The 127,880-nt window shown below is 44.5% G+C and overlaps 1 protein-coding gene across 8 annotated transcripts; it reads right to left on the bottom strand.

Moving 5' to 3' along the window:
• Window positions 1-40,795: 40,795 nt before the first annotated feature.
• On the bottom strand, window positions 40,796-127,461 carry si:ch211-161c3.5 (uncharacterized protein C3orf18). Of its 8 annotated transcripts, XM_059649743.1 has the most exons (8): window positions 123,044-123,414; window positions 102,573-102,670; window positions 97,909-97,986; window positions 95,901-95,971; window positions 65,617-65,980; window positions 61,550-61,575; window positions 47,972-48,098; window positions 40,796-45,314 (listed from the first exon to the last, which is right to left on the bottom strand). In XM_059649743.1, the coding sequence occupies exons 5-8, from the start codon at window positions 65,863-65,865 to the stop codon at window positions 45,234-45,236; spliced, it is 483 nt and encodes a 160-aa protein (XP_059505726.1). In that variant the 5' UTR covers window positions 65,866-65,980; window positions 95,901-95,971; window positions 97,909-97,986; window positions 102,573-102,670; window positions 123,044-123,414; the 3' UTR covers window positions 40,796-45,233. The 8 variants fall into 8 exon arrangements, with proteins under 8 accessions (XP_059505726.1, XP_048403455.1, XP_048403452.1 ...); XM_048547498.2 differs by lacking the exons at window positions 95,901-95,971; window positions 102,573-102,670 and adding an exon at window positions 127,285-127,461 and having other exon boundaries at window positions 123,044-123,176; XM_048547495.2 differs by lacking the exon at window positions 95,901-95,971.
• Between the last annotated feature and the right edge of the window lie 419 nt (window positions 127,462-127,880).

Genomic DNA, 127,880 nt, shown 5'->3' with positions numbered 1-127,880 from the left:
TTCAGAGAGTGACCCCACTCCCCCATTACTGAGAGTAACCCCCATCCCCATTACTGACAGTAATCCCCCTCCCCCATTACTGAGTATAACCCCCCTCCGCCATTACTGAGAATAAGCCCCCTACCCCATTACTGAGAATAATCCCCCTCCCCCATTACTAGAATAATCCCCCTCCTCCATTACAGAGAGTAGCCCCACCCCCCAATTGCTAGGAATAACCCCCTCCCTCATTACAGAGAGTAACCCTCCTCCCCATTACAGAGAGTAACCCCCTCCCCATTACTGAGTATAACCCCCCTCCCCCATTACAGAGAATAAACCCCCTCCACATTACAGAGTACCCCCCCTCCCCCATTACTGAGTATAACCCCCCCTCCGCCATTACTGAGAATAAGCTCCCTACCCCATTACTGAGAATAATCCCCCTCCCCCATTACTAGAATAATCCCCCTCCTCCATTACAGAGAGTAGCCCCACCCCCCAGTTGCTAGGAATAACCCCCTCCCTCACTACAGAGAGTAAACCTCCTCCCCATTACAGAGAGTAACCCCCTCCCCCATTACTGAGTATAACCCCCCTCCCCCATTACAGAGAATAAACCCCCTCCGCATTACAGAGTACCCCCCTCCCCCATTACTGAGTATAACCCCTCTCCCCCATTACTGAGAGTAATCCCCCTCCCCCATTACAGAGAGTAACCCCATCCCTATTACAGAGTGTAACCCCCCCCATTACAGAGAGTAACCCGCTCCGCCTTTACAGACAGTTAGTCTCCTCCCCCATTTCAGAGAGTAAACCCCTCTCCCCCTTAAAACATAGCCCAGTCCCAAACTTCCACCAATACTTTTCGCTGCCTCGAGAAGGCAGCCAATATAATCAAAGACCCCTCCCATTCTGGTTATGAAACAGTGTGGAGCTGGAAGAGCACCCCGCCTCCTTGACCTGACACAACCTGTCCATCTTCTTTCCCACCTGTCCGCTCCTCCCATCCCACTGACCAATCTCCATCACTGCCTACCTGCACTCACTATCACCATCCCTCCCACCTTCCCCAGCCCCGCACCCGACTCTATTTATTTCTGAGCTCCTTTCCCTCTCCCCCATTTCTGAAGAAGGGTCCCGACCCAAAACGTCAGCTTTCCTGCTCCTCTGAGGCTGCCTGGTCTGCTGTGTTCATCCAGCTCCACTCTGTATTATCTCTGACTCCAGCATCTGCAGTTCCTACTGTCTCTGAAATACCGTCTTACAACTTCTTCTGTCGCGCAGAGGATACAAAAGCTTAAAAACACGCACCCAACAGATTCAAGAACAGCTTCTTCCCTGCTGTTATTAGACTTCTGAATGATCCTCTCAAATTTCAAATTTAATATTGACCTTGCTGTCAGTGCACCTTCTCTGCAGCCAATAATATTGTATTCTTCACTTTGTTCTGTTACCCTCATTAACTTTTTATGGTATAACTCCCCCCGTACTTCATGCAAAAATAGAACTTTTCACTGTACCATGGTACACATGATAATAATAAATCAAACTAAAAAACCCTACTCCCTCATTAGAGTAAATCATCCTCTCCCCTCTACTGTCTGTCCCTCCCTCATTGTAGTCTGCCCCGCGCCCCCATTGCAACCCACTCTTCCCCCATTATGGTGAATCAACCCATCTCCATTACAGCCTGCTCCTCCCCCATCACAGAGACTCAACCCCGTTCCGTCATGGCAGGAAGTCCTGGGACAGCACTTGAGAAAGTGCCTGATTGGTTGTAAAGTGTGTTGGGATGCCCTGCAGTCACAAAAGGTGCTACATAAATGCACGCCTTTCTGTTTTGCTCTAGTGACATGATACTGCTGTGCTGTCTTCCCATTTGCTCCACACAGTGGGACCCTGCAATGGGTGGGGGTGGCGGAGGGGAGGTGTGTGATCTGAACAGTGCCATGGTCTGCCCTGGGCGCTGAATGTCACCTCAATCTGAGTGTGGCCACACAAAGACAGAGTGACTGTTGGCTGGGAAGGCCTGAGATGGTAGGCCACAACTGGAGTGACAGTCGATGGAGATCCATGAGGGCTGGGTGTGACCAAGAGCGGAAAAGGAAGCTTGCTGCCTCTGGGTGAAACATTTCTGCTACTCATAGCCAACAAGCAGCAACAAGTAGAATGGGCTCCTTTCAAGTTAGACTGAGCCGGCACAGCTGCTGGGTGGGGACATGTGGATAGCTGCTACTGTTTTTTTTATTATTTTAACCATCCTCTTCATCTCAAAGAGCTGATGGGCTCAATTGCTGGTGTATTGTCCAGAATAACATCAATGAGACAAGTTCAAACCCTGGTCTGCCTGAAGTAAATATTTTTAATCAACCGGTTCAGAGATGTTATGATATATCTCTGGAGCAGATGGGACGTGAACCCAGACCTTCTGTCCCAGAGGTAGGGGAGAACTAACTTTATAATTCCAGATTTTATTAAATGCATTTAAAACTGGGGCTATTTTCCCTGGCATGCCAGAGGCTGAGGGGTGACCTGATAGAAGTTTAGAAAATCATGAGGGACATGGGATAGGGTCAATAGCCAAGTTATTTTCCCCAGTGTAGTGGAGTCCAAAACTAGGGCGCATAAGTTTAAGGTGAGAGGAGAAAGATTTAGAAGAGACTTGAGGGGCAATTTTATTCAAGCTGAGGGTGGTGCCTGTATGAATGAGCTGCCAGAGGAAGTGGTGGAGGCTGGTACAATACAACATTTAAAAGGCATCTGGATGGTTATATGAATAGGAAGGGTTTAGAAGGTTATGGTCCAAATGTTGGAAAATGGGACTGAATTAACTTAGGATATCTGGTCAGCATGGATGAGTTAGACCGAAGGGCCAGTTTCCATGCTGTACAGCTCTATGACTCTGTGATTCATGAGCTAAGGGGTTAGGATTTGAACCCATGTCCTTGTTACACTACCCTAAGTCCCTGATTTATATGCCCAGTAGCATATTAGCACAGCGCCAGCCTTTTCCCCCCAAGATTGGGGTTTTTCACCGCTTAAGTGAGATTCTGTTTTAAAATGATGTGCACTGAATGAGATGGATCCTCTGTCTTTAATCTTCTGAGTATGCAGCTGGCCCTCACCATTGCCTGGGAGCTGTCCCATGTTGACCTGGCAGCCAGTGTGGGAATTCCGACTGAAGCATTACAGAAATGTTCGGTCTCCGCACTTGCGCTGCCTTGTCACAAGTGTTGATGCAGAGGGAGCTCAGAGCTGCTGCCAGTGCTACGGCATTAGTGGGAAGGCTCTGACACCATCCCACTCCTATTCATTGATTCCTAAGGCAACTCAGCTACCTGAAGGGATGAGAGTTACAAGGCAAGTGTTAATCAGTTCTTCACCAGCTGATAAGTGGCAACGTTAGCTCAGCTACCTCAAGAGTGCATCCTGCCAAGCCCTTGACTTCTCTCAGTCTCTCTCTGAAGGTGGAAATGACCTGATACTGCTATTAGTTTGCAGTCGCTTAAAATGTTTGTTTATCAAGTTCGCCTCTATCTGGAAGTTTTAATTGGAACTCCTACCACTCCAGGGAAAACAGCCCAAATTTGTCCACCCTCTCCTTACAGCTCATACCCGTCAATCCAGGCAACATCCTGGTGAATTACAGAGTGAATTATTCAGATTTGAACTTGGCTGCCGGAAAGGATGATGGAAGGGAGTTAGGTGGAATCGTGAAGGAACAAAATTCCAGGGCTACGCAATACTAGCCATAGGAGCAGGGCACTCAATAAAGTTTACCAGAGCAGCAGTCCATATAATATGGACCAAAACATCTTCCCACTGTACAATAGCTTTCTATAATTCTGTAAAGATTCATCTTTGGGACGTGACAAGCTACAATTAAATTTCCTTTCAGTAGAGTTGATTCGGGACCAGGCCTGAGATTTGACACATCGGGGAGATCAGATGTTTTTGTGTATAATTGAGTCTAAAACTACTTCATGTTGACTGATGTTCCTTGGTGTGGCCCGTTGACAGGCTGGATTCTGCGGTGGAGGTTGTTTGACACGTGGTTTCCTGAGGGGCAGTTCTGTTTTGTAATCTGATGCTGCATTTTCAGAACCACTGTTCTTCAGCCCCAACATCCTTATTTGCTTTTGGAAAGTCTCTATAGATTGCAGGGCCCTTGTGGGGAGAGGCGGATTATCGAAAGGTCTGATAAGCTGACAGGACATAACTGGCTTTTTTCATCTTCCCTCATGATAGTAAACCAAAGCCCAGTTGGGATTTTCTGGTGTCGAAATTGTGGCCTTTTGAAGTGTGCCAAATGCACTCAGTACAAGACCTCTCTGTGTGAGAACAGAAGCTACAGGAAAACGGTCAGCCGTACAGCCCCTGAGTCTGTTCCACCTACCAGTGCAGTCATGGCTGACCTTCCACTTCAGCACCATCTTCTTGCACTATTCCTGTATCCGTTGATGTATTTAATGTGTAGAAATCTATTGCAGAATCTCTGAATTATTACAACAAAGAATAAGGCTATCCAGTTGATTATCGCAGCACCATCCCATTGCCTGTTGCCAATCTCCTACATTTTTCCCCATATCCCTGCATGCCAAATAACTGTGCAATGCCTTCTTAAATACTTCAATTGAACCTGCCTCCATGACATTTGCAGGCACTGCATTCCAGACCCTAACTACTTGAAATAACTGCACAGAGGCTGGAATCCCATCACCAAGTCACCCTTTGTTTACTTGTGCACAGTAAGTCAGCGTGGAGTCAGTCCCCTGAACTGCGGAGATTCTAAATCTCCTGATTATGTTGGTCAGCCAGGGCTTCCTGATTGGCCCAGGTTAACAACCCCAATCAACAATCTCATAATCAATGAGATCAGCCCAGTTCCAATCACTAATACTACTCATCATGTGAAAAAGGCCTTTCTCTCTCATCACCAATGCTTCTTTTTTTAAGATCACTTCTCTCTGTTGCAAGTGGGAACAGTTTCACTGTGTCCAACCCCCTTCAGAGTTTTGGAAACTCTCAATCAAATCTCTGTTCTCTCCACGGAGAACAGTCCCAACTTCTTTAATCTATGCTCAGCCGCACTCACATGGGATCAGTCTCAGTCTTGGACAAAATGACTCAGCCTTCTGATGTAGAGAATTCAAGAGATTCAACTCCCTTGGAGTGAAGGAATCCCTCCTTATCTCCTGCCCCTTGGTTCTGTTCCCCCTTCCTTCCACTCCCCTCACCTGCCACCCTCCCCTACACCAACCCCTAGCCAGAGGAAACAGACTTCCTGCATGTACTCTGTTGATCCCTATAAGAATTGTATATGGTTGACTGAGATTACCTTTCATTCTTTTAAACACCAGAGATAATGGGCTGAGTCTATTTAAACTTTCCTCATGCAACAATCTCTCTATCCCAAAAATTCATGTGGTAGAAAACAATAACAAAAACAAAGTTGCTGGAAAAGCTCAGCAGGTCTGGCAGCATCTGTGGAGGAGAAAAAAAGAGTTAACATTTCGGGTCTGGTGACCCTTCCTCAGAACTGGGGAAGAACTGAGTTCTGAGGAAGGGTCACCAGACCTGAAACGTTAACTCTTTTTTTCTCCTCCACAGATGCTGCCGGACCTGCTGAGCTTTTCCGGCAACTTTGTTTTTGTTCCTGATTTACAGCATCTGCAGTTCTTTTAGTTCATGTGGTAGAGTTTTATTGGATTCTGTCAATGGGAAATCTGGCTTCTCTTGGGTAAAGAGACCAAAACTGCACACGATACTCAAGTGTGGACTCACCAAAGCTTTTCAAAGACATGCAAATTATGAACAGGAGTGGGCACTCGACCCTCATGTCTGTTCCACCACTCAGTAAGCTGATCAGATTCTCCACTTTTCCACCTACCCACAATTACTTTTCACCCTCTTGCTTATCAGCATTTAATCTCACTCTGTCTTAAAGAGTTTCAAAGACATTGCTTCCACTGCCTTTGAGGAAGGAAGGTCAAAAGATTCGTGATCCTCTGTGAGGAAACAGTTTTCCCCATCTCTGTTTGAAATGATTGGCCCTTATTTTTAAACAGTGACCCCGGTTCTAAATTCTTCTGCCAACAAAATTTGTTTCAATCATTTCACTTCTTAATCTCCGAAATGTCAGCAGATACAAGCCTGGCCTGACTATTTCAGACAACACACTCATTCCAGCTCTTAGTCTCGTAAACCTTCTCTGCACTCCTTCTGTGCGTTTAAATCATTCCTTAAATAACCTGACCAATTCTGTCCGGATGTAATCTCACCAGTGCCCTGTGTAACTGAAATAGAACCTCACTATTATGGTATCCAATTCTCCTTGTGGAAATTTAGCTTTCCTAATTGTTTCCTGTACTGGCAGTCTACCATTTATAATTCATACATTAGGACACCCAGATCCCTCTGCATTTCAGAGCTTTGCAATCTCACCATTTATATTGTATACTTGCTTTATTCTTCCTGTTGAAGAATATGTTGTACTCCATTTGTCTTATCTTTGTCCATTTACCTGACCTATCTACAATGCTTTGTAGCCCTGTATGTCCTCTTCATGATTTTCTTTTCCTACTGCAGTTTGAGTTATCAGCAAATCTAGTAATAAGATAATCCATCCCTTCTGTAGTGATTGTAATGAGGCTAAGTGGACCCATGAAAAATAAGTTCCCTGATTGAGGCGGTTAATCTGGTCCAACCAAGGAGCCCTGGCTGACAGATATAAACAGGGATGTCAGAGGTTCTGTTCACTCTGAGAGCTGCTTCTGAGAAAGCCACGTCTAGTACTGTGCACATATAAATAAAGGGAAAGTTGGTGACAGGATATCCGTCTCTGTGTAGTAATTCCACCTTCACCAAGGTTCTTTATGTAAATTATGAAGACACCTGTCAACAACTCAGTATTGATCCTGTGACACACCGTTTGCTACAGCTTGCCAACCAGAAAAATACCCACTTATCTCTCAAGGGAGAGCAGTGATGGTTCACCAGGCTGATTCCAGGGATGGTGGGTCTGACATATGAGGAGAGATTGACCAGGTTAGGATTGTTTTCACTGGAGTTTAGACAAATAAGAGGGATATCTCATAGAAACTTACAGAATTCTAACAGAATTAGACAAGGTAGATGCAGGGAGGATGTTCCCGATGATAGGTGTGTCCAGAACCAGAGGTCACAGTGTGAGGATTCGGGCTAGACGATTTGGGACGGAGCTGAGGAGACATTTCTTCACCCAAAGAGCAGTGAGCCAGTGGAATTCATTACCACAGGAGGTAGTTGACACCAAATCTTTGAATATATTCAAGAGGTGATGAGATATAGCACTTGGGGGTGAATGGGATCAAAGGTTACGGGGAGAAAGCAGGATGAGGCTATTGAGTTGGACGATCAGCCATGATCGTGAAGAATGGGGGTGCAGGCTTGAAGGGATGAATAGTCTCCTCCTGCTTCTGTCTTCTGTGTTTTATCCTTACTGTCTATTTCATGTTCACTGGCCAGTCTTCTATCCATATCAATGACTATGTTATTTTCTGTAATAACCTTTGACAGAGTACCTTATCAAATCTTTCAGGAAGCCTGGAGGAATACATATAGCAGTTCCTTTTATTCACAGGTCTTTAAAGAACTCCAATAAATTGGTTGAACGTGATATCCCTTTTTCTGCCTGCTGACTCTGATTATTTCAAACTGTTCTGCTTGATGACTTTTATAATACCTTCTAAAATCTTCCCTGTAATAGATGATGAGCTGACTGGCCTATAATTTCTTGCTCTCTATGTCCCGTCCTTTACAAACAAAGGAGTCACATTCACGATTTTAAAGTCTAATGGAACCTTTCTCCAACTATAGAAAGTTCCAAACTAACTCTTGGTGTACTGTAAACCACTCTCACAAATTCCTACTGTCCTCTTAACATTTCTCATTTCTATCCAGAGATAGTAAGAACAGCTGATGCTGGAGTCAGAGATAACACAGTGTGGAGCTGGAGGAACACAGCAGGCCAGGCAGCATCAGAGGAGCAGGAAAGCTGATGTTTCAGGTCTGGACCCTTCTTCAGAAATCTGATTTCTGAAGAAGGGTCCCGTCCCAAAATGTCAACTTTCCTGCTCCTCTGATGCTGCCTGACCTGCTGTGTTCCTTCAGCTCCACACTGTGTCATCTCATTTCCACCAAATTGTTTCCAAGGCCAGCTTCCCTGAACTCAGGTCATTATTCTCAACAGTGCCAAAACCAACAGAACCATCTCTCCACCTATTCCCTCATTTCCTATCCTTCCTCAATGTCATATGTTCTTCAGTATTCAGGTCGTAGTCTATGTCATCCAGCCTCTGTCCCCTCTGAAATGGCAACCCGATTGTATTTATTTATTTCTATTTGTACTCTCAGTTAATCTGTTTTGCTTCAAAATCTACGTGCATTCCGACACAGAGCCTATAGTTTTGTCCTCTTATGATTTGTTATCTGTTACCTTGCCTGTTGGCCTATTCTTGGATTTGCATGCTCTACCCCTTCCTGTCACCATCTGTTTATCACTTCCTATGTTGGTTTCTTTTTCTCTTCTTCTGTGTCCATTCTTTAGAGCCACAGAGGTCTATAGCACGGAACAAGGTCCTTCAGCCCATCAGGTCCATGCTGGTCAAAAACAAGTAACTAACAATTCCAGCACGTGGCCCAAAGCCTTATAAGATTCAGTATCACAAGTGCGCATCTAAACATTTTGAGTGATTCAGAGATAGGATGGAACTGCTGATGCTGGAGAATCTGAGATAACAAGGTGTAGAGCTGGATGAACACAGCAGGCCAAGCAGCATCAGAAGAGCAGGAAGGTTGACGTTTTGGGTCTGGACCCTTTTTCAGAAAAATGTCAGCTTTCCTGCTCCTCTGATGCTGCTAGGCCTGCGAGGTTTGTCCAGCTCTACACCTTGTTATCTCTAAACATTATGAGGTTGCCTGCCTTTCCCAGCCTTACAGCCAGTGAGTTCTGGATTCCCAGAATCCTCTGGGTGAGAAAGTGTTTGCTCCAAACTCCTCTAAACCTCCCGTAAATCTCTGCCCTTGGTCATTGATCAATTGGAAGAGTTCTTTCCCGTCTACCCTATCAATGCCCTCATAATTTTATACATCTGAATCACCTCCCCTCTCAGTCACCTCAGCTCCAAGGAAAACAACTCCAGTCTGTCCAATCTCTCTTCATAACTGAAACTCTCCAGCCCCAGAAACATCTTGGTAAATCTCCTCTGCACCCTCCCCAGTGCTATCACATCCCTTCTATAATGTGGGTTCCAGAAATGCACACAATATTCCAGCTGTAACCTAACAATGTTTTGTACAGTTCTGGAATCACCTCCCCTTAAACTTAGATAATAAAGTGTGGAGCTGGATGAACACAGCAGGCCAAGCAGCGTCTCAGGAGCACTAAAGCTGACGTTTCGGGCCTAGACCCTTCATCCTAACCTTAAACTTAAGTGCCTCAGCTAATAAAGGCAAGTAATAAAGGCAAGGTTTGCAGTTTTTCCAAATTTTATGCCTTGCCCCCGCTACTTAATTGAAAATCCTCTCTGCTTCCCTGGTTATAAGACTGTTCCAAGGGTATGGATCCTACTTAGCCCAGTACTGATGCCAGTTCCTGACAAACTCCCACACCAACCTTTGAGTCACAGATTCATTTCCCTAATCTTATTAGCCTTATGCCAGTTTGCACATAGTACACTTTATAACCCAGTCATTAATACGTTTGCAATTCTGCTTCTTAATTTGTTGCCTAGCTCTTTGCACAGCTTGGTATTCACCTGTGACATTAATGTTTACATAGACCATGACAACTGATCCTCTTCCTTCCAATGTAAGTAGAACTCCTGCCCTTAGCAGATGCCACAAACCCTGGCACCAGGCTGGCAACACAACACCTGGACTCTCGCGCTTTGCTGCAAAGTACATTGTCATATGCGCCTCGGTGTACTTCCCATAGCCACCACTACATTCTCGCAAGCTCACCCCACTTACTGTGCCAAGCTCAGTATCTGGTTGCCATGGACAAGTGGACTGAAGGGTCTGTTTCCATGCTGTACAACTCTATGACTCTATAACTCAACCACGCTGCAGCACCTCATAAATGGGCTGTTAAATAGCAAAGCTGGCAGCTGAGCTGGTGGGCGCACCCTTGCTAGTAAATGCCACAGCACAGCTTTCCCCCGTCAGATTGTCAGCGTGCCCATTCCCAGTCTGTCTTCAATGGGGCGGGAAACGTCAGAGCCTTTGAGCTCTAATTGACCCCAAGGTGAGCTTCCAGGTCCTCCACAAGATCATCTATGTCCTTCCTTATTTCAATTTATTATTCTCACATGCACCGATATACAGTGAAAGGTATTGTTTTGCGATCTAGCCAGACAAATCATACCTTACATAAGCGCATCAGGTTAATAGAACAGAAAGCAGAATATAATGGTGCAGCTACAAAGAAGGTACAGAGAATGGTCAACTCGAGAGGTCCATCCATAAGTCTTATAACAGCGAGGAAGAAGCTGTTCTTAAACCTATTGGTACGTTTTCAAACTTTTGTATCTTTGGCCGAATGAGAGAGGGTGGAAGAGAGTATAACCAGGGTCAGAGGGGTCTCTGATTATGTTGGCTGCTTTCCCGAGGCAGATGGAAGTATAGATGGAGTCAGTGGATGGGAGGCTGGTTTGTGTGATGGACCGGGCTGTGTTCACACTCTCTGCAATTTCTTGCAGCCTTGGGCAGATTGGTTGCCGTACCCAGGCTGTTTTGCATCTGGATAGGATGCTTTCTGTGGTGCATCTATAGAAATTGGTAAGAGTCATTGTGGACGTGCCGAATTTCCTTAGCCTCCTGAGGAAGTAGATACATTGGTGGCGTGCACTAAGACAGATTGTTAGTGATAATCACTCCCAGGAACATGACACTCTCCACCATCTCCACCCCAGCACCATTGATGCAGACAGGGACGTGTCCCCCACTCTGCTTCCTGAAGTCAGTGACCAGCTCCTGGTTGTCCCTCAAAGGACATAAAGACTTTGGTGTGCTTTCCTGACCATGGTGTTGACATGGATGTACCAGGGCAGATGGTCGGTGATATACACTGGCTGGTTTTCTCACGTTCTAACCTCAGTATACTCTATGCCACCCAAAGCCCATTGCACGTGTCATAATTCCCACCAAGCCCTGTCCCCACATCACCCCCACTATCTGCTTACTGACCTACATTAGCTCCTGGTCAAACAACATCTAGAATTCTCGCCTTGTTTCCAAATCCTTCTGTGGCAGCTATAGAATATTGTGGCTAATTTTACCAGCATCTAGGGACCATGTGCCGAAGGTATAGATGTCTTTAAGTAGCCCAGAGCTAACGAGGATGAATCTTGCTCCTGTTTGCCAAAACAAAGTCCCCAAATAAAACCCAGGGGACAGGCTGTACATCGTCACATAGGCCCTGTCCCTTCAATTGTACAGGCTGGGAACATAATTGCACAAATAACACAGTCCTCACTGCTCCAGCTGCGAGTGGGAATATATTGTTTACATCGAAGGTGAGGTCATGTAGCAAGAGGCCCACTGTAGAGGAAGCACTGCTCCTCCCTTTCCTTCAGAATCGACATTGACTCAAAGGAAGAGTTGCATAGATATAGCGCCTTTTGTAACCATCTTCATGTCCGAGTGCATTTTACAGCCAATAAATTACTTTCTGAAGTGCAACCCCTGCTGCAATGTTGTAACTGGGGCATTCTGTTTGTACAAAGCAAGCTCTCACAAGCAGCTCTGTGGCAACACTGAGATAAGCTGACATCGAGTTGAGGCAATGAAACCAGAAGTAGCCGTAGAAACTTGGCGGGTCCAGTGGCAGCTATGGGAAGATGGCAGAGTCACTGTTTCAGAGGGGGTGACGAAGGGTCACTGGACCCTGCTTTCTTCCCACAGATGCTGACAGACCTGCTGAGTTTCCCCAAGCGTATTTCTGCATTTGTTTCAGACCTCCAGCGCCCACAGTTCTTTGCTTTAGTTTTTTGTTGGATTGAGGGATACGTTTTCTCCAGAGCATTGGGGATTATGCCCCATCTTTTCTTTGAAATAACGCCTTGGAATCTCTTCAAATAGACAGGTGGAGTATCACCGGAAGAAAGCACAGTACCATGCTCCAATATTCGCATGCTATACCAGCTATGACCAAACATGCCAACAAAACTCACTAAAACCACATAAGGTGCTAGTTAGCCCTCACCATTTTCGCCCCCTTGCCTTAGGAAAGATGTCACTGGAGGCGAGTGAGGAAAGGTTCACTCAGCCGAACCTGGGTACGGAGGAACTTTCAAGGAGCGGTTGAGTCAGTCTGACTAATTTTTGGAGTTTAAAAAAATGAGAGGAAACCTCGTAAAATATAAGTTTCCTAGGGGACTTGACAGGTAGATGTGGAGAGGTTGTTTGCCCTTGTTGGGAGAGATTTGGAGCAGAGGGCATTATCTCAGAAACAAGGACTCATCCATTGAACACAGAGATCTCTCAGACCTTGGTGAATTTGTGGAATCGCAGAGGGCCGTAAGCACTGGGGCAGATTTTTAATCAGTAAGGGAATCAAGGGTGCGCGTATGGAATGAGCTGCCAGCGGAAGTGGTGGAGGCCTGTACAATTATGACATTTAAAAGACATCTAGATCAGTTGAACCAAAAGGTCTATTTTCATGCTGTACAGCTCTCTGGCTCTAGTGGAGTTAAGGATTATTGAGTCAGCTATGACCTCATTGAATGGTGGAGCACACTTAATGGGCTGAATGGCCGTCTTATGCTCCTATGTCTGATGGCCTTTTGGTCTTATTAACATGTGGGTGGATAGATAGCTGCCACCATCCTCATTTTCTGACTGCATCTGCAGTGTTATACTTAGTTTAAAGCGGGTGAGGAAAACCACTAGGTATGGTTGAATTCACAGAATTGTCACCATACGGGCAAAGGCCATTCAGCCTTGCACAGGCTTTCCAAATGAGTCTCCTGACTTATTGCCAATCGCTTGCACTTTCCTCATCACCCTGTACATTCATATTCATTATCTAATGCTTCTCAAATGCTTTTATTGAGCCTGCCTCTACCATTCTTTCAGGAAGAGCATTCCTGACCTGAACCACATGGAGTGCGATAAAGTTTTTGTTCAAGCCTCATATTTACTTCTATTGTAAATCATATTTGCATTAAAATCTGGGCCTTCTCATTCTTGAATCATTCTGTGGGGAAACAGTTTCTCCATGTCTAGTCAGTCCAGACCTCGCGTTGAAACCTTTAACCAGATCCTTCCTTAGCCTTCTCGCTCACCAGGAAAATAGTCGCGACTTCTCCAATCCATCTTCATAGCTGGAGCTTCCCTTGCCTGGAGTCAGTCTCTTCAACCTTTTCTGCACTCACTCTGATTCATGCACCTCCTTCCTAAAGTTTGGCGCCCAGAACTGTACATGGTGTTCCAGCTAAATAACATCTTCTGCAGAAGTGGCAAGAATGGACAGTACAACTCCATTATTATTATGAGAGACTGCCACCCAATAGAATACACTGGACAAAATTAATTTACTGAAGTTTCCCAGTCTGCTTGTTAAAACTTCCATGAATGTGTTGGTCGCAGTTACTTTGCACTTTTATACATAATACAATACAGGCGTATCTTGAACTCACCTGTTAGTTATGTACCCCGTGCTCAAATCACTGACCTTGAGTATGTTTTACCGTATTATTTGACTGCAATGTTTATCACTATCTAAACCTCCCTTTCTTCACCTGATACCAACACCTGCAGTTTTTACAAAGCACCTAGTTACAAGATCCGTTTCTGGGTTTTTTAATCCTCTGTGTCATGTAGTGGCACTGAGGCCGATTGTAACCCACTCTTAGCATCGGCCCAGCACAAGCTGGTGATCACAACAGACGCAGGGTAGCATGATAGCTGAGTGGTTAGCACTGCTGCCTCAGAGCACCCAGTTTTGATTCCACCCTCGGGTGACTGTCCATGTGGAGTTTGCACATTCTCCCTTTGGCTTTCCTCTGGGTGCTCCAGTTCCCTCCCACGGCCCAAAGATGTGCAGGTTAGGTGGATTGGCCATGCTAAATTGTCCATAGAGCCCAGGGATGAGTAGGCTAGGTGGATTAACCATGGAAAATGCAGGGATTGGGTGGATGGTGTGAGCTGCTGTTTGTGGACTTAATGGGCTGAGTGACTTGCTTGCACACAGTAGGGACTCTGATTCCATTTCTGAATTGTGTCCTATGCTTAATTAATCACCAAAGGAGTGACTTGCTTTTTCAATATCACATCTTCTGTGTCAATTTGGACTGTTGTAATTCTGACCATAGTCTATTACCCCTTGTGTGTTGAGACTAGCAGCTCTTTGACTATGGCATTGTGTGTCACACTTCTATTGCCTCTATTGCCTGCTGTCTTCATCACTGCTTGATTTAAATTTTCCTCTTCCACCTGTTCAGAGACAATATTATACTCCTCTGGAGTCATTGTATGATCTAAGACAGAGATTGTTCTTGATCAGTAAGGGGAATTCAAAGGTTACAGGGAGAAGGCAGGAGAATAGAGTTGAGAAGTAGATCGAATGATGGAGCAGACTCGATGGGCAGAGTGGCCTCACTCTGTTCCTCTATGTTGTGGAGCAGGTGGGACTTGAACCTGGGCCCCCCTGGCTCTGGAGCAAGATCACTACCATTGCATCATAAGCACCCCACTGACAAGGTTTTAGTCTTTGCAGCGATAACAGTGACTCAGTGGCTAGAGCACGGGGAAGTCTGGCTGGTGTGCTGACCTCACCCCGTTAACCCCCTCTTTTAACCACTCCCATCCCCCCATCCAATTTTCACTCAGTGTCACCTCTGAATGCCATTTTGATTTATCCTTTAACCTCAGCGTGGTGCCTCAGTGGTTTAGCTCATCCCTGAGTTGAGAAGGTTGAGGGGAGATCTAATAGAAACTTACAAGATAATGTATGGTTTAGAAGGGGTGGACGCTAGGAAGTTGTTTCTGTTAGGCGGGGAGACTAGGACCCGTAGGCACAGCCTTAAAATTAGAGGGGGTCAGTTGAAAACTGAAATGAGACGACATTTCTTCAGCCAGAGAGTGGTGGGCTTGTGGAATTCATTGCCGCAGAGTGCAGTGGAGGCCGGGACGTTGGATGCCTTCAAGCAGAAATCGACAAATTCTTGATCTCAAAGGGAATCAAGGGCTACAGGGAGAGTGCAGGGACGTGGAATTGAAATGCCCATCAGCCATGATTTAAATGGCGGAGTGGACTTGATGGGCCGAATGGCCTTACTTCCACTCCTATGTCTTATGGTCTTATGGACACCTCGGTCTTTCCCCGTTATTAACAGCACATCAGGGGACCTGTGAAGCAAAAATGAGATAATAAGGTGTAGGGCTGGATAAACACAGCAGGCCAAGCAGCATCAGAGGAACAGGAAGGCTGATGTTTCGGGCCTAGACCCTTCTTCAGAAATGGGGGAGAGGAAGGGAGTTCTGAAATAAATAGGGAGAGAGGGGGAGGCGGACAGAAGATGGAAAGAGGAGAAGATAGGTGGAGAGGAGACAGACAGGTCAAAGAGGCGGTGATGGAGCCAGTAAAGGTGAGTGTAGGTGGGGAGGAGATAGGTCAGTCCAGGGAGGACGGACAGGTCAAGGGGGCGACATGAGGCTAGTAGGTAGGAGTTAGGGGTGGGACTTGAGGTGGGAGGAGGGGCTAGGTGGGAGGAAGGACAGGTTAGGGAGGTGGGGACAAACTGGGCTGGTTTTGGGATGCAGTAGGGGGTGGGGAGATTTTGAAGCTTGTGAACTCCACATTGATACTATTGGGCTGCAGGGTTCCCAAGCAGAATATGATAAGACTTTGTGAAGACACAGACTACAACTGGAGCAGCACTGGAAGCCAGTACTTTTTCATAAAGGGAATGTAGGCAGGTGCTGCATGGTGTAGCTCCCACGTTGAAGAATCCGTTACTCTCTGTACGAGAGCATTTTATCACAAAATGTGAAACTGCCAGCCCCTTTGATAAGACGTATCTATTCTGAAGAAGGAATTGGCAGTGGAAAGATATCCATGCTTGAAAAAGTATTCTCAGCCTCCCCCAAAGAGATAAGAGAGGAGTTAACTTTCAAAACCTGAAAGAAAGACTTGCAGATTTGCACTCGCGTTAGCATCACTCAAAAACCGTAGGAAAATGCTCCACGGACAATGAATTACTTTGAAATGGGGCGATAGGAAAGATTTGACAAATTTCAGTGCAACGCGTCAGGGGTTCCCCAAGTCAGAAAGTCAGAAGTCACTCGACACCAGGTCATAGCCCAATGGGTTTATATGGAATCACACAAGCTTTTAGAGCACAGCCCCTTTGTTAGCTGCACTCTGTCAGCAGCGGTTTGAAAGCTTATGACTTCAGATAAACCCGTTGGACCACAACCTGTGCTATAGCCGTGCCACTTCCGACTTTGTCCACCCCAGTTCAACACTGGCACCTCCACGTCAGAGGTTCCCAGGGAGAGATGTCACTCCCAACACTGCCCTCCTCCAGTTAGAGCCAAGGGACACTTCGATACCTGAGGAAGTTCTATCTAACCTCCACCCCTACCTTATACTATCATCCATCTGCCTATCTAATAGCGACTTAAATACCCCTAATGAGGCCGACTCCACTACCCTCTCCAGCAATGCATTCCACGCCCTTATCACTCTCTGAGTAAAGAACCTCCCTCTGACGTCGCTCCTGTATCTACCTCCACGCACTTTAAAACCGCCTCATAATAGCTACCTCCATTCTAGGAAAATGTCCCTGGCTGTCTCCTCTATCTGTACCTCTGATCATTTTGTACATCTGTATCAAGTCACGTCTCATCCTTCGTCGTTTTAAAGAGAAAAGCCCTAACTGTCTCAACCTTTCCTCGTCTTCAGCTGCTGCCATTCATTCGATGTTGGCAGATCCATGATGCTGTGGGGTTGGGGGATCCAGGGTGTTGACCTAGCACACTGAGGAATGCCGATATATTTCCATTCAGGATGGAGGGGGACGTAGAGGTGCTGGTAATCCTATGTATCTGCTGCCCTCGACCTACTAGATAGTAGTGGTCATAAGTTTGGAAGGTTCTGTCTAAGGACCAGACAATTGAACAAAGATTAATGGGCATGGGTATGAGGAGCTGAAGTGGGTACCTCAGGGGCAAGAGTTGGCATGGATTGGGCATAGGAACATTGACTGGGGCTATGAGGCATGAGGATTGGCAGGTCTAATATTAAATCAAACAACTGGGACAAATTCCTGGAATATCAATATGGGCCTGTAAAACAGCTCACCTCAGCACTCATTGGCTTCTGTTTCTATCTCTAATCTGCTTCCTGGAACAAGCTTCTTGAGTGTTGTTGGAGCTGCACACACCCAGGCATGTTGGGAGTATTCCAAGACACTCCTGACTGGTGTTGTATGGGTGATGGACAGGCTTTGGGGAGTCTGGAAGTGAGTTAATTACTGCAGGATTCCTAGTTTCTGGCCTGCTCTTATAGCCACTGCATTTATGTGGCACATCCAGTTCAGTTTCTCATCAGTTTTAACCCCTGTGATGTTAAGTCCTGGAAACACCTTACTTAAACCCATGTATACCACATCCACTGCTCTACCTTCATCCACATGTTTTGTCACCTCTTCAAAGAATTCAGTAAGGTTTGTGAGGCATGATCTACCGCCGCCTCCCCCCCCACAAATCCGTGCTGACTATCACAAATCAAACTGTGCCTTTCCAAGTGATCAAAAATCCTATCTCTTAGAGCCCTTTCCAATAATTTGCCCACCGTTCATTTGCCAGACTCCAATATTTTCCACTGCCTTTGTGTCTCCTGTGACAATTTTTGTGACATTGGTCATCCAATTATGCCCCATTGAATCTGGAATATAAATGTAAATGATGGTGACCATGACATTGACCTTTAATTGGTGTAAAAACACATTTGGTTGACTAATCCCTTCAGGGAAGGACCGTTGCTGTGCTCCCTGTGACTTCAGACCCATAGCAATGTGACTGTTCCAAACTGTGCCCTGAAATGGCCTGGAGAGCCAAACAGTCCATGGACAGTCATAGATGGACAACATGTGTAGCTCTTACCAGTGATGCTCCATCCCATGAAAGGATCAAGAGAAAACAAATTGTGGTGCTCATCATTTCGATCTGGGTGGCATTGCGCCCAACCTTTTAGAGCAGCCTTAAGGATTGCAGAATCTGGATTTATAGTCAATGTCGTTAAAAATCCCATGACCTTTTTACATTGGCCTCTGAGTTTAGGAAATGCCACTGATCTTGCATTGATTGTCTACTGCATGGTAAATAGCTTCTCTCACTACTGTGATAATTCTAGGATTCTGTTTTGGTTTCCTTGCATGGCTAGAGGCGTGGAAGCCTTGGAAAAGTCCAGAGGAGGGTTATGTGAATTGGAACAGCTCCTAACTATTAGAGGAGCAGTGGGTCAGTTAGCTGGAAGGCTGGTTTGTGATGCAGGGTGATGCCAACCGTGTGGGTTCCGTATCCACACCAACGGAAGTTGCCATGAAGGAGTCCCCTTTTCAGCCTCTCCTCTCGCCTGGGATGTGGTGACCCTCAGATTAAAACACCACCAGTCATCTGTCTCTCTCCTGTGAGAGACCAGCCTTATGGTCCAGAAGGAGAGGTTCAGGGCATAGAAAATATCTTTCACTGGAGAAGTAAATGCCTGAAGAGACTATGTTTCTTTAATAACAAGGTGTGGAGCTGGAGGAACACAGCAGGCCAGGCAGCATCAGAGGAGCAGGAAAGCTGACGTTTCGGGTCTGGACCCTTCTTCAGAAAGGTCTCCATTTCTCCATTTCTGAAGAACGGTCCAGACCCGAAATGTCAGCTTTCCTACTCCTCTGATGCTGCCCAGCCTACTGCGTTCCTCCAGCTCTACACCTTGTTATCTCAGACTCCAGCATCAACAGTTCCTACTATCTCTGATGTTTCTTTAATAGGCTTCTATTTGGTGAGGCTACATTATTTGCAGTATATATGCTCATGGTGACCAAAGCACATTAATAAAAAATGCAAAAATGTAGAGTCAGGTCAGATATGAGGCAGAATTTCTTTTTACAAAGATCATCGCGCTTGAGAAACTATTTCCAGAACATGAGGTGAATGTACCTCCAAAATAGGAGTGGGAGAACATCTCAAGCTGAAGAAGGGAAATGGGTCCATATGGCTATCAGTCTCTTCATTCCCTTGTAATGTGGCTGACTCCAACAAAAACTGAAGTTGCTGGAGATTCTCAGCAAGATTGGCAGCATTTGTGGAGAAAGAGACAGAGCGAATGTTACGGGCCCAGTGACCCTTCTTCAGAATGTGGCTGGCTCGCTTTGGAGACTGGAGAGGAATTCAGCTGTTCATTAGCTTGCTGAGCCGGTTGTTCTGTTGTTTTAACTGAGACCAACACAAGACCATCACACCAGAGGATCATATAAATCCACAAGGAAGCAGAACACCAGCACTTCGATGAGAGCTTGCACTGATGAGGTTGCTTAGAAGGGTATTGAACCGTCTACACAACACAGGACAACCAGCTCAGTGAGCTAACAAACAGCTGCATTCACGACCCCAGCTACAAATGTTTGCTAAGACGTTGGAGAGGAAATCTCTTGAGACTTGTCCATAAATTGTGCAAGGGCTTTATTTATCTGGTTGATATTTATTGCAAGCAGTAAACTTCATAAAACCTGCCTTAGACAGATTATCAGCCACATCAGGGAGTTTTTGGTTGGGGCAGCTTATCTAAAGTCGACAGACATAATGGGTTGGGTCTTTCCCCCGTTCTTTGTGTAATGTTCTGTTATATCTCACCAGTCATGCTACACGCCGAGCAACCCCTAGGGCTTTGGGGGCCGCGTACCTAAAGTCTATTATAAACTGAGGAAACACGCAGGGGGAATCCCATCCCCTCTAACCCCACAGTGCAACTCCTCCCACCCTCTTTCTCACCCAGGCCAGGTGAGCCAGTTCTGCACCAATGGCCATGATCGCTACCTGCCACAGAAATGGAGTGGAGGGGAAGTTTTGCAAAGATTGAATCAAATTAATTCGCCACTCGAAATGCCAGAAAAAGAACTGAGTGCTTGCCCCTTCTCTAAAAGGTTTCGGTTGCAGTCATTTTGGTAATCAAGAGATTTGATGGACTGTTACAACAGACCTGGCTGTGGGCTGACTCTCTCCAGAAACTCCCTGGTGGCCTGACTTACCCAGAACCAATATCATACAGGAAGCCCATCACCAAACCCACTCTGTTAGTCATTTCTTTTAATAATCTATTCAGGTCTGAAATGTCTCTATCTTTTGAGACCTTGACGTCAACCAAGGACTCGCAGTTGACCTCATTTGTAATACCACTGTATCCAAGGTCATGTCATTGAAGTCCCACTGCAGAACTTGAATGGTGCAATTCATGGTCATCATCAGACTCTTAATTCCAAATTTTTATTGAATTCATTCCACCATCTGCTGTAGCTGAATTCGAACCTGGCTCCCTGGTTAATAGTGCAGCGATAATACCATTTAGCTATTGCCTCCCTGATAGCAAGATATCATTCAGAAAATAATCCAAAAAAGACAAAATGTTCATCTTTTCACTGATTGTGAGCTTACCTCCAACAAGATGTTTTACTTGATGCCACAATGTTTGTATTATCTGCTGTAACTCAAGAAACTCGGGTTAGATACATTGGCTTTGAAAAATTCAACAGATGCGTATTACAACTAACTATGTACGCAAACATGACATCCATCAGGCATGTAGGTGTCTCGGCTAATATTAAGTAATAGGGTTACAACAAAGTAGCATGCTTGCTGTAGAGTATCATGCTTCAAGTGATCTGAGGTAGGATGGAATATGAGACATTTATATTCTCAGGTCACATATCACGGTACAGTGGTGATATCACAAACATTTCTCTTAAAGGTATACTGACCATGAGACATAAGTCAACCTTCATCACTCCTTATGCAGTCTTACTAAATGCTAAACATCTGGTGTATTAACTCTCTTAACAGTAACCATAGGACCATTGAAGTGTTTCTGTACTTTGTGGTAAAGTAATCATACTGTTGCAGACCATATTTATTTCTGCTGGTTATCTTCATATGTCTGTCTACAGCCTGAGCCGGAGTCAAAAAGCCTAATTGGTGTGTTTTAAACATGGTGCAAATCAAATGACAAAACATGTGTTTCTGCAGTGCCTTTAACACACAGTACCATGACCCAAGACACTGCACAGGGGTGTAATCAAGCGAAATCTATCACCAAGACAAAATTGGGCAATTTGTGGACAGGTCGATTTTAAAGAGAAGAGTTTAGAATGGTGGAGAGGTTAATGGAGGAAGTTTAGGGCCTGACAGCTGAAGACAAGGCTGAAGTTAGTAGAGCAATAGGCACCAGGAAGCTCAGAAATAGAGGAAGACAGAGATTTCGCAGAATTCCCACGATGCAGAAGGAGGCCAGTCAGCCCATAATTTCAGCACCAACCCTTTAAAGAGCCCCCAACCTATCCCCATAACACTGCATTTACCAAGGCTAATTCCCCTAGCCTGCATGTTCCTGGACGTTATGGGACAATTTAACATGGCCAGTCCACCTAACCCCCACGTCTTTGGACTGTGGGAGGAAACCCACAAAAAACACAGGGAGAACATGTAAACTCCACACAGACAATCACCCAAAGGTGGAATCGAACCCAGGTCCCTGATGCTGTTAGGCAGCTGTGCTAACCACTAAGCCACCATGCTGCCCCTAATCTCAGAGGGCTGTAGGACTCAATGAGGTCACAGAGATAAGGAGTGGTGAGGCCATAGAGGAATTAGAGCACAGAGGTGAGAATTTTAAGCCAAGCTGTGAGCCAGTGTAATTCAGTGAACACAGGGGTGATAGACGAATGGGATGGTGTGAAGCAGAGTATAAATGGCAGAATTTTGAATTACCAAGTTTACAGAGGGTGCAAGATGAGATGCCCAGCAGGAGGCTATTGGAACAGCCACTGCTACAGGTCACAAAGGTATCAGTGAGGGTTTCTGCAGCAGATGAGCTGCGGTAGATATGGAGATGGGGGATGGTAACCTGTTTCTTTTTGTCTCCCAACCAGCAGGAGGCAACTGCAGAAGGACCAGAGGAGCCATCAACTTCAGGAGGCAAATGAGCACCTCACAGTAAATTTCTACCTCATTGGCTGGGCAGGCGCTGCCTAGCAAGCCATGAAGATTGCAACAACAGAAAAAGAAAAGTTTAAAAATTTTTTTTTTGTTTTTTTTTAATTATAAATTTCCTTCTGCCTCAACTGTGCCACTGCCATGTTGGACAGCAACCTCAAAAACCAACATAAAACCTTTACCTAGTGCCAACACTGGCGCTGTGGAAAAGGAACTAAGTGGGTTTCATATACTTAAGAAAATTAATAAGCACCAGTTTACATCTTCTTTAATGTGGGCACAGGGTCTTCCCTTCCTTTCAGAAAAGATATATTTAACACAGTTACTGGACAACATTAGTTTGCTGTGTTGACAGGTGTCATCGGGATATCATTGCCTCCTTCGTGGTTTTTGGAATTGAGCATGCGTTAACATAAAGACTTGTCAGTATCTCACTGCAAAGAAAAGTATCTTGCCAAAGAGTTTCATCTTGCACTCATCAGGACATCCTCAGGAATGCCACATTCCAAGTGATCACAAACTCTGCAAACTTAAGGAATATGTTCAAGCCTGGAAATGTTTTTCTGAATGAGCTGGGAGTCTAGACTTCCCCTCATCCTCCATTGCAACACCTCAGCCAATTGGAGATGACTTGCCAACCAAACAGCATCCTTTTCTTCTGTAGCATAAATTTTAGTGATCATTTGAAATTTGGCATTCTTGCATTTGTCCTAGTGAGTGTACAATGGAAAGTTTCAGGAACACGTCTCACTGGTCAATAACTTTCAAGTCCTGTAGAACCAAATGACAATTCTAGTTATATTATTTTCAGATTCAAATCAGATGTGCTTAGCTGAATCACACTCTTCCACTTATTTCTAAAAGTGATGAAACATGTCTTGTGTTGGGAGACATGGAAGGAGGACAAAGAAGACTACTTTTAGCTCCAGAACCCCGTTGAATAATCTGGGATGCATTTGATTAACGTATTGGTTTAAGGACAGATGAAAACCAGCAAAAAGCATGAATTTGAATCTTCACAAAAGGGCTTGCTGGACCCTTATCTCTGATTCTTCTATAGGTCTCTTCCCTGCAGTTCCTCAAGACGCTACAAACTGCCTAAAAATGATTTAGCCCTCACATCTCCACTGGTTCTCAATACTTAGAGTTGGTTTGAACCTCTCCCGTGACATCCTCATTGAACCATAAACTGTCTTTGAGCACTTTGTGGCATCAGTGGCTATGTGATAAAGGCCTTGATGTCACCCCTCCAACTATCCCGCAAAACCAAGCTATCAATGCCACCTGAACCCATTCTGTATTTGTGCAGGCAGAGTGAAAGCCTGTCTTTTTTTTAAAAAAATCCGCTTTGATGCATATTTGTGCTAAGTAGAGAAAAAAAAACAGATATGGGAATATCTATCAGGGCAGACAAAGACATAATGGTTAAAGTGTAATATTAGAGAGAACTTTGAAATTTATATGTGATATGTACTTAAAGACAAATGATATCTTATGGAAATGACACCTGTCTAACTAGCTAGGAGTTGTTGGACGGTAACTCATTAAGTGCATTGTTTATGCATTTTGATACTCTTGAAAAAGGACTAATTTGTTCCTTACCCTCACAGGGAAGGAAGGGGTATATATTTTTACTCTGATTTAATCAGTTATGCATGGTGATGTGTTTCGTAGCCATGCAGTTTCTGAGGCATTTGATCAAAAACTCTGGAGAGTGTGGTCTCTTGCCCGCTCGCGTTGCACCTCGGTTTAGGATTAGAACACCCCCGTCAGCTTTCTCACTCAGTTACGGGTGATGGACTTGAGGCTTAAATGTCAGGCACCCACTTCATCAAAGAAGCAAAAGTATCAGCCCCTTACCCCTGCAACTTTGAGGCGCAGAGAAATGTTTGGGAGGTGTCCATTTTTGTGATCTCATGACGACAAGTACCAGCTGCTGCCGTAACGTGGGTAAATCTCATGAAACCATCACCCGTCACTCATGCTGAGATGGCACTGTCGTGTTTGCCGTATTTTGGTTCTCGACCACCAGGTTGCCATCAACCACTCAATTCGGGCAAAAGGCAGAACCAGGGGATCCAAAATCTGGGTGTGATTAGTGTATTACTCATCGGAGACCCTTGTGCCCACTGTTAAATCCTGTCATACAGCAGACTGCTTAAGCTTTATGTGTTTTGAAATAAGGTTCGTCATTTTATGTGCGAGTGTGTCTGTGCTTGAGTGTAGGGTACCTTGCTAAAAAGTAAATAGTTACTAGGCCTCATTCTCTTTCTATATTATAGCCACAAAAAATAGCTACTGTATACTATCACAGGTTCAGCAATCCTAGATAAGTACTAGAAACTTATGGGAAACCAAAGATGGGAGTTGAAATGAGGAGTAGTCAGTAGAAGTTTCATTATGTTTTTTATATAAATGGCCAACGCTGTGTGGCCTTTCAGAGATTTTGATACCACAGCTTACTGCAGTTTACCACTGAGGACTTCGAACATAAAGGACTAACATTTAGTAGCGGGTAGGGTGTATTAAACAATTGAAGATGCATTGCGCAATTTGCAAGTGGTTGAAGAGGTTCAGAAGAACCTCATCTATAAATGGCAAGCAGACCACTGACTTGCTTTTAAAATAACATGGGATGGGGGTATGGGATAATCCAAATTCACTGCTTGGAGAGGCAATAATTCCCATCACGAGAACCATTTGTAGATAAACAATTTCAAAGAATTGGCAACAACTTTGGCATGCACGTGATGACATCATCGAAGGACATTTCTGAAGCTTAGAAACAGGATTAAACAGACAGAGCTGAGGTCACCTACCGTTAATATTTCTATTGCTCATCAAGGGATGATAATGAAAGGTTAACGGCCAACCATGCAAGAATTGGAGAGGCCATGATCCTTGTGAATAGATCAGAACAGCATTATGCTTGCCCCTCTTGATGATGTCATCAGGATGCGCCGTTGAAACTGTAAACATGCAACAACAGTAACAAAACGAATGGAGAAAGATTCAGAAAGCTTATTTGAACATTTGATGGGGTTTTCGAACACAGGATCTCTGATGGGGATTAGGATAAAGTAGGGAGGCTGCCTTACCTCACCTCTGCCAACCCTGTTGCCTTTCTAGCCGTCACTCAGTTGACAGACTGCAGCAAGCTGGAAGTAAGACCATGGTAGAGGGATCCGATGCATTGATAAGTTAAGGTGCATCAGGCACAGAGAAGTGGGAAGAATTGAGGCTGATTCCTCAACCAGCTGCTGCTGGCAAGTTGCCCACCAGTCAGAAAGGGGCAGTGCCAAGGCTAAGCGACACCCCCTTACCCCATTTGATTTCCACCTGCCTGTTGCCAGCAGCAGCTAGGTGGGGCCATCAGCCCTCAGTAGGCCTTGAAACGGACTGCAAGCAGTATTTAGAGACGGTGAGAAGATATTTTCATCTTCATTGTTTTATCAGACAGCACACTTTTTTTCAGGTAACTCAAACAATTCAGGAACATCAAACTCTTGAAAAACTGTGTTTTATTTTTTCATGGTCAGGTTTTACATATTTCACGTGAGCACTTTTTTTGGTTTTTTTTATAGTTGAACTGATTTTGGCCACAATCCACAACTACCTCAGTATGTATTTCAAAAGTGCAGCATCTGAGATAAAAGAGATAAGAAATCGAGACACACAAACAGTACTGTATATCAACATATGTATGTATATATCAATTGTCATGGACTTCAGGGTCCCTCTCAGTCCATAGAGTCGCTTTAACTTCATTTGTTTCACTCGTGAAACAACAGTTCAGGACTTGTCAGACTGCAGTCCCTTATTAATGCTTGATCCTTCGCTGTTAAACTTTCTTTCCTTCAAAGAGAAGCAACTACAAGGCACATCTTGATAAACTGTGGCAGCCTCTGGTGTACTTCTGAGAAAAGAGACATGCTCTTGAAGCTTTTCATCCTGTATTCATCAGGACTGAATCGCAAGAATGCCAAATAGCAAAGGGGAAAATAATCTACAATAAAATGAAGAACTGCAGATGCTGGAGATCTAAAACAAATTGCTGGAGAAACTCAGCAGATGTGGGAGCGTCTGTTGGGAGTGAAAGCAGAGTTAACATTTCAGGACCTGTTCCTGCTGAGCAATTTCTGCTGATGTTCAGAACAATAATCTTTACAGCTTAAGAAGAAGGTGCCAGTATTGGTTGGTTGCCAAGTAGATTAGATCTCCATACAATTGTGCCTTTTTACAGCTAAACAAAAGTTGCAAGGTTGAGGGGGGTGGCATGCACAGGGGGAGCAATTATTCCATGGCTCATTCTCTAAGGCAGTGCCTTGATTAATCAGAGTTGACTTTGCTTTATTAATTTAAACAGAAGTTTGGCAATTAAATGTTTCCTGATGCATTCTCCAATCATTTATTCAACTGCCAACCAATCAGCGCCCTCTTCTTGTGCATTTTAAATTGATGTTCTCTTTGAAATTTGGCATTCTTGCATCTGTCCTGATGAGTGCAAGATGAAAGGTTTCAACAGCGTATCCCATTTTCCAAAACTACTCAAGTCTGTACCGCAAATTTCTGATTCAGTGATGTGATGCGTATTGACCGTTTGGCACCTTTGACGGTGGTTGATACAAATGCAAGGAGTTGCCTTGTTTTAACAACAGCTATTGCCTAGGACGCATGGCAACAGGCTCCCTCGGGCCTATTCAGTTCACTCATGGCTGATCCATATCCCAAACCCCTATCTCCACCTTGGGTTTGTATCCCTTAAAACCATTGCCTAACAAAAATAGCTGTCTCTGCAACAGGTTTGCACTGCAATACAGTTCCCGTTACCTCAGGTCTCCACACTATACACAAGTTTAAGACAATATTAGGCATGGTTTCTCAAGACAGTGATCAAATCTCAGGGTTCGAATGATAATGTAATGTAAATGGGTGTCGCCAGAGTCTGGATAACTCACCTACCTCCCCCCGCACCACCCTAATGTGCACCAGATGGAAAGCCATCACTTGCCCCCTTGCGACCCAGCCGAGGATCTCCCTTTATTTGCCCATAAATATGGCGCAAGTTGGGCATTCTGGGTTTCTTCTTTTGGCCTACTTTTAAATGCCAGTTAAGTGTGAAAGCTCTTTGTCTGTAGCCCTTGGGTTGCCTCATGTCAGGAAATAAGCAGAAAACCCAATGGGGGTGAACTAGAACAAAACAAGATAAACCACTATTCACTGTGCAAGAGAACAATAATAGGTTAAAGGGTACATTGCATGGATCCTCAATCACTCATACTGTACCTACCTCAAGAATACCAAGGCTGAGGGCATGGCTTCACGAACTTGTACCACCTCCAAACCCACACATTGTAAGAGATTCCTCAGTTACATTGTGGAAAGTCCCATCATATGATACATGCTCTGGAAATGTAGTACCCACACAGCACAGTGTGTCCACAGTTGCAGGCTTCACCTTGTTAGGGTTCAGTCCCGTCCTTGTTAATTGGTGCCACAGAGATGTGTTAGCTTCATCCCTTTCCCCCTTCCTCCCATCCAAAAGAATTACCCTACTTGAACCACATCGTACACAATATTCAGTACCCAGTCACTTGTTCAAAAGCCAACCGAACGAGAGAAGTGGAATTTGAGAAGATAGTTGAGGCATCTTCCTGTGAACAGTCTCAGATCTTCCGTGACATTTGTTCTGGGTTTCAGTGCCTCTTCTTTGTACAAAGTTCGAAACGGTTGGTCTATAACCTCCCTGTCAGACTCTTTGTTTGAAAAGGTGCCCTCTACACCGGGTGTGTTCCCGGTATTATTTCCTTCTGGATTGTCTCACTGCCCTTAGCAGTAAGCGGGAATTGTGAAACCTGCGCAGCAGACCTTGCCAAATAGCTGTGTGGGGTCGCTGCCTGGCCATTCCCAGCATTTCTGACCATGACACCCTGGATGTAACGAAGAGCTAAATGGACTTGCTCCCTTCCCTTCCCCTTTCTACCCCCTTCCCAATTTTACACTGAAGGGTCTAGGCCCAAAACATCAGCTTTCCTGCTCCTAAGATGCTGCTTGGCCTGCTGTGTTCATCCAGCTTCACACCTTGTTATCTCTTTATACTGAGCAGTCTGCCTCTGGACTGAGCTCCAGCAGGAACCCAAGCTGAGAGGAGAACGTTCACTGTTGGGGAACACGCTGTTTCCTCATCACAGTGAATCCAAACGCACTCTCTGTTTCCATCTGCTTTACCTGAAAAGGCTGACAGGCGTCCTCCTCCCATTGGGGATTTAATGGACAGCTGTTTAACCACTATTCCATTGCTCCTTGATCATCAGAGACTGTTGTAATGCCCTATCAGATAATCACAAACAGAAGCAACAGCCTTATTAATGTCCAAACCAAACATGCCACTTTCTGAGGGATACAACTCAGGATCGTTTGAACGTAACTGGATACAGGAGAATTAGTTACATTGATGCAGCTGAGTGTTGCACCTTAAATCAACCCAGCTCATCCCTTGACCTGGATTTTGTGTTTTACCATGACTAGCTAACTGGTTGTAAAGTTTGCCCTGATTAAATATGAAGTTTCCAGCCTAGGTATCGTCTCCTGTGAGGAGACCATCCAGACCATCATATCTGGATGACAGACATCAAAATCTCAGGCACATCCAAAATGATGAGCTCCTCCTGGAAATAATCGTTCACAACAATTATGATTTTTGACATCAGGCTCATTCCCTGTGCTCATAAAATCTAACCCCTGATAAGGGTGGTCCCCCAAACAAGGTCTTTAGGAAGAGCCAAGGTGCCTGTGCTGTTGCAGCTGAAGGAAGACAATGTTAAGTGACACATATTCCACGCATAATCTGGCAGCGCCTGTACGACAAGATTGTGCACTCTGTGTTCTCCCCGCATCAGCAGAACAGGGTGAGACTTCAGGGGCTGACGCTTGTTGAGGTACCCCAGGGTCAGTCCAATGGACAACCAACAAGAGACCTGTACCTCAGTCTTCCAAGGAAGACTGCCTGAGCCAAACTCCATCCTGGCAGTGGTTAGGCCTTCCAGTGGGTTCAATGACCACTGCAGGGGTGGAAATCCTACCTAGTGACATCTGTCGGCCAATCAGAGAGTGACCATTCTCAGCCCTTGGCAGCATCATGGCTCAGGCTGTAGTAACTACGGTATCAACATCTGCAGAGCGTCATGGTGACAGAGGACCCAGGGTCAGTTGCAGTGATGTGGCTTCAATTGGGGGTCACTGGGAGAAGGGAGCAGAATGAAAGGATTGGGGGAGGGGCAGGCATGTTCCCAGCAAACACCCCTCTAACCATGGTGAGTGCCTCTAATTAATGGACCCGCCCAACTTCTCCTCACTGCCTCGGGATGACCTGCTTTCCCACAGCGTAGTAGCTATGGGTGCCACAGCTTGGGAACAGGCCTGTCAATTAGCTTGGTCAATCCCTGCAGAGTCTGGCTGAGGCTCTTAAGTGCTTCTTAATTGGCCACTTAAAGGCTTCAGTTGATGGCAGGATGAGTAGGCCGACCATTGGGCAGGACGCTTATATTGCAGTGGTAGTGTACCCACGTCTGGGCCAGGAGGCCCAGGTTCTATTCCCACTAGCACTGAGGAGTGTCAAAACACCTCTGATCCGGCTGACTGAAGATATCTAACCTGACCATTCTGGTGGAGTCACGAAAGGGGTATGGTTTGAGTGTCCCATCCTGCCTAATTAAATGCCCCACCCTGCCTCCAAACCCACCACCTTCCCTAGTAGACGCCTCCGTCCTCCCAACCCCATATCCCCAATCAAAAGCCTTCCTCATATCAAACTGGCTGAAAGCGTGGACTAGACAAAGTTACAATTATCTTTGTGTGGGGATGACCTATGGACAAGTTTTTCTCTATTTTAAATGAAAAGTTCATCATAAAGTTAGGAGTCTTCAGTTATAGATAGGCGACAGAGACGGAGTGGTGGGGGGAGATGTATGTGTGTGTTTTTATGCGTTTGTTTATGGCTTGGTGATTCTGTTTCTTGTTTCTCTTTGAATTTTTTTTCACTGATACTGGACAATTGTGACTGTGCTTCGAAGTTTTTAATTGATTATTCTGTGTGATTCAGAGCACAGCAAACACATCAGAAAATTTTTTGCGAGTGTTTTGTTATTATTTCCATTTTATGCTTGAACGAGGAGATAACTGTGAAACCACACCGTGACTTTAAACTGCTGTGGTGCAAAAAGAGGCCATTCTGCCCATCATGTCTGCTGAATCCTCCCAATGCACTTCTCACCAAGTGCCTTCTTCCCGTGACCCTGCGTATTGTCACTTTGCAAGCAGCTTTCACGACAAAATAAAAATGTGGAAGTTGAGAAACATTATTGCAACCCACACCCCCCATAAACTATCTTCTTGGGCTTGAAGGATTTTGTTGAGTGCTGTCCTTGTCCACAGGATGATTTACTGGTCTCAGAAGGCCTTCACTGTTATCAGTGTGTCTCCTGCACTGGGAAAACTCAGCTTGAGAGTTCCTTACTGAGAAGGAGAGCTCAACACTCCCTATGAACAAATATAACTTGTCAAGGACTGGGAGGCAAAGCATGCAGTTTAAATATTCCAGCTGTGGTCCATAACTCCTCCCGTCTCTCAGTTAAATGGTGTTCTCTTTTGTGTTAATCACCTGATACTGTTAATACAACAAAAACTTGAGTTAAACCAAAGCTTGATGGGAGGGATATATTTGCTTGACTTTGACATAACACTGCATTCCTGTTTTTTTGCAGCAACTGTTGTTGTGTTTTTCTCTTGATCAGAGAACCAAATTGGTAACGTCTAAGGAAGCACACAGCTCCTGCCTGGAAAATGCATCTGTACTACTGTCTCCAGCTCATCCGATTTCTGTACTCGTGTTAGTGAAATGAAAAAAAAACCAGAGCAACACCGCCACGCTGGGTTCCATGGTGTGTTACATTTACTGTCTTTGCATATCTCTTTGCTAGGCCATGCATGGTGATAGTGAATGGATTGGGTTGTTTTCTGGTCCAGATGGGCCGTCCTCTGCAATTCTTACTGACCCAGGGTGAGCTTGATGCTGTCTTAAAGCAGCTCCTAATTGATGAGGTTGAAACCGTCTCCAGTTTACCACTTAGTTCAGCGAAGTTGTTGGGATCCTAAGTGCAAGAACTGGGAATCGGTGTGGTACAGAGTACATGTCTAATATTGTGGTTGAAGTACATTATGGGTAAAGCCTTGTGCTTGTGCTTAACCTGACCTCAGAGCACTTTGGGCTGAGACTGGATTCCAAAATTCTCCTGATCCTGGGGTTCCGAACCTCAATATGTTCCATCTGCAAAATAAGTGCCCATCTATTTGGCATGGCTGAATCTCCCTCTTGTAGATTGGCTACCCCCTCTGTATCCCTGTTCGAGTTGCACCAGGCAAACTCGAGTGGGTTAAACTGCTTTGTTAACATTCTTCAAGAAAATAAGTACACAGACTGCTGAAAAAACTCAGCAGGTCTGGCAGTATCTGCGGAGAGAGAAACAGAGTTAACATCTCCCAACTAATAATATTGTATTTATAATGTCATAGAGCTGTACAGCATAGAAAAAGACCCTTCGGTCCAACTCATCCATGCCAACCAGACACCCTAAATCAATCTCGTCCCATTTGTTTACAATTTACATAGATGATTTGGAGTTGGGGACTAAGTGTGATGCGTCAACATTTGCAGATGACACGAAGCTGAGTGGTAGAGTGAAGTGTGCAGAAGACACTGAAATGCTGCAGAGGGATATAGATAGTCTAACTGAGAGAGCAAAGGTCTGGCAGATGGAGTACAATGTTGATCAGTTTGAGGTCATCCATTTTTGTAGAAATAACAACAAAATGGATGATGTTTTAAATGATAAAAAATTACAGCACACAGCTGTGCAGAGGGACTTGGGAAACAGGGAGGCTATGATGCAGCTGTGTAGGGTCCTGGTGAGGCCACACCTGGAGTACCGTGTGCAGTATTAGTTTCCTTACTTGAGAAGAGATATACTAGCACTGGAGGGGGTGCAGAGAAGATTCACTCGGTTGATTCCAGATTTGAGAGGGTTGGATAATGAGGAGAGACTGAGTAGGCTGGGATTATATTCATTGGAATTCAGAAGAATGATGGGAGATCTTATAGAAACATCGAAGATTATGAAGGGAATAGATAAGGTGGAGGTATGGAGGTTGTTTCCGCCAGCAGGTGAAACTCGGAGTAGAGGGCATCTCCTCAAAATAAAGGGAAGCAGATGTAGGATCGACATCAGGAGGAACTTCTTCACTCAAAGGGTTGAGAATCTGTGGAATTCCCTGCCCAGTGAAGCGGTTAAAGCTACCTCACCGAATGTTTTTAAGGCAAGGCTAGATAAATGTTTGAACAGTAAAGGAATTAAGGGTTATGGTGTGCGGGCGGGTAAGTGGAGCTGAGTCTCAAAGATCAGCCATGATCTTATTAAATGGCAGGACAGGCTCGAGGGGCTCCTAGTTCTTATGTTCATTTGCCAGCATATAGCCCATATCTCTCTAAACTCTTCCGATTCATGTACAAATCCAAGTGCCTTTTAAATGTTGACATTGTACCAGCCTCCACCACCTCCTCTGGCAGCTCATTCCATACACACACCATCCTCTGTGTGAAAATGTTGCCTCTTAGGCCCCTTTTAAATCTTCCTCCTTTTACCCCTCTCACCTTAAACTTGTGCCCTCTAATTTTGTACTCCCCTGCCCTGGGGAAAATAACTTGTCTATTCACCCTATCCATGCCCATCATGATTCTATGAACCTCTATAAGGTCACTGCTCAGTCTCTGACGCTCCAGGGGAAAATAGCCCCCAGCCTATTCAGCCTCTCCCTGTAGCTCAAGCCCTCCAGTCCTGGCAACATCCTTGTGAATCTTTTCTGAACCCTTTCTAGTTTCACAACATCCTTCCTGTAGCAGTACTTTAGAAGTTTGGTGCCTTCAGACGCTGGCTGCCAGACTTGCTGAGTTTCCTCCAACATTTTCAGTTTTTACTCCAATTCTCCAGCTATCCGCAGAATTTTGCTGTTATTTGGGAGCATTGTGAGCAACAAATTGACTGATGCACATGCCTTCGCCCCCGGGTGCAGTGCAACCTTTAATTCAGCCAGCTGTACGCCCAGCCAGATGTTTTCTCAACTGGGTTTGTCGAGCTGACCCAGTTTGGTGCTAGAATACAATGAAAGGTAATGGGTATGTATCCCTCAGAGCCCAAGTGATTGGAAATGAATCCAAACGCCAGTTGTATTATTCTTGCTTTGAAAAGCAAAACTTTGACAAACAAGCACGCGGCATCTGCCATGACCTGCCACAATATTAACGACAAAAAGAAGTGATTGCAAATCACTTTGCTCTGCTCCCTAATTCACTGAAGGGCTCATGGCCTAGCTGAGACACAGCACAAAAGTGATAATTCTCATTATTGGATCAAACTGGCAGGCTAGCACACAATGACCAAGCCTCACGGGGATGAGAAACAGGTTGACATGATCCAGTGGAATCATGGGAGTTTTGCCCATGAGAGAAGGAGCTGGGGACTTGGTGACCATTCTCTAGACTAACCGGTGTATAGAGTGGCTGAACTGTTGTGAACCAGTTACAATGAGTCAGAAACAGGGAGAGTAAAGCCTCCTGTGCTGAGGGAATTGCTCAACAATTTCCTCTGGCGGGCAGGGGTATCCCACTCTGCAGCTGAGGTGCATCTCCCTCTGTCTGTCTCTCTCTCATCCCCACTGTCTCTTTCTCGTCCAACTGCATGAGAAGGTTGAAACAGCGACAGCCCCGTTCCTCAGGCTGCTCTTCCTGGAGCTATGTTTGAGCTTAAGGCTCCACAATGATGACAGACAGTTAGTGGGCTGACATGAGACACTGACTGATTCTAGCCCAGAGAAGGGGCAGGGGATGGAATTCCCACCACCACTGGGTTACCTAACATCTCTTGTCATCGCAGCCAATTGTGTGCTAGCTCTCTGATTTTATTTAAGAGGCAATGCTCAGCCAACATGCAAGAGACACCATGCACATAGAAACAGCAGGAGGTTATTCAGCCCATTGACCCTGTTCTGCCACTCAATGCCATCATGGCTGATCATCCAACTCAGCACCCTGTTCTCCCTATACCCTATAAATGCTCTCTGACCGAAGAGCCAGGGTGTATTTGATGTTTTAAGAAATGTGCTCTCTGCCATGCTTTCCTCTCTCAGTCTGATTTCCAGCCAGGATTTGGTTATAAAGTCATTGCAGACCAGAACAACCGGGAATACTTGGAAATGAGTGTCCTGGTTGGACCACCATTTCGAAGTCTTTAATTCAGATCAGTATGTGCCATTCACAAATGTTATTGTTCTTTCCATCTGAGGACTAAATGATCAATGATTTTGCCCCCTCACTCCACCTTCTCTTCTGACCGACCTACCAGTACCTTTTGCTTCCAAGGAGTTGTGTTCCACAGTTCTTTATCATCGTGGGATTCTGCTCAGTTTCTGTTAGTCTCCCACTCTGATTCTCACTGTTCAGTGGCAAGCAGTCTTTTCCTCTGCAATGATTTTGTTTTATATTCCAATGATCTCGTTCTGGGTAGTGTATGACCAAATTGTAGCACGGAGGCTGAGTGAGGAGGAACTGGTAGGGAAGGGGGTACCTAGGGAAATCCCCTAGTAGACCTTTGGCCCTTCAGATTCATATCAGACCCGCCACCACTAGTTAAATCATATCCCCACATTCTGTATGTTTGCTGAATTACTGGCATTTGCAAGAAAAGAAACCCCACATCAGTAAAAGTGAGATTGTGTGGAAAACTGCAGAATGGAGGATTAAGAAGGGAGCATCTTCCAACATTTTAGATTATTGCTTGAGTAATTTGCTTCCTAATGTACGTGAGTCAGGGACAGAGAGGCGCAATTTTAACTGAATTCACTTTTTGGAACTGTGTGAAGCCCCGATTTACAGCTGGATCTTCATATTTAAGATCAGAGAGGGTGTTAAAAAAAAGAACAGTGAGAGTTGCATCTGATTCCATCAGTTTTATAAAAGGGGAATTAACTTAAATCTGCCTGAAGAGTGGACCATGATAGAAAAGAGAAGCTCAATTTGTACATGTTTCTCTGTAGCTTAATCTCCTTCCCCCACCATACTGCATTCCCCACTTCTTCCTTCCTTGAACTGGGGTAACATTTCAGAACCCACAAATGGTTGCCTCTGAAACATGTAGCAGGTTTTATTACACTTGGGCAGCCAGAGTGCACATCCAATTGACAACAAGAGCTCCCTTCTTAATCCTTTATTCTGCATCTATTAGCTATCTCTTTTGCTGATCCATGATACAATTAGTGGCAATGGGTTTGACAGGTGTTTTAAGGGTCTGCAAGCCTACAGCCTACCAAAGGCCTAGCCCACCCCCCTTTAATCTTTGTGCGATTAGGCCTCAAGCATGTTGTGGGTTAGCCCATAGTCTGCATAATGAGGAAATCTAAACAGGACGATGGGTTGCCAAATGTATCTATCTCGTGAAATACAGAATTGCCATTTTTATACAACTTGAATAGCTAATCAAAGTTGCTTGAACCGCTTTACAATATTTTACATAGTAAGTTGTTGTGACTGGAATATGCTGTCTGAAATGGTGGTGGAAGAAGTTTCAACATGGGGAAGGATATTTGTTTGAAAAGGAAGAAAAAAAACCAGAGATTTGGAGAAAGAATTGAAGGGCTTAGGAAGATGGTCCTTTCAAAGAGCTGGCACAATATGATAGACCAAATGGCTATATGATTATGTAAAATTCAGTTAACAGGAGACACCTTTGACTTACTGTAATGTAATGGCAGACTGAGACATGACACCCACCCATTGTCTTTCTTAGTCCATGTGTTTCTTTTGCCTAAACCCAACATTAGAAATGCTTGGTGCTGTCAGACAGATGGAGGAGAACATTGGCAGTACGATTCTCAAACTCATTTAGCTATCCTTATCAGAACTGTGGGGAGGTAAGGTGACCACCCCAACCCATTGGGCAACTCCACTCTTCACACTGCAGGAGGGAACATACGCATTTGCTGGTGAAAAACATCAAGTGGTGCTAGCAATGCCCATATCCCATGTGTGAATTTGCGAAAACTGATAGTCATGTCATTACTTGCACAGTTTCCCGCTTACCCCTCTGTTCGCTGTTCTGTATAGGTTCCGAGTTAATTAGTGCTTTGTTTTTAGCATTCACGTCTGTGTTTCCCTGGTCAGTTCATCCACGGCCTTGCCCTCTCCCTACCTCTATAATCTCCACAAATCTCAAGCTCTGCACTATTTCTATGCAGATCTAGTTCCGCTGTCACGTACATCTCTGATTTCAATCACACTGACACTGGCAGTCATGGGACTTAAGAAATTGATAGACCATTTGGCCCTTTGAGCTCACTTTCACCTACTTTACCTTTAATCTCTGGAATTAACTTCCTTATTCTCTCCACCTCCCTTCTCTCTATTTAGAGATGCTCATTCGAACTTACCTCTGTGAAATATTTCCTTATGTGGCTCAGTGTCCAATTTTATCTGATAACACTCCTGTGAAGTGCCTTGGGAAGCTCTGCAATGTTAAGGGTACTATATAAATGCAAGTTGTTGTTTGTGACAATAAGGTAAAATGTAGGTTTGAAAGTTCCAGTGCCAAACATAAAGCACTACCAAGCAGTAAGACAGCATCAACCAGCTTAGGTTGTAGGTAGATCCTAAATTGACGAACATGAAACAGAATGATGAGACAGATAAGTTGATGGAAGGTGTACAAGTGTGCACTGGGGAAATAAAGACTGCATTAGCCAAGCAACATATCTAAAGGCATGTAATAGCTTCCCAATCCCAAACTGTGATATTCTGATAATGGCTTCCTGGTAAAGAAATTTGACGAGAGAGGAGCAGAGCTTCAATAAATGGAAAATAAGTTAAAATATAACTAAGGAGTGGCTCAGTAACACCACTGCTGGCCCACAACACCAGGGAACTGGGTTTGATTCCACCCTTGAGTGACTGTGTAGAGTTTGCACATTCTCCCGTGTCTGCCTGGGTTACCCCCACAGTCCAAAGATGTGCAGGTTAAGGTGGATTGGCCACGCTAAATTGTCCCGTAGTGTCTAGGCATGTGTTGGTGGATTAGCCATGGGAATGCAGGTTAATGGGGATAGGTGAGATGCTCTTCAGAGTGTCAGTGCAGACTCAATGGGCCAAATGGCCTCTTATTGGGGATTCTAATTCCATTTTTCTTGAAATAAAGATGAGCCAAACCATTCAGACTTCAACTTGAAATTCCTGCAACCTGGCTGAGCATTGCCTTCCTCTCTGTATGAATATGGGCCTCCTTCAATAACCCACTCCTGCGTCATGTGCAGTATCTGTTTACTACCTCTGAGGTGACGCTTTTGTTTTTTTTATGTTACCAGTCCTCAAATTACCTCAGCAACCACAATGTGTCAGAAGAAAACAATGAAATAATTACGAAATGCACTGAATTAGATGGAACAACATTAGAATTGAGATATATATATTGGGAGATAATTTTGTATGTCTGTTCCTCTGCAGTGTATGATTAAGAAGTGAAGGTTTTTTTTTTAAGTCTTTTTCTCTCTGATTTTATCTTTATATAGTCTAATAAAACTATATTTCTTTGTATTGTAGAGCATCCTCTATTGTTTTTTTCTTCAACTTATAGGGTCCTCACCTTTTAAAAATGTTGGAGATTTTTACCTCTTAACAATGGAAGAAGTAGTTGTGTCAATGTGAGATTAATGTTTGATTTTTTTCCATTAAACATGCAACTTAAGCTATGGACTGAAGCTGTTTCATTTCATACTTTTGTCTGTGTTAGCTAACATGTGGTTAAGCAACTGGGCCATTGAAGTTTGGAATACCCTTTGTGAAACTTTGGATCAGATTCTATGGTGGTCTCTTCTTGGGGTCACACTTTAAGAAAGATGTCAAAATCTCACAGAAGTTGTACATAAGAGGGACAACAGACTTCTGTCATGGGGCAAGACTCAAGCAACGCTGGGCGCTCTCCCACGAGTAGGGAAGGTCATGGGGAAACTTGATAGGCAGGTTCGAAACCATGGAAGAATGCATAAGCTCAAACCATTTCCGTCAGCCATGAAGTCAGTAACTGGAGGAATCAAAATTCAAGGTAATTGGAAAAAGAACCAGTGGTGCTAATGAGTGGTTCAATGGTTAGTACTGCTGTCTTGCAGCACCAAAGGCCCAGGTTCAGTTCAAACCTCGGGTGACTGAGTGGAGTTTGCACATTCGCTCCCAGTCTGCCGGTTTGGTCCCACAGTCCAAAGACGTGCAGGTTAGGCGGATTGGCCATGGTAAATTGCCCCATATCGTCCAGAGACTAGCTGTATTTCCCATGGTGAATGTGGGGTTATGAGGATCGGATTAGGGCTGGGTCTGTATGGGATGCTGTTTGAAGAGGCAGTGCAGACTCGATGGGCTCTACAGCCTCTTTCTGCAATGTAGGCATTCTAAGAAGAGGTGTGAGGAACAATATTCTTAAAAAATAAGTTACTACCACTGGGATGCACTGTCTAAGATGTTGCTGGAAATAGGTTCATATGTTAACTTTCAAAAGGGCACTAGATCTTTACTTGAAGGAAGGTTTACAGAGCTAATCGGACAGATGTTCCAAGGGCATGGCACTGGTATGATGGGCTGAATGGCTTTCTGTGCTGTACCCACGCTGCATCACCTTAGGTTGACATTGTGTCACTGCACCTGAAGACCAGAAAGAACAGCAGTTGTCAAAATGGCCATCTCCTAATGGCCTTTCAGTTTCTATTAGTAACAACAAACCAGAAGATCACCAGGCCCGAAGAGTTGTTAGAGAGGCTACTAAAGGATTTACTTTCTTGAGCCATCCCTGACCTTCCTGCTTTGCTCACTCAGAAACACTGGTGTAGAAATGGCCCACTGTACAGCAGCTGTGGGCGCTCTGGTACCCGTGTGTGCATGCTTGCAGCATGAAGGACAGTGAGGTATGAGACTTGGCAGTGCCCTTGCTCCTCTGAGCCTCTGTGCCACAGTTACCTTTGGCCTGTACCTGATGGTGGAGGGCCTATAATTCCTGAGACAACCCAAACAAATCCCATTCCCCCTGCAAAGCTTCAAACCAAGCAATGGACCAGAGGGAGTATTAGAACAAAGAACAAAGAAAATTACAGCACAGGAACAGGCCCTTTGGCTCTCCAAGCTTGCACTGACATGCTGCCCGTCACAACCAAAACCCCCTACCCTTCCAGGGCCCATATTCCTCTATTCGGCAAGATGCCCTTTAAAAGTCACTACAGTATCTGTTTCCACTACCTCCCCCAGCAGTGAGTTCCAGGCACCCACCACCCTCTGTGTAAAAAAACATGCTTTGTACATCACCTTTAAACCTTGCCCCTTGAACCTATGCCCCCCAGTAACTGACTCTTCCACCCTGGGTAAACGTTTCTGACTGTTGACTCTATCCATGCCTTTCATAATCTTGTAGACCTCTATCAGATCACCTCCCAAACTCTGTCATTCCAGTGAGAACAATCCAAATTTCTCCAACCTCTCTTCATAGCTAATGCCCTCCATACCAGGCAACATCCTGGTAAATCTTTTCCGTCCCCTCTCCAAAGCCACCATATCTTTCTGGTAGTGTGATGCAGATCTATATTGAGCCCAGATCTATATTTCCAAATGCCATAAAGCCCCAGAAAAAGCTGTATGGTTGTAACATCTTACATTACAAAATCTTGAGTGGGTTCACTGATAGAAGAGGAGGTGATGGCCCAGTGATCTTATCACTAAACTATTAATTCAGAAACCCCGCTAAAGATTCAGGGACCTGGGTTTGAATGCTGCTATGGCAGAAAGTGAAAGCTGAACTCAGTAAAATCTGGAATTAAGAGTCTAATGATGACCATTGTCAATTGTCAGAATAACCCATCTGGTTCCCTAATGTCCTTCAGGGAAGGAAATTATGGCCCTTACCTGGTCTGGCCTACAAGTGACTCCAGACCCACTGTGATGTGGTTAACTCTTAAACTGCCTTCTGGGTAATTAAGGATGGGCAATTAACGCTGGACTGGCCTCACCCCATAAATAAATAATTAATTATAATTTAAAATGACTCCCTGCTACTTGCACGATGTTTAATATGAGTAATTACTGGTAGTCAATACTGTTTTTGCAGTGAAAAGCAACAAGTACAGCTCCCTCACTGTTCCAGGAGTGACAGTAGGAGCAATCTTGGAAACCCCTTACTCTTTATTCTCGATCTTCTGGTCTTATCCTCAGCATCACATCAATGGTAATGGTTTGGCACATGAGCATTATAGACCTACTGTGGAATACATAGGTAAACAGGTAACTGCAGTTACACATTCCAGTCTCAGTAAAGATCTTGCACTTCATTCACATTCAGTGCAAACATTTGTTTTAATAAATTAGTTTCATCAACTCAATATCCCTCTCGAAGCACACCCCAAACAATAGTATCACTTTCTCCTAGTGAAATGAGAGGGCAACTCAGAAAGGAATGTGGGGAAGATAATAAATACGAAGCACAAGAATCAACATTAGTTTCAGAAAGTCTTTTCTTGGTAGTTTAATACAGCTGCAAATTCATTCCATCAACAGCCATTGCATTTGGTCTGACTAAGACTAAGATTCTGATCATCATATCCAACTGACTGATTTGCCAAACATCTTAATATTTATACTGACTTACTCCTGATAAAGGAGATTGTGTGTGGAGAAGTGGTAGAACTATGGTGTGTCCTTTCTTTAAATAGGAATCAACCCTAATGCCTGAATGATGAATCTCAACACTTCCCTGGTATTGGGCCTCTGGTTTTATAATAGGCAGCTGAGGAGTCAATTACGATCGGATGATTGCAGTGATCACCAGCCATAAGATAAGAGAATAAGAACACAGGAGATAGAAGTGTAAGGAGACCATCTAGCCCTTCAAAGATGCCACTATTCAATACAATCATTGTTGATCTCCGACCTCATCTTTACTTTCCCACTTTTCCCATCAGACTCCTCAATTCCCTGATAGACCAAATAGCTGTCTAGCTCAACCTTGAATATATTCATCCAAAAGCTTCTTGACCCTTTGAGTAATCTCTCCCCATCTCCGTTCTAAATAATCATGACTTATCCTTTTACTGTGTCCCGTTTTCTAGACTCCCTAGGCAGAGGAAAAAACTTCTCAGTATCTATCCTTTCAAAACCCTTCCAGATCCTGTGTTTCAATGAGATCATTTCCTGTTTTGTAAAATCCCAGCGAATACAGGCCCAATTCACTCAGTCTCTCAACATAGATTCAATCCTCTCTTCCCATAGATCGGTCTAGTTAACCTTCATTGTACTACCTTTTACTTAAGTATATCCTTACTTAAATGTGGGGACCAAAACTGTACACAGTAATCCAGGCATCAGCTCAGCAATTCCTTGTGAAATTTCCAGTAACAAAACTTCCTTACTCCTGGATCCTAGTTCCCTTGCACTAAAGGATAATGTGTCCATGGCCTTCCTAGTTATTTGTGGTAGCCTGCATGCTAATCTTCTGAATTCCTTGTACAAAAACACTAAAATCTCTCTGAACATCAACGTTTACAAGCTTTACAAGATTTAAAAGATGTCTTGTTTCTCTTTCCTGAACACCAGAGTGAATAACTTGACACTTCCTCCATATTCAATTCCATCTTATTGACCACTCATCTAACCTGTCTATATTTCTTCACAGCCTTTCTGTAACCTCTTTACAATTACAATTTCAACTAAGCTTTGCATTACCAGCAAAAGTAGATAATTTACTGTCTGACTCTTTGTCGAAGTCATCAAATAGAATATCAATAGCTGAAGCCCCAACACTGACCATAGAGCCTCTCCACGAGTAACGGCCTGGCATCTTGAAAATGGTCCATTTATGCCTTCTCCATTTCCTGTTCACTCACCAATCCTTCTTCCATTGCAATATATTACTTTCAACTCCACAAGCCCCTGTTCTGTTCTATTAGCATTTTCTGCGGCAGCTTATTGAATCAAAAAAACTTAAAGGTTATAATGGATTTAATAGCATCCACAGTTCTTTCAGTTTTTATGATATGTTTTGCTGTTTTTATGTTCCTGGCACCTTACTCACCTATTCTAACTTTTTCCTTTTTAATCAACCTTTCAATGGCCCTTTGCTGGTTGCTAAGACACTCCCAATCCCCAGGCTTGCTATTATTCTTTGTAATCTTATAAACGTCTCTGTTAATCTAACCCTATCCTTTCCTTCCTGAGTAAGCCACACATAGATCCTTCTTGCTGAGTCTTTGGTTTTCAGTGGAATGTATTTTTCTTGAATGCTTTGTGTTCTTTCTTCAAATGTTTCCCACGGTTTATATATGGTCGTACCTTTCGCTCAATTTCCCAGGGTCTGGTTAGCTCAATTAGCTGGATGGCTGCTGAGTGACACTAACAGTGTGATTCAATTCTTGAATCAGCTGATGATGTGGAGGTGCTGGTGTTGGACTAGGGTGAACAAAGTCAAAAGTCACACGACACCAGGTTAAAGTACAACAGGCTAGTGATATCAAATAAACCTGTTAGACTATAACCTGGTGTCATGTGACATCTGACTGAATCATTTGAGGTTTCCATGAAGGACTCTCCTTCTCAACCTCTTCCCCTCATCTGAGACATGGTAAGCCCCAGTTATCTCTCACTAATGAGACAACAACCCAATGGTCTGGTAAGACTATAGTGCCTTCACCTTCCAGCCAGTTTCTTTCAGTGGGAGGAGATGGAGCTCATGTACTTGGGAGACAGCATTGGATGGGCCAGGAAGGTTGGTAGATCAGTGGCAAAGACAGCAAGTACAACAAATCTGTAGGCCATAATCATAATTCAGTGGAAAGAATTAAACCCGCAAATAGTTTGGACTGGAATAACTTCATTTGCATTGCAACACTAGTAACGAGAGCTATGAAGTGACCCGGATGGGCAGAGAATTGCGGAATTATTTGGCATGTACCTTGGTTAGTGTTTGAACATCTCAAGACACTTCTGCATTGCTTTGCATTTATTTCAATAAAGTTTCCATCATGTTGGGAAGATATCCAGATATTTAGCCCAGTAACTGAACACAGAGCACAGGATAGGTATTATATAGCAGAATAAACCTCCACATTCACCTATCGCGACCTTAGAACATTCCAAGGTGCTTTTGAGTCAACCGAGTTCTTTTGAAATGCAGCAACATCGGAAACATAGCCGCCAATTTGCAGAGAGCAAATCCCACAATATATTATTAACCAGAAGGTCTGCCAAAGTGATGCTAAATGGCAGGGAGAACCCCCCTGCTCTTCTTTGAATCTTTCATGTCCTAAGAGGGCAGACAGGTCCTGGATTTAATGTCTCATCCAAAAAATGGCACCTTTGACAGTGCAGCATTCCCTTGGTTGACCTAGATCTTGTGCTGAAGTCCTGGAGAGCAAATTGAAACCTCTTGACTCCAAGGTGACAGAGCCACCATTTTGTGCTCTCAATTTCCCAACAGGGGGTTGCCCTTCATGTATAACAGTGAAATTGAACAATAAATCCAAAATGGCAGCAAAGAGTCAAGTGAACATGACAACAAGAAGGTCAGTTTTGGTTTTGACGTCGACCTGGAAGCAGTAGGACACCCACATCACCCTTCCCTGCCCGCAAACCCATCTCCCTATCCCTCCAGGCAACCCATGATTTTGAGTCCAGAGCCTTGGTGGGAACGTCAAGCTATGAGTGGAGTGCTGACAGCAGCCGGTGGGGTGTTGATGGAGATGAGATATGCAGGAATGAGCAAATTAAGGGGTAGAGAAGAGGGTGGAGGAGATACTGGCATTGTGGTAATGTCATTAGAACCAGTGATCCAGAGAGCCACTCCAACCTTCCACGGTCAAGGGTTCAAATCTCCCAATGGCGCTAAGTGGGACTTGAACTCATTTACTAAATGTCAAATTGACCACGACATTTGTTGATTGTTTGTAAAATCCCAGCTTGTTCATTAATGTGTGTGTGTCTGCGTATGTTGGGTTTGGGGGGGTGGTGGGGAGGAATAAATCTGCTGTCTGAAATCTTCTGGCCTATATGTGCCTCCAGACGCACAGCAACGTGGTTGACTCTTAACTGGCCTCTGAAATGGCTCAGCAAGCCAATCAGTTCATGGGAAACCAGGAAGGGCAAAAAATGCCCGCTTTGCCTGTGACACTCACATCTTGCGAAAGAATAAGCAGGGGAATAAAATGGAAGGGAGAGGAGGTAGCCGTCAGTATTTCAGTAGAGGTTACAGAACCTGCATCTCTCCATCACCCAGTGAAATATTAATAATTAAATGTTATTAGTGGCTTAGGCCCAGCCTAGTCCTCTACCATGTGACCAATGTGGTCCAAGTATATGTCACGGAACATGCTGTTTGCTTTCTAAATGGGCCTGGACTGAGGAATTCTTTCCAAGTAGTGGTGTCCTCATGGCGGTGGTCAGGGGAATTTCCCCGCCCAGACAGAATGGGAGTAGAAACCTTTCTTGCAATTTTCAGGGTTGGTGGGCGGGGGAGGGGAAGGTTGCAGGTGGGTTCAGGGCTCCATTTCACCGAGTGCACGCCCCTAAACTTTAGCCCAGTACTGCAGGAGGTAACAAACAGGATTCACATCAGTAAATGAAATCAATAATCCATTGCTCCACTCCCTGTCATTGTAAACCCTAAATCAACTCGACATTTTCCATTTGTCCTCTTACTGCCTGCTTTGACTGAAATTTCTCTTGAAATGCATATATGGAAGTTACCCAAAGTGACCAACATCTTCGAGATTTGGGGGAATGGGGGAGCAAGCCATCCAGAGGACGATATATCTATAAATGACTGGAAGTAGATCACATGACCATGCATGGATTGACCCTCTCTGTTGGCGCTTGAAGCAGAATTCGATGATGTTCAGGCTTTAATAGCATTCGCCACGTCGGTGAACACAAGTCTGCTGGGCCTCTGCAAGGATCCTTGACTTGGCATCAGAATCTAGGGGAATAAAACATGGAACTGAGTTAGACAGCAACTCATCAGAGTTTTCACACCTTCCCTCCCTTCACTGGAGTTTCTGATGTGATTATCACCCCAGCAGACTCCATGCACCTTTGGTTAACTCCTAAGATGTGCGTGAATTTTTACACTCATCTTCAGATTCCACTCTGCCGATTATTGAGGAAGGGATGAAGAGCCTGTTTTAAATGTAATCCATTGTATTCGCATTTCAAGTTCTGTCTCCTGACAATGACTCTGGAAACCAGAAGTTTCATGGCACTACATCAAATATGAGCAAGGAAACCTCCTGCTGATTACCACATGCTGCTCCCTCTCAGCTGATAAATCAGTGCTTCTTCCATGTTGACAGCCACTTTGAAAAGACCACAACTTGAGGCAAGGGTGCAGAATGTACATCTCCAGCAGTGACTCAGCAATGCCATTACTACTGGACAAGGCCTAATGGACAGCGCTGCTAGACTGAGTCAGCATAAGGTGAAAAAAGCACAAGAGGCAAAACCTACTTAGCTCCATCCACTCCAAATTTCCTGTTGCAGATGCTTCTGTCTATGATAGTACTGATGGGAATGGCCACCACACAGTCCTTGAGGAGTAGAGGTTCCACCTTCACATTGAGGATATCACACTGTGCGCCACTATCACCGTGCTAAATGGCATAGATCTTGAACAGACTTAGCTAATCAAAATGGAAAATCTGTGAAGTGGTATGGGCTAACATCAACAGCAGAATCATACTCTAACACAATCTACAAGCCCATTATTTCATTATAGACCTGATCCAGTATATCACTCCCATCACTTTCAGACTTAGGATCAATCCTGGTTCAATGAAGGGTGCAGGAAGGCATGCTAGGGATAGCATCAGGCATAAGAGTTCCCCTATGCTGTGTGTCCATCCTGCTGCTACAGGATGGACACACAGCATAGGGGAATGTGCCGCTGACTTCCCTTTCCAGCAGTTGCTGCTGCTCAGGAGGACCACACAGCCAGAACAAACATTAAAGAGAACGCTGCTGGGCGCACCTAAAAATGAGGATCAACCCAGTGAAGCTACAACATGGCACTAACTGATGCCAAACAGCATAAGCTTCAAGTGATAGACAGCGCTAAGCCAATCCCAGAACCAACGGATCAGATCTGAGGTCTGCAGTCCTGCCACATCCAGTCATGTGTGGTGGCAGATGATTGAACAACTCACTAGCGGAAGAGGTTCCACTAATATCCCTTCCCCAATGATGGACGAGCCCAGCACATTGGTGCAAAGGTTAGGCTGAAGCATTTGCAACAATCTTCAGCCAGAAGGGTGAAGTGCATGATCGATATTGGCCTCTTCCAATAATCCCCAGTATCACAGATACCAGTCTCCAGCCAATTCGCTTCACTCCACATGATAGCAAGAAATGGTTGGAGATGCTATATTTTGCAAAGACTACGGGGCCTGACAAAACCATGGCAATATTACTGAAGACTGGTGCCCCAGAACCTGCCAATCACCCAGCCAAGCTGTTCTGGTGCAATTACAACATTGTTTAGCACCATTTTGAAGTCCTCAGATACTGAAGCCAACTGTGTCGAAATGCAGTAAGTTCTGGACAACATTCCAACTTGGGCTGATAGGTAGCAAATAACATTCACACCTCACAAATGCCAGGCAATGACCATCTCAAACAGGATGTAATCTAACCACGTCACCTCAACATTCAACGGCATTACAATCATTGAATCCCCAACTATGAACATCTACTAAAACCTGGTTACCAGTGAACTGAGCGGGACCAGCTGTATAAACCCTGTGACTGGAAGAACAGGTCAGGGGCTAGGAATCCTGCTGTGAGTAACTCACCTCCTGACTGCCCCACCAACCTGACCACCGTCTTCAAGACACAAACCAAGAGCGTGGGGTGGAATATTTGCTCACTCTGGTTAAGTTCAGCTCCAACAACATTCGAGAAGCTGACACCATTCCAGACAAAAAACGTCCACTTGCTTGGCACCACATCTGTCACCCTCTACCAGTGGCAGCAATCTGTACCATGAACAAGATGCACTGCAGCAACTTACCATGGCTCCATCAACAGCACCTTCCAAACCTCTAAACTCAACCATTTAGAAGCATAAGGAGAGCAGCTATTTGGGGACATCACCGACTGCACATTCCCCTTCAAGGCACACAACATCCTGACTTGGAAGTATATTGCCATCCCTTTAGTGTCACTGGGTCAATATCCTGGTATTACCTCACTTACAGCACTGTGGGCGTAGCCTCTCCCCAGTGGACTGCAGTGATTTAAGAATGTAGTTCGCCATCACCTTCTCCAGGGTTGGTCAATAAATGCCAGCCTAGCTAGTGATGCCTACATCCCATGAGTTAATAAAAAGCAAGCCACACTGCTAATCCTCACAGCCCAATACATTCCTAATCTGCATGGCTAACTAACGCTCCCATCCAAGAGTGCCAAAGCCCCACAGACATGGGGAATGAGCCACTGAGACAGGTGTCCTGAGTCCAGAAACTGATCAACCCAACAGAAGAGGTCACCATCAAACGATGAAGACAAAGAACAGACAGGAGGTAGAATCTGAGCTCACTGATTGACATACGGCAGGAGCGCCCGCTTAGTTGCCCACCATACCTTGCTCTGTGATCCCTGGGAAGCTGTGTCACGGCCGTGATCAAGTAGCTCCTGCTCTAGGTCATCCTGTTCCTCGCCAGGATCAAAGCTGTACATTGGCATTAGCTGGTGACGTAGCTTTTCCAATCTGCCGGGCGGGAAAATACAACGGAAAGGCACAATTTCAAGATATTTTTCCAATAGCTGACATTCCCGTCCTGTGCCACAAAGTATTCGGAAGAATCACAAATGCCACATGAATATTGTACTGGTTACCCATTCAGAGGGCACCTGGATTTCTGTGTAAGTGTGAACCTCGTGCACATATTCTTCGTTAACACAGTATTCTATACAACAGTGAACTCAACAGTCCCGTTCGAGAAGTTACTATTCAATCAAAACCATACTGATTATGGAGACACTACAATTTGCAGCAGTCCCTCTAGTCAAAGGTGAGGAGAAATCATACTCAGCTCCAGATTCTGACCATTGTTTGAAGCCCTCTGCTATGAACCTACACAGTTACAACAGCCTTCACAGTTAACCATTCTGATAACACTCCCTGTCTCAGTTACAGGTGAAGAGTGAGCTTGAGGAATGGGGTGGCATGGTGACACAGTTGCTAGCATAGCTACCTTATACTGCTAGGGGCCCAGGTTGAATTCCCCCCTCGGGCAACCGTCTGTGTGGAGTTTGCACATTCCTCTTGAAGTGCTAGGTTTTTCCCACACTCCAAACATGTGTAGGTTAGGTGGATTGGCCATGGGAAGTGTAGGGTTCCAGAGGTGGAATGGGTCTGTGTGGGATGCTCTGTGGTATGTCAGTGTGGTCTTGATGGGCTGAATAGCCTGCTTCCATACTGTAGGGATTCCATGAGTTGTTAAAAGACAGTGGAATTCAGGCAATCAGCCTGACAGTCAGACGTACAAGGAACAGGGAGAGAAGGTGGAAGGAGGACAATATTTAGCTCCTAAATATCAGGTTTCTCTTTACAAGCTGTTCAACCATCATTAAACGTCCCTCCACTGACAATAATGGGATCATCCGTCCAGATGCCATTAATACACATTTGCTGAATTACACACACACACGTGAATGTAACAGCTCCCAAGGTAAGACTGTTCCAATGAGAAAAGATGGATACATGAAAGAAGTGGCTATATTTCAAACCATATGACACATCAGGTCATCCAGAGAAGCTATAATCAGTGCAATTTTTGATTTTTCTTGCTTTCTCAATTTCCTTTCACTTTTTTGTATGGTCTTCATGGTTCTTTTTCCCTCAAAACCTATAGATTCACTTATGCAAAACAGCAGTGATTGCACCTCAGAACTCAAGCGTGGCTCAGTGGATAACGCTCTCATAATGAAGGCAAAGTGCTGTGGATGCTGAGATATAAAATAAAGACACAAGGTACTGCAGAAAATGGGCAGCTCTGGCAGCACTTATAGAGAGAGAAACAGAGTTAACGTTCTGACTCCAACAGGAACTGCCTTCGGTTCCAGATGAGTCCAATTGAAACATTAACCCTGCTTTTCTCTCCACAGAAGCAGGCAGACTTGTTGAGTCTGAGTTAAGGGTATTAAAGGATTACATGCACACCTTTGAGTCCCCAGTTTCCTGGGCTCAGGTGACATTGCAGGACTTGGGGACCAAATCCAAAGCTAGGAGTGCGGCACTGAGAGTGTGCTGCATAGTCAGGAGCGCAGTCTCCTGGAAGCAACATTAAATTCAGGCTCCGTTTGCTCACCTGAGTGGATATAAAGAATTAAATGGGACACTTTGGAAGAAGAGCAGGACAAATTCTCCCTGCTTATCCTGGGCATAATTTATCTCTCAAACAGCATCACAAAAACCAATTATTTGATCATTATTAGGTTGCTATTTGTGGGATCTTGCTGTGCTCACACTAGCTGATGTTTTTTCTCCATTATAAAAGCACCTTGAGCTATCTGGGTGACATTATGGCTCAGTGATTAGCACTGCTACCTCACAGCATCAAGGAGCTGGGTTCAATTCCACGCTGGGGTGACTGTTTATGTGGAGTTTGCACATTCTCCCTGTGTCGGTGTGGGTTTCCACTGGATCCTCACACAGTCCAAACATGTGCAGGCTAGGTGGATTGGTCATGCTCAATTACCCATAGTGATCAGGGATGTGCAGGCTAGGTGGATTAGCCTCGGGAAATTCAAGGCTACAGGGACAAGACAAGTGGGTGGGATGCTCTTTGGAGGGTCAGTGTGGACTTGATGGGCTGAATGGCCTGCTTACACATTGTTGGGATTCTATAATCTGATGATCACGAAAATCATTATGTAGTTGTTAGTCTGTCTTTTCCTTGTATTTGACATGAAGCGCCCTGTGACATTGTAAAGACCTACCAAGGTGCTACATAAATGCAAGACCTTTTGTCCCACTTATGCGGTACTCCATCTAGTGGTCTGATTGAGTATTGCTCAAGTGTGCTGGCAGACAAGAATCCAGAGGAAGCTCTGAGACTTAACCTTTGAACTTGGAACTGATACAGGTCAGGAGGTAGCCACAGAAATAACCAGGGCCCTTGAAGTTGCTCCAAAGTATCTTTAAAATTAGAGTCAGGGATCTTCGCACGAAACAGCAAGACCTTTCCACATTTCTGACCTCCTAATCTCTATAAATTCCTTCTGCATGTTCCAAGGGAAATAGTCAATCTCAGTTATGGCCAGCACTTCCTCCTGGCCCATTATTCAATTAAAATCAACTCGACACATTGTAAGTTCCATTCCAGCCCATTCCCTTTCATCCATGGGCGACACGCAGGTGACGCAAGGAAAAAAATGACCAAAGAACTGCAGCTGCTGGAAATCAGAAACAAAATCAGAAAATGCTGGAAAAATTCAGTAGGTCTGGCAGCACCCGTGCCGAGAAGACAAGAGATAAACTGCTAGATTTTCCAGCATTTTCTGATTTTCTCAATGCAAGGAAGAGCTGTGCAATTTCTGTACTGAAAGGTACGTGTTGTAACTCTCAGATATTTGCCACTTTAACAAGAGTGCAAATAGATTTAAGCACAGATTGTCCCTTAGAGATTGTGAGCTTACATCCTGGATTGGAATTTGAATGCAGAACCTTCAGGATAAGCACCAATTGACACTCTATACACACAGGCAGAGAACTAAGAAAGTGCCAGGACCAATCTGCGGTCAGCAATGAATCCCTGGAGGTGTTTTTTCATCGTGTTGCAGTGATTCATAAAGGGATGAGTGGGTTGGATAATGGCCCCATATACAGTGTCATCTCTCAAGTGGTTACTCCACAGTTCTGCCTGACCCGCCTTGTTATTTCAATATTGTTGCTTCCTTCTTCTTTTTTTCCCTCACGTGCTTCTCTTTCTTCCTCTTCACTTTTGCTTTGCTCCCTCTGTTATTCTTCTGTCCATTCGATAGGAAATGGGGTTGGGGGGGCAGGGTTGGTGGCGATAGCGGGCGGGAGGCAGGAGAACTGGGACAGGCATTGACTGCAAATGTTACATTTGCTAGTGAAACAGCGAACCTGGCAGGCTGAGTAGGGGAAGAGGCACACATGCATTATGAGGGGTAGCCTATTACCTGCTGGGCAGCACATTGGCTCAGTGATTAGCACTGCTGCCTCAGTGCCAGGGTCCTGGGTTCGGTTCCAGCCTTGGGCAATCATCTGTCTCTGTGGAGTCTGCACATTGTCCATGTGTCTGTGCAGTTTCTTCCCACAGTCCTAAGATGCGCAAGTCACTGGCCATGCTAAATTGCCTGTAGTGTCCAGGGATGTGCAGGCTAGGTGGGCTAGCCTTAGGAAATGCAGGGTTACAGGGATAGGGTAGGGGGGTGAATGGGATGCTCTTTGGAGGGGCAAGTGTGGACTCAATGGGTCGAATAGCCTCTGTCCCACACTGTGGGGATTCTATGATACAGCCCTTGCCTATTGTCCCTTCCTGTTCAGACTTCGTGTGCAATTTTAACCCGGAGCTTGAACAGCAGGGAAGCTAAAACCTCCTTTGCTTCATGAACGGGTAGGGTCATTCAGTTGCATCTTCATCTGAAATAAGACACCACCTCCTTTCTCTCCACTTGCACCCCCTTCTTCAAACCCCACCAAATGTGCAACTCTCCCCATGCGGCTGAACAGACATTTAAAGAATACAAGAAATAGGAGCAGTAAACCATGCCAGTTCAATCGGATCCACCATTCCATACAATTCTGGCCAATGTTGGGAATTGATGTATCCGCCCTCAACTCCCCCAAGACGCAAACTAGTGGGTCCACAATCGAGTATTCAGAATCTCCTTGGCACAGCAAGAGAGTTCAAACTGTTCACAACCCTTCGATTGAAATCATTTCTATTTATCACAATCCTAAATGATAATTTGTCCTGAATTTCTGGCCATGGGTTTTAGATTCCCCGACAATCTCTGTGTCCACGCTTCAAATGAGGGGCTAGGTTATGGGGTGAAACTGTTCAGGAACAAGAAGATCTTTAAACTATCCCAAACAAAAACAAAAAGCACCAGAGAAACTCCATTTCCTTCTGAAAGGAGGGTCATGCACCCGAAATGTTAATCCCTGCTTTCTCTCTTTACAAATGCTGCCAGACCTGCTAAGTTCCTGCAGCAATTTCCTTTTTTTTGCCATGATTCTGATTTCCAGCATCTAAAGCTCTTTCTTGTGTCTTGTGTTTAAAATATCCCACTTTAATTATTTTGAAGGCTTTCCTTCCAGGGCTGGTTGCAGCAGCAAGAAACTTTAAGCTTCTCCTTTCATCTCGAATGATCTATGTTCATGAATGGAAGACAGGCGGGGGGGTGGTGAATCAGTGTGGGTGGAACTGAGTCTAGCATAGGAAGTGTAGGAGGTCCTGCCCATCTCCTCTCTCTTATCTTGGCCAGCACGTGTCTGCAACTTTTAATGAATGGGTTCACAGGGAGGAAGGGGATATATACATGTCTATAAAAACAAACCAGGGAGGGGGGCCCAGCCACAAGTCACAGCGGTTTCTGTGGTTGATGGCCCTGTGGAAGTAAATGTCACCTCAGCAAAGCAAACTGTACAAACCACAGGACACCAGGGACACGGATGTGTCACTCACTCCCGGCCTCTGCTTGTCACAGGCTGCAGGGAAACTAAGAGGCAGCTGCAGAATTTCAGTTGGAGGTGAGCTGGCATCATGATATTTAGGATATCCTGCCCAGGCCATTTGTGAATGAGACTTTAAAAAGTCAGTGGTTGTGGAAAGTGCTGAATCCCATCCTCAACCAGAGCAACAGGGAAATAAATATTTCGATGAAAGATCTGTTTTTATTTTAATTAAAAGCTGACCGTTTATAACAAATTACCATACAAGAGACTTTTTTTATTTTTTGTCGCAATAGATGCAGGGAATAGTGCGTGGAAGTGCAATAGAGGGAAGAGTGTGGGCTTTGCTCTTACATCACTGGACATCCAAGGGTTGAGAAGCAACCTCATAGAAGTTTATAAAATCATGAGGGGTTTAGATCGAGTTAATGGTAGTTATCTTTTCCACAGGATGGGGTATTTCAAGACCTAGGGGCCACATTTTTAAGGTGAGAAGACAGAGATTTAAAAAAAGGCGTGCACAGCAACTCTTTTACACAAGAGGGTCCTGAGGAAGTAGTGGACGCAGGCACAATTACAATGTTTAAAAGAAATTTGGATAGTACATCAACAGGAAAGATTTGGAGGGATATGAGCCAGGAGCAGGCAGGTGGAACTAGTTTGGTTTGGGATTACGGTCAGTATGGACTGGTCAGACCAAAGGGTCTGTTTCCACGCTGTATGACTCTATGACCGGCCTTTTCATCCCAGCCTCGGCTAGCCATGTCTCAGCACAGCTACAAGTGGTCGATTTCCCTTTTCCCCTACAGAAAAATTTCCCAAGTGCTAGGACAAAGCGGTACAGATTTCTTCTCCTTATCTCTGTGCCCACGTGCTTGGATAGCACTTAGGCTTGGACTGGTAAGTGGTAAGTAGCATAGATAACCCACAAGTACCAGGCAATGACCATCTCCAATAAGAGAGAATCTAACCCTCACATCTTGATAATGGCATTGCCATCACTGAATCCCCCGCTTCGACACCCTACGGGCTACCATTGACCAGAAAATCAACCAGAACAGCTGTATAAATGTACTATCAATAGTAGAATCAATATAAATATTTATGTGTATAAATACATTGGCCATTTTATCTGGCAGCACAACAGCACTGCGGCTCAGTGGATAGCACTGCTTCCTCACAGTGCCAGGGACTTGGGTTCAGTTCCAGCCTTGAACAACTGTCTGTGCGGAGTTTGCACATTCTCCCCATGTCTGCATGGGTTTCCTCCGGATGGTCCGGTTTCCTCTCACAGTCCAAAGATGTGCAGGTTAGGTGGATTGGCCATGCTAAATTGCCCATAGTGTCTAGCTGGATTAGCTACGGGAAATGCAGGGTTACCAGGATGGTGATGTGGATGAGTGGGTCTGGGTGGGATGCTCTTTAGAGGGGTGATATGCATCAAATGGCTTGCTACCACGCTGTTTGGATTCTGTGACTGATTATGTAATGAGAGTGTTCATTTACATAAAGGATTAAGCACTTAAGTGAAACGTATGTTTTCATAAATGCATGTTTTCATAAGGGATTAGTTGAATGTTTTTGTATCAGTGAGAGGTTGTTTTTCAATAGTAACATTATCCATAAAGAGATAATGTTATTTTCAGTCAACAAGCCTCCAGAAGTTTGATCCATGGTCGATACCAGGTGATTTGGAATGGGGAGGCCAGGTCTCAGGGAGAAGGGTTAAGGTGAGGGGATGGGTTGGGAGGAATGAATTGGTACTGAGTCAGTTTGAAATTAATTGAGTGTAATGGGCTAGAGAGAACATGGGAAATGGATACATTGGCAGAGGGTTGACATAGGTGGAGTATGAAGGGCCATACCTTCAGGTGCTGAAGTTCCCAGACAGGCTTTCCTCCTAGCTCACCGTGGGAACAGGCAGCTTCCTCTGCAGTTGCAGGTCATCCAGCCAAAATCCCCAAACCACCTCATTCCTTTCCCCCCAACCCTCCACAAAACAAGAATGGAAAGTATGGACAGCCATTTTCAAAGGGTAGGCTCACGGAACAAGAATCTATTCTGCCTCTGCACAACTGACACCACAATGTGAATCTAGCTATAGAACGTTATTCAATCACATCTCAGTACGGCTCCTCAGGCCTGCCAATGGAGGATAGCGAGTTGGCATGGGTGGAAGGGTATGTGTGGGGGTCGGGGTAGGCATGAGTTGGTATTGATGCTCTGGAGGAATGCTTGGAATCATGCAACAACTAATTCACCACCTCCCCCCCACTATTCAAGCCCCTGAACAACACCATTCACACTCTCCCTAAAACCCACCTCCACATCTGACAGCCTCTGCACTCATGCTGGGTTGTCTGGTCTGAATCTCAGAGAATTCCACTACTCTGGAATAAAATCTCAACCTTTGAGGCACTTTCTCCCAGGTTGGGTTTGAGGAGTGGGGATAATGTGCTAATTTCCCGAAATGCCTGGGGCTCCATATTCTGGATTCTCCAGCTTCAAGAAGCATGTTCTCTGCTTCAGTCCCATAAGATTTTTATTTGAAAAGGAGAGAGGAGGCAAGAGAGCATAGAGGGAGAAAAACAAAGAGTTTGCCTGGAGGCAGGAGCTGGGTACAGTTGTAGCGCTGAAGCAGGTTAAAGAGATACTGAGTAGTGAGGCTCGAGATAAATTTAATGACAATAGAATGATAGAATCTCACCACACAAAAGCAGGTATGTACTGTTCCACTGAAACAGCTATCAAAGCAATCCTATCCCTTCACGTGTATCTTCCCATATAATTTTCAAGTATTTCTTGATTTAGTTTATTCAATCACAGGGTGTGGATATTGCTGGCGTATTTCCCGTCCCTAATTGCCCTCAAGAAGTTGGTGGTGAGCTACCTTTGTGAACCATTGCAGTCCATATTATGTAGGTACACCTACAATGTTGTTAAGGAGGAAATTCCAGGATTTTGTCCCAGTGACAGTGAAGGACAGCAATATATTTCCACATCAGGAATGGGTTGGAAGGGAGCTTTCATTGGGTGGTGTTCCCATGCATCCCCTTCCACTGTCTTTCCACGTGGACGTGATCATGAGTTTGGAAAGTGCAGTCTGGGGAGCCTATGTGAATTTCTGAAGTGCACTTTGCAAATGGTACACACTGCTGCTACTAAGCATCATCGGTGGTGGAGGCAGTAGATGTGGTACGAATCAAGCAGGCTAAGTTGTCCTGGATGATGTCAAGCTTGTTGAGTATTGTTGGAGCTGCACTCATCCAGGGCAAGTGGGAGTATTCCATCACACTCCTGACTTGTGCCCTACAGATGGTCGACAGGTTTTGGGGAGTCAGGCGGTGAATTAGTTGTTGCATGATTCCAAGCTCTTGATCTGTTCGTACCTAATTCATTTTGGAAATTTATTATTGAAGTTGGCTGCAGTTCAGGCAGCACACTTTAGAACATAACAAAGAAAAAACTCCTTCTCTGCCAAATACTGTCCTCTGATTCCTGACCTTTGGCAGTTTCCTCTTCAAATCCCTTCTGAGCACCTCTATCAAATCCACTCTTAACCTTCTCAGCTCTAAACAAAGAAACCACATCTTATCCAGTCACTCCACATACCAGAGGTCTCTCATTCCCGGTACCCCCAAAAATTCTTTCTGCACCCTCTCCAAAGCCTTGAGGTGCCTCCTAACCTGTGGTAATATAAAACAAACAAATTGCGGAAGATCTTAAACAAATAAAAACTGAAATCGCTGGAGAAAGCTCAGCAGGTCTGGCAGCATCTGTAGAGAGAAATCAATGTTTCAAATCCAGTGACCCTTCTTCAGAACTGGTTCAGATGCTGCCAGACCTGCTGAGTTTCTCCAGCAATTTCTGTTTCTGTTCCTAATCTGTGGTGCCTGAACATTGGAATCTTGACTTTAGATGGTGGAGGAGCAGGTACCAGACTAGGTCAGACTGGGCAGCAGTGATGGGTGAGTGGGATCACACAAATCCCTTTCAAAGGAAGTCAGGCTGACTTTGTGCAATGTCTCTTTTCCTCCTTTATCTCTTTCTCTCTCTCTTTCTCCATGTCTTTCCTCCTATTTTGGGGCTGTGGGGATTAATTCATCTACAGACAGATAAAGAAGTGCAAAGTTGTCAGGGCAAGTCTCAAAACATATTTTTAAAAAACAAAAGAACTGTGAATGCTAAAAAGCATAAACAAAAACAGAAATAGCTGGAAAAGCTCAGCAGGTCTGGCAGCATTTGTGGAGAGAAATCAGAGTTAATGTTTTAGGTCAAGTGACCATTCCTCAGAACCCTTTTGAGGAAAGATCACGTGACCTGAAAAGCAAATTCTGATTTCTCTAAAAGTATATATTTTTAATCAACCAGTGAGACATATTATGACAATTCTCAGTGGTAGGTGGGACTTGAACCTGGACCTTCTGGTGCAGAGATAGAGTATTATCATAAGTAAACATAAATAATTACAAATACCATAGGCCTCCAGACCTTAGGTTAAGTCTGAAGCCTGCAGTACTCCATCTACATTTAGATAGCCTGAACGCTGAGAGAAAGGGCTGTAAACACTGGTTTGTGTTGGATTCTGGGAGCTAGTCCAGCCAGTGGCGAGATAGTCCACCTGGATAAGCATCACGGACTCAGGAGAAGCAAAAAGCTGCAGTTGCTGCTCTTGTTTGCTGTTGGTAAAGCTTACCATTCAGTAGATGTGAACGGCCTGTTCACAGCATTGGCCAATCTTGATGTTCACAAAGAACAACAGAGAGGTACAGCACAGGAACCGGCCCTTTGGCCCTCCAAGCCTGTGTGATCAACTTGCCCTCACTAATCAAAAAAGCAAATCTTCTGCCCTCATCATAGAATCCCTACAGAGTGGAAACAGGCCCTTCAGCCCAACAAATCCATATTGAACCTCAGATCATCCCAACCAGACCCATCCCCCGACAACCCACCTCATCTACACATCTCTGAACACTATGGGGCAATTTAGCACAGTCTGTCCACCTAGCCTGCACATCTTTGGACTGTGGGAGGAAACTGGAGCACCCAAAGCACCCACACAGACACAGGAAGCATGTGCAAACTCCACACAGACAGTTGTCTGAAGGTGGAATTGAACCCAGGCCCCTGGCACTGTGAGGCAGCAGTGTTAACCACTGAGCCACTGTGCCGCCCTTAAATCTCTAAAGTCTCTCCCTATTCATGTAACCATCAAGACACCTCTTAAATGGTGCCAATGTGCCCGCATCCATCACATCTTCTGGCAGTGCGTTCCAGGCTCAAACCACACTCTGCGTGAAAAACTTTCCTCGCACATCTCCCTTAAACTTTCTCCCTTTCACCTTGAACCTGTGCCCCGTTGTAATTTAAACTTCAATCCTTGAATAAAGCCTCTGACTATCAACCCTACCTAAGCATTTCATAATTCTGGAGTCGTCTCGGCCACCGTCTTTCTCATGAAAACAAAGAACAAAGAAAATTACAGCACAGGAACAGGCCCTTCGGCCCTCCAAGTCTGCACTGATCGAGATCCTCTGTCTAAACCTGTCACCTATTTTCTAAGGATCTATATTCCTTTCCTCCCTGGCCATCCATGTACCTATCCAGAAACATCTTAAAAGACACTATCGTGTCTGCGTCTACCACCTCTGCTGGCAACGCGCTCCAGGCACCCACCACCCTCTGCGTAAAGTACTTTCAACACATATCTCCCATAAACTTTCCTCCTCTCACTTTGAACTCATGACCCCTAGTAATTGAGTCCCCCACTCTGGGAAAAAGCTTCTTGCTATCCACCTCGTCTATACCCCTCATGATTTTGTTGACCTCAATCAGGTCCCCCCTCAATCTCCATCTTTCTAATGAAAGTAATCCTAATCTACTCAACCTTTCTTCGTAGCTAACACCCTCCACACCAGGCAACATCCTGGTGAACCTCCTCTGCACCCTCTCCAAAGCATCCACATCCTTTTGGTAATGTGGCAACCAGATTTGTACACAGTACTCTAAATGTGGCCGAACCAAAGTCCTATACAACTGCAACATGACCTGCCAACTCTAGTACTCAATACCCCATCCGATGAAGGAAAGCATGCCATATGCCTTCTTGACCAATCTATTGACCTGTGTTGCCACCTTCAGGGAACAATGGTCCTGAACACCCAGATCTCTCAAAACATCAATTTTCCCTGGGACATTTCCATTTACTGTATAGTTTACTCGTGAATTAGATCTTCCAAAATACATCACCTCACATTTTCCTGGATTGAACTCCATCTGCCATTTATCTGCCCAACTCTCCAGTCTATCCATATTCTGCTGTAATCTCTGACAGTCCCCTTCACTATCAGCTACTCCACCAATCTTAGTGTCATCAGCAAACCTGCTGGTCAGACCACCAATACTTTCCTCCAAATCATTTACATATATCACAAACAACAGTGGTCCCAGCACAGATCCCTGTGGAACACCACTGGTCACTGGTCTCCAATTTGAAAAACCCTCTTCCACTACTACTATCTGTCTCCTGTTGCCTAGCCAGTTTTTTATCCATCTAGCTAGCACACCCTGGACCCCATGTGACTTCACTTTCTCCATCAGCCTGCCATGGGGAACCTTATCAAACACCTTACTGAAGTCCATGTATATGACATCTGCAGCCTTTCCCTCATCAATCAACTTTGTCACATCCTCAAAGAATTCTATTAAGTTGGTAAGACATGAACTTCCCTGCACAAAACCATGTTGCTTATCACGGATAAGCCCATTTTCTTGCAAATGGAATAGATCCTATCCCTCAGTATCTTCTCCAGCAGCTTCCCTACCACTGATGTCAGGCTCACCGGTCGATAATTACCTGGATTATTCCCTGCTACCCTTCTTAAACAATTCTAGTCTTTTTAACTTTTCTTCATAGCCAAAGCCCTGGAGACCAGGCAACATCCTGGTAAACCTTCTCTGTACTCTCTCCAAAGCATCCTTTCCTCCTAATGTCTTTGACTCTCCCACAGACAAACTGGTGCTTTCTGCCTGAAAGGATAAGTGTGACCAATGAAGCCAAAGGAGTAGGGAAGGATGACTGAGTGATTATCAGTGACATAAGATATAGAAGCAGGACCAGGCCACTCGGTCCCTTGAGGCTAGTCCGCCATTCAATAAGATTATGGCTGATCTGATTCTGGCCTTAACTCCCCTCTAACAATTGACAGTTTTGTAGCTCAAACATCTAACTAACTGAGCCTTGAATACAGCCTCCATTGCTCTCTGAGGGGAAAATTCTGAAATTTAACACCCTGTGAGACTTTATTCTTCATCGCTGCGTTAAATAGGAAATCCCTTATTTTGAAAACATGTCCCTCTGGGGGTTAGATTCCCCCACAAGGGGAGCTTGCAGGTGCTCCAAATTTAACAGCAGACTGTGATTTAGTTTGTAATTCTGCTTCCCAGTCGTTGCTGGTCCTACTGAACACTGACAACCTGTAGGGGTCATAGGTCACAGCCAGTATCAATGAGGGGGTGAGTGATCAGGCGTGGGGCCTCGGACGGACTCGGGGGAATGGCAGGAATGGAGTTGGTCAGATTGAGATGGCGCTGCAGTGGAGGTATGTGAAGGGATGTAGTGTTTGGGGGAGATGGAAACACCCTTGCGCTTGGCCCTCAAACAGTGTGCTAAAAATCATTTAACTGATGGATCCAACCCTGAGGACGTCCCTCCAACTGCAGGGTTCCCCTGACAATCACCTAGTCATAGTCCCGAGCCAATTGCCCAGTGGTATTATTGTTAAACTATTAATCCAGAAACTCAGCTTTTGTTCTGGGGTCCTGGGTTCAAATCCTGCTATGGCAGATGGTGGAATTTGAATTCAATATAGAATCTGCAATTAAGAGTCTAATGATGGCCATTGTCAATTGTTGGAAAAACCCATCTGATCCATTAATGTCCTTCAGTGAGGGAAACTGCCATCTTGATCTGGTCTGGCCTACTCATGACTCAAGACCTGGGGCAATGTGGTTGACTCTTAACTGTCTTCTGGGCATTTATGGATGCTATAAATGCTAAAGATGCCTATATCCCATGAGTAAATAAAAACAAAACAGCCAAGAAGCCTGTGCACATGACAAAAGGAACAAATGACATTCAACTTGAGGCCTTTGGCCTCCTTGAAATGCTTGAAAGACCATCTTGCCACCTTGGAGTGCAATCCCACAACTCGTCCCCATGACAATTGGAAGTGTGTGTATTAGGGAAATGTTGCCTTTCATCCTTATTTTTAAATTTTCCTGAACACATCCTATGGAGTTAAAATTCCTCACAAGCCAATCTCACTGAACCAGTCAGCACACCATGGGTTAACATCTCTTGTAAGTTGAGGAAGAGCACAGAGTTAAGTCTGCTGGCCAGCTGTGGAACCTAAACTCCCACACCCCACTTTCAAACTATTCACTACACAAAGAAAGTTGCGATATACAGTAAGACTTTGCCAAAGTTTCAAAAAAAAAACAAGCACACTCACCTTTTCCTTTTCCTGATGTATAGAACCTAAATTCAAGGAAAGATTACTCATTAGTGTCAATATAGCAACGAAAAGGAAAGAGCAAAAATTCAACACTGAGCAGTGATAAGGAAATTGTAACCGCAGAAACAGAGGGTGTATCAGAAGTGGGAGCTAAACAGTGGAAATCTAAAATAGAACCAGAAAATGCCAGGAGAACTCAGCAGGTATATCACTGTTTATAAAGATAAAAGACAGAATGGTGGTTAAGGTGGGGAGCTGTCATTAATTTCTCATTCAAACATTGTGTGCTGGGTGTAAAACAGTCTCAACAATTAACAGTTAAGTCAGAGTCACAGAGATATCATCATGGCCTTTCAGCCAAACGAGTCAATACTGGGCTCTGTCAACCAATCCAAACAGTCCCATGGTCTGGCTCTATCCCTTAGCTCTGAGGATTTATTTCCTTCAAATCCTAATCTGATTTCCTTTTGAAATCATTCACCACCAACTTCAGCCAATAGGTCTCAGGTCACCACCAGTCACTGCATAAAATGATTCTTTTTCACCCAAACCCCACCTCTTCCTCCGTTACATTGATGACTGTATCGGCGCCACCTCTTGCTCCCAAGAGGAGCTCGAACAGTTCATCCACTTCACCAACACCTTCCACCCCAACCTCAGGTTCACCTAGGCCATCTCCAACGCATCCCTCACCTTCCTGCACCTCTCTGTCTCCATCTCAGGTAACCAGCTAGAAACTGATGTCCATTTCAAACCCACCGACTCCCACAGCTACCTAGAATACACCTCCTCTCACCCACCCTCCTGCAAAAATTCCATCCCCTATTCCCAATTCCTCCACTTCCGCTGCATCCACTCCCAGGATGAGGCATTCCACTCCCGCACATCCCAGATGTCCACATTCCTCGAGGACCGCAACTTTCCCCCTGCAGTGGTCGAGAACGCCCTTGACCGCGTCTCCCGCATTTCCCGCAACACATCCCTCACACCCCGCCCCTGCCACGACCGCCCTAAGAGGATCCCCCTCGTTCTCACATACCACCCCATCAACCTCCGGATACAACGCATCATCCTCCGACACATCCGCCATCTACAATCCGACCCCACCACCCAAGACATTTTTCCATCCCCACCCTCGTCTGCCTTCTGGAGAGACCACTCTCTCCGTGACTCCCTTGTCCGCTCCACACTGCCCTCCAACCCCACCACACCCGGCACCTTCCCCTGCAACCGCAAGAAGTGCTACACTTGCCCCAAACCTCCTTCCTCACCCCCATCCCAGACCCCAAGATCACTTTCCATATTAAGTAGATGTTCAGCTGCACATACGCCAATGTGGTATACTGTATCCACTGTACCCGGTGTGGCTTCCTCTACATTGGGGAAACCAAGTGGAGGCTTGGGGACCGCTTTGCAGAACACCTCCGCTCGGTTCGCAGTAAACAACTGCACCTCCCAGTCGCGAACCATTTCCACTCCCCCTCCCATTCCTTTGACGACATGTCCATCATGGGCCTCCTGCAGTGTCACAATGATGCCACTCAAAGGTTGCAGGAACAGCAACTCATATTCCGCTTGGGAACTCTGCAGCCCAATGGTATCAATGTGGACTTCACGAGCTTCAAAATGTCCCCTTCCCCCACTGCATCCCAAAACCAGCCCAGTTCGTCCCCTCCCCCCACTGCACCACACAACCAGCCCAGCTTGTCCCCGCCTCCCTAACCTGTTCTTCCTCTCGCCTATCCCCTCCTCCCACCTCAAGCCACACGTCCATTTCCTACCTACTAACCTCATCCCACCTCCTTGACCTGTCCGTCCTCCCTGGACTGACCTATTCCCTCCCTACCTCCCCACCCATACTCTCCTCTCCACCTATCTTCTTTTCTCTCCATCTTCGGTCCGCCCCCCCCTTTCCCTATTTATTTCAGAACCCTCTCCCCATCCCCCTCTCTGATGAAGGGTCTAGGCCCGAAACATCAGCCTTTGTGCTCCTGAGATGCTGCTTGGCCTGCTGTGTTCATCCAGCTCCACACTTTGTTATCTTGGATTCTCCAGCATCTGCAGTTCCCATTATCTCTTTTTCACCCCTTCCTGCATCTCGTGCCTAAAATCTTTAATCATCATCTCATAGTCTTTGTACCACTAAATAACAGTGTGCAACATTTTTATTTAATACCTAAACCTATCACTGTCTGTATGCCTGGATCAAGTCTTCCTCCAGTCTCCTTTACCCAAGCAGAACAACCCCATGCTTCTCCAAACTCAGTGATAGTAGGAACTGCAGATGCTGGAGAATCTGAGATAACAAGTTGTACAGTTGGATGAACACAGCAGGCCAAGCAGCATTAGAGGCGCAGGAAAGCTGACGTTTCGGGTCTGGGCCCTTATACAGACGATGATTTTTAAATTCTTCTTCCATTTCTGAAGAAGGATCCAGACCTGAAACGTCAACTTTCCTGTTCCTCTGATGCTGCTTGGCCTGCTGTGTTCATCCACCTTCTCTAAACTCACCTTGTGAAAATTCCTCATTCTTGAAACCATTCTGGCAAACCCCCTCTGCTCCCTGTCAAGGACCCTCACATCTTTCCTAAAGGGTGGTGAGCAGAACTGGACGCAATACTCTACTTGTGGCCTAAGCAGAATTTTATAAAAGTTTAGCAAATCTTCCCTGCCTTTGTGTTCAACACCTGTATTGATGACTCCCAAGATCCCAAACTCTTTGTTAATTTCTCTTGCAATCTGTCCTGTCACCTACAAAGATCAGTGAGCAAAGAACCCCCACGCACTCTGTCCTCACATTTTCTTTGGAACTGTACTGTTAAGCCAATATTGCCTCTCCCTATCTCTCCTGCCAAAATTGATCACCTCACACTTCTCTCCACTAACTTCCATACACTTCTTCCCTGCCCATTCTGCCAGCCTATCAATCCATAAGACCATATGACATAGGAGCTGAAGTAGGCCATTCAGCCCATTGAGTCTGCTCTGCCATTCAATGAGATCATGGCTGATCTGATGATTCTCAACTCCACTTCCCTGCCTTTCCCCATGACCTTTGATTCCTTTACTGATACAAAATCTGTCTCAGCCTCGAATGTACTTCAGGACCTAGCCACGACAATCCTCTCCATTAAAAAACACCACAGATTGACAACCCTCTGAGGGAAGAAATTCTTCTTCATTTGATGCCTTCTGGTCCTAGACTCATCCACAACAAGAAACAATCTCCCACATCTACTCTGTCAATTCTGCTAAGAATCATACACGTTTCAATAAGGTCACCTCTCACTCTTCTTTATTTGAACCCGCTCAACCTCTTGTCATAAGACTGTCCCTCCGTACCCAGCATCAGCCTAGTAAACGTTTTCTGGACTGATTCCAATGCCAGTATCCCTTTCCTTAGATATTCTTCCAGTTGACTAGTGTGTTGTACAGTTTTAGAAACATACCCTTTAGATATTCAGTCCCTTTGAAATAAAGGCCAACATTCCATTTGCCTCCCCTTTAATTAGCATCTTCCTCATTGTTTGCCACATCTCCAGGTTTTGCAAATCGGCCAACTTCAAAATGTTACTCTGAATTCCAATATCATTACTTGAGATTCCACCTGAGGATTCCTGGCCAATTTTGTTAATTCTGAACACCGAATGCCAATACGCTGAGGTTTGGCTTGGGAACATTTGAGCTTGCCATCATATAACAATTTAAGTACTGGACCACGGCTCTGGGGAAAATCAGGGATTAGCCATGCGACTCCAATAGGGGAAAGAAGTGGCTTCACCCAGCTGTCTTTGGCTGCCTCAAGAGAGCCACAGAGCTGGGGAATCACTTTTAATTTATAGAAGCAGGGGGTGGGATTTTGGGGAGGAGGTCTTAAATACAAAAAGGAAACAAGGACAGAAATTTGGACTGAAATAAATTTAGAAAGAACTCTGGGGCTGGCTCTTTGAAAGAGCTGCCTAATTGATTGCATTTCCCCTCCCTTTCCCCATTGACCTGAAAAGTTCTCCTCTTCAGCTACTTATCTCAGAATGAAATAGAATAAGTTAAGCTAACTGACTTACCATAGCAACAGCTAATGCTATAATGGTGATAATTCCAACAGGTACGAGCACCATCCCCATACTTGACTTCGCAGTTTCCATGTCAGGCAGTGGAATGCCAGTAGTGTTGGTGACATTTGTCAGCATGGTTATCATCTGCAAAGCCATCCTGTCTGTTACATTGTTTTGGTTGGCTTCAGGTGTCAAGCTGAGGAAGGAGGCTGCCATGTTGGATGCGTTGTAGCTGACGTCGAATATTAGCAGCGACATCCTCTGGTGTTGCTCTGGCCCTCTGCCTCTTGGTACAGCTCAGCCCGACAGACACTGAGCCATACTGCCAGCGGTAACATTGCGGCATGACCTCCAGCTGGCCATCACACCACTCCTAGTTTTGTCAGAAACACACCATTAGAGGGACAGAGGAAACAGCTCAGCCAGCCAAAGTAAACACTCGATACACAAGAACCTGGATTACTCAAACATAGAAACATAGAAGATAGGAACAGGAGGAGGCCATTTGGCTCTTCAAGCCTGCTCCGCTATTCATCATGATCATGGCTGATAGTCCAACTCAATAGCCTAATCCTGCTTTGTCCCTTAATCAAAGGTTTTGGAGTGGGTCTGTAGCTCGGGTTGCGGATGTTAAGGTTGGTTGGCATGCCGAGCTGGTTTGTTGTTTCACAGACGTTTCGTTACCGTGGTGGGTAATGTCCTCAGTGCAGCCTCTGATGGAGCATCGATGTGTTTTCCCGCCTGGTTCTTAAACTCTGGGGTCTGTTGAGATGGATTGCTTCTCTTCCAAGGTTTTCCTTCGTAGTGGAATGTATGTGGGGTCGAGTTCAATGTGTTTACTAATAGCATGCTTTTACTCCACGACGCCATACACTTTCCACGATGAAGGAAAACCGGAAGTGAGGCAATCCATCTCAACAAGCCCCAGAGTTTAAAAGCCAGGCGGGAAAACACACCAACGCTTCATCAGAGGCTACATTGAGGATGTTACCAAGCACGGTAACGAAGCGTCTGTGAACCAACAAACCAGCTCGGCGAGCCAACCAACCTCAAAACCCTCTTTTTAACCTTCGATCCCATCTGCCCCAAGTATTATATCTAGCTGCTTCTTGACTACATTCAATGCTTTGGCATCAAGTACTTCCTGTGGTAATAAATTTCACAGGTTCACCACTCTTTGAGTGGAGAAACGTCTCCTCATGTCAATCCTAAATGGCCTCCCTGGAATCCTCATACTGTGACTCCTGGTTCTGGGCACACCCACCATCTACCCTGTCTTGTCCCGTTAGAATTCTGTAAGTTTCTATGAGATGCCCCCCTCATTCGTCTGAACTGCAGCAAAAGCAACTCCTCTTCCGCCTGAGAATCAGAGAATTATAGAACCATACAATACAGAAGAGACTCTTGGTAACACACTGAATCAATACTGCTAAAACTATGCTAAATTTATTTAAGTCCCAATTTCCAGCACCTGGCCCATTGCCTTGAATGTTGTGACATGTCAAGTGCATGTCCTTTATAAAGGTTGTGAGCTTACCTGCCTCCAAAACCCTGCCAGGCAGTGCAGTCGAGACCCTCACCACCCTCTGGGTGAAAATCTCTTGCTTCAACTCCCTCTAAACAAAGAACAAACAAAGAACAAAGAAACCTACAGCACAGAAACAGGCCCTTCGGCCCTCCAAGCCTGCGTCGATCAAAGTCCTCTGTCTAATCTGTCATCTATTTTCTAAGGGTCTGTGTCCATTTGCTCCCTGCCCATCCATGTACCTGTCCAAATATACCTTAAAAGATGCTAACGTGTCCGCATCTACCACCTCCGCTGGCAATGTGTTCCAGGCACCCACCACCCTCTGCGTAAAGAACTTTCCACGCATATCTCCCATAAACTTTCCTCCTCTCACTTTGAACTCATGACCCGTAGTAATTGAGTCCCCCACTCTGTGGGGGAGAAAGCTTCTTGCTATCCACCTCGTCTATACCCCTCATGATTTTGTAGACCTCAATCAGGTCTCCCATCAATCTCTGTATTTCTAATGAAAATAATCCTAATCTATTCAACCTCTCTTCATAGCTAGCACCCTCCATACCAGGCAACATCCTGATGAACCTCCTCTGCACCCTCTCCAAAGCATCCACATCCTTTTGGTAATGTGGCGAACAGAACTGCACACAGTACTCCAAATGTGGCCGAACCAAAGTCCTATACAACTGCAACATGACCTGCCAACTCTTGTACTCAATACCCCGCCCAATGAAGGAAAGCATGCCATATGCCTTTTTGACCACCCTATTGACCTGCGTTGCCACCTTCAGGGAACAATGGACCCGAACACCCAGATCTCTCAAAACATCAATTTTCCCTGGGACTTTTCCATTTACTGTATAGTTTGCCCTTGAATTTGATCTTCCAAAATGCATCACCTCGCATTTGCCTGGATTGAACTCCATCTGCCATTCATCTGCCCAACTCTCCAGTCTATCTATATTCTGCTGTAATCTCTGACAGTCCCCTTCACTATCAGCTACTCCACCAATCTTAGTGTCATCAGCAAACCTGCTGGTCAGACCACCTACACCTTCCTCCAAATCATTTACATATATCACAAACAACAGTGGTCCCAGCACAGATCCCTGTGGAACACCACTGGTCACAGGTCTCCAATTTGAGAAACTCCCTTCTACTACTACCCTCTGTCTCCTGTTGCCGAGCCAGTTTTTTTATCCATCTAGCTAGCACACCCTGGACCCCATGTGACTTCACTTTCTCCATCAGCCTGCCATGGGGAACCTTATCAAACACCTTCTTGAAGTCCATGTATATGACATCTGCAGCGTTTCCCTCATCAATCAACTTTGTCACATCCTCAAAGAATTCTATTAAGTTGGTAAGACATGACCTTCCCTGCACAAAACCATGTAGCTTATCACTGATAAGCCCATTTTCTTCCAAATGGGAATAGATCCTGTCCCTCAGTATCTTCTCCAGTAGCTTCTCTACCACTGACGTCAGGCTCACCGGTCGATAATTACCTGGATTATCTTCGCTGCCCTTCTTAAACAAGGGGACAACATTAGCAAGTCTCCAGTCCTCTGGGACCTCACCCATGCCTAAGGACGCTGCAAAGATATCTGTTAAGGCCCTGGCTATTTCCTCTCTCGCTTCCCTCAATAACCTGGGATAGATCCCATTCGGACCTCGGGACTTGTCCACCTTAATGTCTTTTAGGATACCTAACACTTCCTCCTTCCTTATGTCAACTTGACCTAAAGTAAGCAAACCTCCTGCCTTTCACCATATAAGTGTTCTCCCTCATTACTGATCTTTCAACTCAGAGGAACAGCTGCTTTCCATTGGCCCTGTCCATGTCCCTCAGAATACACCTCTCCAAGGACCCTCTAAACCTTCGCTGTTCCAAAGAGTGGAGCTCGTCATAGTTAAAATGCTCCATCCCAGGCAATATCCTGGTGAATCTCCTCTGTACCCTTTCCAATGCAATCACATCCTTCCTATAGTGTGGTGACCAGAACTACACACAGTATTTGAGCTGCATATGAACCAAAGGCATGTATGGCTCCAACATAACCTCCCTGCTTATGAACTCTATGCCTCAATTGAGAAAGGCAAGTGTTCCAACTTGCCAGCCAACATACTCAAATCACCTTGAGGGGACTGGTTCTTTTATGAGTTGGCTCCCAGTGCCAGTCCCTCCCTATCACTGTAATCTTCTCAAGCCGCGTGAACGTCCAAGGTAACTGTACTCCTTGAATATCCACCTCCCTGGATTTTAGTCATTCCACTATCATTAGGTGCCTGGACCTCAAGGTCAGAACTCCTTCCCTGCATCCCCTGGCCTCCAATTCTCTCTCATCCTTAAAGATGTTTCTTAAAATGATGAGATATCTATCATAGCATCCCTATATGTGGCTCAGTGTCAAAGTACCGCAGGAAGTTCTAATCCATTTACAGTATGCGCTGAAGAGAAGAGAAAGGCTGCGGCGAGACAATGATAGACTTTCTCAAAATCACAAGTGATGTGGGCAGTAAAAAACAGGGAGCAACTGTTACCATTGGCAGTAAAGGTATAGTCACCGTAGTCCAAGGGAACCATACTGCCACTCTCTCAAGTCACCTGATGATGGTTTAACCTGAGGATCACCATGCCTCAGGCGAGGGGAGAGGTAGGGAGCTGGGATGATCTTCAGAGAATTGGTCCAGAATCGATGGGCCAAATGGCCTCTTTCCTCAATGTAGTGATTCTACGGGGTGACTGAGATGCATCAAAGTGTTCGATCAACCATGATCAATGAATAGTGGGACAGGCTCAACAAGCTGAATGGCCTATGCTTGTTCCAATGTTACTAGATGGCAGAGGGAGCAGGGTAAGCTGATTTGCATTTACAGAGAGGCAGCATGGGTTCAATAGGCCAAATGGCCTCCCTCTGAACTATAATGATTCTGTGATCCTATGCTATAATACAAATTGCTGTTCTGTTCCTACAGATGGGTGAGGTGAGAAAAATCCTGACCATGATGAGTTAAACATAGGAAAGGTTGGTTGGCTGTCATTGGCAACGTCCTCCAAGGGACTCAGGTTGATGCCCTGCCTTCCTCAGAACAGCCTGTGGGAAACTTTAATTCCCTTCACATGTGTTTCTGTGAATATTCCAGGGGAAAACTGAAATCAAACATGCACAAAATTTTTGTAAGTAGTCAACCACAATCTGGGCAGTAGCCCTTCCTATCAGTTATTGTGGACCGTAAATGTAGGAAATATCAGAGTAATGTAGTGAATAGGAATTGGTGTTTATATGCTACTCTTGAACGCAATGTGTGCTGGCACGTACAGGATGGAGTTTAACAGGGTTCTTCCAAGGTGAGTTTGTTAGCCGTATCATAGCATGCCAAATTTTATAGAAGCAAACAGAAGCTAAGACTGTTAAAAACAACCAGCAATTGATTCGCTGGCATCTAGAAGAAAAGGGTGTCACAAGCTCCATCTACCAGGATTTTAGCAAAAAACCAAATTTCATTTTTATCTGAATGCAAAAAGCATTCACAGTGAAGTAGACAAACTGACAGCACAAATGGAGGCTAAGGTTTCCCCCAGTCACCATTACTGGAACATGATTACAAGGTCACTAAGGCTGCAAAATAAGTCTTGCAAGTCACACAACATTTTGAAAAGACCAGGCTGACTGGGAATGGGGGAGGAGGAGCCTTAACAGCAAATGATGACATAAAACAGTAAAGACGGGATTTGATCCGGAAGATCCAAAAATGGAATCAATATGGCGTGAAAGGGTCAGAGAATGTTGGTGGGGGTAGGTTATAGGTCCCAAAACTGCAATTATAGAATCAGAAAAATAATTAAACAAGAAGTCATTGGAAAAGAACAAACAGCTACAGTTGCTGCAGGTCTGAAGTAGAAACAGAATTGTTGAAGAAACTCAGCAACATCTGTGCACAGAAAGCAGAATTGTTGTTTCAAGTCCAGTGATGCTTCTTCGGAACACTTCCGCTGAGTTTCTCTACTTTTGTTTCAGAAGTCACTGGAGTTTGTAACAGAAATGCAACATTAAACTACATACAGATGATACCTCCTATTGATTCCTGGCAGCACTCTTGTAGCATATAGTCCTGCTTCAGAAGGTTGTAAGCTCAAGTACCACAACAGAAACCTGAGCAAATAACCCAACATAACACTCCAGTACAGCACAGAGGGAGGGCTATACTGATAGAATGCCATATTTCAGCTGAGGAACTTAACTGATGCTTTCTCTGCAATATGAGAAAGATTTCCATTGTTTTATTTTGAAGAAGAGCACAGCAGTGCTACTAACTGCCCTCATCCTTCATACATTAGCAGTAAAACAGATGAGATGATCTGTTTTGATATAAAAATACTTTTTGAAAACTTTAAACCCAGAAACCAACAGCATTGATCTGGTGGAAGCATAATAAACTCATTGCATCCAGCAAGACATTATTGTGGGCAAAACATAAAATTAAAAAGGAACATGAATTAAAATTAAAACCAAAAGAACTGTGGATGCTGTAAAGCAGAAACAAAAGCAGAAATTGCTGGAAAAGCTCAACAGATCTGGCAGCAATTGTGGAGAGAAATCAGAGTTAGCGTTTCAGGTCGCGTGATCCTTCCACAGAATTTATTTATGATATTGGGAGGGAGCTGAGCATAAATTTACTGACACATTTCCTGTATTGCAGCACTGATTACATGTCAAATAGACAGTAATTCATTGGTTGTGAAGTCCTTTGTGGGACAAATTGAATCTATCAAAGGCACTTAACAAATGCAACCTTTTCTTTGTTTAGATTCTGTGTGTGGCTTGCTTTCAATTGTACAGATAATGGCTTCTGAATATTGTTTCTTGGGCCACACATTAAGAAGTGATCCAGACCTGAAATCATATTATTGTTGAGTTATCATTTCCTCCCATCCTGTATCTTTCAGGGATCCAGGATTAAGTTGGGACAAACAGAACGCAGTGAAATTTAGAAGCACCAAAACCCTTGAGTAAGTTGTTGACAGCTGCTCAAGAGCAGGTACAACATGTCTGGATTAACAAACAGTGGATTTACTCACCAGGAGTAGTTTCACAAGCAAAGAGCAAAAATGTATCAACATTCTTATCAAGTGTCAATGCACTGAATTTTGACCCCTTTCCTCAATGCAGGACTAGTCCCTACCAGCAACTCCATCCTGCGCTGTGAATGTGAAAAAATCAAGTGGTACTAATTAAGTCAATGAGAGATTGTTCAACATTTATCGTTCAAACCAACCATGCTAAAAAAAACAGAAGTTGCTGGAAAAGCTCAGCAGGTCCAGCAACATCTGTGAAAAAAACAGTCAGCGTTAATGTTTTGGGTCCAGTGATCCTTCCTCAGACCCTTCCCCAGTTCTGAGGAAGGGTCACTGGACCCGAAATGTTAACTCTGATCTTTTTCTTGACAGATGCTGCCAGACCTGCTGATCTTTTCCAGTGATTCCTGTCTTTGTTCCTGACTTACAGCGTCCACAGTTCTTTCAGTTTAAGAAAAAACTGGCTGTTTATGGTAAAATTGTTTGTGGTGCCTTGTGATGTGATTTAGCAGTCATGTTTCTTGCATTTCCATTTGTTTCAAAAGTACTGCAATGACTTGTCATAGAGGCATTCAGCACAGAAACAGGCCCTACGGCCCAACTCATCCACACCGACCAGCTTTCCTAAACTGAGTAGGCCCCATTTGCCTGCATTTGGCCTATATCTCTTTAAACCTTTCTGATCTACATTCCTGTCCAAATATTTTTTAAATGTTGTAATTGTACTCACCTCCACCACTTCCGCTGACAGCTTGATCCATACACGCACCACCCTTTGCACAAAAATGTTGGTCCTTAGGTCCCTTTTAAATCTTTCTCCTCTCACCTTAAACCTATGCTCTTTAGTTTTGGACACCCCTATCCTGGGCAAAAAAAACCTTGGCTAATCACTCTATCCATGTCCCTCATGATTTTATAAACCTCTACAAGGTTATACCTCAGCCTCCCATATCCCATCGCAGTCTATCCATCTTCTGCTTAATAACTCAAACCTTCCAGTCTCAATAACATCCTTGTAAATCTTTTTTTCACCCTTTCCAGTTTAACACCCTTTCTACAGTAGGGCAACCAAAATTATACACAGTATTCCAAATGTGGCCTTGCCAATGCCTTGCACAGCTGTAACATGACGTCCCTACTCCCTATGAAGCGCCTTGGGTCTTTCTGAAGTCATGAACAGCAGTATATAAAGTCAAGATCTTATTTATCCTTTGAAATGTCACTCTGGAATTGACAGGAATATTTTGATCATATGAAAAGCGAGGGTTTGCATAGAATATAAACACCCGGAGGACCAAACGGCCTCGGTTGCTTGCCATAGACTCGGCACAATGCATTCCTTACCCTTTGAGCACTGGGAACTGTTATGCATTTCTGTTGTATAGGGTAGAGGAACAGGCAACTGCTTAAGATTTAAACGCTATTGCCCACGGTGAAACTTTTCCTATGTTATGCCTACATTATTCTGATGTAAGTTTCCAAATCCATAGAATTGTACAAACACACAGCACGGAAGGAGACCAATCACCTCTCACAAAGACAGCTAGCCAAATTCCATTGTCCAGCTCTTGAACTCTAAGTTTCTAGGCAATGGTATTTCAAGTTCATTGCTCAGTAGCTTTGAAATGTCATGAGGCTTTCTGCCTGGAATCACTGCTCCAGGCAATGAATGCCAGATCACCGCCATCCTCAATGTGAAAACATTTTCCCCTCTAATCTCTCCGATGTCTTCTATATATTATCCTAAACCTATACTGCAAATCCTCTGTCCACTCTAGAAATGTCTGGGGAGACATGTCACATGAAAAACTGAAGGATGCTGGAAAATTGACCAAAACGAGCCACAGATCTACAAAAGGGAAAACTCCCAGTTTAGATGTCACCACTGTATTTGACCATGATGGAATCATCACTGAGTCTAACTGTGTCCAAATCCAACACTGCCCCACCACCTTTTCAGTAAATTAGTTATCAAATCAAATCTTTTTCCGTCTCATACGCCCCAGTCCTTCCTTTCTTTCTTTCTCTCTCTCTCTCTCTCGACTTGGTGTAGCTATTTGTAATGTCACTAGCCTCGGCAAGATCATCAAGGTCACTAACATAGAAGGCCAGGAGGATGGACAGATGGTTAGATTTATGACAGCAGTGCCTGCTCACTCTCTCTTTCTCTCTCTCTCTTTCACTCTCTCCAGTTGGATAATTAGGACACCCTCCATAGAGCAGAAATGGATACTTGAAATTCGGACAAGCTGTGCTATTGATGGCAGAATAGATATTCATTTGTGTTGTATCTCAAATATGTGTGACAGCTGTGGGAAGGAATGGTTTCCAGCTCCCATACAAATCCCAACGAGCCATCCCCTCACTTCAAATGAGGGGGCACAAAAGGAGACCAGTTGGAGATTTTAGCACCCAAAGGTTTGTGGAATTTAAAATTGACATTACAAATGAACATTATCAATGGATGTTACTAATATATATGATAAATAAACAGCATTACAAGGGGTCATTACAAAATGGTCACTCTAAATGGGCTGATGATTGAATGAGTTTCTGGAGGCAAACCGTTGAGGGTCAATCCGAACAGGTGGGGGTAGTCACACATATTTTTGTTCCTGTTCCTATTTGGTTGTTGGACAAGAGTGTCAGTGTGTCAAACTTTCAAAGAGTTAGTACATGTACAACAGGCTGAGTGGCCTCCTCTTGCTCTGTAAGATTTCCCGATATCTTTAATTTTCTTTGCTATGCATTTGTCATCTGGTCTGCACTACTGGGAGGTTTAATGAATCCCCAACTTTCTCAAATCCATTAAATCCTGTTTAAATTCCAATGGTCCGAAATAAGAACGACCACATTAGGGCTGTGAGAAGGCAATCGCAACTTCTTCATCAGAGTCCCCGTGGCCCTTTGGGGAAGGAGGGAGGAGGGGGATATGAGGAGCTGTGTCACCCAAAGCTCCGACAGCAGTGAATCCCTGGTAACGAAATCCTAAACTTGTGAGAAAGTTCTGCCAAGCTCCCAGCTAGCAATTACCTAAGAGCAGCTGCTGTGTGTTTTAACAACTGCACTCCTTCAAGGCCAGGACTGTTCTACTCTTTGTCACTTGTGCATTTTTTTAAAATTTCCTCCCCGCTTGGAGAATGCAAAAGAGGAAAGTAGCAGCACCAATGACGAGGAACTGTCACTGGATGAAAGAAACAAAGTTAGTTTAACCCCTGATAATAAAATGTGAGGCTGGATGAACACAGCAGGCCTAGCAGCATCTCAGGAGCACAAAAGCTGACGTTTCAGGCCTAGACCCTTCATCAGATTAACCCCTTGTTGTTCAACCCAAGAAAAGGCTGTGGCAACATATCTGCTAAAGTAGGAACAGGTTTTTTATTCATTCGTGAGATGAGTGTCAGCTGCTGGCCAGGATTTCTTGCCCATCCCTAGTTGCCCTTCAGAAGGAGGTGGTGAGCTGTCTTCTTGAACCACTGCAGTCCACCTGCCGTGGGTTGACCCACAATGCTATTAGGGAGGGAATTCCAAGATTTTGGCCCAGCAACAGCGAAGGAAGGATGCTACATTTCCAACTCAGGACGGCGAGGGGCTTGGAGGAGAACTTGCAGGGCGTGGTGTTCCTGTGTATCTGCTGACTGTGTCCTTCCAGGTGGAAGTGGTCGTGGGTTTGGAAGGTGCTGTCTGGGGATCTTTGGTGAATTTCTGCAGTGTATCTAGTAGATAAACACATTGCTGCTACTGAGCATTAGTGGTGGAGGGAGTGGATGTTTGTGGATGTGGTCCCAATCAAGTGGGCTGCTTGGTCCTCGATGAGTCTTGAATATTGTTGGAGCTCCACTCATCCGAGCAAGTGATCGGATCATTAAGTCTAAGATTTAAGTGATGGTATTGAAAGGTATGAATGCAAGAGTGGGAGTAAATAGAATTAAGATACAAATCAGGCACTATCTAATTGAATGGGTCTGGACAACATAGATAAGACCATAAGACCATAAGACATAGGAGTGGAAGTAAGGCCTTTGGCCCAGCAGGTCCACTCTGCCATTTAACTCATGGCTGATGGGCATTTCAACAACACTTCCCTGCACTCTCCCCGTAGGCCTTGATTCCTTTTGAGATCAAGAATTTTGTCAATCTCTGCCTTGAAGGCATCCAACATCCCGGCCTCCACTGCACTCTGCGGCAATGAATTCCACAAGCCCACCACTCTCTGGCTAAAGAAATGTCGTCTCATTTCCGTTTTAAATTTACCCCCTCTAATTTTACGGCTGTGCCCACGGGTCCTAGTCTCCCCACCTAACGGAAACAACTTCCTAGCATCCACCCCTTCTAAGCCATACAAGATAGGGAGAAACTGTTCTCATTGCTGAAAGGATCGAGAGTCAGAGTGCAGAGATTGAAGGTGTTTGGCAGATGAAGTGAAAGACAAAGAAGTATATTTTGATGCAGCGAGTGGTTAGGATGTGAAGTGGACTGCCTGAGAACGTGATGTAGGCAAAATCACTCCAGGTGTCCAAGTGGAATTGGATCATTAGCTAGAAATGTGAGGATGTGTGTGTCTGTGTGCGTGTGTGTGTGTGTGTATGTTGTCTCTGTGTGCGTCTGTCTGTCATCTCCCAACTGTTGCTCCTTGATCGTGCAGCAGAGCCTGGGTGTCCATTCGTTTCGGCTATCCCATGGTGCACCAGGACCACTCGGTAGTTGCTGTGCAAGGGCCGCCTCATCCCCTCAAAATCAGGACCTTCATTCTCAACCTCAGCTGTAACTGCCTGTCTGCTCTACTGAGGACCGCCTGGTAGAGTAAACCAGATTGAGTTGATGGCTACTTTCAGATTATGGGAACTACATAGACTGTGGGGACAATTTTGTCTGAGAACTGTCTCCCACAAAATCCAACCTTATTGTTCCACAATGTCCACATGACACTATCTCTGTGAGTGGTGCTATTGCAAAGGGCCATGGGAAAAAAGGGAAGGTGAATTGTTTCTTTCAGCAAGTGGAACCAAATGGCCAAATTCTGACAGCAGAACACGCTGGAAGTACTGATTGACCTACAACAACTTGAACTAACTTGGCATCTTTAATGAGTTTAATTGCCTCAAGTTGATTTCCAGGAGCATTACCAGTTTAAAATGACATACAAGGCAATATTTGGATAGGCCACCAAAAGCTTAGTCAAAGATGTAGGTCTGAAGCAATATTTTATATAAAGAGAAAGGCAGAAAGGAGGAATCCCAGAGTTTGGAGCCTAGGCATGTGATTATATACAATAAAGCACTGGAACAGCCCATCAAGCCTGCACTGGTTCCTAATCCTCAGTTAGGCCCACTACTTATTGGCCATGCATGGTTTCCATCTGTCTGTTCACTTCGTATTCATGTGTTTATCAAGGTACATCTGAAACATTGTTAATATCCCTGCTTCCACCATTTCCACTGGTAGTGCATTCCAGGCACCCACCACCCTTTTGTTTGAAAAATTTTCCCTGCACTTCTCTCCTAAACTCTCCCCTTCTCACTTTGAACCTGTGCCCTCTTGAAGTTGGCCTTTTCATGCTGGGAAAAAGCCTCTGTCTATCCACCCTATCTATGCCTCTGATAATTCGGTACACTTCTATCAGGTCGCCACTCAGCCTCTATCCTTCCAGTGAAAACAATCCAAGTTTATCCAACCTGTCCTCATAACCAAAATCCTCCAGACCAGGCAACAGCCAGGTAAAACTTCTCTGCACTCTCTCCAAAGTGTCCAAGTTCTTCTGCTATTGTGGCAGCCTGAACTGCACACAATATTCCAAATGTTTTATACAGTTGTAAGATAATTTGCCAATTTTTGTAGGCTTGCACGGTGGCTCAGTGGTTAACACTGCTGTCTTGCAGCACCAGGGTCCCATCCTCGGGCAACTGACTGTGTGGAGTTTGCACATTCCCCCTGTGTCTGTGTGAGTTACCTCTGGGGGCTCCAGTTCCCTCCCAAAGTCCAAAGATGTGCAAGTTAGGTGGGCTGGCCATGCTAAATCGCTCATAATGTCCATGCATGTGCAGGCTATCTGGGTTAGCCATGGAAAATGGAGGGTTACAAGGATCGGGTGGGAGTTGAGTCGGGTGGGATGCTCTTCAGAGGGTTGGTGTGGACTCGCTGGGCCAAAAGACCTGCTGTCGCACTATAGGGATTCTATGAATACTAAGGAAGAAAATTGTTTTTAGACGCTGCTTCTTTTTCAAATCACACAGTAGCTTTGGTGTTGAGTTTGATGAATTTCGTTACAGTTCAAAGAAATTTGTACTGTCACAAGCCAACAACGTGTCCCAGGCGACCGCCTGTCAAGATCCACATGGATCATTTCACCCTATTCCCGGGACGGCCCTTGTTCTGATAGTTTTCCTCTCTTTGAGTGAATACAGCCCGCAAGGCCCATCAGGAGCGAGCCAAACCTGACCATATAACAGCTGGCTGCTTTACATGTCCTCTGAGACCGGGATTTGAACTCGTTACTGTCGAGGTTGAAAGTCCCATCGTGTGGCTCGTAAGATAGTTCCAGGTGGGAGCTGTCAGCCAAACCATGTCTGGCAGTGAAGGAACGCTTATTGAGCACAGATATACAAATCACATGAAGGAGGTAAACTGCTTAAATGCTGCATTAGAGTGGGAGATGTGAGCTTTTATGGGTTAAATCAAAGGCGATAGTATGTTAGGGAGCTTCTAGATCAGATCTACCACACTAAGTGTTCTGCTTTCCAAAACAGCAGCATAATTTATGATTCATTCAACCCAACTCCCAAAGCCTTGTGGAAGACAGCTGATGGGTATTACATAAGGGAAAGATCAGAGAGAGAGAGAGAGAGAGGTGGACTATAGGGTGGCCGTTAGCTTCTCTCCATTATGGAGCTATCCTTGGAAGCGGCTCTTACCATCTATAATTCAATGCAATAATCTGTGCCCTTCCTCTGTGGGAAAACTGTCCAACACACCCCTGAAATAGCCAGTTATCCACTCTGCTTACCCAGACTGCACATCAGAATGGGATCTCATTGCAGGGAAGAATAGAGAAGTAATCTTTAACTCCGAAAATTACAGCTCAGGAAGAGATCACTCAGCCCAAAAGGTTTACCCTGGTGTTTTTGCGACAGCAAATCTTCACTCATTTTATTTAATCTCACCCAATCAGTATATCCTTATTCTGTTATTAACACCTATTCAAGGCCAATGCTTGGCATAAATTTGCATCTAACACAGAATTTTACCTGATGCGACAATGCTAACGATATCTCTCATTACAAAAGAAACTGGGAATGGATATCATGGTAATGAAGACTCTGATAAGCATCTATTACAGCAAACTATTAAAGGCAAATATTTTATTTCTCAGACATCTAATTATCTGGGCTAATATTGAGTTAAGGGGTGACAACAGAGGAGCATACTCCTAGTAGAACGTCATACTTCAAGTAATCCCCAGGATACGATGAAGAAGGAAAGCTTTGTACCCCCAGGTCTCATGATATGATACAGTGATAATGTCAGGAGTATGCCCTGTAAAGATATACTGAAAGTAAGACACGACACAGACTCCTGTTGTTTGTAATATATATAAATGATGTGGAGGAGAACATAGATGGTCTGATTAGTAAGTTTGCGGATGACACAAAAACTGGGGGAGCTGGGATTATGAGGAGTTTTACCAGAAGATACAGCAGAATATAGATAGGCTGGAGACTTGAGCAGAAAAATGACAGATGGAATACATCTCAAGAAGGCATACAGCATGCTTGCCTTCATCAGTCAGGGCATAGAGTATCAAAATTAGCAAGTCATGTTGTAGCTGTGCAGAACTTTAGTTCAGCCACATTTGGAATATTCTGGTTCTGGTCGCCACATTACCAGAAGGATGTGGAGACTTTGGAGAGGGTACAGAAACAGTCTACCAGGATGTTGCTTGGTTTGGAGGGTATTAGCTGTGAGGTGAGATTGGACAAATTTGGTTTGTTTTCACTTGATTGTCGGACGCCCTAATTATGGGAGACATGGATAGAATGGATACTCTGAGTCTTTCCCAGTATAGAAAAGTCAGTTACTTGGGGACATAGGTTTACAGTAAAAGGAAGAAAGTTTAAAGGAGTTGTAAAATGGATTTTTTTTTTACGCGGAGGGTGATTAAGTGTCTCAAACACACTGCCAGAAGAGGTGCTGGAACAGGGTGCAATGGCAATGTTTAAGAGGCATCTTGTCAGGTATATGCGTTGAAGCAAAAAGGTTTTAGTTTAGAAAGGCATCATGTGCTGGCACAGGCTTGGTGGGTTGAAGGGCCTGTTTCTGCATGCTTTTTCTTTGTCAATAATGCGTTGTCACTTCTCTGTTACCATGACTGTCCTCTTTGCCTTTTGGTCAGTTGCTCAGTTGGCTGTATGGTTGAGTGATGCCCGCAGTGAGTTCAATTCTTGTACTGGTTGAGGTTACCATGAAGGACTCTCTTTCTCAACCTCTCCCATCGCTTGAGGCAAGGTGACTCTCCACCAGTCACCGGCAGTCTAATGACAGAGCAGCCCTATGGTCAGTATGGTAACTTTATCATTATATCTACAGTACTGTATGGAGGCCAGAATTTAAAGGATGCATTTTTCATCAGTGCTTTCAAAACATCTATTCAAGAATGAGAATGAGTCATCCTTCAAGTAACTACATTGACACAAAGCCAATAAAGAGCTATTTTTATGAGTTATTTCTCAATTACTTGGCTGTTGATGGCCCTTGGACCAAAAAAAGCATCAGTTAAACAAACAGAAAACAATTCACTGAGAAATGTTGTTAGTGGTTGGAATAGATTTGGATTTTCAGAAGGTTGATAAGATATCCAGTCATTAGGCCACTGGATAAGATGAAAACAAATTGTACTGGAGATAGTGTAATATTATGAATAGAGGACTGGGTAACAAAGAAAGAGAGAAAGCGGGGAAAAGGAGGCATTTTCAGCTTGGCAATTTGTCTAAACAGCCTATAATAAAACATTAGCATGAGCAGGGAGTTCTCCCAGGGTCACAGTTCAACTCCCTGAGCCAACCAACAGGATGATTAGTTGGTCATCAATCTTATTTGGAATCGCACTGTGCACAATACATTTGCCTACGTAACACCAGTCATTTCATTAGTTCATTGTTGGTAAAACAATTCATTCAGTCAGAAACAGATATACAGTACAAAACTGCTCATTATAATGAGATGAGGAGGAACACTTTGCCTCAAAGAGCTGTGGGGCAGAGTCTTTGTGTGTATTTAAGGCTGAAATAAATTCTTGATCAGTCAGAGAATCAAAGGTTGTGGATAAATGGCAGGAAAATGGACGTGAGCGATCAGTTGAGAAATCAACGGTTGCAGGGAAAATGTAGGAAAGTGGATGTTAGGAATATTGGATCAGCCATGATCCTGTTGAATGGCGGAGCAAGCTCGAGGGGCCAAACAGCCTATTCCTGTTCCTATTTTGTTTTTTCTTAATGTGAGAAAGATCCCTGTTCAGTGGGCTCCCATTGGAACACAGTGTGTAACACCAGGGACGTCAGTGAGAATCAATGATTGGAGTTTCCCTTTAAAACAGTACCTTCCCAGGAACACTGTCATACGCAGCTAAAATGCTTGCCAAAAGCCTGGAGCATTTCAGCTCAGAACCTCTGCTTAGCGGTTTGAGATTCTCGCGCGAACTCTGTCGAAACACTCGCCTCTGTTTATATTCTCAGCTGCTACTCACTGGCCATTGCATGACCCATCACTCACACAGGCAGCTGCAGCTGCTGGGAAACATCCCTGCCCCTTCCCACCACCACTTCTACAACAGAACGGCACCACTGTGAACAATGGCAGTTGTCCAGGCTCCCACTGGATGTGAATGGGCTGATATGTGGCTCAGGATAATGGATTCTTCTTTCTGTTTGCTCCTGACAGTACAAAAACCTAAAGCTTGCTATGGAAGACGTGCGACGTGACACATATTCTCTCTGCAATCAGGCTTCCTAAGCTGAAGCTGGAAACATTGGACAGAATGTGTCTCAACCCTGGGTTCAATAGCATGCACTTATGTAGCGCCATAATCTGATGAACCATGGAAGGTGGCTGTAGGACATGTGAGCAGAAATGTGACTGAGGATGGAAGACCCAGCTTAAAGGATGAGAAATGAGCAGAGAGCTTTCTGTCCTCAGGCCTCATCAGCTGAGGGGATAGTCACCAATGGCAAGGGGTAAATAATCGGGATGTACATGAATAGCTAGATACAAAGTAACAAAAGAGAAATTTAGGGGATCAAGGGATATGGTGATACTACAGAAAAAATGACATTGAGGTTGATGATCCACTGTGATCTGGTAAGGTGCAGCAGGCTTGAGTGGCTGGATGGCCTACTTCCGTTCCTACATTTACACATTTGTGACCTGTGGCTCTGTGGTAAGTACTCTTGCCCCTAAATCAGGAAGGTTGTGAGTTCAAATCCCACTCCACACACCTAATTAAAGCTACAATAGAGGACTGATTCAGCGCGATGTTGAACTGAGGCCCTCACAGGTATAGATTAAGTATGCTGCCCCATGCAAATAAAACACTGAAATATGCTGAATGTCAGGCAGCATCTGTGGACAGAAACAGAGTACACCTTTCAGGTCAGTTGTATATGGGTATGACTGGGTGCAGGAAGCACCACCCACTGGGATGGTGTTCCAGGGACTTGATCAGAATGAAAAAAAGGTTTATGGGGGAGAGTGCTGGGGCCCCCAACAGCCTTTGTAGTCTCTCAGCCATATAATCTGTAAATAGTTGGAGTAATGCAATGTATTTCCTACTGTTTACTCGACAAAATTCTTCTATTTTACCCAGACAGTTAGATATTCTCCTCTATGTCAGACCACTTTAGGGATGATGAAACTCTCAAACAACGAGGTCAGAGCGACCTGTCATCAGAATGATCTGATCAAAGATAATCTCAACCTGAAACATTAACTCCACTTCTCTCCATTTTTAGGGCCTGGCCTGCTGTGTATTCCCAAAATATAGACTAAAGTCTAGATCATTATTATGTATCATGTTTGCAAATGTTCTAATACTGACTCCCAGGGATCTCTACTACAATCCTTCCTCCAGCCTGGAAAGTATCCATTGCCCTGCTCTCTGTTTCCTTTCAACCAACGTTGTATTCACATTACCACTGAGCCTTTTATGTTATCACCTATAACTTCCACACAATTCCGTTGTATGGAAATATCCATAATGTTACAGGACTAGTGACCCAGAGCCCCAGGTTAACATTCAAGTGATGGGTTTGAATCCCACTCCAGCAGATGATGAAATTTGAATTCAATAAAATTCTGCAATTAAAAATGGTAACTGTTGATTGTTGTAAAAACCCATCTGGTTCACTCATGTCCTTTAGAGAACAAAGCTGCTATCCTTGTCTGGTCTGGCCTACATGTTGACTCCAGACCCACAGCAATATGGTTGACTCTTAGCTGCCCTCTTGGCAATTAGGGATGGACAATAAATGCTGGCCTAGCCAGTGACGCGCTCATCCCACAGGTATTCTTTAAACATTCACATTGGAGATATCTCTGGAATTATAACCATATCTTTGTTGGTTTGGCTTTTCAGAGAGTAGGACATCTGACTTAAAACACTGCTGATGTGTTCCATCAGCTGACATCTTCCAGTGATTCAATAGACTGTATCTATTGAGAAAACAACACAGTACACAGCAGGGCAATAGTGCCATTAAAATCAAGCTCTGTTTATAGGTCTGTAAAAATGCCCAGGTTCTGGATTGTTAATCCAATGACATTGCCGCTTCACCATTACCTCCTGTTGTGTTGGTGGAGATATGTGATAGGAAAGCATCAACAAGCATTCTCTCTTCAGAAAACTGTTTTATAGACACAGAAGAAAATACAGTCAACTGCAAAACCAATTAAAAGCCATTCCCCGCCTGTGTAATATAACCACAAGACCATACTCATTTCATTTAAAGCATCAATTAGCTGCTTGTTCAGGGAACCATTCTGTTTTTCTTCAAAGGTTCTGGGAAAATGAGAACCATTCTGTGTACAGAAGAATGAGGAAAGCATGATTTCAGATGCTTGACAATTCACTAATTATTCCCATTTTTAGAGGTATTTTCCCCTTTTGTCAGCCTGATACATGATCCCTGACAGAGTTTAAGATCATTTTTATTAAACAGCGACAAAGCTGCACTCTCGTTTCCTCCTTCTGCAATGGGTCACTAATACCTTATTGTTCCTGGCTCAGTTCAGACCCCAAGTCCAGGAATGCAGGCATAATTAATTTTCAAACTGGTTTGTGGAAATCAGAGTTGCCAGAGGCTGAGTGACTGTCATCACTGAGCCGTCTATTGGGAAACAAAGCACGACCACTTTGTTTTTGGGATGACTGGAACGTGTTAAGAAGGAAAAGAATGATACAGGGAAAGTGTGTCGGTAACAGCCCAGGTTTACTCCACAGAATGACAAGGAAATAACGTGCACTTTCTGTTACCAGTTTTCAGAACAGTAATTGTCCTCATCATTACAGTGCAGAGAGGAAACCAGAAACAGATCGGGCCACTTCAGTACGTCACAAGCACAAATCCCCTGGGACCACAGACTCCCAACAAGTGGGAGAGCAAGTACATGCTGAAAATGGATCAATTCTCCACCCAAATCTCTTTCATTCGATTTTGTGAAGGCGTTGTCTTATGCTTCCAAAGATGTGAGGTTAGGCTAAGAGTCTTGATTGCATCAGAATTAGGAGCAGGAATAGGCCATTCAGCCCTTTGAACTTGCTTACTTTTCCATCTAAGCATGGTTGATATGACTGAGCCCTTGTTTCCCTCCTCTGACGACTACCTTTGGATTCCTCCCGTATTCTTCCACCAAAATCTATCCACTCTGCCTTAGAAATATCAAAAAGCCAGTCTCCATGGCTCTTTTGGAAGAGAGTTCCACTGAATCAGGAGCCCCTGAGAGAGAAACAATCTCCTCAGCTCAGTCTTAAATGGGGAGAACCTTTATTTACAGTCTGTATTCCCTCCATCTAATCTGTCCCACAGGGGGAAGTATCCAATCTGTCAAGGACCCTCAGAATCTTATGTTTCAGTAAAATCATCTTTCATTCATCTAAACTCCAACAGATGTAGCCTCTGCCTGTTCAACCATTTCTCATAAAATAATACCTTATTGTTCCTGGGATATCTTAATCCTAGAAATCATTTGAGTAAAGTTTTTAATACAAAGTTTTACTTCAAGTTTTTAATACAATTATGTCCTTTCGTTCATGCAAAAACCAAAACTGTGCACAATACTCCAGATATGGTACCAACACCCTGACAACTGGAGTACCATATCCTTACTTTTTCTTTCCTCCTTACAAAAACTGACATCAGTCAATTTCCTTTCTAATCATTGCTGTGTCTGCATACTAACTTTTTGTGGTTCATGTATCAGGACAGCCAGATGCCTCCATACTTCAGAGCTGTGCAATCTCTCTCATACGTTGTTTTTCTGTTCTTCCTGCAAAAGTGGCCATGTTCACAGTTGCCCAGTTTATAATCCTTCTGCCAGGCCCTTTCGCACTTACTTTAACTCAACTATTTCTCTTTGCAGACTTCTTATGTCATCTCCACAAATTGTTTTCCTCCTATCTTTATGCCATTGGCAAATTTACAGTGTATAGCTGGTTCTGCATCAAAGTCATTGATATAAATTGTAAATAATTGAGGGTACAACACTGGTCCCTTTGTCACTCCCCTTGTTGTGACATCTTGCCAATCCAAAAATGACCCATTTACACCTACTCTCAGTTTCTGTTCTGCTAACTTGGGGGTTGATTAGCTCAGTTGCCTAGACGGCTGGCTTGCAATGTACAGTACCTCAGCTTGCACTCCAGACTACCTTCATCCACTACAATTCATCTACCATCATATGTCCATAGTAGACACCATCTCCCTGGCCCTACACTCATCCCTACAACATCTGCTTAATAAGGACACCTACATTAAACTCCTGTTTATTGACTTTAGCTCTGTCTTCAGCACCATAATTCCGGCCAAACTCATCTCCAAACTGCAAGACCCAGGACTCTGCTCCACCCTTCGCAACTATATTCTTGACTTCCTTACAGGGAGACCACAATCAGTGAGAATAGGTGACAACAACTCCTCCACAATAATTCTCAACACCAGTACTCTGCAAGGCTACGTACTCAGCCCCTCACTGTACTCCTTATACACTCAGGACTGTATGGCCAAATTCAGCTCTAACTCCATTTACAAATTTGATGATGACACCTCTGAAGTGGGTTAGATCTCAAACAACGACAAGGCAGAGTACAGAAAGGAGATAGACAGCTTAGTGTCATGGTGTAAAGACAACAATCTCTCTCTCAATGTCAGCAAAAACGAAGGAGCTGGCCATCAACTTCAGGAAGCCGAGTGAAAGACATAGCCCTGTCTGAATCGGTGGTGCTGGGGTGGAGGTGGTTGAGAGTTTCAGGTTCCTAGGAGTAAATATCACCAAAAATCTATCCTGGTCCATCCACGTTGATGCTACAGTCAAGAATGCACACCAATGACTCTACTTCCTGAGAAGACTGAGGAAATCTCTTATGTCCACAATGCTACTTACCAATTTATATAGATGCACCACAGAAATCATCCTATCCAGATGTTTCACAGCTTGATACAGCAACTATTCTACCCGGGACTGCAAGAAACTACATTCAGTCATGAACACACCCATAATGCAAACCAGCCTTCCTTCTGTTGACTCCGAATACCCTTCCCTCTGCCTCGGGACAGCAGCCAACGTAATCAAGACCCCTCCGACCCTGGTTATACTTTCTTACACCCTCTTCCATTGGGCAGAAGACGCAAAAGTTTGGAAACAAGTACCAACAGATTTAAGAACAACTTCTTCCCCTCTGTTATCAGACTTATGAACGGACCTCTCATATATTAAATTTTATCTTTTTCGGCATCTCCTGTGTAGCTGTAACACTATATTCTGCATTCTGTTCTCTTACCCTGATGCAGCCATGTAAAATATAAATTGCCTGGATTGCATGCAAAACAATACCTTTCACTGTATCTCGGTATATGTGACAATAATAAATCAAAATCAAAATCAAATCAAGAGCGACACCAATAGTACAGGTTCAATTCCCATACCAGCTTGAGATTACCATTAAGGTCCCCCTTCTTAACCTCTCCCTCAGTGGAGACATGGTACTCCTCGGATTAAACCAGTCGTCACCCTATTGAGAGTGGGAGTATAGTGACTTTACATTTCTTTTTGTGAGCTAACCAATCCTTTATCCATGTTTTACCCTATTCTGTGAGTTTTTACTTTGTGCGAAATATTTGATGAGGCACCTTGTCAAATACCTTCTGGAACTCAAGGTACACGACACCTACATGTTCCTCTTCATTTATGTTACATGTTACTTTCTCAAATTACTCGCATTAGTCCAACACAATGTGCCTGTCACAAAATCATGTCGATTCTGCCTGACTGCATTAAAATTTTCCAGAAGCCCTTCTATTACCTCTTAATGACAAATGCCTGCAATTTCGCCCAGTACAGCATGAGGGCTGCCAGTCCCGGAACAACGCAAGGGCTGTGAGTTCCAGAACAGCATGAGAGCTGTGAGCTCCGGGACAGCACACAGGCTGTGAGCCCTTGAACAGTGTAAGGGTTGCGCACTCCGAAGCAGCATGAGAGCTGCGAACCCCGGAGCAGCGTGAGGGCTGCGAGCCCTGGAACAGCATGAGGGCTGCGAGCCCTGGAGCAGCGTGAGGGCTGCGAGCCCTGGAGCAGCGTGAGGGCTGCGAGCCCTGGGACAGTGCACAGACTGCGACATGGAGCAGCATGACAGCTGTGAGCTCTGGAACAAAGTGGGAAAAAGCCCCAGAGCAGTGCTCAGGCTGTGAGTCCCAGGCAAAGACCAGCACGGGGCAGTCAGTCCTGGCACTTACCTTAAAGCTGCTGAGTGCCGGTTCAGAACAGACTGGGGCTTGGTGCAAAGCAGGGATGGCTCTGGGTTCTGGGATCTGGCACGGGCAATCAGACCACTTGAGGAAGCCCTACACCGGCCTGCTACACTGTAATGTCTATTTGAAATTTCCTACCTTACTGCAATATCAATCCTTTAATGATGTCCTATTTTTAAACTTATTTTTCAACTCTAAGTAATGCAACTGCTTTTATTCCTCTGCTTTATCCAAGGATTGTACCTAGGTACTTGTACCTAAAATGTCACCATAAGAAGGCAGATGTTGTAAAAGCTTTTCACCATACTCCTACAATGGGGTACATATGACAATAAAAGGACATTCTACTCTATTCTAAACCAGCCTGTAACTTCCTGGTTTTCGTCTCTTGCCTTTCTTGAATAAGAGAGTTATATTCTCTATTTCCCAGAACCAGGGGAAATTTCAAAACCAACACACCTAGTATTTCAGCAGCTTCCTCTTTTAACACATAGAATGAAGTCCAACATGACCTGGGGACTTGTCAGCTTCCAGTTCTTAACATTTTCTCAGAACTCTTTCCCTAGTTTTTATAATTGTTTTATGTTCCTCAACTGTTCTGACTTTTGGTTCATGATAATTTCTGTGATATTATTTGTATTCTCTACAGTGAGAAATGACAAAATAGTTGTTGAATTCATCTGCTTTTTCTATATTTTTCATTAAAAGTTCCCAAACTTACTCTTCTGAGGACAAATGTTCACTTCACTTACTCTTCTTGTATAAATACTTGTAAACATTTCTAAATTCGTTCCTATTTTCTTGTAACACATTCTAGCATTTTTCTTGGTGAGGCCACACATTGAGTATTGTGTGGAGTTTTCATCTCCTATTCTGAGGAAGGACATTTTTGCTAATGAGGGAGCCCAGCAAAGGTTCACCAGACTGATTCCTGGGATGGCAGGACGGACATCAGGAAAGACTGGATCAACTGGGCTTCTACCTGCTTGGTTGGGGGGAGGAATCTCAACAGAAATATATAAAATCCTGATGGGACTGACAAGGCTAGATACAGGAAGAATGTTCCCAATGTTGGGGAAGTCCAGAACTAGGGGTCGCAGTCTAAGAATTAGGGTAGAGCCATTCAGGATTGAGATGAGGAAGGATTTCTTCAGACAGTTGTGAACTTGTGGAATTCTCTCCCACAGGAAGCTGTTGGGGCCAGTTCATTAGATATATTCAACAGGGAGCTGGATGTGGCCCTTACGGCTAAAGGGATCAAGGGATATGGAGAGAAAACAGCAATAGGATACTGAGATTGCATGATCAGCCATAATCGTATTGAATGGTGGTGCAAGCTTAAAGGGCCGAATGGCTTACTCCTGCACCTATTTTCTATGTTTCTACATTAAGTTATTCATTTATTGCTTTTACATATTTAGTCCAATCTTCTGATATATCACTAATCTTCATTCTACATTTTTTTTCAATCTGCTTCTAACTTTAACTTGCTTCTATAGCTGTGGAATATGTAGCATTCCCCTAATTCTTTCTTTCTCAGTGGAGTGCATCTTCCATGAGTGCATGGAACATCATTTTAAATGCTTGCTGCTGCATCTCCTGTCATTTACACCTTAACTTAATTTTCTAGATCACTTTAGGTAGTTCTATCCTCACGTCCTCACAACTGGCCTTAATTAAGTTTAAAACATTAGTCTTAGACCAATTGTGCTCTCCATCACATTGATTTTATTTCTTTTATTCATTCATGGTATATGGGCATTTCTGGCTAGATCAGCATTTTATTTTGTTTATTCATGTTATGATTGCTGTTACCTCCTTTAGGGCGAGGCGATGGCCTAGTGGTATTATCGCTGGACTGTTAATCCAGAGGCCCAGATAATGCTCTGGGGAGCCAGGTTCGAATCCTGCCACGGCAGATAGTGGAATTTGAATTCAATAAATATCTGGAATTAAGAATCTAATGATGACCGTGAATCCATTGTCAATCATCCAAAAATCCTACCCGGTTCACTAATGTCCTTCAGGGAAGGAAACTGCCACTCTTACCTGGTCTGGTCTACTTATGAATCCAGACCCAAGCAATGTGGTTGACTCTTAACTGCCCTCTGGGCACTCAGGGATGGGCAGTAAATGATGCATAGCCAGTAACACCCTCATCCCATGAATGAATAAAGAAGAAAAAAAAAGAGCCTTTACTCAGAGGTTATTAAGTAATCCAGTCTTGTTGCACATTACCAGATTTTGAACAGCCTGCTCTCTGGTTGGCTGTGGAACACGCTGCTGTAAGAATCCGTCCTGAGAAACACTCCCATACCAATCTTTGAGTCACATGTTTAACACTCTAATCTATTTAGAATCATTGATCCCTATAGTGTGGAAGCAGGCCATTCAACTCATCGGGTCCACGTTGACCCTCTGAAGATCATCCTACCCAGACCCATGTCCCTATCCCAACCCTGTAACCCTGCATTTCCCATGGTTAATCCATTTGCCTGCACGTCTTTAGAATGGGCAATTACACATTTCATAGAATCCTTACAGTGTGAAAACAGGTCCTTTGGCCCAACAAGCCCACACTGGCCCTCGGAGCATCCCACCCAGACCCATCCCCCTATAACCTACCTCATCTACACATCCCTGAATGTTATTGGCAATTTAGCAAGGCCGATCCACCAAACCTGCATACCTTTGCACCATGGGAGGAAATTGGAGCACCTAGAAGAAACCCAGGCAGACACAGGTAGAATGTGCAAATCCACACAGTCACCTGAGGCTGGAGTTGAACCCGGGTCCCTGGCACTGTGCAGTGCTGCAGTAGTAACCACTGAGCCATGCCGTTTACCTTGTGTCAACTTGCTTGTGGCTGGGGTAATAATCCAGAGAGGTTATGTGTTGTTTTTTAACATAACCTCTGGTAGCTCATGTTCCTGCGCAGAACCTCCTTCCTAGTCCTACCTGTGTAGGTGGTTCCATTGTGGACCAAACCCACTGAATTCTACACCATTATACTGAAAAGCTCCCCCAGATGAGAGCCGATGACCCAAACCCTGACACCAGGTAAGAAGCACAGGCTTGCAAACTTTCCCTCTCAGTTGCTGAGAACTATGTCCATCCTCCTGTCTATGCTATCATGATACGCCTATTAAGCCTGCTCTAATCCACACCAGCAAGCCAGTCAACTGAGACGAGCTACTCCATACAAGGAACATCAGTTGGTGCAGTGACACACGCTTGTACCTGATGCTGTCATCTGGAGCTATGAATAATGATGTTGGAAGCTCCAATATGCCCAACTAGGGATCTCTCCTGCTCCCTCCTGGGCAGCAAGGTAGGTCAGTGGTTAGCACTGATACCTCACAGTGCCAGAGACCCAGGTTTGAATCCACCTTTGAGTGACTATCCATGTGGCATTTGCACATACTCCCTGGGTTTGCGCAGATTTCCTACCACAGTCCAAAGGTGTGCAGGTTAGGTGGATTGGCCATACTAAATTGGCCATGGTGACTAGGATTTGTAGATTAGATGGGCTCACCATAAGAAAATGTGGGGCTATGGAGTTAGAATTGGGGGTGTGGGTTTGGATAGGATGGTCTTTGGACGGTTGTGTTGACTCAAAGGGCTGAACGGCCTGCTTCCACACTGTAGTGGGTTCTATGATTCAGACTGCCAGCCACTGGCATGTGTTGAAAGGATTTGTAGGTTGTTACTCTATGTGTTTAGCCAGATAATGAATGCTCCATCTGTGGAACCAGCTAAGTACCATTTCATCGATTTTTGGTGCTCTTATGGACAATACACAACAATAGGCCAAGACTCCAAGACATGCTCCAACCAGTGCCTTGGAAACTTTTACATTCCCCGGGTAGATGGGTCTCATTTTATCAACTCAACCAAACCCTTGACAGTACAGCACTCCCTCAGTGTTGCACCCAATAGTCAGCCTTGGTCACGTGCTTAAATCTCAGAGTGGGGCTTAATCCACAGGCTTCTGGTCTAGGGTGGCTCTGTTATCATTATTTCAGTAGCGTTCAGTGGAAAACTGGAAGGACATTGTGCATGCTTTGTAACAAAGATATACCCAATATAAGATGCCAAATCCAGAGCTGGGCAGCTCATGGAATGTGTGGCATGCTTAAACAAAATATCATAACTTAAAATAACATTATAAAATATATAATATAAAAATGCAGTAAATTTTAGATTTGGGCCCTCTCCTGCCTAGCTGGCCATTGACAAACCAGCACTCTGTCACTTATAAAGGGGCAGAAGCCAAACGGCCAAGAGTCACTGGCACATTAAAGCATGGGTTTATTAAATCCCTATGGAAACAGGCCATTTGGCCCAACATGTCCACACCACCATCCGAACAGCATCCCAACCAGATTCACTCCCCTACCCTATCCCTGTAATCTTGCATTCCCCGTGGCTAATCCACCTAGCCTACACATCCCTGGACATTATGGGCAATTTAACATGACCAGTCCAACTAATCTTCACATCTTTGGGCTGTGGAAGGAAACTGGAGCAGCCAGAGGAAACCCATGCAGACACAGGGAGAACGTGCAAACTCCGCACAGTCAGCTATCAAAGACTGGAACTGAACCCAGGTCCCTGGCACTGTAAGGCAGCAGTGCTAACTACTGAGCCACCATGCCACCCCAAAAAAGGGTTGTAGAGTCATGGAGTCATACATCATGGAAACAGAACCTTCAGTCCAACTTGTCCATGCTGACCAAACATCCTAAACAGTTCCATTTGTACTGTGTTTGACCCATATCCCTCTTAACCTTTCCTATCCATGTACCTATCCAAATGTCTTTTAAATGTAATTGTACCTGCCTCTATCACTTTCTATGGCACCTTGTTCCATAAATGCACCACCCTATGTGTGAAAAAGTTAGAACCCCCTCACCTTAAATCTATGCCCTCTAGTTTTGGACACTCCTATCCTAGGGAAGAGACTTTGACTATTCACTTTATCTATGCCCCTCATGCTTTTATAAACATCTTTAAGGTCACCCCTCAGCCTTCTATGTTCCTGGGTAAAAAAAAACTCCCTTTATAACTCAAACCCTCCTGCAAGAAGGCACTCTACCCACAACTCACAGCTCAAGCCCTGCGTTTAACCCAGCTATGTTTCTCCCCAACCGTGTCCCCAGCCCCCCGCCACTGCCTGCATGCTCCACCCCCATACAAATGGGACAAGAGGCTGAATGACCGAGTGTTAACAAGTACCACAGGGTCAAGACAAAGTTCATCCGCAAGTCAAGGCTCAGCTGACCGACTCAAGGAACATGGACCCTTTGACCTGCCATGGGAAATAAGCATGTCAGTGTCTGATGTAGTGAAGGCTGCGAGAGGCACAAACTCTCAGCTTCCCTGAATATTTCTTTTTCAGGGTTGTTTTAGACAGTACTGGTTGCAAGCAATTTGTGAGAAAAGGGAAAACAGACCTCAGCTGCAGTGAGTGCTTTTGTGTCTTGTTAAAAATGAAAGGATTTTCTTCTCTTCAGAACTGTAATTATATCTGATGGACCTTATTAATCTTCGAGGCCTGTGTATCTTAAGCAGCCTTTAAAATGCTCGCTCTGGTTCAGTCAGATCGGACATGGAAAACCAGAAATACAGACTAGCAACTCATAGCTCTGTGTTGTTCACCTAACATCACCTCCCCCCACCACTAGCAGCACTACAGCAGCCCACACAGAAACAGCAAAACATTGTTAATTCTGTAAAATATACGAAGCAGAATTAGCTTCCCCAAAATCACCCAATTATTTAAAAGAATAAGCTTTTTATTATCCAATTTACTCCCTTCTTCCAGGCTGCTAACTTTAAAATGCCACGTAGGGGATGGGCAATCATTGGGGGAGGGCACCTTCATGGCGCTCAAGTCACATTCCTTTGTGACCCCTAAACTCCTTCATTTCGATTACTTGCCATTTTCCGGTGGTCTCCATTGCAGCCCAGCCCATAATTGCTGCTGTCTTATTCAACTGCTCTAAACTCTAGATTTACCTCCCCACCTCCCTTAAGACGGTCCTTACAAACCTGCCTCATTGACCAGGCATTTGGGAACTGGTATGACCACTCTTTATGTGCCCTCAGTCTCAGATTTCCTACATCATGGAAGCAGGCCATTTGGCCCACCGAGTCCACAACAACCCTCCAAAGAGCATTCCACCCAGAACCAACCCCCATACTCTATCTCCATAGCCCTACATTTCCCATGGCTAATCCACCCAACCTACACATCCCTACAGGGCAATTAGCATGGCCAATCCACCTAACCTGAACATCCGAAGGAAGCCAGAGCACTCAGAAGAAAGTCACACAGCCACGGGGAGAATGTGCAAACTCCACAAAGACAGTCACCTGAGGGTGGAATTGAAGCCAGGTCCCTGGCACTATGAGGCAGCAGTGTTAACCACTGAGCCATTGTGCTACCTTCATATTCTGTAGCTTTCCACTTTTGTTTGTTCCTTTGTGGAATATTGGGTGTCATCGGCAAAACCAATATTCTCTGCCCATGGCTTTTCAGACCATTTTGGAAGATGTTAAGAGTCCACCACAATGTCCTTTGGAGTCACATATAGGGCAGACTTCTATCCCTACAGGGCAGTGTTCACATCAATCAATGATAGCCTAATGGCCCCCATTACCGACACCAGGCTTTAATTCCAGATTACAAATTGAATTTAAATTTCGCCAGCATGGGATTTGAACCCATGATCCCAGAGCATTTGTCTGTGCCTCTAGCCCAGTGACATTACCACTACACACCACCTCCTAGCTAGCTCTGGTGAAGGGCCCTGAGACTTACAACTAAAGGCTTCAGTTAAGGAAGCCATTTCACAGAAGGTTTACTCGATGATGAGCAAGCTGACTTAAGAAGAAAGATTGGACAGACTGGGCTTGTTTCCACTGTATTTAGAAGAGGGAGGGGTGACTTGATTTTTTAAAAAATATTAATTCATGGGATGTTGGTGTCGCTGACAAGGCCAGCCTTTATTGCCAATCCCTAATTGCCTACAGGGCAGTTAGGAATCAACCACATTGCTGTGGGTCTGTATTCACACGGAGGCCAGGCCTGGAAAGGACAGCAGTTTCCTTCCCTAAAGGACTAGATGGGATTTTCCAACAGTCGGCAATGGATTCACAGTTGTTATTAAACTCATAATTCCAGATTTTTTTATTGAGACATATATAAACATTCCTGTGCAATACTGCCAAGGTGATGGGGTGCATCCAGAACTATGGAGCACTTTTATTTATGACTTCAGGAGTATTAGGACTGAGACGTGATGATTTATTTTTCCAAGGTCAAGAGACTTTGGAACTCCCTGGTCCAGAAGACTGTGGAGATGGGAATTATTGAATATTTTAAAGTCAGAGATAAATAGATTCTTCTTTGATGACAGAATCAAAAATGATCAAGGGTTGATAGAAACGTGGCATTTGAAGCACAAACAGAGCAGCTGTGATCTCGCTGAAAGGAGGAGCAGTTTCACAGGGCCAAATGGTCTCCTTCTGCTCTTAATTCTTCTATTGTATTGAGGTGCAGCAGCAGGATAGCTGGTGATCTTCATTCATCAAGATGTGACACTTGTGCCAGATCCCATATCATACAAATGAGCTGTGGGTCATGTACTACTGAAGAATTTATGTATTACCACACCTGGTATCTTCATATGTACGCAACAAATTGGTTAGGGCACTTATGGAATACTGCATTCAATTCCGGTCTCCCTGCAATAGGAAAGATGTTGTTAAACTTGAAAGGGTTCAGAAAGATTTATAAGGACATTGCCAGGGCTGGAGGGTTTGAGCTATAGGGAGAGGCTGAAAAGGCTGGGCTATTTTCCCTGGAGCATCAGAGGCTGAGGGGTGACCTTATAGAAGTTTATAAAATCATGACAGGCATGGATAGATAGGGTAAATAACCAAAGTATTTTCCCCACAGTAGGAGAGTCCAAAACTAGTGGGCATAGGTTTAAGGTGAGAGGGGAAAGATTTAAAAGGGACCTAAGGGACAATTTTTTCACGCAGAGAATAGTGCATGTATGGAACAAGTTGCCAGAGGAAGTGGTGGAGGCTGGTACAATTACAGCATGTAAAAAGCCTCTTGAAGTAAATGAGTAGGAAGGGCTTAGAGGGGTTTGGGCCAAATGCTGGCAAATGGGAGTAGATAAACTTAGGATATCTGGTTGGCATGGACGAGTTAGACTGAAGGGTCTGTTTTCATCCTGTACAACCCTATGATTCTATGACTCTATGACACTGATAGGCACTTGTGTATCTGGGCTCAAGCCTAGCAATTCAGATGCACTTTAGCAGATTTTCCTCAGCCTGTCATGCTGCAAGAGGACAGGGCTCAGTAACATGGAGACTGAGAGCTTTATAGCATGAAGGCATGTCCCAATGATGCAGTGACAATACTACAAATGCAAGCTTTAATGGCGTATAGCATTACCTGCAGGAAGATAAAACACAAAATAAACTATGTGTTGAAATCAGCATTGTTGCAATATGCCAAAGGGTGGAGCTGGATGAACACAGAAGGCCGAGCAGCATCTTAGGAGCACAAAAGCTGATGTTTTGGGCCTCCTCTAGGCCTGAAACGTCAGCTTTTGTGCTTCTAAGATGCTGCTTGGCCTTCTGTGTTCATCCAGCCCCACACTGTGTTATCTTGGATTCTCCAGCATCTGCAGTTCCCATTATCTCTTGTTGCAATATGCACCCGATTTGCTGATAGCCTTTTCTGGAGAAGCAGCCAAGTGTGGAAAATCCGATAGACTTTCCAAACTGTGAGCCGCAAAATTGGCTTAGACCAGGAAGGGTTAAAATCAAGATCTTTCTCTATCTCTTTGTGCCACTTTAACCCCCTTTTGTTGTGAAGTCCAAGTTTCAACCATAATGCCAGGTTTCCCAAGTTTTTGACCATAAGATCATTGGCCCAAAACATGATGTGAGACGACACGGCAACTATGAGTGTTAGTGAGAGTCATTAACTAGGCAGAGTGAGACTGTGGAAAGAGAGACAAGGTCACTAGGATGCATAGCAGCTGAAACAAAAGCTTGTTTATAAATGAAACAGATTGTGCCTAACAGGAAAACAGTGTCAGGCAGCATGGGGAAAACAAACCTTTTTTGACTTGTACTAACCCTTTATTTTCTTCCCTTTGTGAAAATGTGTGTTTCTCTTCAGCTTTCTTCATTGGGGCTACGATGAGAACAGAGCAGCCAACACCCATGTGTGATCACAACAAGTGAGTCTCAATGCTCCGGTCAACATATGAGGCATCACAGTCACGCCCAAATCACAATAACTCAGTAGGAAATGCAAGGGAAGTTTGAACTTCCAATAGGAAATTTACCTCTTCCCAGGACCATCCAAAAGACTCTCTGGCTCAGCTTTGGAATTAGAGATTTTGGACAGTGCTGATATACCTGGATAGTTACCCCAGGAAATGTGAATCTGATTCCTGTCTAATGATACATTCTCTGAAATCCACTGATGTCTACCATTGTCAGGGTGACTCTGCAGGATAAGTTCTGCTCTCGGTGAGGCTGTGAAGAACGGTGAATGCAGCTGCAGCACGGGAAACTGCACTTGAAGCTTAAAAATATATAAAGGTGGATACAATAAAATCAAATTTGTGTAAAATCAAAGAAGATAAACATACTTCTCAGTGACTTCCTCGGTGACACTGATTATAGGAGACATCTGGCATGAATCAGGCAGCCTGAGAGTGGTTAATGTCCTAGAATGAGACAAGGAGTAAGGTTAATTTTCACCAGAAGAACTGTGGATGCTGTAAATCAGGAACAAAAACAAAGTTTCTGGAAAAGCTCAGCAAGTCTGGCAGCATCCGTGGAGGAAAAAACAGAGTTAACGTTTCAAGTCCGGTGACCTTTCCTCAGAACTTGTTGAGAGGGGCAGTGAAATTGAGGCGACTGATGTCATGTCGACAGTTCTCAGTGAAAAGATCGAGTGCAGGTTAAAGGCCGGAGGGAGGGGTCCAGCTGGAGGGAGAGTGTTGGAATTGGGCAAAGGAGTCTGTGGGACGGGCAGATGATTCTTGTCCATAAAAGGGAGCATGGAGGTGAAGATGGTGGAAGAATGGTTTGGCGTCATGTCGTGCCTGAAATTCGTTAAGGTGGGGACGGAGAGGGATAAAGCTGAGGCCTTTGCTGTGTACAGAGCGTTCAGCGTCGGAGAGCGGAAGGTTAGGAGGGATGGTGAATACCCGACAGGAGGTGGGGGGGTTAGGGGAGGAGATAGAGTCAGAGGGAAGGGAAGGAGACGTAGGTTCCAGAGGGCCATGGGTATTTTTGACTTGGTGCATCTTGTGGGCCTTGATGCCTGAAAGGAAAAGAAAAAGTTTCTCATTAGCACGATGAATGAGCCGGAGGATGAAGTGGAACTGTGGAGTGGTGCAGCCCTGAGCCAGTGCGTTGCAATGTTGTTGGAGAGAAAGGTTGAGAGTGAACATGTGACACCACATGGCACTGAGTGTGCATCTCAGAATGCAGCGAGAGCAGCTGTCTGTGGAACGCTGAGCATCATGGAGGTATCTGTGATCCTGGGAGGATTCAAAACATGAGGGATGAAACTTCAGTGGAATCCACTGGGGAGAGTCTGAGCCGGAGGCAGTCACTGAGGAATGGGATATGGCTGTAGAAGCGAGTTTTAGCAAATACCTGGTCAAACACCAGGAGTGACAGTGAGATTAAAGTCGGTGGGCAAGAAGAGAGATTGGAACGGAAATCCCGTCAGAGAGAGGAGCAGAACTTCTTCAAGGTGGGTATGCCTGGAAGAGATGCGGCAGTGAGTTAAATACTAAATAAAACCAGAAGAACTGCGGATGTTGTAAATCAGGAACAAAAACAACGTTACCGGAAAAGCTCAGCAGGTCTGGCAGCATCTGTGGAAGAGAAAGCAGAGTTAACAGAACTGAGGAAGGGTCACCGGACCCGAACCATTAACTCTGTTTTCTCCTCCACAGATGCTGCCAGACCTGCTGAACTTTTCCGCTAACTTTGTTTTTGTTCAAGGTCAATTTTCAGCTGGGCTGACCCTGCGATAGAGTTAAAATTAGGGTTAGGATTTAGGATTAGAGTTGAATGATTTTCTAAATGCAAGGCATGGAAGAGATCCTCACATAGCCAACTTCAATTGTGGTCATTGCAAACAGGTTTTAACAATGCTACTTGGTTGAAAGTTCCATTCTTAATTCAAGAATGCTGAAAGTGATCCTTGGAAGTAGAAGCAGCCATACTCTCAGAGGACTACTGGGTTTCTTCCTCATTAGACAGAGAGAGACAAAGAGATGCAACTGGAGACAAGTTTAACCTGAGACCACCACACCTCAGGCATGGGGTGAAGTTGAGAAGGCAGGGGCTTCACAGTGACCTTAGCTGGTTTGGGAAGTGAACCTGCTCTACATCACAAGCCAGCCATTCCAGTTAACTGCCTCCCCCTACACTTGGAAGTAACACCAGAGCTTCATATTATTGCCATCCCATTGTGTCATGGCAGCTAAAGCAATTATCAACTGAAGTCACGATAAAACTGAAGCAGCAGTTACCATCACCAGTTTCCACTTAGGCAGATTTTCAGGGAGGGATAGATAAAAATTAACACGTGGGTACAGGAGATGAAGAATCTCCTTTTTTTTTCAGATTTAGCCCCATGCAGGCACAGTCACAGAAAGTGCTGGAGAAATTCAGCTGGTCTGGCAGCATCTGGCAGATTGACAGGGTGTTGAAGAAGGTGTTTGGTACACTTGATTTCATCACTCAGAAGATTGAGTGCAAGAGTTGGGCACGATATTATGGCTGTTCAAGGCATTGTTAAGGCCACATTTGGAGTACCACATACAATTCTGGTCATCCTGCTATAGGAAAGATACTAAACTGGAAAGGATGCAAAAAAGATTTACAAGGACGTTACCGAGACTGGAGCATTTGAGGCTGGAGAGGCTGGGACTTCTTCCCTTGGAGCATCGGAGACTGAAAGGTGATCTTACAAAGATTTATAAAATCATGACAGGCATAGATAAGGTAAGGTCTTTTCTCCAAGGTAGGGGAATCCAAAACTCGAGAGCATTGGTAAAAAGTGAGAGGGAAAAGATTTCATAAAGACCTGAGGGGCAACCTTTTCGCAAAGGATAGAATGAGCTGCCAAAGACACTGGTAGAAACAAGTACAATTACAACATTTAAAAGACACTCGGATAGTCACATGTATAGGGAAGGTTTAAAGGGAGAGAGGCCAAACGCAGGCAAATGAGACTAATTCAGTTTAGGAGACCAGGTCAGCATGGACAAGTTGGGCGGAAGGGACTATTTCTATGACGTATGACTGTCTGTGGAAAAGGAAACAAGAGTTTTTGAGTCCAGTATGACTTTTCTTCAGTGCTATATAGGCACTTTCATCCTTCACACTATCTCAGCCACAAGCAATTTGATCTCGAGTTAACATGATTGACAATGTTTTAGATGTTTAATAATAATACTTTGTAAGAGGTGGATTGTTTATGTAGAAATACAGCAAGCAGACACAAGTGCTCAGCTGAACCAGTTCGATAAAGCCCAGATCATTCCCTACACCAACAAGCCTTTAGTTATTCCAGCCAAAAGCTACTTCACCTTTCTATTTGGCCCCCTTTCTCAGTCTCTAGATGTTCGCGGCATTTTGTTCTCGCCTATTATACACAATGTCACTGGTTAAGTCTATCTCAGAAAGATATGCCTCATCCAAGGTCAATTTCAGTCCCTTGGTGATTTTAGAAGCATTCCTTTGATTTACACTTTTAAAACTTAGTACCATCCGTACAAGGTAAGCTTTGCAAACATTTCCATTGTTCTTTAGATAATACAATTGGCAATAAATGTATTCATTTTTTAGGTCAATACTTCCAAAGTTTAGTCAGTATTCAAAATTAATAATTAATCATGATGAGTCCATTGACAGTCTCAGAGCAGTTTTGTTGGCAGATAGCTTGCTGGTACAGCTCATTTCAAATGGTAGTTTTGTTATTCTTTCATGGGACGTGGTTATCACTGGTAAGGCCAGCACTTGTTTCGCATCCTTAATTGCCCTCAAGCTCAATGGATTGTTAGGGCATTTTCAGAGGGCATTTAAGAATCAATGACATTGCTGTCAACTTGGAGACACCTATTGCCCAGTCCAGAGGAGAAAATTTCCAAATAACACATATAGGTCCAAATTGTCATGTCTGTTTTAGCTTGGAGCTCCAGGATGACCATTTCCAAGCATTACATTTTCTCCCCGTCTGAAAGACCAGGTAAGGACAGTGCATCTTCCCTAATGAACATTAATAAATCAGATGGTTTTTGCAACAGTGTGCAGAAGTTCTCATAATCACCATCACTGACACTTCCTTCATATTCCATTTTTAATCATTGCATTTTAATTCCACCAGTTGCCATGGTAAGAGTTGAACATCTGCTCCCACAGCATTCTCTTATGAAGTGGTGGGAACAAAACAGTAATATCAATAGACTTGTAAGACAGAACCCCAGGTTAATGATTTCAGGATATCATGGTAGAGTGCGAATTTAAACCTAGAATAAAATGTTAGTCTAATTGTAGCTTCTGTCAACTGGTGTCAAGAAACACTGGTGCGCTAATGTCTGTTAAAGAAGGAAATCTGCCATCCTTAAACTGGTCTGGCCTACATGTGACTCCAAACCCACGGTAATGCACTTGACTTTTCGCTGTCATGTGGACAAAAAAACGCTGGTCTGGCCAGTGATGCCAACATACCACGAATGTATTTTTAAAAAAACTAGCTCAGTAACATTGTCAGTGCACCATCATTTATGTTATGCCAAATGAATTAGTAACATCTTTAATGACAAATAAAGTCTTGAATTGGATTGCAAAGATGAACAAGATGGGTCTAGCTGTCTAGACCAATATTTATTGCTCAGGGGGCAGTTAAGAGTCAACCACAATGTATGCCTGACCAGGTGAGGATGGTAGATTTCTTTCCCTAAAGGACATTAATGAACCAGATGAATGTTACAACAATGGCTTATGTGGTCACCATCAGGTAGCTTTTTAATTCCAGATTTTTTATAGTATTCAAATTCACCATCTGTCACGGTAGGATCAAACATATATCCCCATAGCATTGGTCTGTAGTTCTGGATTACTATTCCAGTGACTTACACATGGCATCACCACCACCTCCCATTTCTGGGCAAAAGAAATTTGGATACAGGCGGTCTCTGATTTACAAACACTCATGCTTATTAACACGATCTCAAACATGGGTATGATTTTAAAGGTATGACATATGAACATTTCCTGTACTTACAAACAGCTCCCTTACATAGTCCTGTGTTGTGCTCCGACTGTGTTCAATTCGACTTGTAAATTGACTCAAACAAAACCTGCTTGCAACATGGGCAATGCCTGTACATGAAAGAAAAGGATGGTTTCACAACGCTGGGAAGTCCTAGTGTCTACTTGTTAAAACTGTAACTAGACTGGCTATGAAGATACCCTGAGGTGGTAAAAGGCACTACATAAATGCAAGTTCTTGCCTTTTACTGCAGGACGCTAGAAATGCGACAGAACATGGTTGATGCGAAACTGAAATCTTAACAATTGCCAAAAATGGATGTGCCTCTGCATAAATAGAAACTACGGAGAAAGAAGCTGTTTGGGCAGGAGGGCTGGACGGCCGGGTGGGAAGTTGTGGTTATAATTTAGCTGCATTGTTAAACGGTCTCTTTAAAACCAAATGATACTAGGCATATCTGTTACTGTTTTCGGTTGCCACCAATTTTTAACTGTGATGTGCCAAAACAGCTGAAGTAGGAGCTACGTCTCAACGGTTATGTTCTATAAATATAAAAGGTGCAATTCATGAACCAGATCAGTTCCTAGAAGAGGTGCCTGCAGTGAAGCTGGGGTGTTGGTGGGGGTAGTGGAGTTAAGATGCCAGTGTGACCCATGTCATTTCTGAATTTGTTCTTAGGGTAAAAGTCACACAGGACTGCACCTTTTTGGACTTAACTTTCGATCTGCTTTTTTAAATTCATCAGGACGTTATGGTATTAAAAAGTCACCAAGTCTTCCAAAACATCAACGTCAGCCAATTTGACAACTTTACCAAAATCCATCACCACGCATAGGTACCCTTTCAGCTGGCTGGAGCTTGAGAACTTCGCTAGGGACTGGGAATCTGCCATGCGTAGCTGAGATGTGGAGAAGCCATGTCAAAGTTGCACTGCTCAGCGTTATGGTCACCAGCTACCAATGTACCATGTAAGTCAAGGGGCAAAAGTGCAACCGAAGCAGCAGCAGTGGTAATGATTTGCGGTACTGCCCCCCAGCACCTCCCTGGATGCACAGATGTGCAGGCCCTCAGGGATAATCCGGGACATTGCTGGCTGCTGTGTCAATCTGCTACATTGCAAGATTAAAACCTGAGGTTCAAATTGGGTTGACAATCTCATTCATTCTGTGGCACAAAACTTTCCCAACAGTGCCCTCAAGTGGTGACGTACATCTGCTCTTGGTGGGAAACAAGGTATTTCTACTGAGCTCCTGTTAATAACTGACAGCAAATTGTTCGGATCGACTGTCGTTCTGTTATGTTGTAGAATGGAGCCAGAAATTTGAACACAGCAAGATTCCGCAAACAGCACTGACCATAGAGTCATACAGCACAGAAACAGACCTTTCGGTCCAACCAGTACATGCCGAACATAATCCCAAACAAAACTAGCCCCAACTGCCTGCTCCTGGACCATATCCCTCCAAACCTTTCCTATTCATGTCATTATCAAAATGTCTTTTAAATGTTGCAATTGTACCTGCATTCACCATTCCTTCAGGAAGTTCATTTCAGACGCAAACTACCAAAATTTGCTCCTCTTGTGTTTTTTAAATCCCTCTCCTCTCACCTTACAAGATGTGCTCCTAGAACTGCAATTTCATTCTAGGGAAAAGAAAACTACATTTAAATCCATATTCCTCATTATTTCATAAAATTCTGTAAGATCGACTCTCAGCCTCCCTTGCTCCCGTGAAAAAGTCCCAGCCGCTCCACAGCCTTTCTTTATAAATCAAATCTTCCATATCCAGCAACATTCTGGCAAATTTCTTCTGAACCCTCTCCAGCTTGATGTTATCCTTCCTATAACTGGGCAACCAGAACTGGGCACAGCATTCCAGAAGAGGCCTCACTAATTTCCATCTTCACTTCTATGGAAGGGTCACCAGGCCCAAAATGTTAACTCTGATTTCTCTTCAGTGATGCTTCCAGACCTGCTGAGCTTTTCTAGCATTTTCTGTTTTGGTTTCACTTTTGATGGTGGTGGTTCTGTGTATGATCTTACTCTGAAAGAAGTTGCATTTCTCTGCAGTAAGTATCTCGAGTAACTACGTTTCGCACAGCAAGTAAGTCACTTCCCAAACCCCCAAAAGCCTGTCCACCATCTACAAGGTGCAAGGCAGGAGTGTGGTGGAATATTCCCCAATGGCCTTGATGGTGCAGCTCCAACAGCACTCAGAGTCACAGGGATATTCAGCACAGAAACAGACCCTTCAGTGCAACACATCCATACCAACCAGATATCCTAAACTTACCTTGTTCCATTTGCCAGCATTTGGTCCATATCCCTCTAAGCCTTTCCTAGTCATATACACATCCAGATGCCTTTTAAATGTTGTAACTGTACCAAACTCCACCACTTCCTCTGGCAGTTCATTCCATACACGCACAACCCTCTGTGTGAAAAGGTACCCCTGAGGCCCCTTTCATATCTTTCCCCTGTCACTTAAACCTATGCCTGCTTGATAGCATCTTGGACAAAGCAGCCCAATTCATTGGCACCACATCCACAAGCATCCATTCCCTCAACCACGGACACTCAGTAGCAACAGTGCATACCATCTGCAAGATTCACCAAAGCTCCTTAGACAGCATGTTCCAAACACCCAAATAATTCCACCTAGAAAGACAAAGGCAGCAGATATAGTGGAACACCACCTCCTGCAAGTTCCCCTCTAAGCCACTCATCATTCTGACTTGGAAAAATACTACCATTCCTTCAGTATCAATGAGTCAAAGTCCTCGGATTCCCTCTCTAACAGCATTGTGGGTCTACCTACACCAAATGGACTGCAGTGGTTCAAGACATTCAACCACCACCTTCTCAAAAGAAGTAGGGATGAGCAATACTGACCCAGCCAGTGATTGCCCACATCCCACATGTCAATAAACAAAGCATCACAGAATGTTTCTGAAGGATGGTCCTGACCGGAAACATCAAGCTTTCTTGCTCCTCTGATGCTGCTTGGCCCACTGTGTTCATCCATCTTCACACCGTGTTATCACAGGATGTGTAATGGCTAGCACTGAGAAAGAAGCTAGGTCTGCCCAGATGGAAAAATCATCAAAAAAAGACAATACTTGGAAATGAACAGACTGAATGTCCATTTTGATTTTAGCAAGATGATTTGGGAGGCGATGGCCTAGTGGTATTATCACTGGACTGTTAATCCAAACACACAGATTTGTGATAACAAAGTGGGGAGCTGGATGAACACAGCAGGTCAAGCAGCATCTCAAGAGCACAAAAGCTGACGTTTCAGGCCTAGACCCTTCATCAGAGAGGGGGATGGGGAGAGGGAACTGGAATAAATAGGGAGAGGGGGGAGGCGGACCGAAGATGGAGAGAAAAGAAGATAGGTAGAGAGGAGAGTATAGATGGGGAGGTAGGGAGGGGATAGGTCAGTCCAGGGAAGATGGACAGGTCAAGGAGGCGGGATGAGGTGGTAGGTAGGAAATGGAGGTGCGGCTTGAGGTGGGAGGAAGGGATAGGCGAGAGGAAGAACAGGTTAGGGAAGCGGAGACAGGCTGGGCTGGTTTTGGGATGCAGTGGGGGGAAGGGTCGAGCTGGGCTGGTTTGTGCCCAGGTTCAAATCCTGCCATGGTAGATAAAAAAATCTGCAATGAAGAGTCTAATGATGACCACAAATCCATTGTTGATTATTGGAAAAACCCAACTAGTTCACTATTGCCCTTCAGGGGTTAAAATTGTCATTCTTGCCTGGTCTGGCCTACAAGTGACTCCAGGCCCACAGCAATGTGGTTGACTCTTAACTGCCCGGTAGGCAATTAGAAATGGGCAATAAATGTCAGCCTAGCCACAGAAGCCCTCATCCTGGAAAATGAGTATTTTTAAAAATTGTACCAGTATGTTTCTGCCTTTTCCCCAAAGACATTTACTGATTAAAAATCCATCTATCTCAGTTTCACATATATAACCATAAGACATAGGAGCTAAGTAGACAATGAATCAGCAGCCCACTTCACATCTCTCCTATGGTTTATTGCATTCACTTTAAGGTGTTTAAACTTTCTGTTAAACAGCAGAGGAATGCCGAACTGATACTTTAAGCTTGGAAACTGTCATTTCCAAGTGTAATTTCAAAAGTTTCCTGACACCTGATGGCAATACTTCTGGTGGACTTTGATATTCCAATGTCGGGAGAAAATCAGACCAATTTGGGAGCGCAGCAGGCCTGCACAGTCCAGAGGATTGATGGAAATGCCCAAGGTTCTGGTAAATTGAAAATGACCCGAGGAGGGGTGGGCACTGCTGATGCGTGATGTGAACCATGAATGGAGCATCAAATGGAAAAACCTGTGGAGGGGAAGATCATTCACAGATGGCCTGTGGCTACAATGGCGACAACTCCCCTCACTTTGAGCTCAATGCAGCAGATGTTTAAAGGATGCTTTTCTGGACCTCACCCAGGCCCTGGGAACTGTCTCTGACCATAGTTGGCCTTTGGTCTCAGTGTGACAAGGGCCTAGGAAACTTTGGAAAACTGCAGATATGAACAAATTTTCTACTTCTTTGGTTCTCTTCCTGAAGGAAGGACCTGTGGTGAATATTTGTTGAACCACAACAAAGTGGCACCTTTTTAAAAAACTGAGGATTAGGCAAAGAGATGGGCACCAAGTCTACATGGGCCAGGATAGGACATGACCCTTTGCTGCTCATCTTCACACCTCCTCCTCTATCCATCTTCGATCGGCCTCCCCCTCTCTCCCTATTTATTTCAGAACCCTCTCCCCATCCCCCTTTTCTGATGAAGGGTCTAGGCCCGAAACGTCAGCTTTTGTGCTCCTAAGATGCTGCTTGGCCTGCTGTATTCATCCAGCTCCACACTTTGTTATCTTGGATTCTCCAGCATCTGCAGTTCCCATTATATCTAACACAAGATGAGGACTTGGCGCAGTTGCAATCAACTGTACGCCCTCCTTCTGCACTGGAATTGCTTCAAATTATGTTATAACGTTCACCATAACATCCAACAGCCAACTTTACCATCGCCTGACTCTGCATTGATCATCTTCAAGCATTCCAAAAAGTGCAAACTGTTTGGGAATCTAGAACAACATGTGGTGCATTCCTTTACCTCTGGGTCAGAAGGCCTAAGTCCCACCTGAGATAGTGATGGCCACAGAAATGTGTTGCAATCATAGAATCTCTACATTGTGGAAACAGGCCATTTGGCCCATCGAGTCCACACCACCCCTCTGAAGAACATCCCGCCTAACCTGCATATCCCTGGACATTATGGGCAATTTAGCATAGCCCATCCGTTTAGCCTGTACATCTTTGGACCGTGGGAGGAAACCAGAGTAGCCAGAGGAAACCCATGTGAAAAATGGGGAGAATGTGCAAATTCCACACAGTCAGCTCCCCAAGGGTAGAACTGAATCTGGGTCCCTGGTGCTGTAAGGCAACCTTGCTAACCACTGAGCCACCGTGCTGCCATGTATATTATAACGTGTATCGTTTTTCTTGTCACTCATTACTTCCATTATGCTAATCTGAGAATCCATTCATTTCTTATTCTACTTGGCCAAGTAATTTATAAAAGTGCATATGGCTCCATACCTCAAAACACCTTCTTTCTTCTTCACATCCTGAAAAGACCAAAGCAATCTATTTCCTTTTGCCACTGTCCTCCTGAGACCATAAGATGTGGGAGCAGAAGTAGACCATTCAGCCCATCGAGTCAGCTGCAACACTCAATGAGATCATGGCTAATCTGATAATCTTCAATTCTATTTACCCACCTTTTCCCAGATCCCTTACTTATTAAAAATCCGTCTCTCTCAGCTTGGAATATTCTTAATGAGCCAGACTCAACAGCCCTCTATGGTAGAGAATTCCTCAGACAGACTTTGTGAGACTCTGCTTTAAATAGGTGACCCTTTAATCTGAGATGATGTCCTTTGGTCCTGGACTCTCCCACAAGGAGAAACAACCTCTCTGCACCTACCCTGTCAAGCCCCTAAAAATCTTGTATGTTTCAATAAGGTTGCTTCTCATTCATTTAAATTCTGAATTTCAGTGTGTACAACACATTTGTGAACCCATTTTCCATATTAACCACTCTTTTCTGATTGCCCTGAAAAGTTTCCTGGTAGATATCCAGTTCCTTGTTGAGGGTCTGCCTGGTCTCTAATCTTTGGCCAATGTTCTGAAAGGCAGCTTGAGACATTTCTCAACATTCATGAATCACTGCAGAATTGCAACAGAATTCCTTCAATCCCTTTTCAAGGTTTCTGCATCTCAATACTGAGCACATCATTGTTTACAGCACAGAGGTAGGTCATTTGCCCATTGTGTTGGCTCTGTCACTTTGGAAGAGCACTTTAATTTGGTCAGTCTAGTTTGTCCCCTCTTTAACCCTCGAATCCCTAGTGTCGAAAGAGGTCATTTAGCCCATCAGGTCTGCAATAGCCCTCTGAAGAGCATCTCAGCCAGACGCCATTTACCATGGCCAATCAACCTAACCTGTACATCTTTTGACTGTGAGAGGAAACTGGTGTACCCGGTGGAAACTCATGCAGACACGGGGAGAACGTACAAACTCCACACACAGTCAGCTGAGGGTTGACTCAAACCTGGGTACCTGGCACTCTGAGGCAGCTCTGCTAACCACTGAGCTACCCCGACCATAACGCTGTCAGTTTCCCATCTTCTTGTCTTACACTCATGCAACCTCAAATGAGACAGTATCTACAGAATGACCAAGACTAAAGTCAGTAAGGATTCACAGATTGTTTTTAATCATGTTTTAATGTTACTATGTTAATAGTACCTGTACCTGATGCTCTAGCACGTGGTAACTTTAGTTTTCATTGAAGGAAGCCTTTCCTTACATCCTTTGATCATTTGTGGGTATTCATTTGGGTAGCACTGAAATGGAAGGAGACCATTCAACTCGTCATGCCTGTACTAAGGGTACAAGATCCCACTTTCCAGCTCTCAGTGCTCAGCTCTGTAGGTTACAGCACTTCAGGTGCATGTCCCATTTATGGTTTGTATCAAGGTGTTCAACATTAATTAGCACTAACCTTGTGTCGGCTGAATTGAGTGCCTGCAATTATGCCAAACATGATCACAGCTACAATCAGCATACAAAGGTGATGCAGTTGGGCCAGAAAAGGCTGAAGCCTAACCCCTCGACTTATCCCGAGATATGTGACCTCAACCACAACACTGACTTCCACAAACATACTTCAGAGTTGGCAGTCATAGCTCTCAACGGGAGAAGGAGGGAGCAGAAATACACCCTACTGATCATAAGGGGAGGCAATGGCCTAGTGGTAATCACTGGACTGTTAATCCAGAGACCCACAGCAGATGGTAGAATTTGAATTAAATAAATATCTGGAATTAAGAGTCTAATGATGACTGTGAATCCATTGCCGATTATCGGAAAAATCCATCTGATTCACTCATGCCCTTTAGGGAAGGAAACTGCCATCCTACCTGGTCTGGCCTACATGTGACTCCAGACTCACAGCAATGTGGTTGACTTATGACTGCCATCTGGGCAATTAGGGATGGGCAATAAATGCTGACCCAGACAGCAATGCCCTCATCCTGTGAATGAATAAAAACAAAAACTATCCATTGGTTTCAGCTGGAAATTAAACATGCTCTCATTGACCAAAATAATGAACAAATTAGGGGAAATTAGCAATGGGTAAGTGTGGGGTTATGGGGATAGGGTTGGGGAGTTGGGTCTCTGGGATACTCTTCGGAGCATTGCTGCAGACCTGAAGGACCAAATGGCCTTTTTCTGTACTGCAGGGATTCTATGATTAAGTTGCAAAAGGCTCAGAAACAAACCCTCCATGGCTAATATGTCTGGAGATAGAGAAGGATGAGCAGCCAATATTGTGGTGGCCCCAGACAACATCTGAAAAATCCAATTTCATGAATTGATTCTAAATTCTATGAGATGGTGTGGTCACTACAGGATTAACTTGAATCCCTGAATTACTAGCTCAGTGAAATTATTTGTATGTCACCTTCGCCTCTTGATTGCTGTCATACAGGAAACCTGGTGGTCAGTTTACAAATCCACAGATGCTGCCAGACCTGCTGAGGATTTCCAACACATGCTGGTTTTATCTCTGAATTACTAGCCCAGTGATATTACCGCTACTCTATTGTCTCTCCCACATTTCCACATTCAAACCAAAACCTGAGATCAATGGTCTGTGCATTCAGCATTAATATTAATTATAGATAGGAGTTTCTATTCTGGAGTGACTGAGACGGTTTTAGGAACTGCATTTCCATGGAGTTCGGAGTAGAGGATTTACAAATAGAAAGCTCAAAATTCACCAGAGATCCTTAGCCAGCACCTTCCAAGTCCATGACTATTTCTAGCTAGAAGGCCAAGGGCAGCAGATGTATGGGAACATCACCACCTGCAAATTCCCACTCACCACCCTTACTTGGATATATATCACAATTCCTTCACTGTCACTGGGTCAAAATCCTGGAATTCCCTCCCTAAGGGCATTGTGGGTCAACCTACAGCACGTGGACTGCAGTAGTTCAAGAAGGCAGCTCACCACCACCTTCTCAAGGGGCAACTAGGGACAAGCAATAAATGCTGACCCAACCAGTGACACCCACATCAATGAATAAAAAAAAATTGACTGAATAAAGTGAAAGAAAACAGCTTTACCTACTTGTTTGAGGAGCTGTATCACCACATTACAGCATGGATATGGAGGCTTTGGAAAAGGTGCAGAAGAAGTTTATCAGAATGCCGCCTGGATTAAGAGGGTATGAGCTATAAGGAGAGACTGAACAAACTCATGTTGTTTTCTCTGGAGTGTTGGAGGCTGAGGGGAGGCCTGATAGAAGTCTATAAAATTATGGGATGCATAGATAGGATTGACGGTCTTGAAGATGAAATTTTGAAGAATTCTGGCTCCATCTTGGGGTGGGTGGGGTCCCTGCCTCAACAGTCAGTACCAGGTACAATCCAGGGCTACTACTGGGAACCATAGGCAGTGCCTAGAAAACAGGAAGCCATGGAAGCCAAACATCAGTTACATTCAAGGTAATGGCATTATACAATTGGCAGGTCCCAGTATGGGAGGAAAGGGGTTGGGTGGATGACAACTGGGTGTGAGAGGCAGTGGTGGGAGTAGAGGAGAATTTCAGTGATCTGCCTCTGGTGGACACACAACACTCCCAGTAGAGGAAGCCTCCCTTGCCAGCGACCTTCTTGCCCAGTAAAAACTGCTGGGATACCCATCTGGTATAACCAACTCTCAACTATGCTGTGGTAAAATACTGGCAAGAGCAGGATGAGGCACTTAAGACATATACAAGAGGCCCAAAAGTGAGTGCCCCCACCTTCCTCCAACAGCACTCGGTAAAATGGGATATGGATGGGGGAAGGCAGGCAGGTTGGTGGCAGGTCACGTTCTGCATTTTATAAGCCTGCATTCCAACTCCTGAGCAGGGGAAGCAGAAATCCCACTCTTTGTGATTCTGCAAGGCCAAGATAAAACATTGGAAATGAAGGGATCAGTGCTGTAATGAGAAATGGCGTAAAGATGGGAGATCAAGATGTGGAATCAGTCTGGGTAGAAATAAGAAATAGCAAAGAGAAGTACTTGGTAGGAGTAATCTACAGATCCCCAAACAGTAGTTCCGCAGTTGGGCACAGTATAAACCAGGAAATATTAGAGGCTTGCAGGAAAGGTGCAGCAATAATCATGGGTGGTTTTAACGTGGACATAGATTGGAAGAATCAAATTGCCAAGGGTAGCCTGGAGGAAGAGTTCATTGAATGTATTAGAGATTGTTTCTTGGAGCAGTATGTTGTGGAAACAACTAGGGTGCAGGCTACTCTGGATATGGTATTGTGTAATGTGGAGAGATTAATTGATGACATCATACTTAAGGATATTCTAGAGAGTAGTGACCATAGTATGATAGAATTCAAAATTCAGTTTGGGGGTGAGAAAGTGCAGTCCCGCAGCAGTGTTCTGGAATTAAACAAACAAAGTTACATCGGCATGAGGGCAGATTTGGCCTGAGTACATTGGGCAGGAATGCTAAAAGATTAGATTGTAAATGAGCAGTGGCAGTTGTACTCAACTAGTCAAGTCCTCACTAGAAAAATATATCCCGATGATGAAGAAAGATGGTAAGGCAGGGGGAATAAAAAACATTCATGGCTAAACAAGAAGGTCAAGGACAATATAGTCAAAAAATAAGGCATACCATATTGCAACAACCTGTTGCAGGTAGGAGGATTGGGAAACTTTCAAAAAAAAAAGAAATTAATAAAAAGAGCTAAGATAAATTACAAAAGAAAACTTGTACAAAATATCAAAAAGGATAGCAAAAGTTTCTATAGGTATATAAAAGGGAAGAGAGTTGCTAAGGTGAATGTTGGTCTCTTGGAAGATGAAAGTGGAGAGTTAATAGTGGGGAACACTGAAATGACAGAGATGATAAATCATTACTTTGCCTCAGTTTTCATGGTGCATGACAAAAGCACTCCGATAACTGAGGACTGAGGGCAGATGAGTCCCCCGGACCTGATGATTTACATCCTAGGATATTAAAGGAAGTGGCAGCAGAGATAGTGGATTAAATGTTTATGATATTCCAAAATTCCCTGGACACAGGAATGTTTCCAGTGGATTGGAAAAATTCTAATGTAACACGCTTATTCAAAAAGGGAGGGGCGCAATCTATGAGAAATTATAGACTAGTTCGTTTAACATCAGTTGTTGGCAAAGTGTTAGCATCAATTATCAAGGAAGCCATATCAGGACATTTGGAAAGTCAAATGCTATCTATCAGAGTCAGCATGGTTTTATGAAGGGCAAATCATGTTTGGCTAATTTGCTAGAGTTCTCCGAACATGTAAAAAGCAAAGTGAATAATGAGGATCCTGTAGTTATATCTGAGCTTCCGGAAGGCGTTTGAGACGGTGACGCACAAAAAGATAATTCACAAAGTTGGATCATAAGAGCAATTTATTGGATAGGCAACTGGCTGACGGACAGAAGACAGAGGATCAGGATAAATAGTTACGAAGCTGGATGAACACAGAGGGCCAAGTAGCATCAGAGGAGCAGGATAGCTTGACTTTTCAGGTCTGGACCCTTCTTCAGAAATGGGGGAGGGTAAGGGGATTCTGAAATAAATAGGGAAACAGGGGGAGGCGGATAGAAGATGGGTAAAGGAGAAGATAGGGTGAGAGGAGGTGGACAGGTCATAGAGGCAGGGTTAGAGCCAGTGAAGGTGAATGTAGGTGGGGAGTTAGGAGGGGGTAGGTCAGTCCAGGGAGGACGGACAGGTCAGGGGGGTGGGATGAGGTTAGTGAGTAGGGGATGGGGGTGGGGCTTGAGATGGGAGGAATGGTTAGGGAGGCGGGGACTAGCTGGGCTGGTTTTGGCGTGTGGTCGGGGGAGGGGAGATTTTGAAGCTTGTGAAATCCACATTGATACCCATGGGCTGCAGGGTTCACAAGCGAAATATGAGATGCTGTTCCTGCATCTTTCGGGTGGCGTCATTGTAGCGATGCAGGAGAGCCCCAGGATGGACACATCGTCTGAGCAGTGGTGGGGGAGAATTGAAACGGTTTGCGACTGGGAGGTGTAGTTATTTGTTGCAAACAGAGCGGAGGTGTTCCACATAGCAGTCCCCAAGCCTCCATTTGGTTTCCCTGATGTAGAGGAGGCCACAATGGGAACAGCGGATACAGTATATAACATTGACAGACGTGCAGGTGAACATCTGTTTCACGTGAAAAGTCTTCCTAGGGTCTGGGATCAGGGTGAGGGGGGATGTATAGGGCAGATGCAGCACTTGCTGCTGTTGCAGGGAAAAGTGCCGGGGGTGGTGGGGCTGGGGGAGAGTGTGGAGAGGACAAGGGAGTCACGGAGAGAGTGGTCCCTCCGGAAAGCACATAAGGGTGGGGAGGGAAAAATGTCTTTGGTGGTGGGGTCGGATTGCAGATGGCGGAAATGTTAGAGGATGATGCGTTGGATTTGGAGGTTGGTGGGGTGGTACGTGAGGACGAGGGGGATTCTGTTTTGGTTATTATTGTGAGTTAGGGGTGTGAGGGATGAGTTGCGTGAAATGCGGGAGACACGGTCGAGGGGAAGTTGCGGTTTTTGAAAAAAGAGGACACCCGGGATGTCTGGGAGTGGAATGCCTCATGTCGGGAGCAGATGCGGCGGAGGCGAAGTATTGAGAATAGGGGACAGCATTTTTACAGGAAGGTGGGTGAGAGGAGGAATATTCCAAGTAGTTGTGGGAGTCAGTAGGTTTAAAATGGATATCAGCTTCCAGGTGGATGCCAGAGATGGAGACAGAGAGCTCCAGGAAGGAGGGAGAGGTATCAGAGGTGGTCCAGGTGAACTTAAGATCGGGCTGGAAAGTGTTGGTGAAGTGGATGAACTGTTCAAGCTCCTCGTGGGAACACGAGGCGGCGCTAATACAGTCATCAATGTAACAGGGGAAGAGATGGGGGATAGGGCCTGTGTAGCTTTGGAAGAGGGATTGTTCCCCGTACCCTACAAAGAGGCAAGCATAGCTTGGGCCCATGCGGGTACCCATGGCCACTCCCATTGTCTGTAGGAAGTGGGAGGAATTAAAGGAGAAGTTATTGAGGGTGAGGACGAGATAAGTGGATGAGGGTGGCAGCGGAGGGGGACTGATCGGGTGTGCGGGACAGGAAGAAGGCGACGGCTTTTAGGCCATCAGCATGGGGAATGCAGGTGTATAGGGACTGGATGTCCAGAGTGAAAATGAGGCGTTGGGGACCGGGAAATTGGAAGTTCTGGAGGAGGTGGAGAGCGTGGGTTGTTTCAAGGATGTAGGTAGGGAGTTCCTGGACCAAGGGGGAGAAAATGGAATCCAGATAGGTGGAGATGAGTTTGGTGGGGCAGGAGCAGGCGGAGACAATGGGTTGACCAGGGAAGTCAGGTTTGTGGATTTTGCGAAGGAGATAGAAGCGGGCGGTGTGGGATTGGCGGGCGAACGATGCAATTAGAGGCTGTGGGTGGGAGGTCACCTGAGGTGATGAGGTCATGGATTGTTTGGGAGATAATGGTTTGGTGCTCAGGGGTGGGGTCATGATCCAGGGGACGGTAGGAGGAGGTGTCAGAGAGTTGGTGTCTGGCCTCAGTAATGTAGAGGTCAGTCCGCCATACTACAACTGCGCCTCCCTTGTCCGCAGGTTTAATGATACCGTTGTGATTGGAACGGAGGGAGCGGAGGGCTGCGCATTCTCTGGGGAAGAGGTTGGAGTGGTTGAGAAGGGTGGAGAGGTTGAGGCAAATCGGTGTCTCGATGACATCTTCCCTCCCCCGACCACACGCCAAAACCAGCCCAGCTAGTGCCCGCCTCCCTAACCATTTCTCCCACTCAAGCCCCAACCCCATCACCTACCCACTAACCTCATCCCGCCCCCCTGACCTGTCCGTCATCCCTGGACTGACCTATCCTCCCCTACATTCACCTTCACTGGCTCTAACCCCACCTCTTTGACCTGTCTGTCTTCTCTCACCCTATCGTCTCCTTTATCCATCTTCTATCCGCCTCCCGCGTCTCCCTATTTATTTCAGAATCCCCTTCCCCTCCCCCATTTCTGAAGAAAAGTCCCAACCCGAAACGTCAAGCTTTCCTGCTCCTTTGATGCTGCTTGGCTGGCTGTGTTCATCCAGCTTCACCCCATGTTATCTCAGATTCACCAGCATCAGCAGTTCCTACTATCTCGGGATAAATAGGTTTTTTTCTGGATGACAAGAAGTAACTAGTGGGGTGTCACAGAGTTGGTCCTTGTATCGCAGCCATTTACAATCTACATTAGCAACATGGATACAAGGATAGAATTAGCCAATTTTGTAGGCACACAAAAATAGGCAAGACGGTAAACAGCAATGAGGAAATAAGAACCTTACAAATGAATATTGATAGGTTAGGAGAGTGGGCCAAATGTGGCAGATGGAGTTTAACGCGAATGAGTGTGAGGTCATGCATTTTTGTCGGAGAAATGGGAAGGCGACTTATTATGTAAGTGGGGAGCTACTACAAGGTTTTCTGGTGCAGAAGAATCCGGGTCTCCATGTTCATTAGTCACAGGAAGCCAGAATGCATGTACAGCAGATAATAAAGAAAACGAACAGAATGCTTTTATAGCTGACAGAATAGAATATAAAGGTAAGGAAGTATTGTCACAATTATATATGACATTGGTGAGGCCGCAGCTGGAGTATTTTGGTCCCCTTATTTGAGGAGAAATGTAGAGGCATATCAAGGCAGTTCAGAGGATGGTCACTAGATTGATCCCAGAGATGTTGTAGGAAGAGAGATCGAACAGTTCTGGAATACTCTCTGGGATTTAGAAGAATGAGGGGACATCAAATGAAGGTATTCATGATGATAAAAGATTCAGATAAAATAGAGGTGGAGGTTCCTCCTGTGGGGTATTATGAGACATCACAGTCTTAGGATAATGGGTAGCAAATTCAAGACAGAGTTCAAGAGTAACTACTTCTCACAAAGGTTTGTGAATGTGTAGAATTTGCTACCCTAAAGTGCAGTGGTTGCTGGGACAGTGAGTAAATTTGAGGAGTTAGATTTTTAACTGGTAATGGGTTGAAGGGTTATAGGAAGAAGGCAGGAAAGTGGAGGTAAGAAGCATATCGGCCATGATCAAATGGCAGAGCAGACTTTGATGGGTCAAACAGCCTAATTCTCCCCCCATATCTTATTAAATTATTGGCCCACACAAAAGCAAGATCCTGCAGATGCAGCACATCCTAAATAAAAACAGAAAGCACTGTGGAAACTCAGCAGGTCTGGCCACATCTGCAATGAGAAAAAAACAGAGATAATATTTTATGTCAATGATCTTTCTTCAGATATGTGGGAGCTGGACAAATTGACAGTTTTCAGTGGGGGCTTTCCATCTGAACATATAAATTAGGAGCAGGAGTTAGCCACTTGGTCCATTGAGCAGGCTCTGCCATTCAATCCAATTACTCCTCATTTTCACGTACCCCTAATGATCTTTCAGTCCCTTGTTCATCAACAGTTGGGATGAACTTGCCATAGTTTACACATTAACTCCATCACATTTGGAGTACTACGTGTAGTTCTGATCGCCCTAATATGAAAAGGATAATATTAAACTAAAGGTGGCATGGTGGCTCAGTGGTTAGCACTGCTGCCTCACAGTGCCAAGGGCCTGGGTTCCATTCCACCCTTGGGTGACTGTGTGTGTGCAGTTTGCACATTCTCCTTGTGTCTGTGCGAGTTTCCTCCAGGTGCTCTGGTTTCCTCCCAGAGTCTAAAAAATGTGCAGGCTAGGTGAATTGTTCATACTAAATTGCCCATAGTGTTGAGGGATGTGCAGATTAGGTGGGTCATAGGTGGATGGATCTGGATCTGGATCGCCTTCACTCAGGGTCAGTGTGGACTTGTTGGGCCGAAGGGCCTGTAACCGCACTGTAGGGATTCTATGACTATAAAACGCATAGTCAATATATAGATGGCTCTTCCAGACAGAAGAAAAGATATACTAAGACGCTAAGTGGACTGGAAGGTTTGCGTTATAAGGATAGACTGGGGCTTTTTTCCCTGGAGTGTAGGAAATTGAGGAGTGATCTTATAGAAGTCTATAAAATCGTGACAGGCATAGATAACGTAGATATCTAACAGATTCTCCCCATGGTAAGGGACTCTAAAACTATAGGGTATAGGTTGAAGTCGAGAGGGGAAAGATACAAAATGGTTCTGAGGGGGATTTTTTTCACAGAGAGGATGGTGAGTGTCTGGAATGGGCTACCGGAGGTAGTGGTAGAGGCGAGTACAATTTTATCATCTAAGAAATATTTGGACAGAGACATGGGATGGGATGGGCAAGGAGGGATATGGACCAAATTCAGGCAATTGGGACTAGCTTAATTGTGAAAACTGGGCAGCATGAACAAGTGGGCCAAAGGGCCTGTTTCCACATTGTAAACCTCTACGACACTATAACTGTCTACTTTGGCTATGAATGATAATTGACCTGCTGAGTGCTTTGGTATCTGTTTCTGTTTCAGAATTCTGCCATTTGCAGTTGCTCTCTTTTTCAGTGCTCTGTATAGTGATTAGGTTTTCAAATGCAGCATGCAGCACTCAGTATAAGAGGCATTAGATCTGCGTTGAAAACCTAATGCAGTCAAGAAGATGAAGATTGTGAAAGATAATACCTATTAAGGCAGTATTCTCTCAAACTGAGAATATAGAGGAACAATGTAATTGAGTTGCTCAACATGGTGGTGGTAATTATAGACAAGGTAAATGCATTGGAACGTTTCTTCCAAGGCCAAGGACAAGAAACACTAATCCCAAGATCAGTGCTGGCAATAGAAAAGGAAGATTTTAAAGCGCTTCAGAAGAGCAACTGGAGTTATCTTTTGTTAAAATTGTACTTTGGTATTAAATCACTAACTTTTTCAATCATTGAAAGGGAATGGTGAGGAATTTTCTTGATTTAATTACTTTAATTCACAATATTCAAGAAAATGGTTTTTGAATCATGTGGTTTTCATATCAGAAAAGTTTTGGGTCTCTCCTCTTTTTAACAAAAGATGCTGAAATGAGCTCCATAACCCTTTCATTAACCTAGTACACACATTGTACCTATGCCATTTGTAACAATGAAATCTGCGGAAAGACTTAAAAAATTTGTAGCTTCTTTAGAACAAATAGTGAAACTACAATCATATAAAACTATCAATCCAGCAGACACCTCAAAGTATCAAAAGACAATCTATAAACACCTGACGCTTCATTGTCTTGTGTAAATAAAATGCAGCCATTGACAAATTAGATCTAAGACAAAAAACCTGTCAATTATTGAAAGTCTGGGCTTTCAAAATGAGAAACGTTTTTGATAAGGTGGATACAAGGAGAATGTTCGTCTTGTTGGGAAGAGCATAACTAGAGGCCACCAAAAAAAGACAAGCACCAAAATATCCCATAGGGAATTCAGAAGAAATTTCTGTAGATAGAACATTGGGTTTTCGCATTGATGGCACGTAGTGAGAGTTGAAGATTCCTCAGCTCTGAGGAAGGGTCACCGGAACCAAAATGTTAACTCTGATTCTTTTCTTCACAGATTCTGCCAGTCCTGCTGAGCTTTTCCAACAACTTCTATTTTTGTTGGAGATTCCCCAGTTCAGTGCATTTACCCCAGGAAAGGAAAATATGTCCAAAGGCACAATTTTCATTCCAGGGGTCTGGGTGCACACTGATATTAGGAGCACTGCCCCCACCCCTCACTCCCTGAACAGTTTGGGTAAGTGACTGTGCCAACACATGTTAGTTAAAAGGTCGTTTAAAATGCGATTTCCTCGCAGTTGTTTTGTTCAATCTGAGCCCCTCCAAATTGCACATTCTCCATCTGAAAGCCCTGACTTCCAAGAATTTGCTGAACAAGGGTACACAGGTTGCTTGAGTGACAGTCTTTCTTTCTCTTAGGTCTGTTCTGTCAATGGCTCACATTTTATTTGCTTGCTTCAATACAGCATGTAAGACTGGGTAATTACAAGTGCCATGAGTTAGCATGAAGAGTTCAAAGACCATTAGAGTGGATGGAGGGTGTTATGAACCAGATCAAACCCCCGTAATATACATCAAAGAGATAGCTCAGACCCTAATTTTGATCTCCTTATTTAAAGGCAAGAGTAAGGCACAAGGTTTCAGATATGATTCAGTTGGAAAATTTCTATGTTTCCAGCAAAACACACTTTATTCTTACACCACAGTTAAAATATAAACAATAAAAGAATTTCAACTTTAACTCTGTTGAAATACTTAACAAAAGAATATATTATTTAACTACTAATCATCAACTATTCCAATATAGCAGAATCCCCTAAATATACCCTTCGCAAAGGCAAACACAGACACACAGATTGTCTCATGTGCTGGAGAGAGATAATAGGAAGTGCAGATGCTGGAGAATCTGAGATAACGAAGTGTGGAGCTGGATGAACACAGCAGGCCAAGTAGCATCTCAGGAGCACAAAAGCTGACATTTTTGGCCTAGACCCTTCATTAGAAAAGGCGGATGGGGAGAGGATTCTGAAATAAATAGGGAGAGAGGGGGACGCGGACTGAAGATGGATAGAGGAGAAGATAGGTGGAGAGGAGAGTACGGCGGGGGAGGTAGAGAGGTGATAGGTCAGTCCGGGGAGGATGGATAGGTCGCGGGTTCGGGATGAGGTTAGTAGGTAGGAAATGGAGGTGTGGCTTGAGGTGGGGATAGGTGAAAGGAAGAACAGGTTAGGGAGGCAGGGACAAGCTGGACAGTCTTTGGGATGCAGTCAGGGGAGGGGGGATTTTGAAGCTGGTGAAATCCACATCGATACCATTGGGCTGCAGGGTTCCCAAACGGGATACGAGTTGCTGTTCCTGCAACCTACGGGTGGCATCATTGTTGCACTGCAGGAGGTCCAGGATGGACATATCGTGTTAGGAATGGGAAGGGTGCTGAAATGGTTCACGACTGGGAGGTGCAGTTGTTTATTGCGAGCCGAGCAGAGGTGTTCTGCAAAACGGTCCCCAAGCCTCCGCTTGGTTTCCCCAATGTAGAGGAAGCCACACTGGGTGCAGCGGATGCAGTATACCACATTGGCGGTTGTGCAGGTGAACATCTGCTTGATGTGAAAGTCATCTTGGGGCCTGGGATGGAGGTGAGGGAGAAGGTGTGGGGGGAGGTGTAGCACTTCCTGCAGTTGCAGGGGTAAGTGCCGTGTGTCCCAAAACCAGCCCAGCTCGTCCCTGCCTCCCTAACCTGTTCTTCCTCTCATCTATCCCCTCCTCCCACCTCAAGCCGCATCTCCATTTCCTACCTACTAACCTCATCCCGAGCCCTCGACCTGTCCATCCTCCCTGGATGACCTATCCCCTCCTTACCTGCCCCCCATACTCTCCTCTCCACCTATCTTCTCCTCTAACCATCTTCTCCTCTAACCATCTTCGGTCCGCCTCCCCCTCTCTCCCTATTTATTTCAGAATCCTCTCCCCATCCCCCTTTTCTGATGAAGGGTCTAGGCCCGAAACGTCAGCTTTTGTGCTCCTAAGATGCTGCTTGGCCTGCTGTGTTCATCCAGCATCTGCAGTTCCCATTATCTCTGATCTCTCTCCTCTCAAGCTTCTTTTGTCTAATTAAACAAAAAATACTCAGGGAGCTCAAAGCTGTTAACCCACTTCTTCTGAAGCAAGCATTCTGGCTCCAGGGTGATAACACCACTCTGCAAAACAAACAACATGGAACAAGTCCCTGTTTAAGGCACAGTACCATCACAAGGGGCATATGTTAGCGTAGACTGTATAGAATCCATGGATGAATTGTAGGACAGTCATGTATTGATATGTATGGAAATCTTTCAAAAGGTTCTTGTGTCCAAAAATATGATTTACCACTCCTCTGAGGGGTTAGAAAGCAGGAATCATTGCGAAATAGATGCAATTCCAGAAGAATTGTGGAATTTAGGTGATGGCTACCCCAGCAACAGAGCTCACTGAATCTGGACTGTCCAAACTCTTCACCCATGCCAATAATAATTGGGGAAGCCAGGAACTGGGACCTAGGCACGGGCTCCCATCTGCCATTTGAAACAATTCACAGGTTCTCCTGGGCCCTGTGAAAGTCCAGCCCAAAGAGTGGAGCATTAACACTGGCATGGACGGATGGGCTAAATGGCCAGTTCTTTTCCTGTCAATCCTGCCTGTTGATGGACTTTAGAACAAATGACACTGTCTGGTGGTGAAGCTGGCAGCCAGCAGTCTATCAGCCAGCAGTATCAGAACTCTATAGTACAGTACACACTGTCTCCTCATTGCAAATTCCTCCATCATACACAGATAGCGAACAAAACAGGCAACAAAATACACAGTGAAATGCATGTCAAGGGAGGGTTAGCAAGGCATTAGTTGCAATCGAGCGTTAGGTATTAGGAGCTTAAAGATGGACATATAAACAGCACACAAATTACAGTGAAAATGCAGCCTGTCAAATACATTACAGTCTGTTCATTAAGTGATAGCTTGCGACAAGTACAATACATGAACATCAGCAGGCCTGAATCAGACAAGGCTAACCTTACTGTGAACGATTGTGAACAAGAGCACTAATTGCGCCCTGGTGTTGATCACTGAGCACAGTCAATAAATGGGTCTGTGGAAATTACAACCAACTGTAAAAAGTGAAGAATGCTAATTTCAAGGATGAAAATATATTTTGAATGTTTAATCGTCCTTGGGAATGGTATTGATGCTTTCAATGTAGCTATGGTTATTCAGCTCAGTATAAATGCACAGGCCTGCAGTAGAACAGCTAAAGGGGTTAGCTGCTGAGAGAAACAAGGCTTTTGCTGAGCTAGATTTGAGTGAAATTGTTGTTACTCACTGTTGCCTCTGATTACAGGGAATCAGTCGTCCTTTCTTTCAAGCCTCTCCATCAGGATAAAACACTGCGTCTTCAAGAATGCCCAGGCGAAATGACAAACCCACACTGTGACTCGCTAAAATTTCTGCTTTTCCTTTAAAAGTGGAAAGTAGGGGACAATTCAGTTTGAAGCCTTTGTTGATGGTTGAGACCAAAACGGAGGCAATTTAACATGACTGGCTGTGAGTAGGCTCACTATACAGATAGTCTGGCTTATTTATCATCCACCCTCCTCCTCTCGGTGCACTGATTATGTTTTATTCGCAATGCTCCTCTTCTCCAGGCACCATTCAGCACAGCCTAGCTCCAGCTGACATCTACATCAGCTGGTGATTGGGTTGCTCCGCAACAAAAGACCCGTTCCTCCCGTGTTGATTGGAATGCTGTGCTGTCAGTCAGGGGATAGGGACTGCTCCAGGAGCAGGTTGTGTAGAGCCAAATTCTGCTGTAATTTCTATCTGGCAGCTCTGACTGGGGAAGGGCAGCAATTTTAACTGTGTTACTATTTTCACAGATGACCCTCCCCTCCCCTATTGTCTTCCGCACCCATTTTCCATCCTCAAGCAATGCAAACAAAAATTAGAATTTTTGTTTAAAACAATGGAGATTCCACTTTTTTTCAATGTTTACTCACAAATGTGGGAACCACTTGCTATCTAGGTTTATCACACATCTCTAATTGTCCAGACTGCAGTTAAGAGTCAATCACATCACTGTGGAGTAAGAGTCACATGTTGGCCATGACAAGTTAGGGAAGCAGGTTCCTTCCCTGAAGGGCAGCCATAATACAGGCAGGTTTCCCACAACTATCACCAATGGTTTCATGTTTATCATTAGATTATTAATTCCAGTTTTTTTTTCAATTGAATTCAAATTCCACCATCTATCATTGCAGGACTTGAACTCATGTCCTCAGAACATTACCTGTGCTTCTGTGAAAATAGCCTGGGGATAACACCACCAGGGCTTTGCCTCCCCATCATCTTTTGTGGCCTGCCCACTCTATGACATAGGAACATAGGAGCAAGAGTAGGCTATTCAGGCCATCAAGCGAACTCCACCATTCAACTAGATCATGGCTGATCTCCTGCCTCAATGACATTTTTACACACTACCCTCATAAGTCAGCACAGTGGTCAGCTCTGCTGCTTCACAGAGAGAGGAGCCTGGGTTCATTTCCACTCTTGGGCAGCTGTCTGTGTGGAGTTTGCACACTTTCCCTGTGTCTACGTGGGTTTCCTCCGGATGCTCTGGTTTCCTCCCACAGTCCAAAGATGTGCAAATTAGATGGATTGGCTACGCAAAATTGCCCATAGAGTCCAGGGTTGTGCAGGCTAGGTGGATTAATTATGGGAAATGCAGGGTTACGGCGACAGGGTGAGGTGGTCTTCGGAGGGTTGGTGTCGACATGATGGCCCAAATGGCCCGCATCCACATTGTAGGGATTCTATGATTCTATCCCTTTCTGTCTCTAATATGGCAACAGACTGGTGTACTGTCCACAGATGCCAAGCACCAACCAGTACACATTGCTCACATGGGCACTCCACAAGCCAGACTAGCGAAAAAAAAGGAAATTCATCGACAGAACGCATTACAGTCAAATGGATCTTGACAATACACACGTGACATATAATGGGGGTTGTAGGGTAGAGGTGTTGATTGCTGATCACCTGCACAATTAGGCTGTGCACATCCATGTTTTCCAGGGAGAGAGGGCCAATGCCCAGGCAAACAGCATCCCCATAAGCAGCCCTGGTTCACAAAACCCGTCCGTAAATTACACTCGCTTTTAATGTCCTATATTGGAGTACACCTCATGCAACAGTGAGATACAGGAGAAAGATGGTGGACACTACCTAGCCACCTTCACTGAGTTTTGTGATCACAGCTAACCCAAATTAAACTAATTCTTTTAGTTTAATGAATTTGTTAAGAAGCAGGAGTTTAGATATGTTACATGCGTTAATTAGACAAAGAAAGGAAATGACCGTGACAGAAATAATGGGAACTGCAGGTGCTGGAGAATCCAAGATAACAAAGTGTGAGGCTGGATGAACACAGCAGGCCAAGCAGCATCTCAGGAGCACAAAGGCTGACGTTTCAGGCCTAGACCCTTCATCAGAGAGCTCTGACGAAGGGTCTAGGCCTGAAACGTCAGCATTTTAGCTCCTGAGATGCTGCTTGGCCTGCTGTGTTCATCCAGCTTCACACTTTGTTATCTTAAATGACCGTGGCTGATGAGATTGCTCATCAATGCAAGATGATACCAACACCGGATGAAATCTTGCGAGCTCCCGACAGCAGATCTAACTGTAACATTTGTTATAACCATTTTACACTTTTAAATGTGACAATAAAGCAATCATTCAATGAATCAATCCCAAAGCTGTATTGTAGAATGAAACAGCAAGAAAGGATGAAGTCATGCACTTTAGTAGGAAGAATAGAGTTGTGGACTATTTTCTAAACGGGGAAAAAATTTAGAAATCTAAAGTGCAAAGGGACAGCATTTTCTATTTCTAATGATCCGGACGCAAAGCATTAACTCTGATTTTTCTTCACAGATGCTGCCAGGCCTGCTGAGCTTTTCCAGGAACTTCTATTTTTGTTCCCAATGGCACTGTGTTTGTTCTCATTCCATTAATCATTCTGTTTTCCTAAGTTGAGCCAAAATAGACTAAGCTGTGAGGCCAGTGTCTGGTGACCATTCCTCAAAAGGGTCTGAAGAAGGATCACCAGACCCGAAAAGTTAACTCTGTTTTCTCCCTCACAGATGCTGCCAGACCTGCTGAGCTTTTCCAGCAACTTTGCTTTTGTTCCTGTTTTACAGCATCCACAGTTCTTTTGTTATTTTTATAGTCCAACAGGTTTATTCGAAAATGCAAGCTTCCATTTTCAAATAAATGTGTTGGACTATAACCTGGTGTCATATGAGTTTTGACCTTGTCCACCTCAGTCCAACACTGGCATTTCAACATCATATTTGATAGTTACATGGTGCAAGTTAGAGCCATGATGAATATGTTGACTAATCTTTCTGAAATTTAAACATTTTACTAAAAGATTGGTTTCTAGGGACAGGAGCATTGTTCCATAAATTGCACCAGATTGTGATGAGCTGTATTCCAGCTTTGGGTTCTTTAAAAGCCTCAAAGTTTCACTGTTGTAAATAGCCACTGCCTGAGATCAGCTGCAAGCTAATAGTGTTTCAGCTGATCCAGTGAAAAATCAAATTGTATTTTTTTTTATTATGAATCAAGTTTCTTTGCAGACTTTGTGAAAATTGCCAACTTCACATTGCAGGAAAATTTCAGAAGGAATTTTCTCTTAAAAGGTGTATGAACAAAGGCATTGGTTTGTGGTGTTGTTGACAAACACATTTGAAAGCATCATTACACGCATTAAAAATTGATATGGGCACCTGTAGAAAACTCTCCAAATGGTATCTGGTGACATATAAACATTTATCACTTTTTGGGACTGTACTTTCAAAACTAAAATATAGAACATTTTACAAATGAGGGGGTCTTCAAAGAAAGAGATGAGGAGAAATGTTCACTACCAGTTGGCCTACTGGGCTCGTGGACTTATCTAAGTTGGCTCAACTTAGCAGAACATAACGGTTAACAGAATGACAGCTGTCAGTGTGTGAAGTTTCGTTCCCAGTAGAGACAGGGTCATTGAAATTTTTTAAGGCTGAGTTAGATAGATTCTGGTTAACAAGTGAGTCAAAGGGTAAACGGGGTTGACAGTAGAGTTGAGGACATAATGAGAACAGTTACGATTATATCAAATGGCAGAGCAGTCCACAAGTGTCTGCTCCTAATTTGATCATATGTGGTGTGAAGGTATTGGTAATGTCACTCGACAAATAATCCAGAGGCCCAAGCTAACACTCTGAGAACACAGGTTCAACCCTGCCTTGGAATTGGAATTCAATTAATAAATCCTGAAAACAAAGCTAGCCATCTGTAACAGTGACCAGGAAACCATTATCGATTGTCTTAAAAACCCAGGGCTCAATAATGCCCTTTACGAAGGAAAATAGCTGCCTTATGCAGACTGGCCAATGTGGTTGCTCTTATCTGCCCTTTCCACTGAGGTGAAGATTCAATTTGAGATGAGCAAGAAATGACGCACACATTCCACAAAAGAATAAAGAAAAAAACTGCTTGTAAACATGTCATGTTATACTTAACCCTTCCTGTGAGCTCTTGACCATCTCTTCGCACTGAGACTGTTTAATTCCACCTCTGTAACACCAACTGAGCCACAGATCTGATGCTGAAATCCTCATTCTTCCTGTTAACTCTAGGAATGACCAATCAAAACGCGCTTCTACCCAGTCCTCCACATTCTGCTAACTTTAACTCATTGGAAACTCTCTCCACCTATCTTCTTTACTCTCCATCTTCGGTCCGCCTCCCCCTCTCTCCCTATTTATTCCAGTTCCCTCACCCCATCCCCCTCTCTGATGAAGGGTCTAGGGCCGAAACGTCAGCTTTTGTGCTCCTGAGATGCTGCTTGGCCTGCTGTGTTCATTCAGCCTCACATTTTATTATCTTCTCATTGGAAACTCGGTCACCCTAACTAGCACCAGGCCCTGCCTCCCTAACACCCAGAGACTGCCAAACGACATCAGCTCCTTGGCAAAAACATCGACTGGACGCACAACTGTCCGCAAAGGCACAGGTGCATCCGGGGCCGAGGCGGCAGGGGCGGGGCTGGGCCGTGGAGGAGGGGGCGCATCGAGGTGGTGGAGGCGGAGCCGTGGTGGAAGGGGCGGGGCCGGTCA

This window comes from Stegostoma tigrinum, chromosome 11, assembly GCF_030684315.1.
Source record: "Stegostoma tigrinum isolate sSteTig4 chromosome 11, sSteTig4.hap1, whole genome shotgun sequence".
Classification (NCBI taxonomy): domain Eukaryota; kingdom Metazoa; phylum Chordata; class Chondrichthyes; order Orectolobiformes; family Stegostomatidae; genus Stegostoma; species Stegostoma tigrinum.
Note: the sequence above shows the minus strand (reverse complement) of the source record. Positions and strands in the feature narration are given on the sequence as shown.

What these genes read in the sequence shown, in the direction of transcription:
- si:ch211-161c3.5 (XM_048547498.2), bottom strand. Translation starts at nt 65,865, where the DNA reads ATGTCGCTGCTAATATTCGACGTCAGCTACAACGCATCCAACATGGCA. An exon ending in TACATCAGGAAAAGGAAAAG is followed by an intron (nt 48,099 to 61,549) that starts GTGAGTGTGCTT and finishes CCCGCCCGGCAG; the next exon opens with ATTGGAAAAGCTACGTCACC. An exon ending in CCCAGGGATCACAGAGCAAG is followed by an intron (nt 45,315 to 47,971) that starts GTATGGTGGGCA and finishes TTATTCCCCTAG; the next exon opens with ATTCTGATGCCAAGTCAAGG.